The sequence below is a fragment of the Arachis hypogaea genome, chromosome 8 (assembly GCF_003086295.3).
Source record: "Arachis hypogaea cultivar Tifrunner chromosome 8, arahy.Tifrunner.gnm2.J5K5, whole genome shotgun sequence".
In the NCBI taxonomy this organism is placed as follows: domain Eukaryota; kingdom Viridiplantae; phylum Streptophyta; class Magnoliopsida; order Fabales; family Fabaceae; genus Arachis; species Arachis hypogaea.
In genome coordinates, this window is record NC_092043.1 from 47660514 (window position 1) to 47804692 (window position 144179).

The 144179-nt window shown below is 32.5% G+C and overlaps 12 protein-coding genes, 2 long non-coding RNA genes and 1 other non-coding gene across 27 annotated transcripts; 9 read left to right on the plus strand and 6 right to left on the minus strand.

Moving 5' to 3' along the window:
* Nucleotides 1-284: 284 nt before the first annotated feature.
* LOC112707937 (E3 ubiquitin-protein ligase RGLG3) lies at nt 285-6321 on the plus strand. Of its 2 annotated transcripts, none has more exons than XM_025759988.3 (12): nt 285-485; nt 1192-1488; nt 1629-1713; nt 1813-1953; nt 2032-2145; nt 3572-3669; nt 3773-3855; nt 3934-4039; nt 4642-4769; nt 4855-4996; nt 5094-5150; nt 5706-6321. In XM_025759988.3, exons 2-12 carry the CDS (start codon nt 1213-1215, stop codon nt 5787-5789), a joined length of 1314 nt encoding a protein of 437 aa, XP_025615773.1. In that variant the 5' UTR covers nt 285-485; nt 1192-1212; the 3' UTR covers nt 5790-6321. The 2 variants fall into 2 exon arrangements, with proteins under 2 accessions (XP_025615773.1, XP_025615772.1); XM_025759987.3 differs by having other exon boundaries at nt 324-485; nt 4852-4996.
* Nucleotides 6322-6599: 278 nt separating this feature from the next.
* On the minus strand, nt 6600-19261 carry LOC112707936 (DNA polymerase delta catalytic subunit). 2 transcript variants are annotated; one of them, XM_025759986.3, is made up of 30 exons: nt 18815-19261; nt 18613-18723; nt 17093-17199; nt 16800-16959; nt 16302-16497; nt 16046-16181; nt 15821-15958; nt 15510-15587; nt 15302-15393; nt 14968-15034; nt 14803-14874; nt 14284-14370; nt 13007-13126; nt 12799-12897; nt 11980-12087; nt 11728-11823; nt 11567-11632; nt 11367-11423; nt 11134-11221; nt 10952-11031; nt 10506-10619; nt 9432-9546; nt 9182-9354; nt 8963-9034; nt 8286-8360; nt 8110-8199; nt 7877-8037; nt 7435-7508; nt 7240-7327; nt 6600-7025 (listed from the first exon to the last, which is right to left on the minus strand). In XM_025759986.3, the coding sequence occupies exons 1-30, from the start codon at nt 19071-19073 to the stop codon at nt 6938-6940; spliced, it is 3267 nt and encodes a 1088-aa protein (XP_025615771.1). In that variant the 5' UTR covers nt 19074-19261; the 3' UTR covers nt 6600-6937. The 2 variants fall into 2 exon arrangements, with proteins under 2 accessions (XP_025615771.1, XP_072057646.1); XM_072201545.1 differs by having other exon boundaries at nt 17093-17192; nt 18815-19103.
* Nucleotides 19262-24717: 5456 nt separating this feature from the next.
* Nucleotides 24718-29290, plus strand: LOC112707939 (uncharacterized). Of its 3 annotated transcripts, XR_011864934.1 has the most exons (4): nt 24735-25045; nt 25827-25950; nt 26628-26677; nt 27129-29290. It is a non-coding gene; the product is annotated as an uncharacterized lncRNA (long non-coding RNA). The 3 variants fall into 3 exon arrangements; XR_011864936.1 differs by lacking the exons at nt 26628-26677; nt 27129-29290 and adding an exon at nt 26058-26122 and having other exon boundaries at nt 24718-25045; XR_011864935.1 differs by lacking the exon at nt 26628-26677 and having other exon boundaries at nt 24829-25045; nt 27129-27363.
* A 1031-nt stretch (nt 29291-30321) lies between these two features.
* LOC112708477 (GATA transcription factor 7-like) lies at nt 30322-30978 on the minus strand. The gene has a single exon (XM_025760620.3). It carries the CDS (start codon nt 30976-30978, stop codon nt 30322-30324), a length of 657 nt encoding a protein of 218 aa, XP_025616405.1.
* Nucleotides 30979-37842: 6864 nt separating this feature from the next.
* Nucleotides 37843-38280, plus strand: LOC112705456 (uncharacterized). Its single transcript, XM_025756283.1, has one exon. It carries the CDS (start codon nt 37843-37845, stop codon nt 38278-38280), a length of 438 nt encoding a protein of 145 aa, XP_025612068.1.
* Nucleotides 38281-44980: 6700 nt separating this feature from the next.
* LOC112707940 (protein kinase STUNTED) lies at nt 44981-48806 on the minus strand. The gene is made up of 10 exons (XM_025759989.3): nt 48376-48806; nt 48222-48304; nt 47814-48060; nt 47027-47644; nt 46678-46926; nt 46420-46583; nt 46261-46337; nt 46024-46171; nt 45737-45886; nt 44981-45647 (listed from the first exon to the last, which is right to left on the minus strand). Exons 1-10 carry the CDS (start codon nt 48548-48550, stop codon nt 45408-45410), a joined length of 2151 nt encoding a protein of 716 aa, XP_025615774.1. The 5' UTR covers nt 48551-48806; the 3' UTR covers nt 44981-45407.
* An 8280-nt stretch (nt 48807-57086) lies between these two features.
* Nucleotides 57087-76137, minus strand: LOC112707941 (DNA topoisomerase 3-alpha). 4 transcript variants are annotated; one of them, XM_025759994.3, is made up of 26 exons: nt 75618-75754; nt 75117-75312; nt 74071-74249; nt 73908-73980; nt 73599-73721; nt 73360-73481; nt 73203-73275; nt 72991-73107; nt 72465-72548; nt 71365-71544; nt 71137-71265; nt 69047-69121; nt 68186-68275; nt 67946-68050; nt 67108-67142; nt 66224-66353; nt 65032-65084; nt 64849-64948; nt 64327-64365; nt 62757-62835; nt 62152-62223; nt 60241-60309; nt 59744-59896; nt 59255-59375; nt 58586-58875; nt 57087-57440 (listed from the first exon to the last, which is right to left on the minus strand). In XM_025759994.3, exons 2-25 carry the CDS (start codon nt 75240-75242, stop codon nt 58632-58634), a joined length of 2571 nt encoding a protein of 856 aa, XP_025615779.1. In that variant the 5' UTR covers nt 75243-75312; nt 75618-75754; the 3' UTR covers nt 57087-57440; nt 58586-58631. The 4 variants fall into 4 exon arrangements, with proteins under 4 accessions (XP_025615779.1, XP_025615775.1, XP_025615776.1 ...); XM_025759990.2 differs by lacking the exon at nt 75117-75312 and having other exon boundaries at nt 75618-76137; XM_025759991.3 differs by lacking the exons at nt 59255-59375; nt 75117-75312 and having other exon boundaries at nt 57222-57440; nt 75618-76137.
* On the plus strand, nt 60518-61893 carry LOC112707942 (uncharacterized). Its single transcript, XR_003156166.2, has 2 exons — nt 60518-60781; nt 61358-61893. It is a non-coding gene; the product is annotated as an uncharacterized lncRNA (long non-coding RNA).
* Nucleotides 76138-90808: 14671 nt separating the features above from the next.
* LOC112707943 (F-box protein At5g39450) lies at nt 90809-94998 on the plus strand. The gene is made up of 2 exons (XM_025759995.2): nt 90809-93496; nt 94671-94998. Exons 1-2 carry the CDS (start codon nt 91641-91643, stop codon nt 94687-94689), a joined length of 1875 nt encoding a protein of 624 aa, XP_025615780.1. The 5' UTR covers nt 90809-91640; the 3' UTR covers nt 94690-94998.
* A 2460-nt stretch (nt 94999-97458) lies between these two features.
* LOC112707944 (farnesylcysteine lyase) lies at nt 97459-101251 on the plus strand. Its single transcript, XM_025759996.3, has 5 exons — nt 97459-98156; nt 98636-98809; nt 99446-99805; nt 99950-100125; nt 100796-101251. Exons 1-5 carry the CDS (start codon nt 97572-97574, stop codon nt 101061-101063), a joined length of 1563 nt encoding a protein of 520 aa, XP_025615781.1. The 5' UTR covers nt 97459-97571; the 3' UTR covers nt 101064-101251.
* An 847-nt stretch (nt 101252-102098) lies between these two features.
* TRNAQ-CUG (transfer RNA glutamine (anticodon CUG)) lies at nt 102099-102170 on the plus strand. The gene has a single exon. It is a non-coding gene; the product is annotated as a tRNA-Gln (tRNA).
* Nucleotides 102171-102937: 767 nt separating this feature from the next.
* LOC112707945 (F-box protein CPR1-like) lies at nt 102938-105104 on the plus strand. The gene is made up of 2 exons (XM_025759997.3): nt 102938-104290; nt 104509-105104. Exons 1-2 carry the CDS (start codon nt 103615-103617, stop codon nt 104580-104582), a joined length of 750 nt encoding a protein of 249 aa, XP_025615782.1. The 5' UTR covers nt 102938-103614; the 3' UTR covers nt 104583-105104.
* A 563-nt stretch (nt 105105-105667) lies between these two features.
* Nucleotides 105668-110816, minus strand: LOC112707946 (vacuolar protein sorting-associated protein 20 homolog 1). Of its 2 annotated transcripts, XM_025759998.3 has the most exons (8): nt 110405-110816; nt 110067-110145; nt 109274-109495; nt 107501-107653; nt 107140-107292; nt 106852-106935; nt 106446-106569; nt 105668-106123 (listed from the first exon to the last, which is right to left on the minus strand). In XM_025759998.3, exons 3-8 carry the CDS (start codon nt 109373-109375, stop codon nt 106098-106100), a joined length of 642 nt encoding a protein of 213 aa, XP_025615783.1. In that variant the 5' UTR covers nt 109376-109495; nt 110067-110145; nt 110405-110816; the 3' UTR covers nt 105668-106097. The 2 variants fall into 2 exon arrangements, with proteins under 2 accessions (XP_025615783.1, XP_025615784.1); XM_025759999.3 differs by lacking the exon at nt 110067-110145 and having other exon boundaries at nt 110405-110813.
* A 5950-nt stretch (nt 110817-116766) lies between these two features.
* On the plus strand, nt 116767-121556 carry LOC112707948 (RNA polymerase II transcriptional coactivator KIWI). Of its 4 annotated transcripts, XM_072201554.1 has the most exons (6): nt 116858-117312; nt 119285-119448; nt 119661-119855; nt 120043-120148; nt 121214-121236; nt 121332-121556. In XM_072201554.1, exons 3-6 carry the CDS (start codon nt 119709-119711, stop codon nt 121389-121391), a joined length of 336 nt encoding a protein of 111 aa, XP_072057655.1. In that variant the 5' UTR covers nt 116858-117312; nt 119285-119448; nt 119661-119708; the 3' UTR covers nt 121392-121556. The 4 variants fall into 4 exon arrangements, with proteins under 4 accessions (XP_072057654.1, XP_072057653.1, XP_072057655.1 ...); XM_072201552.1 differs by lacking the exon at nt 119285-119448 and having other exon boundaries at nt 116817-117312; XM_025760000.3 differs by lacking the exons at nt 116858-117312; nt 119285-119448 and adding an exon at nt 118943-118961.
* Nucleotides 121557-121836: 280 nt separating this feature from the next.
* On the minus strand, nt 121837-126908 carry LOC112707949 (NAD-dependent protein deacylase SRT2). 2 transcript variants are annotated; one of them, XM_025760001.3, is made up of 11 exons: nt 126633-126908; nt 125781-125823; nt 125231-125471; nt 125038-125103; nt 124750-124795; nt 123993-124153; nt 123769-123898; nt 123330-123494; nt 122859-122986; nt 122290-122389; nt 121837-122199 (listed from the first exon to the last, which is right to left on the minus strand). In XM_025760001.3, exons 1-11 carry the CDS (start codon nt 126858-126860, stop codon nt 122143-122145), a joined length of 1365 nt encoding a protein of 454 aa, XP_025615786.1. In that variant the 5' UTR covers nt 126861-126908; the 3' UTR covers nt 121837-122142. The 2 variants fall into 2 exon arrangements, 1 of the variants encoding a protein (XP_025615786.1); XR_011864944.1 differs by lacking the exon at nt 122859-122986 and having other exon boundaries at nt 122290-122858.
* Nucleotides 126909-144179: the final 17271 nt, after the last annotated feature.

The following is a 144179-nucleotide window of genomic DNA, read 5'->3' on the forward strand; positions in this document are numbered from 1 at the left end:
TTTTGAATATATTTTATGTTCGGTAAAAAAGGTTTAATTTTAATATATTAACACGTAATTATATAATCATATTTATTTTTTTAAATAATTATTTAATATAAAAATTAGTTATTTTATTAATGTAGTCTTATATAATTAGATATATATATATAAAACTATTTTATTTTGACAATATATTAAAATTAAATTCGATAAAAAAATTGAGAAATAAAAAAATAAAAGAAGGTAAAGATATTATTTTTTTTGATCTTATAAAATAAACAATATTTCTCCAATTAACGATTAATTATCTATATTATTAGTATTTAGTTGACCCCAAAACAAAGTAGTTAAGTCTTTTATTTATTTTCTTACTTTTTCTTAACAAAATTGTTATCACTTTCTTTTCTGGTCTCGTTGCTCGTTTTTCTGACAGTTCTCTTCTCTCTTCTCTAAAAGCGTCAACGATAACTCTGCAAAAACGCTTTCTAAATCAAATCAGACAGGTGAAAATGTGAATTCGATGCAATTGCGATTCTATAATTCTCGATCCTAGTTTTTTATTATTACTTCTTATTATTTTTAGAATTCATGGTGAATCTAGCTTTGATGTCTTAGCAACAAGATTCAGTTATGAAAATGCGTTTTTACTTTTTCGGAAAAGTAGTGTTACAGTTAGTTGTGATCATTGACTTTTTAGTTGACTTTATGAACTAGTTCTGGTTTGTCTGGTTTTCTGCTTCTCTGTGCTGTTCTGTTTGTTATGGATGGATCGTTTAGCTGTTAAATTTTACTTAATAATTTGTTTGGATTTAATTTTTATTTATTGTAAATATAATATACTTTTATATAGCATCGTGTATTGTTACATCGACAAAGGTAGTTATCTTTTATTTCCAATGCTTAAATAGTCATCTAAAACAATGAATTAGAATTTAGAGTTGATGATTGTTAGTTATTAAAATTATACTCAATTTATTTAGTGACTGATTTTATAAATTGCTGGTGCAAATTTGTTGCAATATTTTGTAATTTAATGGCCTGAAAATTTCTTGGAAGGAAGTTATAGTAAATTGATGTTGAGAAGTAAGCTATGAAATGTTGTAATATGAATGCTAAATAGTTCCAGTGAATATTACATGGTTGTGGCGTGATGAGTGTTTCACTTTAATTGTTTTATTGTCAATCTATCTTTTAAAAACTTCAATATAGGTGAAGGAAGGCCTCTAAATTATGGGAAACACTGAGTCATATGAATCTGAAGAAAATCTTTACCAACAATCGTCATCTTATGATCAGAGTTCGGTAAATTCTGTCTATCATCAACCTTCTTCTTATGATAGGAGTTCAATCAATACTACCTATGATCAACCCTCTTCTTATGCTGGGAGTTCGTGGAATACTAGCCACCATCAAACCTCTTCGAATGCTAGGAGTTCAAGCAATACTAGGCCTCAACATAAGCAGCAACAAACATTTATAGCTGACAATTTCAGCTCTTTGGATGAGGTTTGGGTTACTATTTTGCTTAGTGATTTAGTGAGAATACTTATTATTAGTATTGATCTTGCATTACAAGGATCATCTCTATTGGTGAACTGGATCGGCTATCTGTAGCGATATTTTGAATCCACTTAGTTATATTTCAGGTTATTTCTGCTCTAAGAGATGCTGGTCTTGAATCTTCAAATTTAATTCTTGGTATTGATTTCACAAAAAGCAATGAGTGGACAGGTTAACTTTTTATTTTTAAAAATACTATGAATTTGATATATGTGCATATTAGCATATTTATACAGTGAATGTTGAGAAGTCACTTCTTGATGATTGTAGGCAAGCACTCATTCCATCGAAAAAGTCTTCATCATATTGGAAACAATCCTAATCCATATGAGCAAGCCATATCTATAATTGGTCGTACTCTTTCTTCTTTTGACGAAGATAACCTGATACCGTGTTTTGGTTTTGGTGATGGTGAGTATCTGTTCTGAATTTAGAGAGAAATTTCTGTATGTTTATCTTCTATTGATTATGGTGAATTTGCTTCTGCAGCTTCTACACATGATCAGAATGTGTTCAATTTTTATGCTGATGGTAGATATTGTAACGGTTTTGAAGAAGCACTTGAACGTTATAGACAGATTGTTCCACACTTAAAACTTTCAGGTTTGTTTACAATATTATATTCCTTGGTTGCCGGAATTTGGATCTTGGAATCGAAAGTTTATCTCTAAGACCATGGTTTTGGCAGGAGAATAGTTATCATGACTTAAATTGGAAGCTAGTATTTGGAAATTCATCTCATGGTTTTTTCTTCGATTCAGGATTTTTATTTTCCTTGAGGTTTAGTATGTTTCTTGTATTATACAACTTTAGTATTCAAGACACTACTTTTTTTTGTGGCATTTTCAATCCTCGTAAATAAAATGATAAGCAATAAATAATCAAACCAAGGGTTTTGTTAGTCTTCTTAACTCTGTTCTCTTATCTCTTATCATAGTTCAGTTTGTCATTCCAAGAAAATGAAAGAGTCAGGGAGAAAATACAGGAAAAAGTGAAGATGGAAAGAGAGATTATAAATTTTATTAGTTGAATCAAAATGCCTGTACAACATAGGAGTTATATTTGTAGCTGTTGGTGTAACCAACAGATTTGACAGTAGTGCATAGTAGGATTAACATTATTCAGCTGTTGCAGTGCATAGGAGCTTATCTTCTGGTCTTTAGTGTTGCAGTACATATTTTGGTGCACTTTATTTAGTATTACTCATTTTTATATGGTATGGAGGTTTGAGCAGTAGCGTGGAGATGAGATGTGATTAGAAATTGTTGCATTTGGCTATAGGGATGTCAATACCACCCGAACCTGCAGGTACCCATCCCGTCCCTACCCGCTCGGTACCCGCCCCGCACCGGAATGGGTTCTTGGGAGGGGCGGGGCGGGATCGGGTTTAGGTAATACCCGCCCAGCTATATATATGATATATATAATTTTAATATATAATATTTATAATATATGTAAAATAATTAGTAAATGATCAATAATATTATATCATATTTAATTTTTATTTTAATTTATGCTATGTATGTGATGATGGTTATATAAATTTTGAAATTTAATTTTATTTATTGAATTTTAATAATTATAGGGGTGGGTAGGAGCGGGGCGGGTTAGGGTTTAACGTTTTACTACCCGCGGTAGAAGCGGGGCGGGTTCCATGCGAGTTGTTGTATGGCGGGCGGGTCGGGTAGAACAAAAACCCGCCTTGTTGCCACCCCTATTTGGCTACAGAGCGATTCCAAAAATCTTGCCGAAGATCTCTTCCTACTTGACCTTTTGTCAAATAGGCTATTTTTTTAGCCTTCTAAGAGGGTTCATCTCTTGGGTTGAATTGATTGATTCCTTGTATGATAAGCAAAGGGACTAGTGTGCTTTCTATCATAGTACATCTTTAGTAATCCTCCTGTATTTTGTTCATTTCTGTTGTTAATTCTTCATTGTTTTCCAAGAGGGAAAACTCTATCTAAGAGAGCTTACGTATAGTAGCAATGATATGAAGATTTGATTATATAAGGTTTTTCCTTGTTATTAGGTCCAACATCATTTGCGCCGGTAATCGATGCAGCAATTGATATTGTGGAGAAAAGCAATGGTCAATATCATGTTCTTGTTATTATTGCTGATGGACAGGTTCTATCTAATCTTTCTCTCAATAATTTCTTTTCATGGCATGAATAGCTGTATGTTTCTACTTGTCTTCCTTTTATTGATAGTATTTCTTCTTTCTCTTCAGGTTTCCAGAAATCCAGATCCAGGAGGACGCAAAAGGCTTAGTCCACAAGAACGAGCAACTATTAATTCTATAGTTGCTGCAAGGTAAATCCATATCGTTTGTAGTCTTTTGCTGATTTCTATGGTAGATGTCTCTTACATAAACCTATTTTGGTTGGTCAGTCACTATCCTCTCTCAATAATTTTGGTTGGTGTTGGAGATGGACCGTGGGATGAGATGCAGCAGTTTGACGATAACATCACGGAGCGCTTATTTGACAACTTTCAGGTACTTGATAGTACTTAAAATATTCAAGTACTATGTATGCTTCTATAGTAATAAGCTTCAAGAACCTCAAAGTTTAGCATATTAATGAGCTAAGGGGATAATGTAATACATCAGCCAGTTCCAAAATTAAGCACAGTTTATAATTAGTTGGACATAGTGTTTTATGATGCTATTCTCTTTGTAGAGAGAGATATATAATATGGAATTCTACTATCTCAACATTAGTAAGTGTAAGATGATTCTTAAGCAGGTTTACCCAACTCCTAACATGGATTAGGGTGGCTCTTTAGTTAAATTTGAAGATAAACCTTCTATAACAAATCTACCAGTTTCAAATTCCATCAGGACTTTATTTGTGCCATTTTTTCTGCAAGAATCAAACATTCTCTGGCATGTGATTTAGTAATTAGTAGTGATCACTTTGTAAAATGCCTAAATTACTGCTCATAATTGCAAAACGTGACTGGAAAATTCAGTGTTCTGTATTTTAATATCCTCTCTTGCCTTATGAATTCCCCCTCCCCCCCCCCCTCTTTCTTTTTTTTTCTTTCTTTTGATGAAATTGGCATATAATCTACTTTGGTCCTTTTTATCCCTTACAGTTTGTGAACTTCACAAAGATCATGTCTGAGAACACAGAAGCATCAAAGAAAGAAACAGCATTTGCACTTGCTGCTCTTATGGAAATTCCATTTCAATACCGAGTTGCCCAAAATATGCAACTTAACAAGTAAGCCAAGAACTGCACTTATGAGTTATAATACTTCTAAATTATATACAGGGAAACTCAGTCCCCAAATCTTTTGACGCAGTAGCGACTCACCAGTTTATCATCATAAACGGCCTCTCCCTCCACCAAAGGAAGTAATAGATCATGATAATGCAGTCCCCATGATTCCCCCTGTGACAGAAATGCTGGAATCAGCTGAGGAAAAAGCTCCAGCTGCTTCAGAGCCGGTTTGTTTCCTTACTCCTCCAGCTTGTTCTCTCCTTGATTAGATTCATGTTGACATCTCATCATGTTCCTGAGCTAACTCTCTTTATCCTATTCAAGGTGTGTCCTGTTTGCCTGACCAACCCGAAGGACATGGCTTTTGGATGCGGTCATACAGTAAGTCTCATTGATAAGCTTTATTCTTGTTTAATGCTATATCAACATGCTCTAGAGTTTCTTATCTCTGTTTGCTTCAATCACATATCTTAGAAAGGGAATTTAGATTTAGATTAACAATGCTACACTAGTGTATGTATGTTATCTCCACACTGAGAGCAGTTTTGCACTGGCTGAAGTTAGCAGCTTACTTCAAATAATATCTTTATCTTCTGTAACATACTATGTTTTTGTTAAAGTCCTTTTAGATTTTTAGATCAAAATTTTTCTTCAAATAGCTTTGTGCTTCGTTTATACAAGTTATGATATTTTAAAGAGAAACAACCAAGATGGTCATCCACTTCTCCATGTATTATTATCCCCAACATTAATATACACCTGGGTATATGTATGTTAAGATTTTGTTACTACGAATAAACAGGATAATGATAAATGCATCCTATTTTTGTCTGTTATGTTTAACTTGCATATTGAGTATAATTTGCATGTACAAATGTGTCTGATATTATTTTGTCATTTGCTTTTCCCTTTTTTTTTGTTCGAAATTTTATTTAGACTTGCAAAGAGTGTGGCATGACATTATCTGCATGCCCGTTGTGCCGGCAGCAAATTACAACTCGTCTGAGATTGTACACTTGAGCCGGTGAAGAAAAGGATGTGGGGACACCTACTCTCGGTCAAAAACAGAAAAATAAAGTTGAAGTAAAAAGCTAAAAAATGAGAATTGGAAAGTAACCGACGGGTGGTATCTACATTATTCAAGCATTCAAATATCATTTCTTGAGAGCTGGAGATCCTTAATCTATGTTCCGTTGTTACTATGATCCAGTGAAAGATGGATACGTAGTAATAACTACTGTACCATTATTTCTATTTTGGCTTACGGGCGAAGTGTAAAGAATGGCTGGGCAAAGCTGCGATTGAACAAAATGCTTATTGAGTTACATGTATACATAGAGAGTCTATCAAGGTAAACTTCATCCTGCCAAATGGTCTGAGATATTGGTTTGTAAAAAATAGGCCGCTAGAGGTAATGATATGTTCAAAAACTTTACATAATCCTTTTAGTATTATTACCAAGGCCATAGTCTCATCGAGACTTGTCTCCGAAATTGAAGAATACAGTGTGATTTTATGTAAATAAAAGCAAAGTGCTACAATTTTTTTCTTACCATAAGAGGGTCCTAATATTATCACACGATGTAGAAGCCACCTCACTTAGGTGGACAACTAATGCATCTGAAAACGCCTACAAAGTGAATTCACTCATTGAAGATGGGACAAGCCTATACACCCTCTCTTTCAAGGATCATAATTAAGATATACCTTGTCGAGAGAATTTCAAAACATGGATTTGATCGTCAAATTATCATTATATCTACTTAGTACTCATTGACAACTTATACGATTTCTTGCAGGGTATAACCTTCACATTTAAGTAGCCAATTCTTTTAGAAACAAATTTGTCATTTACTGAAACAAATTTATGGTATAACCTTTACATTAAGCGTGCCCGAACTAATGAACAAATATACAAGCTTAAATTATGAACTAGACTATCCCACTAGAAAATTCATATCTAGACTAGATATAGACCACGCAAAAATCAAGCCTCACTACATTTACCTTCCTTCCAGGAGCATGTCATAGGATTCCGAATCCGCAGGCAGACACAGAGGTTGTACTTCAATCCCCAAAACAGCAAATTAGACTATGTGAACGATTGTAAAATTAAGGTATCTGGCTTTCATGCGGAGAAATAACTAATTATGGATCTTGACAAAATCTTAGAAGTTCCAACGGTCAAGTTGCAGCTTTGCTTCAGCCATATCTTTTTGAGCCTTTTTTCGTCGATAAAAAATAGGACAATCACGACTGTAACAAAAAAAGGCAGTGACAAATCAGTTACAGTGAGTAACTGCAACCACAATCCAGTGACATGAATAAGAAACTACGAAAATTTCCACTAAACTTATATTTCAGCCTCCAGGTTGTGACTGACTGCTAAAATAGTCTGGTGCTTAAACGAGCATAACTCCAACTAAAATTCTCCCTTAAGTTATACAAAGATATCAAAAATATAAAATACCTTGTACAGAGAACGTCCTGATGAAGTGAACCTTGACATTCCTGGCACTGTGTCCACAACCTCCCAAAAAGCATTTCTAGTTCGGAAACTGCAGTCACACCATCACATTAAGTTCAATAGAAACAAAATAGCTTGGACCATCCATTACAACATAACCATCTGAAATTGAATATTCGGTAATGAAGAGATCGCTACCATGTGTCACTGTTTTGCAGTACAGCTCGGCTTCCCTTCCTTTGCAATGTGAGCAAAGAGTGTGATTTCCCTTGCTGAACCAAATGCAACAAAAAATAGTATTATTAGCGCTTTGTGTATCTTTCATATGATACAAACATAAACATCCATTTTACATTCTTTAAATGTGTGCACAAGTATTATCAGATATGGTACTAAAGCAAATATAAGTCCCCTCAAAAACCTTGTGTTACAACTAAGAGTGTGTTTGGTTGAAGGGTAAAAGGGGGTTTAGGGTAATGGAAAGGTCAGCAGATGAATCGATGGTTATTCAACATATTTCTAGTGTTAAGAGTCTTAAGTATTTTGCCTACTAGAACCAAAAGACGCAACCACTACAATTAGAAACATAGACAATTAACCAGGAAAATATTAGAACCTAAAGAAAGGAAAAATTGGGTACCTAAGTAAAGCTTTGCAACCAATGCAAGTTAGCTGTTTCTTAGCAAATTTCATGATGCCACTGTTTGACGGAGTAGAAATCGAAATAGATCTTGTGTGGCTTCCATGGAGAAGTTCTTTGCTAGCATTCTTCAGAATTGGCTCAAAAATCCTTAGAATTGGCTGTAACATGAAGATAATCAAGATCGAGAACTTTAAATATTGGAGAAAATGTAAAACACTTATCAAACCAACCTTGCTGATTTGATTCTCAAGATAGTATTGGGGATCTATAGGAATATTGTTCTCCAGGACGTATATTGGATCCTCTGATCTCTCATAAGCCTAATTTCAATACACATAATCAAAAAAGTTATAAAAAATGCTTTAAAGTTACCGAGAAAAACAATGGGGAGGGGGAATGTGAATACCTTGGCACCCTTTGCAGCTTTAATAATGACATATGGTACTCTATCCCCAACATTTGGAGCAGTGGCAGCATCTCGCTGTCAATTACAAATCAAATAGAATAGACTTATGACCACAGAATTAAAATTCAGAAGTTTAAAATGACAAAAACAATAAACATAAATCTCATGGCTTTATTAAACAATGCATGGTTTCACAAATAGTTTACAAACATTAGGAAGCATCAACCCATGGGATATACACATACACAGTGCAAAATACCAGCATCCGAACTAAATCATGTTTTATGACTTTTTAATTATGTATAGCTTTTGAGAACTTGGCTTTTTAGGAATGACTATGTTTTTGAAGATAGGATCAGTTCACCTCACTATGGTTTCCTTGGCAGCCGGGCTCACTCAAGAATTTACTTCTGTTTTCTCTTCTTAGTTTAGTTTAGCTGATTCTCAGATTTAAGAAAAGGTTTATTCTCTTCATTTTGTGCTTTGTTTCGCAATCTGTTCTCTTTTACTGCTGCAAACCTAAGTGGTCGACCCAAGATTTTCCTTTTTTTTTCTTTTTTCATGTTCTTTAGTATGAGACACTAAATGTGATCATATATTACAATAATACTGAATTATTCTTTGACAAATAAATCTAGTTTAAGAAATAAGCATTGCATTTATTTATCACACCAAACCTTGCGCATCCTTTCAGCAAGTTCAACATGAGCTGCCTTCACTTCATAATCATCTCCTGTCTTTGTCAAACCCTATAAAAGCAATCAAGTTAACAGCAATTATATTTCAAGTACACTCACATCAAATAATGTTCCACAAGAGGCAATTAACATTGTAAAAAAAATAAAAAAATAAAATAAAATAAAAAACTAGAGGATCTGTAGACCCCAAAAATTCACCTTTGTAATAACCAAAAGTGATAAATCCATTCGGTTCATAAGAAGATCTGAAATTGCATTTTTAACATATTGAACTGCCCCAGGGATGTCCCTATCAATCAATATTTTGTGAAGGCAATCGTTCACAAGGTTTTTGACTAATAAACAATTGTCTCTCCGAACTGTTTCAATACCTGTTGAACGTAAATAAAGTTTAAGAATCATTTCAACAAAGCAACAGGTCAGCTAGTTGATAAAGATTGATGTTTACCTTTAGTGTCCATTTTGTCAAAGTTGTCTGGTTTTGTCCAAAACAAACCAGCATATCTCTTCTTGCTAATTAGGAGATATGGAAAGTAAACCTTCTCAAACTCTAGTTTGATGGGCTTCACATAAAAAGGGTAACAAAATACATAAGGAAATAATAAAAATAACAAATAATTGAATCAATAATTTCAAGCACATTTGAAGCAGAAAAGCAAGCAGATCTATATTTGGTATTTCACTTTTTTTTGGTATTTGTTACATAACTAGAATTAACTTCATAGCATTTGCACCTACAACTTAAGATTCTAGCAATCAATTTCAACATCTAAAATTGCAAGGCACTGGATGCAATATCATTTACAATGTAGTTACTACATAATGGCCCTAATCAAACTTTTATTCTCTCCTTCAAAAAAATAGATGAAAGAAGATGCAGTGACAATGTTTCTGCAAGCTTGGATATCAGCTCCCTCCCCCCCCCCCCCCCCCCAAAAAAACCAAAAAGACCCAAAAGAAACCTGCAGAAAGGGGCTTTGTGAGGTGCAGCCATTACTTTATTGTTACTTGAAATTAAGGCTGCGTTTATTTACCGAGACAGGACACTGAGACACAAAATCGTGTTTGGCAAAAGAGACATGGGCAGAGACACTGAATTAGTGTATTTTGTGTCCATCCTGACAGGAAGGACACGGAGACACTAACAAGAGACACAACTTATTTTTTATTTTTTCTTTCATTATTCTTGTTAATTTTTCATAATTATATTTTTTATTGTTATATTTTTCATCTCAAATTTTTTAAATGAAAAAAAATTGAATTTTCATAATTTGTTCTAGTTTATCACCAAACAGAATGCAAGAACACAAAATTTTGTGTCTCTATCCATCAGTGTCTTGTCCTGTCCTGTTCTCAGAAACAAACGCAGCCTAAAGTATGTACAGGTACCATCCTATATTTCATTATTTCAACAGTCGTAACCACACAAAAGAAAATCTTCTGAACTCAAGATTTTATCACTTTCATGATTTATCATACAAGGACCTAAAGCAAAGAGATTAGAAGTGATTCTGAGTGTTACTTTTGTGAAAGTTCCACTAATATATTCAGCAGCTTCTCTTCCCAGGTTCATAGCCTCTTCTACCGTAGAGACACCAAACTGAACCATGACTGAATCCGTGTCACCATATATTACCTGTATGAAGAATTGCATTTTTTGTAAGACATCAAACATTAAAAAGATGCATAACCAAAAATATGAAATTATTTGCAAGGATGAAAAGTCTCAGGCTTTTAGCTCAAAGCTAAAAGTTTCAATTCCCAGATGCCGCACCATGGGACTAAAAAATAATTAGCTAATTACTTGCTGTAGCCCATACATGATATGTAACAAGGTAAATTTTCGTCCTATCTACTAAGTTCAATGTACAGGTCAACAGACACATAGACAGTTTCACCAACTAAACCTAGAACCCCATCATGTGCATATAACAGACAGCAAAAGCAAGAAAATTTCTAATACAATACCTCGGCAGTGTGTTCATAGCCATTAAGAGTTGTAAATTTATCTTCCACAAGTTTTTTTGTGTGCTCAATCATTTGTCGACCTTTTCAACACATACAATGCATATTAGGATTGTTATTTCCTTTAAAAAGACACATGATCTTGAGACTGTAAAGCATCACAAACTAATAAGTTGGAGCAATACCATAGCTAGTTACACTTGACGATATCTCCAAGCATGGTAACTGACCAATAGTTGCCCCAGTAAACCCATATACAGAATTTGCACTGATCTGGAGAAAACAGAAATAAAAGTAAAGAAATTACCAAGTAGTACAGTTATTACTTGTTAGTATGCACTGGATAATGGACTGAACAACTATCAAACAATGAGACATGGGGGGAAAAAAAAAGACATAATTATCATGCACAACTCACCTTCAGGGCCAGTTGTCTACCATCAAGCACGGCTTTCTCAAGGGGATCTTTTGCCTCCTACAATAGTAAAGGAAGACAGAACTCAAGATATTATAAAGAACTCAATATAGTAAAAATAAATATAGAAATAATTTTAGAAAAAAGGTAAAAAGCAAATCTAAATCTATAGTCAGTAGTCATAGAAAGTACAAAAACGATACCTTCAAATCTGCTTTTGCCCTTTTACGCGCGGCTAAAAGCTCTTCAAGAATTTCAGGAAGTATTCCCTATATAATTATTATGTCAACTTCACAAACTTCAAAAATGAAATCAGTTGTAGAGACAACTCAGTTTAAGCAGCAAAAGTTTTCAAGCAACAGACCTTCTGCAAATTTGATTTAACAAATGTTTCCCCAGATGGAGTTTTGTTCACTGATTCTGGAGGAAGATTAAGTTTCCGAACATCTTCAGGAGTCACCTTAAAACAGTAAACAAGAAGTGCTCAAAAGTCAAAACTGTTACCCCAAAAAAAAAAATCAATGAACCCTAATGAATAAAAATAAATACAACAGGGGATAAAAAAACACTAAGTTGCTCGTGGTAGCAGCTAGAAACATGAAGAGTTAAGATTTACCAGGGTACAATAACATAAATTATAGGCCATCATAATAGATGGATATAGTGATGCAAAATCTAAAGTAGCAATTGGCTTTTCATAGAACCCAGCTCTTGCCTCCAATACCTGCAAGTTGCAGAAGTTAAAAGAATCATGATCTTGTGCTTGACAAGCAAAAGTTGGATAAATAAACATCCAAACGGAAAATAAGGAAAAGGCTGCCAAGAATATATACACTTAAAATCATGCTTTCATTTTTTTTTCTTTTACTCTTTGTTTTTGTTATTTAAAGAGGGATAAGACAAGTGAAAAGTATTTTAAGAACTCCGATTTAATACAAGCAGAGGACTTCGTATAAATTCTACTAAACATTTTTTAAACTGTAAAAAATATTCTACCACATCTTTTCTGAGCGTAACAAATATGGTTACAAACAAAGAAAGTGTCCAAAAAATAAAAACAGAAAACAGTCTTTACAGAATGCAGCTACTAGAAGAGACTCGGTGACAACATTATTGAGCTATAAACAGCTTTCAAATCCACAAACATGTCAGCATTCAGCAACTCTGATGTTAGGTGGCACTGTGGCAGCAATGTCCTACTTTGCTACAACATTTATGTTTAGCATGTATCTATAAATCTATTTCATTCAACGCAGTCTTGGAAAACCCTTTGGGCATAGAAATCGTCAAATAATTTTGCTGGCAGGAAGCTTATTCAGTGTCTTAATTTCACATTGTATTAGGAGATATGACAAAAAGAAAACATGAAGTTATGCATATTTAAGGAAGATAGAGCTTGATATAATCATCAATTGAATAATTAAAATGAACTTACAGTGGCACCTTCATATGTTCCTTGTTCTGAACCAGCCTGTTTTACATTAGGAAGAACCAGGTTCTTCTGCTTTGCCTTCCTAAGGAGTTGAGAAAGTACCTGTAGGGAAAGGAGGGGAAAAAAGTTTAATTCCTTTGTCAAATTCATGTGCCAAATATTTGCCACATTCATAATAATTGATTATAAAAATTAGATATTATTTCTTTACCTTAATGCTTTGGCCCCTAGCAAGCAGAAAAGAAATTGGGACACCTGTTACTCGAGCCATCTCCACATAATTATAAATGAACATCAATTTATCTAAAAGCCGTTGAGGGAGATAAGCATCCTGCACAAAGATCAGAATAGATTGATTCACCGTTTTCATTTTTCAAGCACATAAAAAGAACGAAATAATGTAAAATGTTGCCATAACAAATTTACTACATTCGGCACATACAACTTTGATGAACAAGAAATAAGCATTGCAACTTCTAGAATATAGCCTACCTAGATTATTAAAGATTTTAAGATATCTAAACTCCAATTTTGCACTCCTTTGAATATGTTAAATGTACACATGTCTGACTTCACCTAATAGCCTAAACTTTGAAAAGAAATGGTTTGCGACATACATGGTCATAGTTTTAAATCCCCAATGACCCAGTGGCCCACATTTAATCCTTTCTGTCCCCCATTCTTCTAATTTAAAACAGTTAAATTTCAAGGTTGCTAATGCACTCTTCATACTTCAAGTCCTTTAGCCTCCTATGAGTTGCATGTGGAGTTATAATAAATGTAATGACATTCAAGTGCATTCACCTTAAAGCTTAAACTTTTGGGAGAGATGACCCATGATAATATATTTTGAAAACCTAAGTACTCCAATTTACAATATGTAATGTGCACCCAAGAATCAGCATTGACAGTAAAAAGATTCTAAAGCCAACTTCAGGTTTAGAGAAGTTATTAATGAATCTATTAGCATAGATAAAGTACACTAAACTAAATTTTGTCAAATTGTGACATTGTGTGATCATGTTTAATAACTCAGGTATTAAAAGTTTAGCAGAAATGTACTGATATGTGTTAAATGCCCTCCTGAACACGTATCATGTACTATAAGTGGTTACAAACTCCCCTCATGCATAGTATAAATATAAATGTAAATAAACAAAACAAATAAAAAATAAATATATGTATCAGCTGCCTGTCTTCATCCACAACTCCTCTGACAAAGGTAAGGGGCACCAGCTAAAATGCAGACCAAAAATACTACAATTATTAATCACATAGTCAAATCATAAACTGAATTTGCAAAACTTAAGTGATTTAACATCTTGATCATGGAAACATCATAATCAATTCCAAATTGTGTCAACATATGTTTGCCTGTCAATGAGAACTTGTTAAAAGAAACAGAAGACTTGACATTTAACATTTAACATTTAAACAAATGGTAGTGGCACAGAGCATACTACGAGAGAAACAAATCAAAATATGAACCTTTAAACAATACACAGCAAGGCGCCTCCTAGTTTCTGCATTTCCATTCTGAAGATCAGATATGATAGAATGGTGAACATCCTCTTTCTGCAGCATGCAAACAGACAGAGGCTTGTTAAATTGGTATGCTTTATATTTTTCCAAAGGAAAAAGAAAGAAAGAAAAATAAATCAAGCAATGAAGGCATGATGGAAGTGCAACATTTCAGTTTTTTTAAATATTTTGTGCTGGCCATTAGAATAGAACCACACAAAGCAAAAAAGCAAATAGAAACACATGCACAAATATACAAATAGTAACTAACACATACTAATCAAGATTTATTTTGCTAAATTATTATAACTCATTTAGTCCATGATGTCACATTTACAATAGCAAAAAGCCAAGGCAAAAAAAGATCTGTCAATTGTTTCTTCTACCAACAATTCATGTCTTATGAACAGTTCCAAGATGTATTAAAAATAGAATGGAGTAAGGAAATAATTACATGGAATGAAATAAAAAAAAACATTGCCTTACCTGCTCAGAAAGAAAGTGTGCTGAAACAGAATTCAAAGAATAAGAACTTAATTTGTAGTCTCTTTGCATAACCTTCAAATAAAACAAAGCCAAAAAAACTTACTCAGCAATAAAGTTGGATTATCCAAACAGAGGGTAGTTAATGAAAAGCAAAATCAACAGTACCTGGAGCAGATCAAACTGAACTCTCCCTTCTACAGCAACTTCTTTACTTTCTCTGGTTCCATACTGTCTACAAAACCATCAAGTAACACCGAGAAAGTGGTTGAAACAATTGACAGTGCAAAAACACAAATGGTAAACGAGATAGTTTTAAAATTCATAGAAAATGTTGAGGACCTAAAATGTTGTAATTACTTTTGAAACCAAAAATCCTCATTTTTTATAGAAGTTGATGCACTCGTAAGAAACCCACCATCTACTACAATTCCAGAAATTTAACTAACACAAATAACATGAGAGTGAAACCACAGAACAACGTGTTATTTCTTATCTTTACCTAGATGAAAAAGTTGTATCCTTTACTCGGACCCTACTGTTCCTGATACGGCCCAGAATAGGAAATTCTGCTATTTTCAAGGCTTGAGCTCTCTGAAAACAAGAAAAGCATAAACTAAACATATAATAAAATAGCAGCCACGACTAAATTAACCGAAGCTTCCAATGATTAACTGGTTATACTTTCTAATCTCAAAGATAACCAATACCTCAATAAGATATGGCAGGTCAAATTTGCAGATGTTATATCCAATTATAATATCAGGGTCAACTTCATGGATGAAATCCTGCAAGAAAATCATCCTCATCAAACTATAATAAGATAACAAATAAAGGATTATAGTTCAGTCAATAGCTGCATAATATCAAATATACTACATGATATACAAGTTCAAGACCCAAACCATTAATGTTATAGACACTAAAAAAACACCATACTGTATAATGAAAACACAAGATATCAAATTTTTAATTAGCATTCTCAAAAGAAATATAAAATATGCAAAAACAACAAGAATACCCTCCAGGCCAGAAGGACTTCTCTTTCTGTATCAAACGACATCACATCAACACCAACTATGGGAGAACATGAATTAAGGGTCATCACATTACGGATGAATGGCTGATCTTCTCCTTGTAATGTAACCAGATTAGCAATCTGCAATAAAAATGATATTTTGCAGTTCAAAATAATATCATTGTGATGTGAATGGTAGTTCAAGTGGGACAAGAGAAAGCATTGGACCTGGATAACAGGATCATGGGTAGGCTCAGGAAAATGACCTTTACGACCAGCACACTCAATGTCAAAACTCAATATGCGAAATGGTGCCATCTTTGAATATTCACCTTCTGGAGCATGGCTAATCAATTCCGAATGCCTATAACAAAGTTAAGGATAAAGAAGAAAAATCCAACGGTTGTTTTGCAAAAAAATAACCCCTCTATTAGAGTATTAGTAGACTATTTGATGGTAGTAAGGTACCACAAAAAAAGGATACAAGCAATCAAACTCTAACTGACAGTTAGACAAGCTTCTTGCTGTCTTCTTATATTTCCCAGCAGGAATTTCAATCCAATTACCACCAACTATATTGCAATCAATCATGAAGCGAAGGGCAAAAAGTACATTGCTTTCATAAGTCATGAAGCTCTTCATGCCAAGACCATTAAGCTGAATACCTCTATCAAGAATACCTACCAAGAATTATAATTTTGGCAAGAGAATAATTAACTTATGACCATTTGCTTTTGAGAAGGACAATTGTCAAAATGTAAATACCAAAACAATAATGTAAGGATTTGAGAAACTAAAACTTGATGCTCAACCTAAGGGGTAAGCCATGGTCATACCACAACATCACAATGCATAATAATACAGCTGATGAGAAGTAAAGATACAGCTTAAGCTTAAGCATTAATCAAGTAACACTGGTCTTCTTTGAACTCATAAAGATTATTAACATAATACATATAGAAAATCAACTAATAATATATACCACGGCAGCTGGCAACCATTGTGGGGAGAGCAACTACAATTTTGAGAAAGGGATGAGAACTGGACTGCTGATAATACATAATGCTCCTTCTCTGCACCAATTCAATACGACGAACAAATTTGCCCACGTTACTGTTTCTATTGGCCTCTCGCATCCTTCCCTGAAGAATCACAAAACAAAAATACAAGTAAATTATACGACTTATGACTCGAAGACCTATTCGTTCATTAATTAACAAAAAAAAAGAGAGAAGATGGGACAAAAGAAATATCCCTACGCACTAAGCCACATACCTCAAGAGTTTGATGAAAATGGGAGATATCATCCGGACCCATTCCAGGCGGGCAGCTGATGTAGAAATATGGTTCAAACCCATGAACATTGCAGCAAACACTGTGTCCTAACAAACAACATCAAGAGCATATTATATAATCCTACAAGGAACGACGTAGTTGAGCATGATAATGTATAGCTAGATCATGTACAAACTATACCAACTTTTTCAAGCAGGCAGTTTTTCAATGCTATTAAAACATAGATGTTGTCTATTAATACATGTGATGGGGAAATTATAACATGAACCATGAAAAAAGCAACTGGGTGTGCAAGGGAAAAAAATCCTTCATGGCCATGTTCACTAAGACAATAAGTATACAAGGATGCAGAGAGTTTAGCAAAAATTACAATTTCACAAGTCTTGTAATCTTCTCACAGTAGAGTCCATCAATAAAATTAATTCTAAATCATGCTGTCAGGTTGAACTTACAGGTGTAAGAAACATTTTTAACATAGGTACGCCAAAATATCAATATAGACCTTTCTAAAACATTTATCACTGCATATCTGCCATTTTTCAATTAGATAATTAGAAGTAAGTCTGCAAAGTGACTCTACGTTTAGACTTGTAAATCATGATTTCACCAATCAACCCCAAAACAATAAAATTAAAAACAAGGAAGGCCCGTCAAAATAAATGAACCTTATTCTGAAGTATCAAAATATCTATATATCTATATTTAAAAATCACATATCATGAAAGTAAAAATTTAGAAACTGTTAAAATCCAAGTTCACATTCATGTCATATTTTCCACACTGGAAAATCAAAGACTCACTTGTAGTTGTGGATCAAAGACCACAGGTTCAAATAGTTAACACTTGCCATGCAAGCTCCTTTGCATGGGCTGACTTCTACTTGGGTTGAAATATAATTTGATTATAAACTAAGTATAAGGGCACGAGGTCCAAACTCTTCTGATCTCTACACAATCTAAAATTCTTTTCAACTATAATTTCAAAATATTAATTGTAGCATTGAGGCTGAACAATAATGTATATAATTAACAATCTAATTAAATAATTTAGTACGATTCCATGTTAAAAACCACAAGTAGATAATATGAACTAATAGAAGTTATAAAAGTACTAAACCTTATCCATAAGTAAGGCAACAATTTATTTACTCTATGAACTAACTAAAGAATGATATTGGGACTAAAAGAGACTAATACCCAGCATTTTTTGTTGAAGAGTAAGTGAGAGCTTGATTAATAAGGAAAAATAGACATGCTAACATGTACCTTCAACTACTACTGCTCTCTTTAAGACGACTTCTAACCCCTAACTAATCAATCATTTCTTGATAAGTTAGACAGGAAGAACAATGCAACACTTTAAATAGATAATTCCAAAATTGTTGACTTCAAATGCTTTCGCAGTATGAAAAGTAAAAGCAAGTTCAAGCAACACTGTAAACGGATATTCTCAAATTGTTAACTATAAATGTTTTAGCAGTATCGACAGCACGAGCTAACCTTCCTTTGTAACACCAAATATTCTAATTATAGCAGCAGGTCCAGACGAATTCGGCATCAACACTTTGTGGCTCTCTCCAATTACGTAATCAATCTCCAGCTGCTGAAAAACTACATAACCAAAAATCCAAAATCAACACAAAAGCAAAAACCCTAGTGCAGGTTTTCATAACAGAAAATTGCTACGGCGGAAACTACTTACGGACGCTGCAAGATTGCGAAACGTAGTCGGATGAGAGGGGAGGGCGGGTCCACTTGGAGAGGCGGTTAGCGAGGGCCTGGCGCTCCTCGATGTCGCGGAGGATGAGGGACTCTTCGTCCTCCGTGATGAGGGTTTCGTTGAGGAACACATCCTCATCGACGAAATCATCTTCCTGAGACAGGGCCTGGGTTTTCGCCTGGGTGGCCGGCGAGGGATGCGAAGTCGGTGGAGCAGGGCGTTTCCGGCCGCCGCTGCTCATGGCTGTCACTGTAAACGAGAAGGCGGAGGAGGAGGGTTTAGGGGACAGAGAGAACAGAGAAGTGTAGTGTGAGTGAATGATTAATGAATAAGGTTCCCGCCAGTTTTTGGTAGCGAGCAAATGCAATTGCCAATTGGTTTTTCCCGCTGCGGAAACACGTGACACAAGCCGCAGGGTAAGTTCAGGTTTAAGCCATAGTCATCATAATCGACCCACTAATTAAATCATTTAGAATAGTAAGTCATTGGTTAGTGATTCAATGGATAAATATAATTAAATAATTATATAAAATTTTAATTCTTTTATAATAAATGTATTTTTTTAATTTTATTTTTAAATTAACTTAATTATTTTTTTTTTTCAAAATTAGGAGTGAGACTCGAATTTATAGGGGTGTACACTGATCGGATTGGATAGGGCCAAAAATTCGATCCGGTCCGCATTAAAATTATCGGATCGGATCTAATATCCGCAGCTTTTTAAGGTTGGATCAGATACCGAATATATCCGCAGAACACACAGTTATTTTTAAAAACTTATTTTTATTAAAAAAATATCATTAAATTTCATTTTTTCTATTCTTTAAAGAGTTATTCTCTACATACAAGCATTTTTACGTACAAATCATACAAGTCATTTATATTCACGCGTTTTTTACGTTTTTCTCTGAACCTCTTTTTCTTCTTCTTCTTCTTTTTCCGTGCCTCATCTTTTTCTTCTTCTTCTTCTTTTTCCGTGCCTCCTTTTTTCTGATCCTTCTTCTTCTTCTTCTTTCATGCATCTTCTTCTTCTTTTTCGTAATTTTTCTCTCTCGTTATTGTCGTCATCAACACCATCTCTTTCTCCTCCTTCTTTTTTCATTGAAATTTCTTCTCCTCTTTTTGTTTTCTCTTTCTCATTCATCATCACTTGTCTCGTTGAAGATAATAAATAATTCGGGTTCAGATTGTCAATTTAATCAAAACGAAATTGATTATTATTTTGAATTCAAGGCTAAAGTGTGGTTCAGTTTAGAAGAAAAAATATAGCATTAAATGAAACTTTTTTTGCAGCAAATTTGGGTGTAATACAAAATATTTGAGTGTATTTTTATTCTAATAAATTCTGTATAATTCAAAACTTTTCATCTTCTTCATTCTCATTTTCTATTGTTTCTTCTTTTTTTTATAATCATCACCATCTTCTTCTTCTTTTTTTTTCTTATTCGTATTTTTTTTATTTAACCTTATCAAGTTTCTTTTTACTCTCTTGACAAAAATAAAAATAAAAAAATCAAACAAAGAAGAAAAAGAAACACATAACGCAGCAAAATTACTTGAAATAGGATGAATTTACATTCATTTAACTAAAAGAAAGAAAGAAATAAGGAAAAGAAGAAGAAGAAAAAAATGCAGCATTAGAGAAAATATTTTTCTGTATTTGTAACAAATTTGGGTGTAACACTTTTACAGCCCAACCCAACTAACACCCGGGTTGACCTGGCCGCAGACAACCCGATCTCTTCGGTCGGGTCTGCGTATATATTCCTCCAATCTACGACCCGATTACACTCCTGCTACCAGCTTTACCCCAGCTGTGAGAAAGGAAGTTTTCAGGAAGGCCTCCTCCCGTGGAGCCCACCATACTGAGAAGGTATATAAGAAGAGGGTCTTATTCCTCTCCCGAGATACGTCACTAACAATTTTACACGCTTTCCGCATGCACACTTGACTAACTAGAGCGTTTGAGTGTTTTTGCAGGTGATACTCTCCCACTCCTCCACGTTAAGAGCTCGGGAAGTCGGGCGCTCTCAGATTCTATTCCTACAATACAAAATTAGGCGAAACCCCCTCTTATTATCCAAGGATCTCTCCGAATAATCCAGTATCTAAACTATCGAACAATACAACACAATAATTATGATTAGGAGAATTAGTGATTCGAATTACACTGTAGGTAGTGATTTTGACATTATTAACAAGACCAAAAAAATAATGTGATGAATATCAATGATAATAATAAAATAAATTATAATTTTAAGATTAGTAAAAGTGATGAATATGATACATAAATTATTACTGTCTATAATAGTTTATGTTTTATTCTATTACTTCTTCAGAAATTATTGCTATATATAGCGATTTTTATTTTAACCTTTTTTCATATAAATTTATGTTAATTTAAATTCGGTGCTATCAATGATGATTTGTATAAATATATGAAAAAGCTGCAATTATATTTTTAATTTGAAAAAGGTGAAATCTAATAATTTTAAATTCTAATTATTTTATTTAAGTAACTTATCCTAAAATTAAAGGTCAGTTCGGTGGCAAGCCAATATTTTCCAAACTCAATGCTTTTAAGTGTGAACTTGTTGTTTATATTTTAAAATTAATTCTAAAATAATGTTGTGACGAACATAATTTAAATTTTACCTTAATTTTATCGGTGGAAAAAACTCTTCAATTTAAATTTTATCTACAACCTGAATATTTTAATCGGTCCTATTTAATTGAACCTATGAACTTCAAGTTTATTTTCACTCAAATATAACATTAATTCTTCTACACTTCATAATATCAAATATTATTATGTATAATTAACAAATTAAAATACTAGTTTTGTTACATTAGGTATTTAGGCAAATAACAAAAATTTTGGGTTAAATCTTCACAAGTTCTTGGTTATATATTAAAGTTAGGGTTGAAAGAGACTAAAAAATTAAGACTGAAATAGAAAAATTAAGGTTGAATTAAGTTGTTGTAAACAAATATTTGGATATAAAAGATGTCATTAATAAATGGTTAAAAGCTATTAAGAATAGCAAAGTGTTAACTCCGACAATTGATAATGATAATGTAAAAAATGACCATGGGTTATAACTTTACTTTTATTTTGTTCTTTGTTTTCACTTGTTCTATCATGTTGTGTAAAATTATTTGTTTTTTTTTAAAAAAAGTAAGTCTTTGTATTGTATTTAGTATAAAATATATTAGATTAAATTATGTTTCAGTATCATATTTAATTTAAGATAAATATAAAAATTGATTGGTGAATTTAGAATTTAAAAAATTAAATAAGAATGTTTTTAAAAAAAATAATATTAAAATTTTATCTCTATTTCCAAACTTTTTGTATTTTAACTTATTTGAAGTATTAAAAAAACTAAAATTTAATGTCAAAACTTAAAATTTTAATTTTATCAATTTTTAACTATTAAATACAATACTAAATTTCAGTATTAATCCAAAAACAAACACTAGAGAAAGTACAATAATAAAGAGAAAAGACTATGAATATAAGCATGATTTCTAACAACACCAAAAACCTCTAACACTACAAAAATTGTAGAAACTTATATGTTATTATTCAACAGTTTATTTCAACTTCACATGATATAATTGTATGCAAGTGTTCACCCTCCAAAATTGGCTAATTTTTTTTATATGGAATAAAATTGGGTTTTTTTATCAAAATGCGCACGAGAGACACTTTAATTCCCTAAATGCGCACGGTTTAAAATCTTTCTGAAAATGCGCACCTCCAATTCTTGGTCAGTCTCTGCGAAATGAATTTTCATATCATCTCAATGAAGATGCCCACAAAATGGACTAACCATATCAGGTGGACCTCCCACGAAATGGCTATCCTATGAGAAATGAATTTCTATATCATCTCAATGAAAGTGCCTACAAAATGGGCCAACTATATTAGATGGACCTCCCACGAAATGGCTACCCAATTTCCATAGTGTCAGCAGCGAAATAAAAGAAAGAACTAAGGGATTTTTTAATTTAATTTAAAACAATTTTTTATTTTTTATTTTTAAAGTTACGGAATTACCATCAAATTATTATAATAAGCTCAATTTTTTAATATATAAAAAGTAAGGAAAGTAAATTTGTATAATGGGTAATGTTATTTAACTATTTACTGCATATTACTTTAAATTAATTTTAATAAAAAAATTTAAAAAATAAAATAATTGAAATGAAAAATAATTTGAAAAATTATAAAAGATGAAATGATATTAGCAATTTTAAGAATGATATAAAATCATTTTTTAAATAAAAGTTTACATGAAAATTATAAAATTTTGAAGTTTTATTAGAAAATCATAAAATTAAGAAAAATAAAAATAGAGAAAAGATTAATTGTATAATTTAATTAAGAACACATATTTTCTAGAAAACATTTTTAAGTGGTCAAATGTACAAAGTTATTCTTATTAATTATATTCAAGACTAGGGAAATAATATTTATTGCTTATAACAATAATTTAATTTAAAATTTAAGACCTCATATATATTTTAATTTGGGGGAAATAATATTTCCTACTTAGAACAATATTATCTAAGAACTCGTATATATTACCTAAATTTATCACCACTAAATTATTTTTGGTGGTTTAATCTTGGTTTAAGGTTAAGAATAATTAACTTAAATAGGTTAGTTTTTAAAAATAAATTTTTATATTAATAATATTAAGAAGTGATCCAGATAAGAACAATTTTGATTATAAAGTTCTCTCTTCTTTTGTTGTATTATCTAAATCAATCTTGCTCCCTTTCTCCCATTCTTTTACCGTCATTTTAAACTAGTTTATGCATAATTATAATATATAATTAAGTATTTGTTGAAATTTGTAAATGAAAATATTGTTAAATTTGTATAAGTTCATATTTTCTATTATGGTGAAAGGCATTAAGAACATATGTAAAAATCACGTAATTTTATTTGTATAATAAAAATTTTAAATTTTATAAAAGTGCTTATAGAAGTAGAAACTCCTAATAAATCGATTTTGTATAAATTGATTTATAATGAAATTTCGTTTTTCTTTTTATTAAACCAATTTAAGATAAAACGATTTATATAGTAAGAGTAAATTAATTTAATTTAAAACGATTTATTATCAAAGAAAAAACTACCTCATTTCCATTTCGTGGGTATCATACGTGAAGTGATCCAATTCGTGGGTGCCATGAGTGAAATGGTGCATCTCGTGTATGCCATGGTTGAGGTGACTCATTTCGTGAATGATACAATTGAAATGACTTGTGTCATATCGCATGAACCCATTTCGGAGGCACTTCCCATCATATGCTTCCTATTTCTATTTCGTGTGATCCTTGTGAGTTGGCCATACGTATTTTCAAAAAAATTTTAAACCATGCGCATTTTGGGAATTAATGTATTTTACATGCGCATTTAAGTAAAAAAGCCATAAAATTGTATATAATTTATCATTATGAATAATTAATGTGTTTTTCTTGAATATGAATTAATTTTTTTTTTAATTTTAAGTCACAAATCGAACCCTCAAATTTGGAGAAGTAGAAAAATCTGATTACAAATTTAAAGGTCAGATTTATATATTCAAAAAAATTTAAAATAAAAAATCTTAAATCTAACCCACAAATTTATATTAAAAAAAAATTTAAAATCACAAATTTAATCCTCAAATTTGTAATTATCAAGAAAAAAAATAAAACACCACAAATTTAAAGATCAAATTTATGATATTCATATAAATAAAAAACACACAAATCCTCCACCTTATTTAAAAATACCACCTTTTACCCCAAAAATACAAAGGGTCCAAAACTTTCCAAATTAAAATTCTATTACTCCAAAACTCTTCTCCTATTTCACTCTTTTCCTTATTTTTTCGCATCCCGCCAAATCGAAATTCCATTCCCGCAAAATCTTTCTCACTCAGTTGGTCGCTTTCCGCATCCCTAGCCTACTCTCCCTTTTTTGCCCTTGATCCGAAATCCCACCCTCGTAAGTCGTAACTCCCTTGTCTTAACTCTCAGTTAGTTTCTCTAACCTCTACCCTCAACTCCAGCCACCTCTAGCCTTGACGTCCCCAACTCCAGTCTCATCGCCTCCTCCTTACCGGTACATCGTGTCCTCTCATCTCTATCTTGTTGGTTCGTTGCGTCCTTACCCTGATCAACAAGTCTTAGTTTCAGATGGAGATGCTTCAGGTAATAACATTTATTTTGGGTTCTTGTTTATGGCTTTCAATTCCTGATTTATTCTGACTTTGTTCTAGTCTTGAGTTTATTCTTATTTGGATTTTAGGGTTTTTTCTGAGTTTGTATAAGCCAAACCCTAGTCGCTCAGGCCTTTCATATTTTGGCTCTCTGGCCTTCGAAGTTCAACTCTGCCGATGGTCGTTGTGCCGATTGAAGCTCGTTGTGACTTCATTTTCTGTTTTTCTTATTAAAAAAAAAATCAATATCTTCCCAGTTGTATTTCGTCTTCATAATTCAACGTATTTTGTGATCTCTCTTGTTGTGCATGCACCTTTCAGTCCATGTGGTTGTTAATGATACCAGTCTAGGATTGTATTGCTACTTTTATTTAATCTCTAGTTTAAGGAAACTCAATGTTAACTAATGGTGTATACACAACATCAAAGCTTCATGGTCATGGAAATCATTACAAATTTGTCATGTTAATTCTTTGTTTCAAATATATATTAAAGCAAGGTTTGGTCTACATCTTCCTTAGATCTTTTATTAACTTCTTTCTGATCCACAACCTTGACAATTAACACAATTGAAAGGTATACGGGTCACTGTTTTCCCCAGTATCTGGAGTTGATAAAGCAATGAAGTTTTCCACACAAGTGTCTGAGTTAATTCTTACATGGAAACAACAAATGCATCCAACTCAAATGATTCCAAAGATCTACTCCATGTGGAGTTTTGCGTGACATTCTTTTGGATCTTAAATTCATTGATATTTTCTTTTTCTGAACAGCGGTAGTTACAGCACTTACTGAACTGGGCAATGGAAAACCAAGGTTCTATTCAACTCCTGAAATAATTGCTTTCTGCAGAAAATGGCGCCTACCTACAAATCATGTGTGGCTGTTTTCAACAAGGTGAACATTCAAGATCTTTTTTCTTTTACATTAAGCAAATAAATAGAGGATGTGTATTGCTTAGCATATCATAAACGACTTAAATATTTTATTTCTTTCGAATCCAGCTTCAGACTTTGGAGTGGCACTTTAATTCTGGATCATTTCTACTTAAATATGTTTAAATTGAACACCTTTTGTTTTTTGAATCCGTAGTTTTATGTGTTAATACGGTCTATTAGGTGTATGCTTATTTTATTTAGGAAGTTGCAGAGGTTTGTGACTTTAGCCGTGCTATACTTAATTTTGAATTTTAACTCTGAGAAACTGTTTGGTTCATTTACTGTTCTTGTGAGTCATGATATAAAGGGCCAAGGTGAAATTCTGGAGGGTCTCGTATAGCTCGTCTTGTGAGTCATGATAGTCCAAATCATATATAGAAAATTTTGAAAGAGAATTAGATATGCCAAGGCTCAGGATCATTGAATAATCCCTTTTATGCATAGTACCAATATTTTGATCAAGAGTACCTGAAAATTGGATTTGGGCTATATGCAAATGGGTGGTGTTAGTTTCGGTTTCTTCTTTTTACTATTTTAAAATAATTAAAAAGTATTATGTAATTATGAACTTCAATACAGTTAACCAAGTCATGTCTTGATTTTTTTCTGGTAATTTCTTTGGCATTTCTTTTGAAGTACAATAAAGGGAGATGTGCCAGCAGTTGTTAGAAGTTTTTTCTACGGAGGTAAAATTTTGAAAGCCTTTATCATACTCACATATGTCTCATACCTAAGGTGTCAGTCACTAATTCTATGAAACAAGTTAGACCGATTAGTTTTAGTTCTGTTTTTTATAAGATCATATTTAAAATTCTAGTGCATAGGCTTCAATCAGTTATGAATAGACTAATTAGTGACTCTCAAAGTGCTTTTATAAAGGGCAGGTTGATTAGTGATAATGTCTTAATTGCACAGAATTCATGCATTTTCTCAAAAATAGAAGGTAAGTAGATTATGATTTGGCATTAAAGCTGGATATGAGCAGACTTATAATAGGGTGGAATGGAATTTTGTTTGGAAGGTGATGGAGAAGCTAGGTTTTTGTGATCTATGGATAACCTCATGGTTATTTTAAACCATGTAGAGAATTCCGACAAGGTGATCCTTTATCTCCATACCTATTTTTGTTTTGCGCAGAAGGACTTTTCCATCTTCTCCACAGAGAACACGATTAGAGGTGTTCGACAATCAATCATCTTTTCTTTGCAGACGATTTAATTCTTTTTAACAAAGCTTCAGAAGTAAAGTGCCAAAGATTGTTACCGGTCCTACAGACTTACGAAGAAATTGATGGCCAAGGGGTAAACTTGGACAAATCATCAGTCTTCTTTAGTAAGAACACACCAATTCTAATTTGAGACAATTTGGCAGAGATTCTCCTTGTCCCTCATGTTGACAATCAAAACAAATATTTGTGTTTACCGGTAGGGGTGGCAAGCGGGGAAGCCCTGCCCCGCCCCGCCCTGCCCCGCCAGAAGTCCGCCCTTAGGCGGATTGGCCCGCCTCGCCCCGCCTAATGAGGCGATCCCAAAATCCCAGCCCGCCCTGCCTAACGGTGGGCTAGTGGGCCGGCGGGCCAAGTCCATCAAAGATCCTCTTTTTTTTAACTATTAAATAATATATATAAAGGTATAAAAAAATTATTATGTTTTTTACTTTTAACAATTATAATTTCTAAAAGTATAAACAAATTATAATTTTTATATTCATAATCATTAAAGTCTTTGTAATTATAAATATCTAATAAACATAATTATAAACCAAATTTTCATCCAAAATATAATTATAAATATTGTTCCCAAAGTAAAATAAACGTAATCCAAAACATAATTATAAATATTGTCTCTAAAACAAAATAAATATAATCCAAAACACTCAATTTTCATCTTCATTCTCTTGTAAGTTGGGTTGGGAGAAGTTGGGTTTTGGTAAAAAAATTGTAAAAATATTCCTTTGCTAAAAAATATTAAGCTTGATAGAGAAGCCCGCCTTGTCAAAGCCCGCGGTTTAAGCGGGCTTTTACTATTTGGCGGTCCCAATTTTTCACTCCAGCCTGCCTTTTTGGGCGGGTTATGCAGGCCGGCCCGGCAGGTTTAAGCCCGTTCGCTACTCCTATTTACCGGCAATGATTTAAAGATCAAAGAAAGTAATATTTAACTACATTAAAAATAGGGTGTGTTAGAAGCTCCGCCGCTGGAAGAGGGCTCTATTATCTTCTAGTGGATGCGAAGTGCTTATTAAGGCGGTGGCAATGGTGATAACCATATACACACTAAGTTGCTTCAAGTTACCGGAGACACTAATTGAAGAAATTTAGAGAGCCATACTCCAATTATGGTGGCGGCAAAAAAAGGCGGGGGGGGGGGGGACTTTAAAGATTTGAAGGCTTTTAACCTTGCCATGCTCGCAAAGCAAGGTTGAGGTTAGTTTCAATAAAGTATTACAGAACAAATATTACAAATATTCAAGCTTCCTAAAAGCAGAGGTTGGTAATAATCCATCATGAGGTTGGATGAGTATTATCGAGGGCAGAAATGTGCTAGAAAAAGGTATATTATGGGAAGTAGGAAGGGGATTAATCAACATTCGATAGCAATGACTACTAATCTGGAATGGGTTTCACAATTACAGCATTTAAATAGAATATGGAACCAAAATTTAATTCAGTCCAATTTCAATCTAGAAGTAGCTATAGCAATAATCAACACTTCCAACACTTCGGTTTATGAGATAGAGGATAGAGTTACTTGAATGCTGGAGAAAGGGGGGCGGCTTCACTGTTGCTTTGGGATACAAAATAGCCTTTAACTTCACTGTTGGCATTGAGGTGGTGGTCGTCCGTGGTTATCGTTGTTGTTGATGGTGGTGAGCTGCAGGGTGAAGGCGGGGCTGTGGTGGGGTTTGCACGGCCAGCGGAAAGGGGTTGCTATGGCGCGATTTGACGTTGCTACGGAGCACAAGCGGGACGAGGAGATGCTTTGGCGGCGTTGACGGAGGCTAGGCGGCATCGACAGAAGGTTGGGCGGTGTCGGAACGGATGGTGGGGAGGTGCAGCAGCGCTGGGGTGAGTCTACGGTGGCGAGCAAGTTGCCGTGGACCGGATATCGCAAACGGAGAATGAGAGGATCGCAAACGGAGAATGAGAGAGGAGAATGGTAAGTTAGCGTGATATTAGGAGTAATCGGATCAATTGTAATTTGGTTTAATTACTAATCCTTATCTTTTAAATTTCAAAATCTGAAATTAAAAATAATTAATTAATAATTTATTCCATTATTCGCATTGTTTATTTATAATTATCATCGTTTTTTTGTACTTTTCCAAGATCGAAATAAGTGTACTCTGGTTGAAATCTTAAGGTGAACCCATCAGAATTTGACAAATTAGTTATATTTATTAAATTTAAATTTAAAATTTGAATTATTACTAATTATAATTTAACTCTTTTAAACTAAAACTCTAGAATTGTAATCTAATTAAACTCAATATTAAACATATATAGTGTGGTTTTAAAAATACGGATTTAATTGATAATTTGGTTAATCAAAAGAAAATTAGGTAAATTTATATATTTTTTTCTAGAATTCAAATTTCTTTTAAGCGAATTAGTCAATTTATATATCACTAGCACAAAATAATATGTAATTGCATATAACTATTAAAAAATACAGGATACCTAAATGTATAGTATATCTGATTAAAAGAGTATATAACATTGTCATATGAATAAATTCGTATATATACTATAACAATGTACTAAATTAATCTATTTGATAATGAAAATCACTTTTTGCACTTTCAAAATTACTTATTAAATTAATTATTATTTATTTATATATAAATATATTTTGTTTAGTTTAATTTTAATATATATTTTATAATCGATTAAGGTCATAGCCTATTTCACGAGATACCTGGAGATACTACCATGGCCATTCATCTGATCTTGTAACCGTTGAATCCCCACGATAACGAGCACTAAATACCAAAAAAACAGTAGTCTCATTTTACTACTTAGCACACTATTAATTTTAGCATCGGAATGTTTGGAAGTTACCCACCAGACCTAATTCTGCACTTAGACTTCTTCAAGTCTTGAGATAGTGACCTCGTTTCGAGCACGAACACTAACATAGTAACATAGTTGATTTGATAATTATATATAATTTTTTAAATTAGTTTTGACCAAAATATTTAATTCTAAAATAAATATAAACATAATTATTGAAAAAAGAAATTATTCACAAAAATGAATGAGAAAAGATAAAACATCTAGTGAACTATAATGATTAAACTAAACTAGTAATTAATTCTATGAAGGATAGACTAATTAACGAAACCTCCTTGTTATCTTCTTATGATAATTGGAATGTTTACTGCTATCAAAAGATGGACTTGCCTTGGGACGATATTCCGGTAACAACCTACCAGACTTGTAGCGCACACCACATGCATTGCACAATGTTTTCGGACCCATGGGTCCATTCCTCCATTGAGGAGTTTCCTCTACTTCGCAATGAGCACATCTTTTAGTCTCAAATTTCATATTTTTCCTCGGCTTCCTGTTAATTGTTGTCCTGGACTTTTTCCTTTTTCTACGACCGTTCATATCCATCAACACATACTCATCGTTCTCATCGTCTTTTACGCCAGTATCTTCATGCTTTGACTTAGTTTCCTTTTGTTGGTGAGGAGTAGCCGGTTGATCGAAGCTTTCGCGAAATTGATTCGAGTTGTCATCAACAAAATAATAATTCTGGGGATGTGATGATTGGTAGTCATCATAGTTCTTTAAAGATATTAAATCGTCTTGAAAATTCGGAAACCATTCTAAATCTTCTACCGGATCTAGAGGTACACATAACTGGCTCTCAGATTTTGACAATTCATTGTTGTAATCATAAGAATAAAACTGATCATTCTCTCTTTCATTCTCAAACTCTATCTCCTCGAGAAAAAAGTCTAGAAAGTTATGATCAGAGGCCATCAAGTTAAAGAAGGAACAAATGTATATACTATGATGGATGTGGTGGAAGAGGATGAATATACATCATATAGTGGGGAATAATTGACCAATTAATGGATATTTATAAGTTACCCCATATCTTTATCATGACACCTTGCAACTTTAAAATTAAATTATTTGATGCTATGTTTATCACTTTATCTAGTAACACGGTTTTCTTTCAGACTTTTTGTTAAGTGTTGATTTACCTAAGATATGATTCTATTTACGTTCAAATTTTGTTTAAATTTAAATGGTGCATTATCTTTTTTTTTTTTTTTATCTTTTCGAATCCGGTGCATTATCTTCTTTTATTTTATTTGTTTTAAAAGTTAATTAAAACACATTAAATGTGTATTTTAAAAAAAAAAACATTATGTTACTTTTAAGTATAAGAGTATAGATAAGGCTTACTACATATAGTTAGGGTTAAAATTTAACGGCAAGTCTTATAAAATGTAAAAATTTTCAAAATTAATAATTTTAGTTAAGTAGAAAATCTTAATTCTCAACTAGTATAGTTTTTTAAAAAGAAAAATTAGGGTTCCAAAATGATCCAAAAAATCAGCTTACTTTTTTTTTTGGGAGTTAATATGGAGATATTTTAAATATTTTATTTATTGATATAAATAATTTGGACATAATTTATATTTTTATATTTTATTATTTATCTCGTTTAAAGTATAAATGAATTAATTATGAGTGTATCTCGGTTATATGGTAAACGAGATATGAGTATTTATAAATATAAAAATATAATTTTTATCAGTATAAAAATAAAATTTTTAAAATAAAAAATATTAATAATTTAATTTATATGGATTTTAAACATAAAAATCGATATATTCATTACTTTTTAAATCGAATGGAATATTAGAAAATGTTTTAGTCGTATAGTTAAATTAAAAAGATCAAATATAGGGTATTTCCATGTTTTATGTTAATTAAACCACCAATCTTCATTCTTTATAATCTATTCAATTTTTTAAATTCTGATATTTTTATTATTTAATTAAAATTAAAATCGTCCACTATCTTCTAAAAAGATTGGAAGGAACGAAGAACAGAGCACGTGGGATTACAAAGATGTGAAACACAGGAGTGAAATTGGATAAAATATTAGAGGAAGTTAAAAAATATTTATACAATAAATTAAGATTAAAATAAATTTTAAAAAGAAATTAAAATTGAAATTTACATATAATTTACATGTAAAAAATTAAAATGAGGAGGTTTTAAATTTAAATTATGAGAAAGAAAAACTAATAAACGATGGATTTAAATAAGATGAATATTACTATGTCTTCTATAAAATAAATGATAAATTATTTTCTGTAATATATATAATATTTATAATTAAAATTAAGTTGAATATTAACCATAATAATGAGGTATATGTCTTTTATTTTTCTTTCTCTTTTTTGTGATTATTTAAATTTAATTTAGCACCACCAATATAATGGTGGTGGTAGCTGTTACAACCAGAAAAATTTTTTTGTGGTGAACTTATAAACCTATCAATAAGGTGCATATGTATTCAGCTCGTACAGGTGGTAACATTTGGGCTAACGAGATAGGAGAATCTCTGCTATATAGGCACAGCTCCTTCCAACCTTAGCGTACACTCATTGCGCCTTCTCCACCCTCTTCTGTATGGTGATAATATCTTCGAAGTTTACTATCCGCAAAACTTTTGTCCAATGAAAGTGATTAAATTCTTGTGCATAATTGTCACCTCATCTTGCAAATCCTATTGTCTGCAATTGAATTCGACCTGATCTCCATCTCATCGACAACAATGTCTTTAATCTCATGAGGATCTGAATCTACCATCCCTTAAAACTTGTATTTGACATCATCAACAACAATGTCTTTAACTATATTTATGATTTGAGTATTTGAAGAACCTTTCTAAATATCTTTATGACTTCTATCATCACGGACTATAAGTTCTCCTCTACCTTCAAGTGCATCAGTTGCATTTGTAAAAATTTCATCCACTTCATAAAACTTATCTGGTAAATCAGTTTCAATATATACATCATAAAAGGTAATTTACCATTTATTTGTAGAGAGGGATGATAGAATTCATTTTCAAATAAGTGATACACGATGTATGCCAAATTAAAAAGATTGAGAGTTGAATATTTCTTGTACTCATTATAAATTTAAAACTAAATTTAAATAAAATTTTTATGTACTCTTCTAAGTATTAAAAATTTGGTGATTATTTTAATGGTATTTTTTAAATAATAATGTATCTCATGTAACACCCTGCACACACGGAAGCTCTACCACGCACAGAGCTTTATGCTTACCACGCACAGAGCTTTATGCTTAAGTAGTACAATAGAAATGATGTGGTAAAATAAAATATACATTTTTATCTTTACAGTAATACAAATGAGAAGCTCTTGTACACATGGGAGGTCTTATCCTGACATCGCGCCCATATGTTATGTTTAAAAATTTATTTGTTTAGGTGTTGTTACTAAAAATTTGTAGAATTTTATTTATAAATTATAAATTATAAATTATTATTTGCTTGTTACTTTTTAAATTTTAAATTAAACTTTCTTAGGTTATTAAATATTTAATTTTTAATATTGTTAAATTAATTATTTACTTAGATGTTTCACTAGAAATTTTTAAAAATGATAAATTATTATTTGTTTATATTATTATTATTTAAATTTTAAATTATTTGTTTAGGTTGTTATTTTTTAATTTTAATTTATTTGCATATTACTCTTTTGAATTTTTAAATTTTATTTATAAATTATAAATAATTATTTGTTAGGTTGTTACCTTTTAAATCTTTATCTTTATAGTAATACAAATAGGGAGTTCTTGTACAAATGGAGAGCTCTTATGCTAACCTACTACTCATATATTGAGTTTGAGAATTTATTTGTTTAAGCGTAGTTATTAGAAATTTTTAGAATTTTATTTATAAATTATAAATTATAAATTATTTGCTTAAGTTGTTACTTTTTAAATTTTAAATTATATTTTCTTAGGTTGTTAAATACTTAATTTTTAATATTTTTGAATTAATTATTTGCTCATGTGTTGTCACTAAAAATTTTTAAAAATTATAAATTATTATTTTCTTAAGTGATTATTTTTTAAATTTTAAGTTATTTGGTTAGGTTGTTACTTTTTAATTTTAATTTTAATTTATTTGCATGTTACTCTTTTGAATTTTAAAGTTTTATTTATAAATTATAAATTATTATATACTTAGGTTGGTCCTTTTTAAATTTAAGTTATTTGATTAGGTTGTTATTTTTTAAATTGTAAGTTGTTCTGCTTAGATAGTTATTTTTTAAATTTTAAATTATTTACAGAGTATTTTTTTAAATTATAAATTATTATTATTTATTTAAGTTGTTATTTTTTAATTTTAAATTATTTGTTCATAAATTAAAATTTTTGAAAAAAGTAATTTAAATTTATTTTAATTTAAATTTATTCTTAAGCTACTAAATTCACATAATTATTGTACTGAGTCAACGCAAATTAATTCAAATTTATTTCTAAGCTAATAATGATAATAATTAATAATTATTCAATTAATTTTTGTATAATAATGAGGTATCGATTTAAGTTTGGTGTCATTAATGACCATAATTATGCATGTTTTGTAGTCTTTGATACAAAGACAAAATAAATATTGAAAAAGAGTTGTGTAGAGATACTTAATTCACTCTTATTGGTAGGTTCAAATCAGTATATATTTATTTCTAGAATCATTGACGGAAGTATTTTTAATGATAATTTTTATATTTTTTTATTATTAATATGTTAAATAATACCATGTAGAAAGGAGATCTATGAGATACATCTACACTTTTACTCAACCTAATTGACAATACCTTTCTCTTTATCGTTGAAGTCTAAATATTTGATAATCTACCTTTTTTACCTTCTTATAAAGTTAGAAAAATAACTGATAATGTAGACCTTATAAATAAATTTAGCGAGGCTCACCCTATCCAAATGATAGGTGCAATTACAATTGTACTTTTTATTAAAAATTAATTAATTTTTTTAATTTTTTAGTCATTAGTAATATTTCATTTATATAAAATAATTAATAATTAATTATAATTTCAAGATGTTGAGTACTCTTGATGGTTTGCTTTCAATTTCAAAGACATATTCAGTCATTGAAAGAGGAAAAATAGAAGGTATAAAGGTAGTTACTCAAAAAATATTTTTTTTAGTTAAAGTCTAATTTTATTCAAAAAAATATTATTAAGTTAAAATAAAATGTGAGAAGAATGTGTTTAATTTAACATAGTATTTTTGTACAGAATTTATTACTTGAATTTTCTAATAAAATAAAATTTAAAAATTAAATAAATATATTTTATTTAAAGATGTTATATTTTTTTATAAATTTATATTATAAAATTTCTTTTAAATTATTATAAAATAAATGACAAAATATTTTTTATTTTTAAGGTATTAATTTTTTTATTATCACCCTTAATTTATCCAAGCACATATATAAAATAGATAGTTTATTTATAGCATTATTTTTTTGTCTTTTTGTTACATGGGATGTACATGGTAAAATTCCAAAAAAGAGGTCTGCCACATGTTTATATTCTTTTATGGTTGAGCAGAGATCACAAGATAACAATGACAATTCAAATTGACCGGTTAATATCGTCAAAGTTGTCCAATCCTATTCAGTACCCAAAATTATTTAGACATGTGTCTACATATATTATTCATGGATAATGTGGTAGAGAATTTTCAAAATCTTCCTACATGAAAGATGAATACTGTACCAAATAGTGGACACCCATCATATAGAAAAGGAGACACCAGAGTTGTTATTGAGAAGAAGAAAGTTCGTATGGATAATAAGAATGCGGTTCTATTCAATGCATATGTGCTTATGTCTTATCAAGCGCATATTAATGTAGAGTACTACAACAAGTCAAATACTATCAAATATTTGTTCAAGTACATGAGTAAACGTCTAGACAGATTCAAAGGACGCTTTCAGTTGAGAGAATATTAAGGTTATTGAAGAGATCAAACAATTTTATAATTGTAGGTATTTATCCGCATGTGAGGCTGTGTGAAAAACTTTAACTTATGATATTCATTAGAGGTGGTCTTCAGTGATGAGATTAACCTTTCATTTGTTTTGAGAGTAAAATATCGTATTTAAAGATGGTGACGATTTTGAGGAGATCATGAAAAAAGAAGAAAGAAAATGTACGATGTTTTTAACATGGATGGAGGCCAACAAATGATTTGAAACAAGGCAAATTTTGAAGTATATTGAGTTTTCAAATCAATTTGTTTATGATAGAGGAGCAACAGAATGGCTTCCACACAAAAGAGGATATTCTATGGGGAGATTAAACTATGTTCCAAGAGGTACAAGTGATATCTACTATATGAGAATGTTGTTACAGAGAGGTTGCGCAACATATGAATCTATTAGGACAGTTAATGAGATTACATATTCTAACTTTCAAGATGCTTGCTATTCCTTGGGATTACTGTGTGACGATAGAGAATTCATTACAGCTATTAATGAGGTAGTTGAACTTGCATCTGGTAATCAATTGAGAAAACTATTTGTGACGCTACTGATATCTAATAGCGTTAGTAAACCAGATCGTGTTTGAAATGCAACTTGGACACTATTAACTAATGGAATACTATATAAGAGGAGAAAAACATTGAAAAATCAAAACATTTCATTAGGTCTTTTTTTATATCAAGATGGTATTCTCTTATTACTTTTATTTTTATTAATGATATTAATAGTTTTTATTTCGAAATTACTTACTAAATATTCATAAAACTATCATGTGCTTTTGTTAGGACTAAACATGATTGATGACGAATTAAAAAATTTCTACCTTATTGAGATTGAGAAGATACACAACAACAATGCAAGATCTTTAAGAGATTATCAATCAATACCATATCCTGAGCCATGTGATGTTCGTCTTTTTCAAAATAAGTTAATAGAGGATGAGTTAGCATATAACACAAATAAGTTTATTCATACAAACTTATATACAGAACAAAAGATGACTTGTGAGCAAAGGTTAGTATTCAATGAGATACTTAATGTTGTTATTACAAATTCTGGTGATTTTTACTTTGTTTATGGGAATGATGGGTGTGGTAAGACATTTATTTGGAATGAAATTTTTTCTGCTATTCGGTTTAGAGAAAAAGTAATTTTAAATGTCACATCTAGAGAATTGTGTCTTTACTCCTAGTTGGTAGCAGAACGGCTCATTCTAGATTTTTAATACCCATTATAATTACTGATGAATCTACTTGCAACATCAAGCATGGAAGTTTGAAGGCTGAGGTGCTCATCAAAAGTAGCTTAATAATTTTGGATGAAACTCTAGTGCTCAATAAAATGTGCTTTGAAGCACTTGATCGGACGCTCGGGAATTTTATTTCAGTTATTGATCAACAAAGACACATCAACCATTTGGTGATAAGGTTGTGATTCTAGGAGGTGATTTTAAACACATAATTTCGGTAATTCCAAAAGGAAATAGATATGATATATTGTCATTAGATATTAACTCATCTTATTTGTGGTAATTCTATAATGTTTTGACGCTGCATACGAACATGAGGCTTCTAATGTCTTCGTTGGATAAACATGATGGTAAAATGAACAGATTTCCTAATTAGATACTTGATGTTGGAATTAGAAATATTGGTTCTGCTGTTGGTGATGAGTCAGAAGTTAAAATTTTAGATGATTTACTGATTACAACTACTGATGACTCTCTCTCTCTCTCTCGTTTGGTAGACTTTGCATATCCAAATTTGTTGCAAAACATGTCAGATTATAGGTATTTTCAAAGTAAGGCAATGCTTACATCCATGCTTGAGAATGTCGAGAAGAAAAATGACTTCGTATTGACAATCTTCTCAGAGATGGAAAAGGAGCATCTAAGTTCTAACACAACATATCAAGCTGATGAGAATAAAGATGTACAACAAGAGTGGTTCACACCAGAGTTCATAAATGACATCAAATGTTCCAGATTACCTAACCACAAGTTGACTTTGAAGACAGGAGTCATTATAATGCTACTGCGAAACATAGACCAGACTTTAGGTTTATGCAATGGAACAAGGTTAATAGTTAACGAACTTGGCAACAACGTAATTGGAGCGGCGGTAGTAACCGGTAGAAATATTGGCGACAAAGTGTATATTACAAAAATGAACTTGATCCTTTTAGATTCAGGAATTCCATTTAAGTTCCAATAGAGACAATTTTCCATTAACAATGTGCTTTAACCAACAACAAGAGTCAAGGTCAATCATTATCACGTGTAGGACTTTACTTGCCAAAATTAGTGTTCACCCATGGACAATTTTACATTACTTTGTCAAGAGTTAAGAGTCGCAGTGGCCTCAAAGTTCTAATTTTGGATGAAGACGACAATCCAAAGTCATCAATAATAAATGTTGTGTTCAAAGAAGTTTTTAATAATATTTAGGTAAGAAAAATAATATTTTCATTTTAATAACATATTATGATTACACTTTTGTACAAATATTTACTGTAGATATAACTAAATTATCTATAACCCTACTTTCAGACTTGAAATGAAATGTGTAATAGGAAGCACAACATCATATGCCAATTGCTTTTCTAATGAGGTTAGTAAAATGCTAGGTTGTCGATAAATTTTCATTAGCCTTTTAATATAAAGTTTAGTATAAAATTGACATAGTACTATTACAGTTATATATGTTCTTATTTTTTTAGGTTTCTTTTCTTATGGTTCAAAAATATTATAGATTTTAAACTATTCCATTTGCATTTTATTTTGAGTAAAGATAAAACAGCAAATTCAGTACTTTATTATATAATGATGATGATAGTGTTATACTAAACTCGAGAAATTTATGATTATAAAATATTATTTTCGATTTACTATGTCAAATTAAAATGTAAGACCGTGCATTACACGAGTTTAACACTAGTATATAGTAATAGTTGAAAATAATTTATATCGAGGAGCCTTGAAGGAAGGTTTAAGCAAAATCGTGAAAAGAAAAGCGCAACGCTCACATAACGGAAACTTAAATAGGAAGAAAGTAAAGGTATATGTACATAAGGAGTAAAATATCAAAGGTACAAAATATCAAGTTTCGAGCTCGACCTACGAAACCAATACCGGCTGGAGAATATCATATACATATGCATATATACATTCCCAAAACAACTTAAAAGACATGACACAAACTCCTATTTTTCCATGAAACCCCTAGAAGGAACAAAAGTAAAGCATATACAGAGGAGAAGTCTATACATAACAAAATACAAAAGATAACATCCCGACCTCGCTAGGCGACTCGTGTACGTGAGACCCCATGTTTTGGGCTGAAAAAGATATTTTTGAATGTTTAATTAATTCATTAGTTTTCCAAACCTCTGTAATTACCATTTGAGATTTCTTAACTTGTATTTAGACTGTTGGGGGTGAGCAAGAGTGTACTGGTAGAATAAAAAAGATAGTTTTATATTTAGAGCCGGAGACTTAGGGTTATAGAGTACTATGGGTAGGTTAACTAGAGTGGTTTAGTGAAGTGCTTTGAATTGAATAAAGAGAAGATATCGGAGTGTAAAGGAGATAAAGTTGCATATATATATTTTTAATAATTATAAAACTGATTTTAAAGAAATAATTGTTTCATCTAAGTACTCTTTCTTGAAAGTACGTCCCCAGGAGATGGTGGATGATGATCCCCTTCTTTGTTTCTCCTAGTATTGTAAAATCGCCTCCAGCGAGATGGTGAGAAATTAGGATCTCCTCTTTTGTTGCTCCTGGATATATGAAAACGTACCTGGGTAGACGCAATGATTGTGGTTTCACCCACTTTCTCCAAGTTGGTTAGTATTGAGGCTTCTTGGGTAGATGCAAGGGCGTGGTTCGCCCACTGCTCCGTGTTATGATTGATCTTCCTGGGTAGTAGCAAGGGTGACGGTTTGCCCCACTTGCTCCAGGATGAAAATTATAAATTATTTGCGTCTCATTCCGTTGACCCTGCATCGTAAGTGTCGCCGGACACTTATACCTTTCGGGATGAGCTTTCCCCCATGGATATACATATTGAATGATTATGATTTTTGAGCATGGGGATACGTGCACGCATGGACTGTCCAAGATTAGCTACCGGACATGTTGGGTTTGGCTGGATAATCGACAGATAAGACTCATCAACCATAGGGTAGGCATGCATCATATGCATGTGTATGTTTTGTTTGAGTGTGCATTGTTTTGCTTAACTATATAACTCTGCTTATCTGCTACTTGTTCTACTTGCTGTAATTGTATCTCTATCTGTGCTTTCCTTGTTTAATTTGTATGTCTTTGCAACTGAGAGATTCCTCTTGCTGATGGAGGTGACGTTGAGAGTAGTTCCACCAATGATTAGGAGGTTTGGGTTGACAGAAGGTGAAGAGTTAGATTAGAGCTAGAATCTCCTAGATAGATTACCGATATTATTGGTTTAGAATAAATTTTTAAGCTTGAACTGAGTGTTGGCATTCTATGAATGTCTCTGGCTTTCTCGAAACCTTATATATTATCTTTGTGGGTACTTTTACCATAATGAGAACCCTTGGTTCTCATTCCATACATATATTGTTGTTTTTCATATGTAGGACGTGAAGCGCCTTGCTGAGCGTGCTGGATGATCCTTTCAAAAACGAAGATCTACTTTTGTGGGGTTTTATATTATGTGCTTAGCCTTATGTGTGTTCTCTACTGTTGTATAAAATTCGTATTTGTCTTTCTTCGAGGTTGACCTGGAGAATTAGGACTTGTATCTGCATTTTGGGTTGTATATATATTCTGGCCGGTCTTTGCTTCGCAGGTCGAGTCTAAAACTTGATTATACTTATCCGTTGGAATTCTATGTATATCTGTCTTTTGGTTTTCTGTATAAGCTTTCTGCCTTATCGTTTTTCGTGAGCGATGTCTCTTCGGTTTTGATCTGATCATACCCCCTTTTCTTTCAAGGCTCCTAACTATATTATCCTTGTGCAGTTGTGTGCCTCGTCACCTTTGATTTACGGCCGTAAAGATCTGTGTGGTAGAGTGTTATATTACATCTCATTTATACGGTAAACGAGATACGTGCAAAACAAAATTTGGCTAAACGAGATACGTTCATAATTATCTCGTTTATACTGTAAATGAGATAAATCATGTGATGCAAATTGTTAAATACGCTATAAATTACATATTTTAGTAAATAAAATAATTAAATTATTTACTTAAAAAAGTCCCTAATAATATGTCATGAACTCGTAGTATAGTAGGTGCCAAGTGATAGAATGACATGATAAGTTCCTGCCACATGTTACAAAATACGATAAATTAATGTTACATGTCACATAATGATTGGTCAATGTGTCATACCACGCTAAGATATAACCAACCATTTTGATGATTAAAATATCGTTTTGCTATGTGTGCCTTACGGACATAGATGTTAGACTGTTATGCATATTTTTCGCAGGTCGAAAGTGCCAAAATAAAATACCTAGATTGGTCTAATACCTAAATTATGGAGCGAAATTTACTTCTCTTTGTGAATACCAATTTTATTCGTATTAAAATTCATGCCTTTAATAATGAAAAAGAAGAAGAAACTGAACTTTGTAAAAACTCAAAATGAACAATAAAACAATGACTTGAATGATAGTGAAATTAAATTACCGAAAATAAAAATGTTTAGAAAAGTAAGGATAAGCTAAAATGTAAAGATTGAAAAGGATAAAAGTTGCTGAATTTAAAGGAAACAAAATGACATTACAAAGAAGGTAAATTGCATGAAAAAAAAAGTACAAAAATAGTAAGGAGAATTGAAAGATATAGAAGGAACCCTTCAAGAAAAACAAAAGACTTATTCAAAAAGTTGCTGGATACGAGTGGGTGTTTTGTCTGAAAAGATTCTAACCCTTTCTTTCATCTGCGTCTTGTCAATTTATAGGCCAATACGTCCAATTATCTACTGGCATGTCATTCTTACATTTAGTTTTATTAAATAACTGTTCGCTCCTTAGAGACTGAGACTTTGCCTTCGATTCTCTGATAACCTTTTTTGACCTTGCTGACCTCTTCTTCCAAACTTTTATTGAGCCTGCATTTTCGACTTTTGTATTTATGTCAATCGATTAATAGAAAGCACCTAACCGAGCATGTAATAAACTCCAATCCAAAGATGATTCTAATCTGTAATTGGAAGCTGATCCATAATGTAATATTTTTAGCACCTATCAAAGTTCAATAATTTTTTTGGTTGAAAATATTATTTTTGATATATCAATAGGTTAAATATACCATAAAAAATATTATAATACTATTTATTGCTCTTATGCATTGAAAATGTAATTTTTTTTGCAATAAACAATATTAAAATATTTTCTTTTATAGTATGCTTAATCTAAGCTCTCACGATAGTAAAATCCTTAAATTCATAAATAATAAATATAATAGAATATTAAATTTTAACTTCTAAATTTATAATTTAATTAATAAAAATTGATTTATTTTTGAATATTTTTTATTAAATAAAAAGTTATGTATTTTTTGTTAATTAAATATATTTTAATTATTTATTTATTATAATTTATATCAATAATTTAAAAATAAAATTTAGAAATTAGGATTTAAATATTAGAATTTAAAATTTTTAATTGAAAATATTTAGATTTTTTATTTAAATTAAATAAAAAATTCAACATATTTGTTGTTTTTTATAATTTTTTACATTTTAATAGCAAGTTACTTTTTACATAAGACTGCACTTTTTTTTGGGAATGCAATAGCAGTAATGATAAACAAAAATCTAACTCATTCTTAACTAATATAACTTTCAGACAAAAAAATAATGTGAATAAATCTTTCCATAAATTTTTTGTGCATCTTTTTATTTGTCGTATTGTTTTTGTTTTCATTTCGGTCCTTTTTTAAGAGAGAAAAAAATAAATCAAATGAAAAATAATAAACAAATAAATATTTTTTTTCTGTCAAAATGATTTCTATTTGTTTTTTAACCACACTCTTTCAATTAGTTAGTGTGTGTTTAGATAAGTTTGTTAGACTAAAATTTAAATATATTTGAATTTATAGAATTGATTTTGGATAATAATAAATTTATGATAACATAATTTATATTATTAATTCTATACAAAATTAATTTTAACAGAATAAAATATTATTTAGATAATAGTGGTTTAAATCACATTTAGATAAATAATTATTAAAATAAATATTATATTAAATTATAATATTATCGTTTTAAACATATTTAATTTTTTAAAACTTTTTTAGTACATTTTTATATAGTATTTTTTAGTATTTTTTTTAATACACTATAATTTTTCACTATTATTATTTATGATTATTTTTTGTTTAGTTTACTTTACCTAATAAAATTAATTATTTATATTATGGTTTACAAAAATCTTTTTTTGTACTATTCTATCATTTTTGGGTATATACATAAGAATATTAGTTTTGCTTTTTTTTAATACTTTTTTGCATCATATTCTTTTAGTACTTTTCGTATTCTTGTTTTCAGTACAATTTTAAATTATAATTTTTACTAATTATGATTCTATTATTACTTATAATTAAATTTTTATTTAATTTATTTTTTTAATAATATCAATCATTTATATTTTAAAAGAATTATAATAATAAATAATACACAAAAATTACAATAATAAATTTTATAAAATTAAATCATATTTTTTTATAATATTTTTAGTATTTTTTATTTAATATTATTTTAAATTATAATTTTTTTATTATTTATAATTTTATTATTATTTTATAGTTAATTTTTCATTTGATTTATCTTTTTGAATGGGATTAGTAATTCCTAAGATGAATGGTTATTTGTGCCTTTTTTGTGAAAAAAATAAAGGATAAAATTAATAAAATATATAAAGAACACGATGCATAAACTACAATTACAAATGTGAGCTGACAATGAAAATCATATCTACCTTCTGAAATATAATATCAATCCGGTTATGTAACCAACAAGGATTCTATCAACTCTTGCCTATTTTTGTTTATGACTGTATTTAATAAAGGTGTTTTTCTATATATAATAGAAATATCTTTTTTATGATTATATCTAATGTGTTTTCTTATACATATTAATGCTAATTGTAATTAAAATATAATAATTAATTATTATTGATAATAAATTAACAGATACTATATTAGTACTCTATACTTTTTCAATATACTTCTTCATTTAAGTTGTGTTTGATAATTATCTATAAAGACAAACACAAAGATACATGAATACAAAAAACACAAATTTTATAACATACTAAATATCTAAAATAATTTATGAAATTCACACCTTACATCAATTTAGTTTTTGAGATTTTATTGTATTATTTTCATCTTTCAATTGTGACTTAATAAAACGGAGTGATAAGGTAATAAATAATAATCCAATGGTTCAATGTCTTATAAAATTGTGGTGTTAGGAGTAAAAATCAGACCGTTCGATTTTGAGTATACAAATCGGATTCGTCAATTTGAATTTAAAAAATTAAAAAAAATTGGAGTACACAAATCGGAGGGTCCAGTAATCAATATTTCTAATGAACACGAACATTAAACAAACGGTGAGTTCTATGATGTCTTTGTTATGGTGCCTAAATTGGCTAACTTCCCTTTTAAAGTAAAAAATAAAATATTTAAAGTAAAAAGTAAATCATGTAAAATTTATTAAATATTATTTATTTACCTCTTTTAATAACTTAGGTACAAAGTGATAGATATCATAGCATTCACCTAAACAATAATACAGGTCAGGTTTAAACTTCTCCTTTGTCCAAATGTCTATATACCGTTTATTCAGTTGAGTAGCATTTCCTCAATAAGTTCAACCGCGGGGCGATTAAGGTTTGGACACATTGTAATAATAGAATCTATATCTATAAATACAATGAAATTTACACATTAGAAAAAAAAGGAATACAATTTCACCATTCCGCTTTTTCAAACCTTAGAAAAGGGAAAAAGCACACGATGGTCACAACATCCTAGGTGGACCTTAGACGTGGCACCATTCAACCAAGAAGCAAGAGGCCACTATCAGCATGGAATATACACTTATGCTTTTCTCAAATCTAGACAATTTTGGCAACAAGCACTCATTAAAACCTTTCCATTGAACTATGAACAAATATAAGTACAAAATCAAGGAGGGGGCTAGACTATTGCGCCTCTCTTCCAAGACTCCATTTGCACGATCAAAGCAAAGGGTTTTCATAATCTAACCTAGGGAAACAAAATATGTATATAGTGAAACATTTTGCTTCAAAGACGAGTACCGTTAAGAACTGGCTAGTTGAAACTTGAGGAGCGACTCCATCTTCCCTGTAAATAATCCTCCAATGAGACAGTCGGCTCGGTGCTACTGATAGAAACTGCATCATCCTCCACATCCAATAAAGCAAGGTTAAGGTGGGACTGAATATTGGTTGGAACCGATTCCTCATAAAGTCCATCAGGATCCACTGGTGTGTTAACTTCTTGTTCTGCCCACTTCGTCACTTCTTCATCACCTTGCAGAAGTTTCAATATCTGCAATTAAAAAACACGACTGATATTATTAAAAACATTGAAGTTGCAGAAAATGGAAACAAGTGAATTTGCACAGATAGAACACTTACAAGACTGATTTGAGGTCGCAATCTAGATGCTCGTCTGATGCAGAGAGTAGCAGCCAAAACCATTCTGTTGATCTGGCAATGGTCATATTCACAGCCTAGGTTTCGATCAAGCAAATGGGATAATTTCCCATCTTTCAGAATTCGTGTAGCCTGTGTATTGTCATCAATCACATTGAGATCCAAGAATTAGAATGCATGTCTTTTAGGATGTTGGGTTCTTAATATGTACGCACTTCTTTTGTTTTTACAAATAGTTTTTAATTCATAACACTGGAAAAACAACTTACCCACATAACAAGGCTCTCCTGGCCCTTTGGACATTCATTGTCAATAGGCTTCTTATTCGAGAGAAGCTCAAGGAGTACAACGCCAAATGCATATACATCAATTTTGTCCGTCACTCTACCATGCATAAAATATTCAGGTGCAAGGTATCTGTAAAAAGAAAAGGTGTTCATACATCAAATCAAATTAAAAGTAAAGGCAACCGAGCCAAAGGAGGAACACGAGGGAATGTTACTTACCCAAAAGTTCCAGCCACATCAGTAGAAGCAACATGGGAAGAAGAAGTTCCCCAACTAGCCAGTCCAAAATCTGAGAGCTGAGTACATGGTACACATGGTTTAAGACTTGGATAAATAAAATGAAGATAAAAAAATTTCAAACGGTAATAAGTGCCTAACCTGCGGCTCAAAATCATCTGAAAGGAGGATATTTGAAGATTTTACATCCCTATGGATCACAGCCTGCGGACAGCCGTTGTGCAGATAGTCCAATGCCTCAGCCACACCCACAGCCACCTTAAACCTCTCTTTCCAACCAAATGCATCAGAGTCTTTCTTATTACCTTTGGTAGAAAGCACAAGGTAAAAAAAGACTGATTAGAGAATGTGAAGATCTATGTAATACCTTGCAGAAAACCCAAGATTTTAAGTATTTACCATGAAGGTTTTCTTCTAGGCTTCCCCTTGATAAAAAATTATAAACCAATAGTAGATGATTTCCCTCGAAACAAAATCCAGATAGAGATATTATATTCTTGTGATCCAAAGTTGTAAGTATCTCAATTTCCTGAACAAACTCCTTCACCACATCTACAGATGGTTTCAAAATCTTCACGGCCAATTCCTTGCCATCTGGAAGATGTCCTCTGTATACATAACTACTTCCACCTCTGCCGACCAAATTTTCTGATTAATGACCGAGTTTATAGAAACTTGTCAGAAGACATGTCAAGAAAATCACAAGAACAAAATCAGGGAAAATGAAAGTCAGAGTAAGCAAGCAAACCAGGTGAAAAGCTAGCTGTTGCAGATGCAAGTTGCTGCAAACTATACGATATACACGAAGACAAGTACTTCTCTCGTAAGCCCTCCAACAATTCTAAAGAAACACTACTCAAGTCACCACAAAGGGAGGGAATAGGAAAGGTGGCAGAAGATCCAAATGGCACAATGGCACCACTCTCTCCATCCAGGGCATAACTGGACTGATCATTGTTCTCAGTAGTACTTGCCTGTTTCTGATCTGGGTGGACTACAGCTGAAAAATGCCAACTGGGATGCCGCAAAGGGCGCTGGAAAACAATTGAGCTTTTCAGTGATGACTTAGAGGTATGCTTTCGGGGGTGGAACACGTGGCGAAGAAACGACCAACCAGGTTTCGACTGATTTGAACCCCTCACCACAATTGAATAACAAGGAGAAGGAGCATCATCAACTTTCTGAATCGGTACTAAAGCCAGAGAATTGTCTTTTTCAGGATCCTCTGGCAAACCTTGCATCAGTTCATTGGTTTCAGAACCCTCTTGTGGTGCCAAAACCGCTGCACAACTCTCACAACTCTTCAAGTTCGAACCATAAGCCACCAACGATTTTAGCAACAATAATGGATCTTCATGTAATTTCTCTGCCATTTTAACAATATTATAGTTTGTATCATTCTCAATTTCTTCTTATAATTTTCCTTTTCCTAACAAAGAGAATGATCAATTCTACACCTCACATAGGCAGAAGATGAAGAGAACAATAATAATAAATCAAAATCATCATACTCATAAAGTTGAAAGAAAATTAACCTTGATCAGAGTGTGCTCTAGAAGCTTCTCTGCTGAAAGCAATTTTGCAATTCTTATCAATAGCGAAAACAGAGACACACTTTGGCAATTTCTTTGCACAGTACTTAGCAACCCACACCGACGACCGGATTGTATGCTGCGTCGCCGAAGTTCCGAGAATCACCGTCTCCACCCCAAACGACGTCGCTTCCTGCACCAGAACCTTCTTCGTTGAAGAGCCTCTACACACTTTCAGTTTCAAATCAATCTGCATTGAAACAGCACGAATTCAGTTCCCAAAACATCTCAACAACCGAAACAGTAACTGCTCGTTTCTAATTATTGTTTTTCTTATTATCGTTTTCAGTTTTCTAGGCAACCAAACATGCGAGTGGGAGAAAATGGAACTGAAACAACGGAGAAACGGACCTGCTTTAAATTGCAGAAACCTTCGTATGCAGCGAGAACGGAATTGAAGGTCTTCACGAGAGATAGCAGCGTTGACGTGCCTTCTGCAACGAGATTCCACGTAACGTTACAAAAACGCAAACGAAGTCGAAGCAAAGAGAGAAAAGAGAGTTACCAGTGATGGTGTCGAGCACGTGGAGTGCAATGACGTGGTCGCCGGGCTCCGCCACCTTAACGAGCGCCCACGTCAGCAATTGCCGGCTCCGAGTATCCAATTTCACTCCGACCAGCACTTTCCGTCCACCGTCGACGGTGGAGGAAGCGGCGTTGTCAACACCGATCAACTTCATCGGAAAACAGGTTTCTCTCTAACTAACTAACAATTTCTTGTATCTCTTTTTTCCTTTGCCTTGGAAACTGTGAGAGAAACGAATGATCAAGTAATGACGAAGTGTCTTGGTTAAGAGAAAGGGAGTGGGAAGATGTTACGGTGCATTGCGGGTGTGTATTTGTGGTGCAGTGGTCGGTGAGAACTTATAAGTAAGATATTTGATCTGGACCGTCCGCTTGATTCGACAGGGTTTTGGGTTAATGTGTGTCTGGTGTAGGGAAGTGTGACATTAATCACGTCAATAAATCAATAATGTATGTTATAATGGACGGTGGCTGACGTGTCAAATGCTTAATCACAAAGGCAATGATTATGTATGGCTCTTGCATGGAGTTTTATTGCGGATCATGTCCCCATTCCACAGTAGTGACAGTACCCACAGTACTCTGTAGAGGGTAGAGCCTTTGTACAACCTTCTATCTTAATTTTTTTCTTATGTTGTTAGTATTTATTTATTTTAGGTATAATTATTCTGTTTATCTTTATAATTTTAATTTTGTGAAATTTTTAATTAGATTTTTATATATTTTTTTAATTGGTTTTTTTATCAATTTTTTTAATTAAATTTTTTTTGGTAATAATTGACTTAATTGTATAAAAATTTAATTAAAAAAATTAATATAGAGACTCAAATAAAAGAAAAAAATACAGAAACTTAATTGAAAAAAAATTTAATCTAGAGATCCAATTAAAAAAGATATAAAGACCTAATTAAAATTTTCACAAAACTATAGAGACTAACAGAATAATTAAACTTTTATTTTATCATATACTATTTTTTTTTTTACTTAAAAATATATATTCCTAGTATAAAAAAAGTGAAAATTTAAAATAATTAGGATATTCATTAAGAACATAAAATATTATATTTTATAAAAAAATTCCAATTTTATATAGCAAAAGCCAATGCCAATTTGTAAAATTATTATAAATGTTAGGAAAAATCCAAAGAACACGTATAACATAATTAATAATAATAATATATATTAAGAATGGAAACTTTAAATGATTTTAATATATTTAACATAGTTAAAATATAGTGAGAATATAAAAATTAATTTTTTTTTCTTTAATAAATACTCTTAATTTGTGAACCACATTCTAGATAAATTCAATAATTAGACCCAAAGAATGATTCATTTATTGTGGTTATTTTAATGTTTAAAATTAATGCGACAAATCAATACTTAATTAGACGTTGATATTTATGTATGGCTATCTTAATCTCCCTCTCTCTCTTAATAAAGGCAATCTTAATCCTGAATATAATAGAGAACACCGATTCAAAGTAATAAACAAGATGTACGAAATAAGAATAAGAATTTGGCATTTAATTGGATAAATTATTGTGTTTCCGCAAACTTGTCGTTTAATTAACATTATAATCGAATAAATAATAAATAAATTACACTGTCATTTCCAACCATAAATATTCAAAACATTGATAAATATACCCAAAAAAAAGTTCTTTATATTTGTTTCGTTTGATTTTTATTTTATTTCAACATAAATATTAAATTAAACTTATATCAACGATCTCAATTTTAAAAGTAGATACGAGTTTTTTAAAAAAAATGAGTTCAATCATAAATTTATTAATTTAATACTAAAATTAATTTTTTTTCAAAGACATTAAAATGGTATATTACAAATAAAAAATGAATTACAACTTGTCCCGCTTAGTTATGCATAAAGACTTGGTAAGTAATAAAATTGGGGTTTTTCAAACTAACTTAAAGGAAGAAAAAATAAAACTAACAGGATAAAGAGATTAGAATTAGACAGAATCTCTAATTCATCTTATCTTCCTGCAGCATAAATATAGTGTCTTTCATAGTAAAAATATTCTTTTTCATATGTGAAATTATGTTCATATAAAATATGCCAAATCATATAAGTACATATATACTAATGAAAATTTTTTAAATATATCTAAAATATGGGTGTTCCAAAAATTTTATCCACTAATTTTAATTAATATATTATATATTTTTTAAAATTAAAATTAACGATTAAAATTATTTGAATATTGGTGTTTTAAATCCATTTAAACTTCTTTCGTTGACAATAACATATTGAATTTAAACAAACTTTAAGATGCAATTAAATATAAATTGAAAAAAAAAATTGCTTAATATAAAGAAAGTGACAAACAAAGCTAAAAATTGAATCAAACAACTAAAATAAAAGAAATAGAAAAAAGTAAAATAAATTAATTTCAAATATTAATTTATACTAATATTTTATGATTTTTTTTGTGCCAATGTGGCTGTTAATTCTGTAGAGATTGTGTGATTTTTTATGTTAAAAATTAAAGTATTTTTAAAATTCTTTGACTCTTTATTTGTCATTTTGAGTAGTTATCGGTCTCTTATCCATATTCTAATTTTACTTACTCTTCAAATTTATTTGTCTCTGTTTTATCATACTTTGGTACTCAAATATGGTCCCATATTCTTTTCATCAATTATATTTTCTATATGCTATTTGCATTTAGCTTTGTTCGAGTTAAGATTCATTTTTTACTCTAGTTTAATCATATCAATCAAAAATTGCCTTTTATGTTATTATTAATTATTATGGTCAAAAGAATTATATTGTGTCGAACTTTTGTACTAACAGTATCTATAAAAAATAAATTTCAGTGAACAAAATGAGTTAACTCTAAAAAATATCCAAAATTTTTTAATTCTTTCTTTTAATTTAATCTATTTTAACCATTTCTAATTTCTAAAATAGCTTTTGGTAAAAAGATAGAAACAAAAAGACTGAAACTAAGAGACAAAGACTAAGAGATAGAAATTGAAATAAATCTAAGTATTCTGTTTGGTACAAAGTAGAAGATAGAAATTGAAACAAAAATGAAATTTTAATTTAATTTGTACAAAGGGTAAAATTGAAATTGATTAATTAAAATGAAGGTATTTTAGGTATAAAATATTATTAAAATTTCAGTCTCCATCTTTAAAAACTTTAGTTCGCTGTATCTCCACTTTTTGGAGATACTGAAATACTAAAATTTTAGTACAATCACTGAACCAACAAACATAATACTGAATTCCAATCTTTCAATTTCTGTCTCAATACCTCAAAACAAATGTTAGCTTAACCTTTTATCACTATCACTATCAAAATTGTATAAGTTAATGATTGATTTTTAATTTAAATCATATATCATATTAACTACAATTTCTCAGCAGAAATACTTTTCACAAATGAGGACCGAATATAGATTAGATTTTGCAGGATTTAATTAGATCTAAATTTGATTTTTAATATTTTATTGGGTCTATTTTAAAAATTTAAAGTCAGTTTTAAATTAAATTAAAATAAACTAAATTTAATAAAGTTGATTTGATATATAATTAGTATATATAATTTTGTAATTTATGAATGAAAAATTAATGAAATCTTATCTTTAGAGATTATATTTAATAAATTTTATGTTTAGAAAATAAATTACCCTAAGAATTTAACTTCAATAGACTAAATTTTTTTATATTGTGATCTAATTATATTTGTTCTTTTAGATAATTATTTATATAATAATGTAAATCATGATTTTTTTTTATTTAACATGAAATTGTGTAATTAAACATACGTATAAAATTATTCTATATTACTAATGTATCAAAATTAAATTTTTATTTAAAAAATATTAATTAAATATAAAATAATATTTTTTAATAATTTTATGGTAATATATTTTAATTATAAAATAGAATTTAATTTTGAGGTATTAACAGTGTAAAATATTTTATACCGTGATGTAATTACATTTGTCTTACGTATTCTTTTAAATGATTATTCATTCGATCAATATAAAAAATAGTTATTTTTACATTACGTAATTAGATACACTTATAAAACTATTTTATAGTGATAATATATCAAAATTAAATTCTATAAAATGTGATTTTAGACTGAACCATCAAAGGTATAATTCAAACGCGATACGGAGCGAGTCGAATTTTAAATAATCAGACACCAAATAACGAATAATTCCTAATATTAGTAGACGGACTTAGAAACGTGTCGTGCTATAATAAAAAAAATAACATGTATAATAAATACCAAAAAAATGTAATACATATTTTTCTGAAAACTTAATTACTTTTTACCCAATTTTATTCTTCAAGGAAGAAATTTAAATTCGAAATGGAGGTCTCTTTCTTACCCCGTGTTCCAACTACCTTTGACGAAAATATAATTGATTTAAGGGTTATGTTAAGTGTAAACTAAAATTAGCTATTAAAATTAACTATTAATATAAAATATATGTTAAAATATAAATATATATTAAAAATAAATTAAATTATATATATATTTATATTGATGACTGATTTTGGTGTATAAATAATATTTTTCTTGATTTAATCCATTGGAAATGTAATGTCACTTTACTAAATTAGGTAGCTCTTGGCCCATTGCATCGAAGATCCTTTTTCAAGTTCTCCTTAATAATTTGATAATATATCCATGTCAATGTCATCCTAAATTCAGCGTGCTGAGTACAAACTTGTAAATATTACCATGACATTTATTTAATATACAATGAACGCAACCTCACTAAAAAAGACACACAAATAGGTTAAAATTGTATAACTAACATCAAAGTATTATTACGTGCATATCAAGAAAATGTGGCATGGAAAACACCATGTTTGTTAAGCAATGGAAATAGAGAATATATACTATTCCAAGTGAAGAGTGGTCTCTAGATAGAAAGTGATCATGAACACTAACTTGCCACCACTTGTTTTTGTTAATTGGAGAAGGGACCCATGTAAAACTAGCCGTTCTAAAAGCGAATCAAAGGCAAATATTTGTGTGGGGGAGAACATGGATTGCTTATGCAATTAGTTATACCCTTGAAGAAAAAATAAATTAAAAGTTTGATTATTTTTTTTCAAAACAATCAATTATCTTTAAATTGAGTATTCATTTGTAATCATGTTCATTCAGCCGGTGTTGGGATAACTCATCACAACATATTTATTTGGGTAAAGTACTAAATTAGTCTTTTATGTTTGAGCATAATCCTATTTTGGTCCTTAAGGTTTAAAGTGTCCTATTTGAATCTAAAAAAGTTTCATTTAGCTTCAATTTAGTCCCATCGTGAGCTCAAAGATAAATAATTAACAAAATGTCCTACATGACAGCAATATAAGAACAAGGTCGATAATTTAGAGAATAAGTACAAACTCCAGACACATAAAATCAATAGTAGATGCATCAATACATGTATTTAACATTTTTTTTAGTTTTATAGAAAATATTTCATTTTAATTATAAGAAAAATGATAAATAAATGTATTGATGAATCCACGGTTGATTTTGTACATCTGGAGCTTGTACTTATTCTCTAGATTATCGACCTTGTTCTTATACTATTGTCATGTAGGACATTTCATTAATTATTTATTTTTGACTTCCGGTGGGACTAAATTGAAACTAAATGAATTTTTTTTAGATTCAAATAGGACACTTTAAACTTTAAGAACCAAAATAGAATTACGTCCAAATGTAGGGGACCAATTTAATACTTTACCCTATTTATCTTTTATGATCTAGTTTTAGAAATGTGTAATGGCTGTTAAATGATGGAATATATAAAAGTTAAAGATGGTTTGACAAATAAAATACAATAACTTTTGATGATCTCTTAGTGTACACTCATTATGGAATACAAAACAATATAAATTAAATAAAATAAACGAATAAATCTGTCATATATATAATGTGACTTACGTGATATATATTCCATGTAAATGTCATGATGATAACAATGTTGGGGACAATAACTATGTTGGCGTAAAAGATTAAAATACTAACAGATTAGTTCTGAAAAATATTTAGTATATAGTAATGTACTTGGAACTAATTTGTTAAATACATCTTTGGGGATACATTTTAATAATTGGGATATTTTCATTTTGAGAGAATATTCTTTAAGGATTGATTATGAACATATTGATATTTTGGAATCAAATTGGTGTTACAAATACTAATGGGAGATATGTGAATAAAATAATTTTTAATGATCACCACATAAAAAATCAATTCAAACAAAACAGATTTATCAGATGCCATTCCATGTTTCTATCCAAAGTTTTCAACCCAACAATGGGATTAAGATGAGGTTACTTTCCCCCCTCATGCCAACTAATAAGACGAGATTGCTTTGATTCTCGTTTACTAACTCTATATGGAACACCTCAACTATGCTCTTTATTTTATAGTAAAATTAAAATAAAGTGAAATATTTATTTGTTTAATTCGGTGTTGGAAGTGGGCACATGTAGCGGGATATTATTCGTTCTCTGTTAATGTAGGTAAATCATGTACATAAGTGCCTAACATGGGGGTGGTGGTGGAAGTTTTCATTGCATGGCTTCTCCATGTGTTGAAAATTCCATGCCCCACTATTAAAGTCAAGCTTAAAATAATTAAAAGCAAGAGAACCTTTTGTTGTAGAGGATACAGACGGCAAAGGAAAATCTAAAAATATTCTTGCAATAAGAACACACGGAAATACTTTATGCCCTTTCTGAAAAAGTATTCAATTCATACCCACTACCCTTTTGCAATATGGTTGAAATTTAATTCTTTGAAGCCAATGGGCCATTACTTTTGTCGCTTTTTCAGGCTATATAATATTAATAATATGGTAATTTACTTCTATCCCTTCTGCGAAGAATCAATGATTTCTTTAGACAACCGTTTAGGATGCTGAGAAATTGTGTAAGCATTGGAATTGATTGATTATGTTAATCTAAAAAAAACATGGATCATCCAGTCACACATGCAGCAAGTAGCTGTCCAAAACCAATGTTTGTATCCTATTATTATTGAAATTAAAATAGATTAAAATCAATTAAAAAAAAAGAATAAGGCACGTCTTAAAAAGTGAAATAAATTATCCTACAAGACAGATAACAAAGTTATATTGTGGTTTGTGACGCTCGAAAAGTTGAATTGTCAATTCATCCATGTCAAGTTGTCACTACTTAAGAAACAGCCAGCATCTTTGTATTTATTTATCGAAAGATGATTGCGCACGATTAACGGTGACCCATGTAAATGGCTTTAGAAAGATTATACCCCAAGCCCAAACTGCTAAACCATATATATGGAAGCCTAAGAATAAATAAAAATAAAAATAAAAGAGAGAGAGGGGAGCGAAGATTATAGGCTAATTTTGTTTAGAGCAATGCTATGCCAGCAATATTTGTGATTAGTAGCCATCAACTAACCATCAATGATAATTTGATAGTATGAGATTGGTGTGAAATTTCATCCATTGGCTCACCTTTCTCTGCTGATTACATGTTGGCCAAAATGCAATAAAATTGTTGGCTCCTAAACTTTTCCTTTTGTTTATATTGATTAAATGTGCATTAATACGTTAATCAAAGTTTGAATGTTTTTCTTTGATATGACATTCTTTTTAAATTGATAGTAATTAAATCCAACCGTTCAATTTATTTAAAGATGAAAAACAAATTATAAATTGGTTCGATTTGTATTTTTATAAATTTTTTTATTTTTAGAAACAAAAATAGAAGAGTACAGTTTTAATGTTTTTTTTTATTTTCAAAAACACAAATCAAACTGATTTAAATATTAAAACTTTTTTAATTTTCAAAATCATTCGTTTGCTTTTTTTTTTATCAAAGATAAAAAGACTCGAACCCACAAATTCTTAGATAAATATGAAAAGATTATACCATTTAAACTATAATTCATTGACAAAATCACTCGTTTGTTAAAAAAGTTAAAAATTACAAAGAAATCGGAGGCATCCATTTATTAAATCCACAACAGTATATATCACATCTCTTTCCACACCATTTTATGATACACAACCTTGTAACATAGGGAAAATAATAAGCAAAGATTATACCCCAAACATTTTTAAAGATACAACTCAGTGCTCAACCTTTTTCTTATTTGCTATACAGTATACACTAGTTTTGTTAAAAACTGACGAAAAAGCATATTTTCACACTCAGCTATGCAGATCAATTTACACCTAATTAAAATTCAGGGTTAAAAAATAATGATTCAGAATCCTAATTCATCTTCTTAATTATACTCATACTTAAAAAAGTAAAAAAAAATTCAAATATATATTATCTTTTAAAAACATCAAAAAGATAAAAAAAAATTCAAAATTTTTTTATTTAAAATTAAGAAGATGGGGTAAGACTCCCAATCATTTTTCTAGAAAAGTACATAACTTAAAGCATACCAGCCGATGGTATCTATATAAACATGGAAACAATACATGCGTAACCATTTTCAATTTGAGCTAATCTGGCACATTCTTTTTTTCCTTCTAATTTTTATTGTGTAAAAAAGACTAATTATTTATTTCCTTCTAATTTTTATTGTGTAAAAAAAACTAATTATTTATTTCCAATTTTGAGGGCGATTATGCCTATCATGATAAAATTATAAAATATATGCAATAAAAGATGACACAAAAAAAATGCAATCAAAGATTCGTTAGAACTTCAAAGTTAAAGAGTCAAATTCGTCAAAATAACTAGCTTATTCAGAACAAAAAGTGAAAAGGCTTAAAATATTCGATTATGTACAGAATAATTCAACGGATCAGAACCTGCTGAAGTATAATAAAATTAGTTTAATTAGACTCAATTTCCAAAGAATATATCAATATGACAATATCTAATTCACCAAAGAGAGAATTTCTCGACATCTTGATATACTGACGGAGAAAATTAAGACATAATGTAGGGTTATCCGTACTGAGTATTATGAATGATCACCCCCGCGTTATGTTCAGTCAAACAATTGTTTCAATATCAGCCTCGCACATGATCCTGCAGGTTTACAAAATGGCTTGTTTCGTTACAACCAAAACCCGCCATGTGCTAAGACTTAACATACGGTGATTGTGTTTTATGAAGTTGAAAATGATTGTCTATTTGAGTCAAACCATTAAAGACACACAGAACCTGTTGATGCAAATGGAACAATGATATAATCTATTATAATACTACTGTATAGCTTTATAATTAATGTCACTGTTGTGAATGTGAAATCTCACCCCCTATACAAAAAAATGAGCAGTGAGAGCAGCATACATTGAGCCTCGACAAAAGTTTAAAGTAGCCTACCCACGAAAAATCAGTAACAGATTAAGCCAATGCATGCATCTACGGGATTTGTGCAATTATGTTGTGCAAAATAAATAAATAAATAAAAGAGTAAAAATATCAATGCATTATTATATTACAAAAGCTACAAGTGTACAAATCAAACCATTTTTTTTGCCCTAGGATAGCGACATCTACTTCATATTTTAATTTTATTGCTTAAATAATTTCATAATGATAACATAATGTGGGGAAGGTCAAGGTTAAGGGCAAAAGTAGGAAATTAATGTTCAAATAATAGACATCCATCTTATGCAATACCCAAATAAAATCCAATTGAAACTAATTCTTTAACGATTTATTTGTTTTGCATAAGCAGATACTCAGGCATAAGCTCCTTTATGACCAAAATAATAATAGTATAACTGAGTTGTGGGACATCGGTTTTATTAGCAAAAAAATTGCAACATTAATTTAGGGGCAATTAATTTAGTCTTAAAAGTAATTGTTGGTACACCAATTTGATGCTCGATAGATTTGTAACATCATTGTAATTTTCAGAAGGTTAAAACTCATTTCAAGTTAATTCTAACGTCTTTTAATCTTTTCTGCTAGAAATGATTTTTAATTTCCAGAGAACCAAGCTGATTTCAAGGATCATATTGATGTCCCACTCCCACAAACTCTTCGGATGACCAATATAGAAGTCTTGCCAAATAAATAGTGGGAAAAAAATGACAGTTAATAACGGCATTTTCGGACCTGTATAAGTAATGATTATTGGTAATACATACTTAAATATATGACATAACTACCTTACTATTGCTTAACCAAACTCATGCAAAACAGAAAGGTTATGGATACCAAACCTAGTTTTCCTTCCATATTGTTGATTTGAATCGTTGAGCACACGCTTTAGCCACCACGGTTAGGGCACACATTAGCAAAGTGAGATGGATCACCACACACAAAGCATCTTCTACCACTAACAGGGTCACCAGTGGCTGACACAAAAGTTGTGTTAGCAGCATGAGATCCATTGTGTCTACCTCTACCGCGAGATCCACGGCCACCATTTCTCCCACGGTTGGCTTGTGGAATACTACTCGGACGTGTAAAATTTCTTCCTCCAGTGCCAGTATTGAGGCTATCCTCCCACCTGCAATCAAGGTTATAAAACTTGCATAAACAAATAGGTTAATGCAAAACAAGCAAATAATCTATAAACTCGTTCTGATATCCATCTATAATTGATAGAGACAATGCCTGGTCAAAAACTAGATTCTCCGATTACATAGTGCTTATAATTAATTCAATTGTATTAATGTTGAATAATGCTATTTGTGGATGAAAAGCAAACAAGTGGAAAGAGATGGAGAGGTTAAACATGTAGTAAAAGAATTTTCAGGTGTGACATGTGATGGTAAGATATGATAACTATATTATCAGATATATTTTTCTACATATTAAAATAGTTAATCACAAGAATGCCTAAACCAAGAAAAAAGGGTAATATGAAAGATCACTAGTTTACATACGCAAAAAAGTTACACTCCTGTGATTGACATTTGTAGAACTTTCTTCCCCTGTTATTTTCTGTATTTGCAGTTCTCAAAACACATGGCATCCCACAGGAACTGCATGAAACAGTGGCTTCCCCTGCATTATGTGAATCTTATAAAAATTCATTGCACTACATTTCAATTTTACAGCAGCATGACAACAACAACAAATGATGATTACGGTGTTTATCAGTCAACTTGAAAACTATGATCCTAAGACACCCTAAAGGTCATTGTATGATTGGGCTTTTCAAGTTGGATCACATGTTAAGTACTAGAGATTTAATTCAAACCAGATTATAACGAATTCCTCACTATTGACATTTGTGTCACAAACTACACAATCACCATCTTCATGATTGTCATCCCAACTTGTTCTATCACCAGGAGTACTAAAGTATCCAAGAAATACATGTGTTTCTCTAGAAACATGATATGGAATTTTTGAAATTCCAGAAAGGTTACCATTTTGTTGGTTTGTTCCACGATGCCGGGCATTCCTTTGTGAAGGACAATCATTAGAAGAATGTCCTGTTTCTTGGCAGTTCATACAAACAACCTGTCTTGTGTTACTTTGGCGGGCATTGTTGGTTTGTGCAGCTGGTCCACGAGCTCTTCCTACAAAACAAGTGAAGGTACAATCAGAGGACTCCAAGGTTTATTCATGAAGTGGTATTATATTCTCATTATTCTGAAACCGACTTGCGACGGAAAAATGCCTAATACTATGTTGAAGAAACACGAAAGAGGGGGGGGGGGGATTAAAACATAACAACCTATGTAAAAGGGAGTACAAATATCCATCAAATAAATTTTAAAAAATATGGCTTGAATATACACATAGGTTCTCCTACAAGAGATTATTGCACTAAATACTGTCATGTACTGTTCAATTTAACTGACTACTATCCATCTCTATTTGTAAAAGTATTTCTAGTAACAACATATATGTGCATACAAACCTGTGCGAGAGCCAGTGCCACATATTTCTGTCAACTCCGCAAGAATCTGATCACAGCCACCTATGCAACCTATCATATATCATGTTGCAAATTATTTTATTAAACGTTATTCTTCAACTAAATGAAGTTTGAGTAGTAATAAACTAATAATATGTTCATACCATAAGAGTGAGCTAATATGCTAAAGATTAAAAGACCGACCCCCCCCCCCTCCCCCCCCGGGCGGCAGGGGGGCCCTTTTTCCTTTTCTTTTCCTCTTCCTTTCATCTCTTTAGGCAGATAATAAGATGTTTAACAAAACAATCATGCTAGGTAAATCAACTAGCATACCAGCAAGCACAACCACTATTACCTCGACTCATTTTCACTCTCTCCCTTACATTAAAAAAGAACAATTGAAACCCTCATCCTTCTCTTCCCTCTCCCACGACTTCTCCCCCAATGGCAACACTTCTGTGTTGTCCACTACGACTTGTCTGCCACATCGTGCCGGAAAAACGTCACTGTAGTCGCATTCTTCAAAGCGTCGCCGTTAGCAATGGTTGACATCGTCATCTTTTTCTTATGTTTCTGGATGATCTTTTTGTTATTTTTTTTCCCTTAAGTTGGATTTCTTTTTGGTTAGGTTTTGAATTTTTTTTTTATCAGGTTTTAGATGTTTCATTTCGTTAGGTTTTAAATACTTTTTTTTGTTAGATTTTGGATGTTCTTTTCAATGATTTTGACTGTTTTTTTTTAGATTTTGGATATTTATTCCATACCTCCTCCAGCCGCAGCTTCTCGCAGATCCAAATATTCTTTTTCAATGATTTTGGATTTTTTGTTGGGTTTTGTATGTTCTTTTTAAATAGTTTTGGATGTTTCTTTTAATTAGGTTTTAGAAATTTCTTTTTGTTATATATATATATATATATATATATATATATATATATATATATATGGTTATATAGTTGGCTGGAGAGGATGTTGGTTACCTAGACTTTTTCAATCATGCTAAGTAACCAACTAGGGTACCAGGCTACCAGCTAACTACAGCTAACTATTACCTCAAAACTCACTTTCACTCTCTCACAGTAAAAAAGAACTGAAACCCTCACCCTTCCCTTTTCTCTCACAGCTTCTTCTCCGCATGGCTACCTCTGTCACCGCACTACAATCGGTCCTCCGCCGTCGCTATTCGCTGTCTTGTTGGAAGTCTACGCCATTTGCCACATCGCACCAGAAGAATGTCATTGCAATGGCCTCCATCAAAGCATTGTTGTTAGCAATATTGTTATGTTTTGAATGTTTTTTTATTAGGTTTTAGATTTTTTTTCCCCTTAAGTTTTGGATGTTCTTTTTTGCAATGATTTTGGATGTTTCTTTTTTATTTTAGATGTTTTTTAATGATTTTGAATGTTTCTTTTTGTTAAGTTTGGATGTTTCTTCCATTCCTCATCCAACATCACCGTTCCTCGCCTAGCGTCGCCATTCATTGACAGAACAATGCCACTACCACAGCGCAAAAAACACCCCTTGCCGTCGAATACGCTGTTCTTTCCTCCAGCTGTAGCTTCTCGCAGATCTGAATGTTCTTTTTCAATGATTTTGAATGTTTGTTTTTGTTAGGTTTTGGATGATTTTTTTTCAATAATTTTGAATGTTTTGCAATCATTTTAAATGTTTCTTTTTGTTACAAAGTTGACTGGTTTATCAAAAAGTTAGCTGGAAGAGTTGTTGGTTACCTAGACTTTCTCTAAACAAAAGTAATTGACCCCACAGATACAGCATAACTGCAAGAAACGTTGTTACCAAATGTAACTTTTTCTTTTTTCAAAAACAGCAAAGATACATGGCTAGCTACCCAAAATGATTAGAGAAAGGCATGTTGGAACGGAAACACATATCATCATGGAAAGAAGAAGCACCTACCCAAATGGTCCGCACTGTAGTTTGGTGGTATTTCCAGCCGCCGAAACTTGAATTTAATCAGGTAAACTGGACCTATAATGTTTTATACAACAAATGAAATAAAATGAAACCAGCTAAAACCAAGATCTCTAAAACAGAAAACCAAAAGAATATCTAACCAGATTCTGTTCACAAATATATAAGCGTTGCACCCCAATAAAACACAATCAAGAATAGAAGCCTGGAAACAACTAAAGAATAAAGAGGATAAGATTGTTCCTAATATTTGAGAATCCAAATAGGGTACAGAATCTTAAAAGTAGATAGAGACTAGAAAAAAATAAAACTAAAAGCAAAATCATTAAGATTTAGATATTCACTATCTATGTAATAATACTATGTTGTTATTACTGTTATTGGATTTGCCGTGATTTATCATTATGCATAAAAGATTTAAAAGAATACTAATTGTCTGTAAGACCATGGTGCACAGATTGGCAAGTGCCCATGAAAAAGGGAGAGGTAAAAATAAAAGAATCACACATTAGCATGAAGTTCAATGACGCATTTTTTGTTTCTCTGAAAGAAGGTACTGAAATCATAATACTAATTGTTGAGTAACAAACCAGGGGTGCAGGTGTTGCAAGCATTGGCAGTAACATCTGCTTCTAATACTGGTCCGGGAAGCCAGACAGCATTCCTGCACTGTTCACCACAGTTTATTTTAATGCCTGCCAGTCATGATCTAGAGAGATAGAGGGGACAGCAAACTAAAAACACAGAACTAAGCTAAACTCCCACATAAGAGACAAAACTTAGTTACATAACAGAATAATTACTTGACTGCCTATAAAAATAAAATATATTAACAACAGTTGAGGCATCAAAGAGAAGTATGATTTAAAGGCCTCAAATAAAAGAAACATTAAACTAAGTGAAGTTCTGATAGGTTATTGCACCTTGGCATTTAATTAGTTATGAAAATCGTTAAATGAGGGGGAAATGGTAGGGAGAATAAAAGATTTTGTAACTTGTTGGGGAAGAGTTACAATCATCCTTCACTTGTTCACAAGTCTCAAAAAAATACAAAGGAGGGTTCAGATGACTTACTATATACTTTTACAATGTTATCTTTTACTTAAATATTTCGTATAAAAAAGAAAATGGTAATGAATGGTAATACAATAATTTATTAGGAATAAAAATCTAATTTAAATTTAAACCTCATAAAACCCCATAATCATGAAGAACTGGAAAATGGAGTTTGGAGGGCTAATAAAAACCTTCAAATTCCTCTCTTTCCAAATAATAAAACTTGTGAACAAGGTTTAACCCTTTAAAGCCTTTCCCTCCCATTGAAAACCAAACTCGTGAACACACCCTAAGTGATTAGCTTCCCTCTTGGCAACATAATCTACAGTTAAGAATTCAGAAATCATGGCAAATCAAATACGTGCACAGGAACACATTAGCAGATTTGGAAAGAGAAAGGAGAGCAGCACTTCATCACAGTATGCTGTTTTAAGAGTTAATTGGTGCGTATGATTTGATAGCATGCTCATATTTTCAGGGGTGTGCAGTTATCCTTAGCACTGTTATGGGTTCATCTTTGGTACTGGCCTCCATTCTTTAAGGGAGACCCCTCATTGGGGTCAGGAACCTGGATTACCCTGACACCCTTATTCCCCCCAACCCCTTTTTGGTTTTTTTTTTTTTCTCTCAGTTTAGTATTTTCCAATGTTATTGTCACTGCTAAGGATGAATAGTTATCTTATGCATTTTTTCTCTCGGCCTATGTTTACATAGGCCGGTCCCAAGGTCCAAAAAAAAAAACATGAGGGTTGTGTTAGGTTTGCGACAATCCATGTAAAACCTTGTCGCATTCCTATGCATGGCCACAATGCAATGCCGTCTTTGGATCCATGTAGGGTTGTATTAAGCTTGTGCAACCAACATAAAACTTTGTCGCATCCCAATGCATAGACACGACATAATGAGGCCTTTAGATCCATGTAGCCAAATCTACTTAGTTGGAAAATGCTTTGTTCAGATTCAGGATTCTTATTTTATCAGGGATGCAGAGAAACCATGATATATCGAGTTACTGGCAATGCCAACAGTAGATAAGCTGCAAAATCTTTATAACAATCTTATAACAAACTTATAACAAGGAACTGAAAAATCAAGAGATCTAACCTGAGGGTAACCCAGACATCCAACCATAAAATTGCCATCCTGGTAAATTAAAATAGAAAAACTTGATCAGTAAATCAGTCCAATATTCATCACGAAAATCTAAACTACACAACAGAATGACTATGTTATGATTCTGAGTTCATGATTAAGAATGCCCTCATATACCTCAAACAGAAAATCAGCAACAGCAAGTATAAATGAGCAAAATATATACCCGCAATTTAACAAGATTAAACCTATCTATCAAATTTATATGAACCACCCAGAAAATCCTGACTTCGTCTTAGCTGTTTCATTCTCCAAAAGTCAACCATAAGTCCAAACTGCATTACAACTTATCTTCCACAACTACATTGACTCTAGTACATGTCCACATTGTTCTTTAGCTATCACATGATCCAGCATGAATGCCACATAATTAAGCCGTTTATCTTTGTCCCAAATATGTAACAAAGTCAAAATAAATGAATAGAAAAGTACTACAACATCTCTAAAAGTTTGTTTGGGATATGACTATCATACTCGATTTTTCCTTAGCACCATATCTGATTCTTGGCAAAGTCCACATCGCCGAACAACTTCACCTGTTGCATGCAGCTCATCACCACCAGCCCTGTTAGTTCTGCAAGAGTAGTTGAATATATGTAAGTGTTTTGTACTTTTCTATAAGGAGTCCTTTAGGGTGAAGGTGTGGAAGAAAATAACCTCTGGAAAAATATCTCCATGGCCTCTAAAAGCTTCACTTTATTCACTCTGGCCTACAAATATTTAAAAGTTATCAGCAGATGAATATCACAATTTCCAAATCACATTAACTCATTTGGAAAAATAATATTCAACCAAAACAAGTAGATTAATGGAGAACAGAGAACCTACTCATGTGAATACTAGAATAAGAAAAAATCATTTTTAGTATGCACATTCTCATCATAAAAAAATGTTGGAAACGCAAAAGATGACATAAGAAATTTTAATTTAGCTTATAATCCCTCCAGAGGCTAAGACCGAATGACCCATAGAGAAAAGTCAAACTATGCTAGGTCCCTAACCAAGACAACAAAGCACATCACACAGTGCCAAATGAAATCCAAGGGAATAAGAGTTAATATTAGTTCAAACATATCAAATACACGACAAATAACAAATTTTCTATAATGCATAAACTGAACAGAAATACTTCATAGGTTCAGTGGTTGACAATATTTCAAATCTACAAATGTGGTTTGCTCAATGGCCATCATATGTTCAATTCATTGTTCCACTTACTCATTTTGGCAGTTTTAGCTTGAAACTAAAGGCATTAAGCTGTTCTCATTATCATTTCGTTAAGATAAGGAACTACTCAACTGGCCTGCATGACATTTGTTTCTTGGGGACTCAAATATGAAAATTTCCAACATTACCAAACACATGACCAGAGTGAGTATGGTCATCAGTTGTTTTCACTTTACAAAAGGCTTCTCACCAGCCTTTTTTATTGTCATTGAGTCTATTGTTGCTTGTAATGAATGACACTTATATAACAAAATAACGAGAAAATATTGATTCAGTCCCCCCAACACAAATAAAAGCAGAATTGATATTCACAGAAGTGGAAAGATATCTTGATTCTTGAAGCAGAAATGAATTCATGAATACATGAGCAAACAATTAGTATTAACCTTCACATGTAATTATAAAAAGACAAGAAACCTATCTGAATGAACTACAGTTGCTTCATGATATATTGCACATAAATGTCAGCCACCTCATCATGAAACTTGATAGCACATTAAACTTATAATTTAAATTTTAAAAGATGCAATATAATGACGTTAAATTTTAAGATTGACTGCATAGGACAACAAATCTTCTGAATAAACAAACCATGTTAACAAATAACAAGTAAGATGCTTACATCAAGGAAACAAGCTTTCATCTGCTGCAAGCTAGTTGCCAAAACTTCAGATTTGCTTTTAGTCCCTTCACTGACTGATTTCATATCACGTTCCATAGCTGCTCTCAGATATGGTTTCCAAAGTTTATACCTGAAAGCTTAAAGGAAGAGTAAGACAAATGCACAATAGAATCTGTGTTGGGTTGATATTGCAAATGCTACCTCTCACCCTAGTTGATAGGTAGTATATTGACAGGAAAAATTACATGTCAACTCAGAACCAAGAAACAAGCATTATATATTTTCAGTCATTCATAGTCTTTCTATTTTCTCTTTTACCCTCTTAACTAAAATCCTCATTCTCAACATATGAAATAACAATAAGCAGGCTTCAACACTATACAAAACCTTTTAATTCAAAGACACTATAATATCTCCAATTTCTTGAAAAAGATCAGATTTAAACAGACCAGGGAGGATTAAAATGAACTCATTTTAGAGGATCTTTAATGCATCTTTGCAAAGACAAATAATTTCCTCTAGATGATTAAAGTTTATGGGTACTTGTGGGGAAAAAAGAAGTGGGGCCTTGGTAGTTGAAATGTAATTAACAATCAAAGGCTTGGGAACAATTAATCATTCAAATGATTGATCAAGCCATTTATGGGTTAATTATTAACCACTCTTCAAACATCAATAATCACTTAAATGGTTAATTGTTAAGAAATATCTCTACTGAGAATTCCTCTTTGAAAGTTTTTACATAAATTTCTTGCATCAAACTAACAGATCAAATCATTAAGAGTTCAGAATATATGATGAATATCGGCTGAACTGATAAAGAATACACTAAGATTATATATATAAGTCTAGCAATACGTATAAACCAAAGGGAATTTACTTACCCCATGTCATCATATCCCATAACAAGTGCTTCGCCCTGCATTGATTCAAACACACGATCAATACATACATACAAGTGTTTTACTTCATTATTCTGGTTTGCATGCTTATGCCAGTGCAGGTACATGTATGAGATTCATATACACTACAACTAAGCTAATAGAAAAATATCTTTCAAGCATCAGCATAGCGAAAGTCTTCAAGGTAAACTTTTTTATCCTTTTGTAGTATTGATCTACTTTACTTTCTATGCAAATAAATGAGCATAAGGATATAAATACCATATCTGCAAAATTAATAGTATTAGCTGTCTCTCTGTTGCACAACTATGGAATAATGGAAAACATCATTATAACAGATAGACAATCAACTTGAGTTCATGTTATGAACCAAATACTTTTGAGCAGCACTTCCTTGATATCTTAGTTCCTCTATTCTCATTCATCTAAATGCATATTTGGTTTGTCAAAATTAATGCAGCTCACAAGTCAGATTCTAATAGCTGCAAGTTCATAAATGTAATGATTATTTTCCATATAGTGGTCATGGTCATCTTCCTTCCCTTAGAAATGCACCTGTTCAAATGTCAACTAACCACCAGGTGGTAAAAAGCTTGACATATGCCAGTAGTGGTTACCAGCTTTAATTTATACAATGATGATCCAACATAGGGAATGGGAAATATTTCTAGAACTCACTAGATGCGCTAACCTTACAAAATAACTCTCTGTAACAGTAGAAAAATCTAACTCAAGAAAACCCAAGAAAAATATATTAACAAATGGAGATTAGTCATGAGAAGAAAAAAATACATGTTTCCTTGGAATAAGAATGACTTACAAGATTAGTTGGTGTGAAACGAGTGTTAGCATCCTTAGTTGCATAAAATCGATCAAGCAACTTTTTTATGTGATCATGCATAGTAGCATCTGTACCAATACCCTCCTTTTGGTATAAAATAAGAAATAAAAAATAAGTATACAACTGTCAATATTTAAAGACATGTCACAGGCAAGTAGCAAATGTATGGTTAACTAAAGGGTTCAGTCTATGACATCCTGTATCATCTAAAAATTTTACCTTGTCCATACAAGTAAGAAGATCAGCTTCACTAAGAAGTGGGGGTGGCCGGGTTACTCCTGAATCAAGGGTCAATGTTGTCGGAACGAACTGTAATAGCATTCAGATTCAAGTTGTATACAATTAAAATTTAAAATACAACGATAATAACAATATTTGGAGAAGTATCTAAGATCTTGTTTATAAATTGGAACGAAAGATGCATAGGCTCTGAATCCCCACCCTCTCACTCTCCAAATCAGGGAATTGTTTCAACTTTCACAAGTGAATCTTGTCCATGTAAAGCACTAGTGGGTATCACTCTGAGCAGGTTTTGCCTAATTATAATGATCATGTGCTTCATGATGACAGGCTTTTCTTTCATAGCTTTACTTTATTATTAATAAGAGGCAAGTATTAAATGTGGTTGAATTTTAAGAGCCAAAAACGCCTCCTTGACTCGACGATTGGGAAAAAGGCAATACTAAAGAAAAAAAATGCAACCACACTTCCAGACATTATCTCATTGCACATTAAAATCAACACGAGGAAACTATTTTACCACATGAAATATTCCCCGTTTGGATAATTTTCTCCTCATTTTCATCATGAAGGAAGACAGTTGTCAAACTTCACAAAATTCAGCCATGAATAAGACAAAAAATGCAACAGTGGTACATATTCAAGAATATTACTATATTAGTAACAATATCAAATCAATGATAGTAAGATTTATCTTCTGTGTAAGTTCCATTAGGAATCTAACAGGACAATGAACAGCTTGTGGGGGAAACGGTGACTGCCCAAATAAAAAATGAAGAGAAATGCAAAAGAAATTAAAAAATGCTGTATGTAAGGTGAAAGCTATAATTTAAAGCAAACCTGTTGACCAACAGTATATGTTGGTAGCATTGTTCCACCCCAAGATTCATAGCGATAAACATCCAAGTAGTTTCTCTGATCACGTTAAGACCGAACAATAACATATAATTAGAGTATTGCTAGCTTTTTCCAAATGTTAATTAGAAGATGATTGGTAGACAATCAACAAGCAAGAAAATTCATACACGTTACAACAAGTACTATGTGTGTTGATTCCTTAAGTACTTCAGTGCTTAAGTCAATAAGTCATAATTATATAAGTTCAAAGTGGCAAAAAAGGAAGACAAAAAATGGTAGTCTGATCTTATCTACCACTACCAAAGTAATAATAATAATAATAATAAAAATAAATTGCAAAGAGTATTGAACAATAAAGACTGCATTGAGTCAGCAGTTCCTGTAATTGTTTGTAAAGAAACTTTTACTAATTGATACAGCGTTAAACTGAAAATGAAGAGCAAAACCCAGTTCCACAGTGTTTTTTTTTTTTTTGGGTTTCCCATGGCATCTCCTGACTCGGCAAATCAAGGATTAATCCGTCGCGGATCGAAACTCCATTTAAGGGTTTGCTATTAGCCAATGGGTTGCTGTACACTTGCTTAAGCGGACTAGTGAGCTAACTACTAGACCATCCCAAATTGGTTACCCAGTTCCACAGAATTGAGACAAAAGGATTAAGATCAAGGTGGAGTTAGCTGGTTCTAGCTTTACGATTTTATCAACTTTGCACTGACAATCTGCACCATTATTTTTGCTGATTGGCCTGCAATACAGTCGCTTCTATTCTTCGAAGGGGGGAAGGATATTTATGCTATTTTATTTCAAATTACACTGAACTTTTGTACAAAACTTTAAAGCTTGTGAGGAAATGGAATCATGATAGGTAGACAATTTTAAATATCGAGGAAATCATTGATCGTAAACTAATAATAATTGCAATCACATGAGACTTCTATTTTTTGGGGCGAGTGGAAAGTGGGATTAGCCACATGGATCAAGCAACAACATTATGTCCTAGCTCCTATCATAGATCATGTCTGTGCTCAACCAATTTATACTTAAATCTCTAGATAATTTCTTGCAAAGTTTTTCGGGGGGATATCTAGCCCTAGCCACTGGGCTATCTCCCATCTAATCCACCCTCTTGATTTGATACTCTTCTGACCTTCTCCCATCTGTTCTCCACGGTAGGGTTTGGTTCCAGAGACAAGACACAAATAGAGATAGGCAGATAGAAACGATACAAAAATTTCTTCCTCACTATTCTGTCCTCACTTCAAAGAAGTACATGAAAATACACATTTTTTGTCCTGCAACACAGTCTTGCCCTTGTCTTTGATTCTAAACAGTCTTTGTATCTCTATCCCTATATTTCTGTCTTGTTTGCCTAACCAAACACTGCCTAAGAACACTAGAAGAAATTGGCAAGGATATGATTCTAAGAATTTGGGGGTACAACACTACAAATACAAGAGACCCCCACATATTAGCATATCTATCAGGGATAAAGTCTGTGTAGGGCTTAAGGTTTATAAGAGAAAAAGCTAGCGGGGCAGTATGGGGAATAAAAGCACCAATGTGGTGAATCCTAACTAAGTGATGAACGGACAATTATGAAAGGTTGCTAAGGCAAAGAGTGTGTATGTGGGTTTGTTAGAGAAGGGGGATTTATTGTATGGGAGGTGGGCTGCAAGGAGATTAGGGTATCATTCGGGATTTGTCTTGGCAAAGTGGGACTGCTATGGCCCCTGCTTATTTTCTGCATTTCATAGAGTTTCCACTTCATGACTTGACAGATTCACTAATACAGCTACAGGATAACAGGACTGAGTAATACCATAATATCCCAATTTCTGGTTTTTCTATCTATTTCTATGAAAATCAATCTTGGTTTTAACTTGTGACCCATTAATCTCTTTAGTTCCATTTCCTTCTCTGAACATCTTACTGAAAACAATGTTGGTTAGCATAACAGATCAATGTGTCTTAAATAACAATCATGAATATTAAATCAGTGAATCAACCAAATCAGACCAAATAATATATATATATATACACACACACACACACATAGAAAGAGGGGACCTCACCTCTAGAACCACCCTTCCAGATGCATGAAAAAGTTCACCAGCAATATCAATTTCAACTGTGGTTTCAGCCCCTACAGCAGGCTTTGAGACACAAGCCAAGAAGTGGCGAACAACCAGCTCATACAATTTCTGCAGTGATTTGTGAAGAAGAATATCAGTATGAAGATTAAATCAAAATCTTGAGATTTTAGTTAAAAAGAGCGGTCAGAAATCATGTCTGAGTCTGACATGGTGGTCTTGGCTCCAATTGGATTCTCCACTAGAAAACTTTGTAGGGTGAATGGGAGGATGGGCCTTGTCATCATGTCCACCACCACGAGGATTTCTCCAAAGTCCTGTCTCAGGGTCCAACAACCGTTGTGCATATGTTCCCCATTCAGGATGCGCTTGTTGTTCTTGCACAATTGTCTAGAATTAAAAAGAAAAAAAAGGAAAAGAAAAGAATAATAAGCCAGTCACTTTGTTTGAACTTTAAACTGGTATCAGTAACAGGAAGAATTCTAGGAACTACGTGTATTGAATGGCAATCCTTGACCTTGACAATGTGTGAAAATCCGTAGAAAGTAGTCAGTACAATTGAAGGCCTCGATCTCTCACAAATCTATTTCAAATGACAAGACAAACAGACTGACCCTAGCTTCTCTAGGTTATTCTCCCTTTTAACTAATTGTCCAACTAATTTGTCTCACCTAAACTCCTATTCAGCAACTCCCTTAACTGAATTTAGTTGTGTCTCCCTGGGCAGGGCTGTGGGCATTCTTGCTTTTCCTAATATAAACCAACCCAAACCACTTCCTATCACGCCTTTCTTTTTGTGGGTTGTAAGGCCACTAGGATGTGAAATATTTTTGGATCAGTACAAGTTGAGTATTACAGATGCATGAAAACTTAATAAGAGTAACAATGAAGCACAATGTCATCCGAAGTCAGATCTTCTAAACTAAAACAAGTATAATAAAATATACTGGAAAAGAAAAGTAGCTCCCATTTATAAAACAATGCATATGCTTTAAAATGTGCAGACATGTAAGCACATTATGCTGAAACTGTTGAGTTCTCTGACTGTAACAATCAAGGTCGTAAACACTGTTAGCTTTGTTTTTCCTACATCATAACATTAACATTGCCAGATAAAAGACACTTACTTTGACTTCTCTCGTTTTTTTGAATTAATAACACACCGAAATGTGCACACAATTATACAAGATAATGCAGAATAGCATGTTCTCCCTATGGTCAGAAAAATAGGGATGGATTCCCCTTCCCAAACTGTGGAATGGCTACAGCTGTAATAATTTTTATGCTTACACATAAAGACAAGTACCCACATGCAAATCAGTCCTTGAAGAAAAACTATCAGTTTCTGTACGAGGATAACTGATGAAACCAGCTTGGTAAAGCTCTTCTGCCACCTGTACAATAAAGTGAAAGCTTTAAATAAGGACACCAATCCCCATAAAAACTATGCAAAACAGAAGAAAGATAGAATTGGACGACAGAAAAACAAATTCAAATTGTGTATAGAAAACAAGAAACGTATATATAGCTATTAACAATGTATGAAATATGAATCATATTATTATTTCACTAGGAAAATATGTCTGCATATAGGTTCACTGACTAATACACAAGGCATGAGAAGAGTTGTCTAAATGAATTCATGCACCACAATGATCAGTTTGGTAATTGGAAATACATGAAACTGTAAATAGTAAACAAAAAAGCATTTAGGAATACCGGCGGACATCATTCCATCCTCAAGGAGTGCATTTTTTGTTTTCAAATACTCTTAAGTTAGTTCTACAGCATGTCATTACAAAACACAGGAGCAATGGTTTCCCAACATATACTCACCTTCATCGTGTGCTCAGAACTCATTCGAAAATATCGTGAAGCACGTTTCTCAAGCTCAATGGTATTCAGAGGATGAGGAGGATACTTCAATTTCTCTTGTTGTTTAACATCTGTGACCTGAGAAGTAATGTGAACATCAGAACAAGTATAATAACTTTAAAATAAAATAAAATAAAATAATACTCAGAATTGCCTGATCAATTAAGACTCACAGTTGCAGTTGGTTCCTCAATGCACATCTCGTATATTACTACTGCACAAGTATAATCAAACAAATGACCCCGCCTGCCAATTTCAGAGTATATCCTAAGCTTGCAGCAGTTAAAACTCAACAGGAATTGTAAATGCATCAAAGGCCGTGTATCTTACATCCAGTTGAAATTAGCAAGACCTTCATCTGATCTATGAGAACAATTGATTGTCCAAAACTCTTCTGGCTCATGTGCTTGTATCTCCCAATATCTTTCTACAACAAATCCAAGTGTAGGAAACTGTAGTACAAAATCAAGGTAAAAAGGAAAATCATCATATGACTTCTAAACCTCACAAAGCATATGTTAAATGTCAGCAGTTTTGACACGTCATGTTTTCGAAAAACAAAAGCACACCTGGCAAGGGCCATAACTTAAGACAAGATTTCTGTCACCAGAAGCAGTGTCAATTATAAAAGCATCTTTCATTAACATGGTCTGAAATCTGGTGAAAGAAGCACCAATACGAAGATCAATTTCCTGCAAAAATGTAAATAACCATCGATCACCCCCTACAAAGTCATAGCATCATTATATATTTGTACTAGTTAGTAAATAAGATGAAATTACTGATATCAATTTCTTTTTTCAGTTGCAACAATTAAACAGACATTTTCAACCATAAAAGATCAGCTACAGGCTCTAAGTTAGAAAAATTAAACTTACTTGCCTAGCATCCACAGCATCTGCAAACCACTTATTTGGCTCAACCAGATTCTGTACTGCCTGATGAATTTCCCTGATTTTGCAGGCCAAAAGTCAACAAGACCAATAAAAATTGATCATAATAACCACTACGTACAACCATCACAACATTAAACATTCAAACCTATCAATCAACGCAGAAAATCGAGCCCTCTTTATAGTAAGATTCTGGTTTGCCATGGTGCAAACATCAACCACCTCAAATGCAATGTTTTCACCCTCTCTATCACAATCAAGCCACAGAACAAGCCACTGACACCTCCTGGCTTCCTCCTCCAGCGTCCTCTTGATATCCTTCTTGTCCTAAACAGAAAAGCAGATAGCAACGAAAAAAATTTTCATTGAAAAAAAAAATCATTCCTAATATATAACAAACAAATTAGCTTATTCAAGTGAATGTTCTCATGAAAAAACACAATTCATATTGCCTCAAAATAAATAGAAATTGAAAGGCAGACCTCCAGGAAAAGCATGAAGAAAATAAGGCTGTAACTAACTAACTCCTAGTAAGTTAGATTAGTATTTGTTGCAGGTTGTAACTAACTAACTTCTAGTTTTGACAATCTATAACCAGATGTATATAAACTCAGTAACATCAACTGGATGAAACATTCTTCAAATTCATTCTGTTCATTTTCTTTCTACTATATGAACAAAGGTCACAAAATATTTGGAAAGTCCACACAGAGATTCTAGGTGATCCTTACATGTTAGGTTTTCTATCGCGGCATAATTCCTCATTTCTACCGAGCATAGTTATTTGTTACTTTACAACTCACTCTAAGCATATTCTGTAAAGTCAGTCAAATCACAGAGATCAAACATTTCTGAAACTCATAGAGTTCTTCTTTATTTTTTATTTTTTCATTTTTGCCTCCCTCTCTGCTCTACAGCATGAAGTATGAGACTAAATACCCATTTTAGTCCTGAAATTCACGCGATTACTCAATTTAGTTCCCGAAATTCAAAATTACCTATACTAGTCTTCCAGAGTTAAGTTCGGGCACCAATATGGTCCCTCGACTCTTTCCGATGATAACTAGTCAAATGGAGTGCTGAAATAGCACTCTCCCTACTACACTAGATGATGAGTAAACGACGTCGTTTACCCTTGGCGTCCAAACAAGTCAGAAATGAAGAATAGTGGAGGTAAAAAAAAAAGAAGAATACTTTATTTTGGGTCTCCATCATTTCTTCTCCCTTCATATACAAAGCGACGACATTTCTGACTTGTTTGGATGCCAAAGGTAAACGACCTCGTTTACTCATCATCCAGCATGGCAGGAAGGGTGTCATCTCAGCATTCCGTTTGTCTAGTCATTGCCGCCGGAAAGAGTCGAGGAACCACATTGGCACGGACTTGAATCTGGAAAACCAATATAGGTAATGTTGAATTTCGAGAACCAAAATGGGAAATCGCGTGAATCTTGGGGGCCAAAATGGGGATTTAGTCGAAGTATGAACTAATCTCCATGAAAATTGTAAAACAAAGAAAGAGTGAGAGGAAGATTGAATTTAAACAGTGCTTATTCACTACCTATGTTCATGTATACATGTTCCGCTAAACTCACATGAAAACATGTCTAAAATTCTTTATATTCAATTTTTATACTCTATATAGTACATTATGAACTAATCTCGCAGAAAATCAGAGAGAGAGAGAGATTGGACCTCAGGAACGGATTTTCGGACAGGAGCGTGGTAGAGATCGGCGGGGTCGCAGGAGTGCCACTTGCGAAAGCGTTCGTCGAACTCGAGCTCCATGAGGTGGCCGGTGACGGAGGTGAAGAGCATGTGGCAGGATTGGCCGCGAATGGAGTAAGAAAACTCGAAGATCTTGTTGTAGCGGGAGCGACCTTCCCTCATTCGAATGCCCTGATTCCGTGACAAGATGGTGGAGACGGACCGCGCCACCGACGGCTTCTCCGCCACGTTTAGCACCGTGACGGTGCGCGCGCCCATTTTTCGGCGCGTGGAGGAGCAGTTGGGGTTTTGGCGGTGAGGAAAATGAATGTGTTGAGGGTTGTGACAGTGGAATGGGGTATACTGTATAGGCTATAGAGCTTTCCCGCGAGGAAATAATGTTTGAGAGCGGCGAGATGGTGAGGTGGACGATTTTCAAATTCAATTGACACTTGTGAGTTGTGACCATCAGACTATTGACGACCAGACCGGAAAAGAAAACCAAATCAGTTTGACTTGAACCAAATTATGTATTTATATCAAGAAAATAGCTAATCGTAAATATCAAGGCAAATCACTCGTATAAGCGATGGAGAGGAAATATTTACACAAATCAGTCAAATCAAAAACTGGTTTATGAATCAACCAGTTCATATTTCTATATAGTTCGAATCAATGTAATTCTTTATATTTACACACGCACACACCCACTAATTCGAATGATGGTGATTCGAATTATACCTACACACGCGTTCTTAAGTAGTTCGAATTTGACTTATTCGAATTACACAAGCTATAATTCGAATTACACTGTTTCGAATTATACATAGCCAGACGTGTATAAATATGGTGTGGACGTGAATTGATCTCATTAGAGTGAGAAAATGGCTAGTGAGAAAAGTTTTGTAGTGTTGGTTCATCACAGAGGATCGATTAAGACGAAAATACGATCTGGTGTGAAATTCACCAATAAGGATCATCTCAGTATTTTTATGAGGCTTACAACGAGCTATGATGACCTTGTGAATTCTATCTACGGAAACTTAGTCTGCAAGGCGTGAAACGGGTTAAGAAGTAATTCTATCGCATTCCGATCTCAGTGCTGCAAGAAATCGTGAAGTATAATTATTTCACGATCGGAAGTGATGAGGACTTGCAGGTCATGTTTCATTGTCGTCGGTAGTTTCCCGAGGTTATGACACCTGAGCTGTTGGCGAAGTTGGTTGATGTGGTATCTAGATCGAGGGGTTCGAACCGGAATACCCACACTATAGGTACGGTAGCCGGTTCTAGCTCCAGACCTGTTCGTGCATCTTCGTCCGTCCCTATGAATGAACCTCCGGTCGAGCCTGTCGTCTCCCTGTCGTTCGCTGTTGATCTCAACTGTAGTGGAGACGGAGAGGTTGGAATAAGGGATATTGTGCCGACTTCTTTACAGGGTGCTGTACCGGCTGGTCTGGGCAATGCATTGCTGGATGATGTTGACGATGATGATGTGGAGTCGGATATCATTGTTGATGACAGTGGCGATGATATTGAAGCGAGTGAGCCAGCTGGGGCTGGAGGTGGTTCTAGCTCTGGCACACAGTAGTACCCTCCACACTTTTCATCTTTGGACTTGCATGCCATAAGACAGGAGGGGGTTCCTGGGGAGCCTGCTGGATTTGGTGCTAGAGATGGGCAGGGGTCTACAGGTCTCACAGAGTTTCAGGTTGGTCAGCAGTTTCAAGATAAAGATGAGGTTGTATTAAGTGTGAAGACGTATAGCATCCGACAAGGGGTACAGTACAAGGTGCTGGAGTCTGACTATAGCCGGTATGTTGGAAGTGTTATGAGTTTGGGAATGGGTGCACATGGTTGATTAGGTTAAGTCTTCGACAGCGCAAGGGTATTTGAGAGGTAAAACGGTACAACGGACCACATACGTGTCTCGTGACGTCCATCTCTAGCGACCACAGGAGTCTAGATTATCATGTGATCTCGGCATTCATCATGCCAATGGTTAGAGCTGATGCATCCGTCAGCATCAAGGTGCTCTTGAATGCGACGACGGCACACTTTGGGTTCAAGCCGACGTATAGGAGGGTTTGGTTGGCGAAGCAGAAGGCTATTGCCCACATCTATGGTGATTGGGATGAGTCGTACAACGAGCTCCCGCGGTGGGTGTTAGGAGTTCAGTTGACGATGCTTGGTACTGTTACAGTCCTTAGGACGAGTCCTGTTCGAGTTGGGGGGCTAGGTCGACGACTCGCAAGCTTATTTTAACCGGCTCTTCTGGACGTTTCCACCATGTATTGAGGCATTCCGACATTGCAAGTTGTTGGTGAGTGTTGACGGCACCCACCTGTATGGTAAGTATGGGGGTACATTGCTCATCGCGATTGCACAGGACGGGAACTCCAACATACTGCATGTTGCATTTGCACCGATTGAGGGTGAGAGTGCCGAGTCCTAGTCCTTCTTTTCTCTCGCAAGATGGTATAATCCCGCCATTTGCAAGTACGGAACGTACCTCTCGTCGAGTCGCATGCCCTGATGCCGTCGCATGCTCGAGATGCATCGCTGGGGCTGCACATATGATGGACTAGATAATTAAAACCACTTACAAAACCAATTACAAAACCACTAACAAAACCACTAACAAAACTACTAACATAAACCACTTGCAAAACCACTAATATAAACCACTTGCAAAACCACTAACAAAAACTACTAACATAAATCACTTGCAAAACCACTAACATAAACCACTTGCAAAACCACCAACAAGACCACTAACATAAACCACTTGCAAAATCACTAACAAAACCACTTGCAAAACCACTAGCAAAACCAATAACAAAAACACTAACAAAACCACTAACAAAACCACTAACACAACCACTAACGAAATCACTAACATAAACCACTTGCAAAACCACTAACAAAACCACATACATTATCACTAACAAAACATAAAAAATCAGTCACATACAATGTTACCAATGCCATTTATCATCAAAACCACTAACATAACGTATATAAACAAATGAATAAGTTACTTAATCCTAATTTAAAAAAAAAGATTACGTACTAACCTCTTTGTTGATGACCCCGGCTATATGAGCTACTCCATCCAAACAATATAGTCTGTCCGGATTATCCCCCATGGGATGAATATCCTGGTCGAGCCTTTGTTGGAGCGAATCTGGGTCATTTTCTCTGGAATTTGGTGGGGTATGATAATGGAAAAGTAGTTCAAATGAGGTTAGTTCGAACTCCTTTTATAGCCGAAGCATGAGTAATTCAAAACACCCCAATTCAAATTACTAAAAAATGAGTAATTTGAATCAGTCAAATTCAAACTATTTAGGAACGTGTGCGTGGGTGTAATTTGAATCACCCTGATTCGAATTACTCTGTGTGTGTAATTCGAATCAAGTTGATTCGAATTAGTGGGTGTGTGCGTGTGTGTAATTCAAATCAGTTACATAGAGATGAAGTTCGAATTAGGCTGATTCGAACCATATAGAAATATCTCTTGATTGATTCATAAGCCAGTTTTTGATTTGGCTGATTTGTGTAATTTTTTCTCCCCTTGGCATATATCAGTGATTTGCCCTAAATATTATGTTAAGTAGATTAAGGAAAAATAGAGAAAAGTATATCTGAATTTTCAGTGTGGATAAATATACAGCTTAATTTTTAATATGTTACGTGTATATATTAATATTAAGTTTCGTGAGTCATTTCTATTTTTATATCACTTGAATAATTTTTTCAGCCATAGTAGTTGCTATATGATATTTTATTTGTTATTGTGGTTCTGTGCATTTAACTTTTTGCATTCATGAATAATTTTTATATTCTCAATTCAACCTTTTGTATTCATGAATTTGAGAACAATTTCAGCCATTTCACATAAATTGGGGCAAAAAACCAGTATAAGCCAATGTCATCTGAAATTGACGTATATAAGCCAAAGTGAAAATCGTTTCAATAATGCGCAGATCTTGTATTTATATAATTCGAACCAATATGGTTCGAACTGCAAATGAAAGTAATTCGTACCGAGGGAGTTCGAATTACAACCTGAATATTCTTCATAAATCGAACCAGTCTGGTTCGAACTCCAAGTTGACATAATTCGAACCAATGTGGTTCGAATTATAGAGAGAGAGTCAGGCCTTAGTAATTCGAACCTAGCTGGTTCGAATTACAGAAAACTTAGTTCGAACCGGGCCGGTTCGAATTAGTGGGAGAGAGACCTCTATATAACCGTTCTAACCGTGAGTTGGTCTCATTAGATGGAGTAAGATGGCTAGTGAGGAGAGTTTTGTTGTTCTGGTTAACCACAGAGGATCCATTAAGAGGAAAACTCGTTCCGGAGTGAAGTTCACAGATAAGGATCTTCTCTGTATTGTCGTGAATCCAACGATAACGTATGATGAACTTGTTAGAGCTGTCCTGATGAAGCTTGGCCTGGAAGGTGCGAAGCGGGTTAAGAAGTTTTTCTATCGCATCCCAGTCTCGATCCTGCACGATACGGTGAAGTATGATTGTCTGACGATTGGTAGTGATGAGGACCTGCAAGTCATGTTTCTTTGTCGGAGACAGTTTCCGGAGGTGAGGACACCAGAATTGCTCGCAAAGTTGGTTGATGTGGTATCCAGCTCAGGGGGTTCGAACCGGAATACCACCAATGTAGCCACGGCAGCTGGTTCCAGTTTCTGGGCTGCCGTGGCTTCTTCCTCCGTCCCAGTGTACGAGCCAGCGGTCCAACTTGTCGCCTCCCCGTCTTTTGCTGTTGATCTGAATGACGGTGTAGGAGATGAGGTAGGATCCGTTGATATTATGCCGAACGCCTTACAGGGCGTTCCACCGGTTGGCGTCGGAGACAGAGTCTTGGGTGATGCAGAGGAGGACGACGTCGAGCCGAATACGATTGAGGATGACAGCGGCGACGAGGTTGGAGCGACTGGGCCTGCATTGGCGGGTGGTGGTTCTAGCTCTAGCACACAGCAGTATCCACCACATTTTTCCTCGTTGGACCTGGACGCTATGAGACATGAGGGGGTTTTAGGGGACGCTGTTGGTTTCGGATCTAGAGATGCGGAAGGGACTGCTGGTCTGACAGAGTTCCAGGTTGGTCAGCAATTCCAGGATAAAGATGAGGCCCTTTTAAGTGTGAAGACTTACAGCATCCGGCGGGGGGTACAGTACAAGGTGGTGGAGTCCGATCACCGCCGGTATGTGGGCAAGTGTTCCGAGTTCGGGAATGGGTGCACATGGTTGATTCGACTGAGTCTCCGGAAGCGCAAGGGCATTTGGGAGGTCAAACGGTACAATGGACCTCACACTTGCCTGGCCACATCCATCTCGAGTGACCACAGGAGTTTGGATTATCATGTCATTTCGGCGTTCATTATGCCAATGGTTAGGGCTGATGCATCCGTGAGCATAAAGGTGCTCCTGAACGCCACGGCAGCGCACTTTGGTTTTAGGCCGACTTACCGGAGGGTATGGATGGCGAAGCAGAAATCTATTGCCCTCATCTACGGTGACTGGGATGAGTCCTACAACGAGCTGCCTAGGTGGGTGTTGGGTGTCCAGCTGACGATGCCTGGGAGTGTTGCGATCCTTAAGACGAGCCCGGTTCGAGTTGGAGGACAGGTGGACGAGTCTCAAGCGTACTTCCACAGACTTTTCTGGACTTTTCCGCCGTGCATCGAGGCATTCTGCCATTGCAAGCCGCTAATCAGCATTGACGGCACACATCTGTATGGGATGTATGGGAGGACGTTGCTCATCGCGATTGCACAGGACGGGAACTCCAACATTCTACCTGTCGCATTCGCACTAGTAGAGGGTGAGAATGCGGAGTCCTGGACATTCTTTCTCTCGCACCTTCGACAGCACGTGACCCCGCAGCCCGGTCTGCTGGTTATATCGGACAGGCACAACGGCATCAAGGCTGCGCTTGAGGCCCCTGACGGCGGTTGGTTACCGCCATCTGCGTACCGTGCATTCTGCATACGTCACGTAGCAGCTAACTTTGCCCTTACATTCAAGGGCAAAGACGCTATGAGGCTCCTAGTGAACGCGGCGTATGCGAAGACCGAAGTTGAATTTGATTACTGGTTTGATATTCTGCGATCTGAAGATCCGGCAATGTGTGAGTGGGCGAACCCGATTGATTACTTGTTGTGGACTCAGCATCGTGATGAGGGGCGGAGATTCGGTCACATGACGACGAACATCTCGGAGTGTGTGAACTCTATTCTCAAGGGGGTCAAAAATCTCCCTGTAGCATCCCTGGTGAAGGCAACATATGGTAGGCTTGCGGAACTCTTTGTTCGCAAGGGGAGAGAAGCTGAAGCCCAGATGGGAACAGGACAACAATTCAGTCAGCATTTGGTGAAGTATATTGAGGCCAACTTGAAGACGGCCAGGTGCTTCACGGTGACGCTGTATGACCGGGATAACTCCGAGTTCACTGTAGCAGAGACCACTCCGACTGGTTCTTTCTCCTTGGGTACTTATAGAGTATCACTTGCCTCTCGGACATGTGACTGCGGGTACTTCCAGGCACTTGCATGATGTGCCTACTCACGCGTCACCTGGACCTCTTACGTTCACAGCGTCTATCAGATTAGCTCGGTGTTCAGTGTGTATCGGATGGGATTCACACCTCCGATCCCGGAGGGCTTCTGGCCACCTTACGACGGGCCCACGGTGATTCCAGACCCTGAGAAGAGGCGTGCGAGAGAGGGTCGTCCTATATCCACTAGGATACGGACGAATATGGACGAGGCGGATCCGAATCGGCCAAAGAGGTGCGGCCTATGCCGCCAACCCGGACACACACGACGTAGTTGCCCACAGGTTAGAGGATCGTCTCAGACAGGCGGCCATTAGTGCGCATGTTGTTAGGGTTAGTATTATTTTCATTTAAGTTTTCCTGTTAGATGCATTGTTTGAGCATGTATGTAACTAGTTGAACTTTATACATTGTACTTTGATTGTTGCGAGTAGTAATGAATATGTCTTCTTTCATTATGAGTACTACTACATGATCTGTAGACACAAAATTTAATAAGTAAAAATAAACACTAAACTGTTTCCTGATTCATTGATTCTAAATAGTCAATGTCCCACAAGAAAAGTACATAACAAAAAACATAGGTGAACAGACTATAACATAACAAGAAAAGTACATAAGACTATCTTACATGATTGAAATTTAGGGAACAAAATACATGAAACGCGAATCATCTAAACAAATGCGAGCCAGTACCACAGCGACGGGCTACCCGTGCCCTCTGACCTCGGCGGATAAACGGCTCCTCATCCTCGATGTCATCCCCATCATCCTGTGGGGCAGGCTGTGCTGGTGGCGCAACATGCAGGGGTGCCGCCGAAAGCCCTGCGACAGACTCTGATGCAGCGGTGAAGGCGGATGGAGGATACCTCCAAGACAGAACTGGTGACCAGCGGATGAGGATGGAGGCTCATTCAGATCAACATCTAACGGGGCCTGTGTGCCTGAGGTCTGACCACCACTGCGGGGGGTCACGTCCCCCTACATGATGGCGGTGATCTCCTCTAGGAAGCGTGCCCAACAACATCATGATGTACGCACGGGCATATCGGCGCACAGTGTCATCATCTGCATCCTCAGGGCACTCACCGAAAGTCTCCTGAAACCAGATGCAGTTCACTGCGTACTTTTGAACCTGACTGGGAGGAGGTATAACTCCGAGCAACTCCTGGAACCAGACCCAGGCTGGACGGCCACCCTCGATGTATATATGGAACTCTGACAAGCACCCGCTCACGTAACGGCCGTCCACTGGCAAACCCAGCTGGTATGCCACGTCCTGGAGTGTGATCGTGCACTCTCCGAACGGCATATGGAACGTGTGCGTCTCGGGACGCCATCGCTCCACGAATGCACTGACAAGGGCCTCGTCTAGCCGGAACCATCGGTCGTTCAGCCTTGCAAGATGGTATAGACCTGCCATCTGCAAGTACGGAACGTATCTGTCATCAAGTCGCATGCCCTGCTGCCGCCGCATGCTCCTAATGCATCGCTGGGGCTGCGTACAAAATGAACCGCATAGTTAGAACCAGCATAAAAACCATACCCTAATCCACTAACATAAACCGCTTGCATAAACCACTTGCAAAAACCGCTAACATAAACCACCAACATAAACCACCAACATAAACCACCAACAGAAACCACTAACTTAAACCACTAACATAAACCACTAACATAAACCACTACCCTAAACCACAAACCTAAACCACTACCCTAAACCACTAACTTAAACCGCTAACTTAAACCACTAACATAAACCACCTACATAAACCACCAACATAAACCACCAACAGAAACCACTAACTTAAACCACTAACATAAACCACTAACATAAACCACTACCCTAAACCACAAACCTAAACCACTAGCATAAACCACTAACTTAAACCGCTAACTTAAACCACTAACATAAACCACCTACATAAACCACTAACATAAACCAGCATCTAAGCCACATGCAAAACCACTAAGGCACAAATAGAGCTAGAATAAAAAATAGTTCCGTACTAACCTCCTCGTTGATGACCCCGGCTATATGAGCGACTCCGTCCAAGCGATATAACCGTGCCGGATCGTCCCCCATGAGCAGAGTATTCTGTTCAGGTCTTCCTCGGAGAGAATCTGGGTCGTTTTCTCTGAGATTTTGTGGGGTAGGGGGAGGAATAATAGTTCAAATGAGGGTGATTCGAACTCCTTATATAGCCGAATCACCCCTAATTCGAACCACCTTTGTTCGAACTATGAAGGATCATGCCAAGGGTAATTCGAACCAGCTTGGTTCGAATTACATGCTTTGGTTTTGAATGAATAATTCGAACTAGATCAGTTCGAATTACGTGAATTATGAGTTCGAACCACCTTGGTTCGAATTACGTTCAAACTTCCTCTCCCCTAATTCGAACCAGCCTGGTTCGATTTACTAAGGTTTGTAGTTCGAACCATCTTGGTTCGAATTACATAAAGAGAGTGTTTGGCTTATTGCTGAAACGATTTTCGGTTTGGCGTATTTACGTTACACACTTCTTGCCTTGGCTTATTATGGTTTTTTACCCCATAAATTGTATAGCATTTATTACCATAGAGAAAACAAGAAATCACACAATTTTCATAATGGACAATTGAAAAAACAATCTCTTTAGATTCCATTCTATCATAGAGTCAAGCACCACTGCGTCAAGTCCATGTAAACACTTGATATTATTATAGTCAAACTTCTTCTTTCTATTATTCGAACAAAAGAGGAGCCACCACAAGCACTCGTACAAATTTAGGATATATTCTTTTTTCGTTGAGATTGTAACGTTTTGATATATTAGAGTTTACAAATTCCTAATATGAACTAACACGAAGAAGTTTTAGAAAGATTTCACTTTAATCTTGTAATTTTTTATTTATTTTTATTTGTTAAATCCAAATCACATAATTCATAGAGTCACCATGGCAAATAAAGTGTCACCTGCCATTATTAGAAAAGTTATTCAGATGACGAAAGGGTAGAAAGTACATATAACTCATTAAAAGAGGGAACTACCAATCCAGTTCCTGTCTATTTTTCAAAATGACAACTTCCCTTAAAATAAAAACGATTCACCTCGACCCCTATCCCTTACTTCCGTGGCACAACGTGATCCTTGCGGACATTTTTCCGTCAAGTCTTGACGAAAAACGTTGACATGTTACAATGGCACTCTGACCTGACATGTTAGTTGTATGACGTGTTTGTTAAGTGCTTAGTTGGACAATGTGAAATGGACAGGGGCTAAATAGTCTACATCCATGTCGTTAAAAACGACGTCATTTGCGGTGGAGGAAAACCTTTCAATTGCCATTGTGGTCGTTGAGGCCGTTGTGTCACAATTTGAACCCTAACATGCCATGAGCAACAGCAGGGAATGTGGGTCGACATTGATTCGCGAGAGTGGGAGAGAAGGTGTTAATGAAGAAGTGAAAAGTGTAACAGTGTGTTTTACAGGTAACGTTGGTGCAAGAAGTGTAACACCTTATCACCCCAAGTCTTACCTCTAGCCGTAAAGCGAAGGATAAAGGAGTGGCACGACAGTTCTAAACCTCATGCAATAATATATATATATATATATATATATATATATATATATATATATATATATATATATATATATATATATATATATATATATAGAGAGAGAGAGAGAGAGAGAGAGAGAAAGAAGTAATAGTACTAGAAGCCCGATGAAGGAATAAAAGTTCAAAGCCGCATAAGGCGGAATTACAAAGCGCGAAGTGTTCACACACGATAACAAAACGAGTTGGCACGAAAAGAACAAGACATAATATATATATTATATTGCTACCTTAATTACTATTACATTGTGTATCTTAGAGCTATCTATTGTTACCTTAATTATTATTATCTTGTGTATCTTGGAGCTATCTACAATGTTATATATATTTACAAAAGAAGACTAGTCACAGCCTGCAGAGTTTAGGTCGGGTAGTTAAACTGAATACAACATAATTTTGAAGTTTAAAATAGCAACAATCTATTTCTCAAAGTTCTCAAAAATAAAGCCTATAAGGCAACAAAGTTATATATATATACACAAAAGATGAGAGAATAACTATAACCAAAATAAAGCATAATAAAATAGAAGATAAATCATCTTCCGCTCTGTCACTATGTCCACAAACTCACCGAGGTGGATTGCGACCTGCATCTGAAAAATAACAACAATATATGGTATGATAACTGGAGGTTCTCAGTATGATAACAGTTCCCAATAAATAAGATATAAGGTTTCAGGACGCCAAAGACAATTATAGAACTTCACATAGATACAGATATTCAAGCTTAAAAATAAATAATTAACTTAAATCATAAACATGGTAATATAGCTTAAGGGATTTCTAACAAACATAACACTGATGTCCCACAGCTTTCGCTAGTCTAACCTCCATGCGATCCTATCGCCAGCGTCTACCAAGCCTCCTCAATCTCGGTAGAAAACACAAGTAATACAAACAAGTAAAGTACAAGTTACATATACAGCAAGTAAAATAGATAATAAATAGACATGTGAATCAATTAGGCACAATAGAAGTTATGCAAAGCAAATAAGCAGATAAAAGATGCACATTATGAATGTCTATCCTATTAGCTTGTGATATCATTTGTTGGTCCATAAATGCCAACTCGACACATCCTTTCAGATATAGCATTCCTGCCACATCAAGGACATAGTACCCTGCACACTATTATTCCAGGAATATAGTGTCCGACACACTATCGTTACAAGAATATAGTGCCTAACACACTTGCATGCTCATTCCAAGAATATAGTGCCTGGCACACTTTTGCGGCAGAGAAGGTTATGAGAGCGGGGCACCACCCCAGCCCTCACATCATAATTCATCCCAGGAATATAGTGCCCTGCACACTATTGTTCCAAGGATATAGTGCCTCACACACTATCAACATCTAACAAGTTTAATTATTCCTTTCCAAGTTTCCAACTCATCATAAGTATCATCGGTTCTCAAACTCATTATAATCATTCTCATTTTCTCAAAATCTCCTCAAAGAAATACTTCACAACTCACCATGCACTTATTTCATCCACAACTTTCTAAAATCTAAGTCATCGGCTCTAATCTCGTAACAATTATTCTTTTCAATTCATTTATTGTATTCTCCCTTGATTCAAAGCCTAAATAATAGCTAAGAGGTCTTAAATAAGTGTTATGAAAGTTTACAAACTTGCTAGGAAGGTAAAACAGTTAAAAATATAATTTTAGGTGAAAAACAAAGCTTGTACGTACTCATAGAGTGTTGTGTGTACACACTCAACAGAAGGTTCTTCCCGACTTGTGTGTACGCATGATGTTGTGCGTACACATAACTTGCAACTTTTTAGGGTGTGCGTACGCACACCCCCTACGAGTGGTAACACTCGCTCTGTTCTTGTTCTGTACGTGGACACACATGATAAATTTTCAAATTTTCTGCAATTTCACATAAATTAGATTTTTTACCCTAACTTCCAGCATCAATAACTTTCTCTACAAAATTTCAAATTCAATAATATTTATACCGTTTTAAAGCTTGCTTAATTATCTTTAATTTAAGTTAAAGTTCATTCGAATACAATATCTGAGGGCCAAGTTATAACCTATCGAAATTTGTCTAAAACAATATTTTACCAAATTTTACTAAATCCTCAAAATACTAAATCATTCAAACCAAACAAATTTACTCACAACCCAAACAATACTAAACACCCAAAAATCCATCTGTATTTCTCAACTCACATAACTCATACCATTATTCATAAATTTTTCTAAACCATCAACTCTTTCATATTTCCTACTCATAAATTCCAAATCTCAATACTTCCCAACCCAAGCATGAATCCATCACATTTATACCATTCAAAACCATTCCAAACATTGCTCATCAATTTGTCATTATCAATTCTCATAATTCCTACCATCAACCCTTCTATTCTCTCCTCTCACCAGCGCCCCCTCCACTCTCTCTTTTTTGAAAAATGAGGCTGAATGCCTCTTAACGAATACATATATATGTTGGGATTGGACTCAATTTGGGTCTGATCCAACCCATTAGCGTTTTAGGTCCGTTTAGCCCAGCTTTAGGTCAACTTTTAAGATTAGCGCCTGGTTTTCAATTCTAAATTATTTTTATTTTTTCAAATCAATAAATTCAATTTTTAAAATATTATTTTTCTTAATACGCGGTACTAGACAAATTAAAGCCGGTACTGTCAGCTTAAGTACCGGTATGCATTTTTACAAAAATTTTTCGCAAAAGATACATTTTCCCACTTAAAAAAATCTATTGAATTAAAATTTTACCTTTATATTTTCTAATTATTATTTCTAAATTTCCAAACCTACCGGACAATTAAATTATTATTTTATTAAAGCGGTTATTTCGGTTCTTACAAAGAGGAAAAAGAAAATGTTTGTTGCTCCACAATGCCATTGTGGGGCATATGCAATTTTATTTATTTCCTCAATAGAGCTAAACCCTAATAAACTATTTTATGGATGTTCACACTTCAAAGTAATGGAAATTTTTTTTCCGATTATTTTATTTTATTCAACATAAAAATTAAATAAGATAAGTTCTAACGCAAATATATCCTTCTTCATCTTCGCGATCCTTCTTCTTATTTGCGTTCTTCCTTCTTCTTCGCATTCTTTCTTCTTCGTCGCGATTCTTCTTTTTGTTCCCGTGTTTTCTCTCCCCCGTTGTTTTTTTATTGCTGCCTTTTTTCTTTTCCTCCTTTTTTTCTTAGTAATTTTGCAGCATTGATTTTTCTTCTTTTTTTTTTATTTTATTCCTCTTAAGATAGTGAAACAAGAAGAATCATGAGAAAATGAAATAAGGGAAAGAAGGAGAAGAAGAAGCAATAGAATATGAGGGGGGAAGGAAAAGAGGAAGAGTTTTGAATTATGCAGAACTTATCAGAATAAAAATACACTGAAATTTATTAATAAATACACATAAATTCTTAGTTCTTTCACTAAAATTTTGCTACAAAAGCATAAAAAATGTCTTCTTTAATGCTGTATTTATTCTTTCTTTTTTTTTCTTATTTCTTTCTTTCTTTCAGTTGAATGAATGTATGTTTATTCTCTTTTTAGTAATTTTTGCAGCATTATGTATTTTTTCTTCTTCTTTGTTTGATTTTTTTTTGTTCTTATCAAGAGAGTAAAACAGGAAGAAATTTAAAAAGATAAAATAAGAAGAAAAAAATGAATACGAAAAAAAAGATGATGATGAAAAAGAAGAAATAGCAAAAGATGAGGAAGAAGAAGAGAAAGAATTTTGAATTATGCATAACTTATCATAATAAAAATATACCGAAACTTCTTAACAAATACACATAAATTTCTTAGTTTTTACTCCTAAACTTTACTACAAAAGCACAAAAATATTTTCTTTAATGCTACCTTTTTATCTTCTTCTTTTTTTCTTTATTTATTTCTTTCTTTTAGTTGAATGAATGTAGATTTATTGTTTTTATTCTTGTTAATAGAGTAAAATAAAAAAAAATCTAAGAAAATAAAATAAAAAGAAAAACTGAATAGAAAAAAAAGAAGATGATGATGATAAAAAAGAAGAAGAAGAAGCAGTTGCAAGTAGTTATAGAATGATTAACAATTTAGTACTGCGACATTTCATTAGCAAGTTAATGTACATGAATAATAGGATAAATTGTGTGCTTTTTGGTCGGATTGTAGATAATATTCTCTCTCACCTTGAAGAAGGAAGGGTTGGACCCCTTATCGTTGTGCTGAGTTTTGAATTATGCAAAATTTTTCAGAATAAAAATACGCCAAAATTTTTTAATACACATCAATTTCTTAGTTTTTATACTGAAATTACTTAATGATTGCGACAATTCGAAAAGAAGCACACAAACAAAATTGAATCATGAATAGAAACACATCTAAAATAATTTTGGATCAGACAACGTCATTAATGTAACAAAAATTCAATAATAATGATAATAATAACGACAATAACAATAAAGAAGATGACGATGATAGAGAAGGAGGAGGAGGAAAATGAATGAAAAGAAGAAATCAAATAAAAAAAAGGGAGGAGGAGGAGAAAAAGTTAGTGATGGTAACGGTGACGACGATAAGAAAGAAAAAAACGAGAAATAAGAATGAGAAAAAAAATAGCAACTGAAATATTAGTAAGAAAGATGACAAGAAGGAGTAGTGTAATATTGTAATTTGAAAAGCGGTTATAACAACTTAGTTATAATTGGTTAAGTGATTGTTTGGACGAATTAAATTGTAGAAAAAATATTTTTTGTAATGAAAAAAAGATATTTTTTATTTTTTAATATATTTAATAAATTTCTAATAGTAAAAGTAAAAGTACTCGAATTTTTTTTTAAAATTATAATAATAATTTACATCTATATTTTACAAATATTTTATATACAAAAAATTTATTTGTTAAAAAATTTAATATCTATATTAATTAAATGATGATTAAAAATACTTAAAATTGCTATCACAAGAGTTTGTCTTTGAAAATATGTCTAAAATATTAAATATCACGACAATTACGTTAAAATGTAATCTTAGAAGTTGTTCAAAGAATTTTGGCTTTATCGTTTTTGACTCGATGAGTGAGGTGGGAAGGGAGAGGGTGTGTGGGCACTGCCCTTGCTTGGACTTTTATGGAGGGTTTGGCATCTACTTTAAGCTCAATTCAACATTGGTTGGCAGAGTAACATAAGAAGAAAAAAGACAAGCGATGAAACCAAAGCCAGCTCCTCTTGGTTTTGGAACCTTGCACACTTTCACAACTCTTAGTTTTTGTTGCACTTCCCTTCTTCTTCATCATCATCATTATTAGGTTCCCTCTTTTGGAAACTCTCCTCAATGCTTTGGTTGAGTTGTTCCACTCCCTTTGTTCTTTTTCCTTTTATTTGCTTCATAAATCACACACCCCATTTCAACTTCTGAGATATTTTTTTTCTTCCCTTTTGTTTTCTTGTTTTTGTTTTTGTTTTCTCAGTATTATTTATTTATTTCTTTTCAACTGTTTCTGTTTGCAACTCAATCAAGATTCAATTGGGTGTCTGTGATATCCGACACACCCCAATTCAATTATAGCAAAGTGTCTCTTTCCTTATGTGTTGGTTATACTAAATAATTGATGTTAGGAAACATGTTAACTCAATGGATTGGATACCCCTTTTTTCATTTTACCACTGTGTGAAGTGCAGGGTGAAGAACAATTTCCATAGTTTTTATTGTTCATAATTCTGCTGGATTTTCCTTTTTTGATTGTTTTGGAATTCTGGGTATGCTTTGAATTTTGCCAATTTTGGGGATAAATATTTCAAAGTTCAATTTTTCTTTTTAGTTAAGAAAACTAACCATACAATTTCAGTTGGATCAACATGTTACCTGAACCCTATGATTCAAGCTTGCTCGTATCTCTCCCTGATGATGTTTTCGCCATTGTTTCTCGGTTCCTTTCACCGAGAGATGTGTGTAGCTTGGGCTTGTGCTGTAAGAGCTTGAATGCTCTTGTGGCTTGTGAAAAAATCTGGCTCACTCAATGTGATGTTTTGGGCATAGTGCCCCATAAAGACCTTGTTGAGTGGAGAAATGGTGTGTGTTCTTACAAGGCTCTATGCCGTTTCCTTCTCAGTGTTCAACCACTGATTGGATTATGGGTTCATCAGAATCCGGAGCTAGGCAATGTGGTGTATGTAATGCCCGGATTTATGTCGGTTGTTGGTTGCAGGGTAATCCCTCAGGAGCTTGGTCCATTGGGGATTGAAGATGGCCCAATCCTCTGGGCATGTGTCTTTGAAGTTATTGCTGATTTTGATGGTTCGACTGTATTTTTCCTTCATGGTAGGGAGAAGGGTATTGATTATATATATCCTGGTTCTGTCAAGCCTGTACAGAAATCTTGCAATGTGCTGTTGCTCGAGGTAGAACCTGGACAACAACAAAAGAATGTTGGTGCTTTGTTGCAGAGTAAAAGCTTTGTGCACCATTCGGGTGTAGAGTTATCAAGGAATGTTTGTCGGTCGAATAGTGACATTTCTAGGTCACAAAGGGTGAATGGAAATAATGAGACAATGGTTCCTTTCAGCAAATTAGCATTTAGTGATAGAAGAAAGTTGCTAGAGGCAACTACTAGCCAAGTCCGGCAAAGGGTTCCTGATATGGCAATTGGACCATTGTTTCCTGGGTTAAGGGATGATGATGAAAACTTTCAGAAGGATTTGGTTCTCTTATGGGAAAGACGATCGTTCCTTAGTCAAATCTACGAGCTTGGTAGTAAGCAGCTGGTAAATAGAGCAAGTTCTCAAGATAGAGTTGGTCCAACACACTTAGAACTTGATGGTATCAGAAAGAGTTTTGATTGTTCAAGAGCCATTTGTAACCCTTTGCCGGAGGAGGATAGTCGCATCAAAAGAAAAGGTCTTCGTGGATATTTCTTGGATGGCCTTAAACATATGCTTGGAAGATCTAATTCGACGAATGACAGCCATATGATTTCCAAGAAGCTTACTTCAAGCAGTGAGATGAGGCATGCTCGCCTTCAAGAATTTCTTCGATCGAGCGATACAATAAGACTAACATTGAATGCCTCGACAATGAAGTTGTCTTCTTATCGAGCATGGCCAAATATGCATGACAGTCGGTTCGCACTTTACAAGTTGCCATTGCGAGTTCCTAGAGCTGACCAAGAATATGCTGGTTTATGGGGAGGGACTTTTGGTTGGCCTCCCGGAAAGCCTTCCGAAGACAAGCCTGGAAAAGCTTTGTTCTTTCTTCTGCTCTCTTATGAGGAGTTGCAAGGACAACAGCTTCTCATTGCAACGAAAATTTTGGAAGGCACACACTATGTCTTGCATCCTAATGGTTCAGCAATGTTTATAGTGAATATCAATGAGCCTTCGGATGAGCCATTTCCTAGGAGCACTGATGGAGACTCATTTCCGGTGGATATCAAGCATGTTTTCGTGGGGGAGGGAATTGCAAGCGGCTATGGGTTTAGATACCCTGGATCAAAGCCCGGTTCGCTCTTTGTTCTTCAAAATGGTATCCTTGCCTTCATTTGGAAGGAATCAAGGGCTGTTTTGACCTTGCAAAGACTCGACTTGCAAGAACTTCTAAAGAAGGGTGAAAGGGTACCTTCCCTGCCTCCTGTCGCCAATTTTTCGTATCTGACGAAGTCCTACTCCAACGTGTTTGCTGGCTTTCCGAGCGCTTCGAATTGTTTATCTACGCCAAGGTTTGTCTTAATCCTAACATGTCAGCTTCTTTTACATTTCAAAGTTTCCTCTTAAAATCTTAGCAAATCTCTAATCACCCTTGCATTATGAACTGCTGTAACTATTGGAGATTTAAAAGTTACTTCGTTGGGTTGAATTGCTTAATAGATGTTTGGTGGAAACATGTAGTTGACAAAGTTGATTGTTGAAAACCATTGGATAACAATTTAGTGAAATATGTCAAATATTTTTCGGTTTTTAACTATCAACTTTACGTGTAAACAGCTGCATGCGAGTCTCCACCTAGATATTTAGATGCCTGTGCTTTTGGCGACTACTCTAGTTAGTTGTATACTGATTAATAATGCATAAAGCATTTTTTTTTTCTCGTTTAGAAATATGGTTATAGAACTTATAGCAGATTCTAAAGCTTATTAATAATTATAGAAAAGTATTAAATTTAGTTAAAACAGCAATCTTCAAAAGAACTCATGGCGGATTATTCTTCCTTAAAGAGATCCGTAAATATTTTTTTCTATAAAAAAATGATTCTGCAGTAACATTCAGAGACTTAAGGGAAATTTACAATCACTAGAGAAACATGACTGCTTAAAATCAGTGGAATTTGAAAGTGTACATGTGGTGCAAGATTTTGTTGGTATCAGGTTTATAAGACTAGTATGATTCAACTGGACACTATCCACTGTAAAATTCTATCAATATCATGAATGGAACTGTAGTAACATCATTTACATTCCTTTTTGTTATGAAGTTGCTCTTGTTTGGATTTATTTTCAGAGGTTAATTTTGATAACTTTGTTAATGTAAATAACTTTACCTATTGTAATCTAATCATATGTTATTTCATTAAAAGTTGAGGTATTACGTTTGAGATTCGGGTAACCGGTTGCTGATGTGATAATACATAATAAGATATTTATATAAATTACTTTTCAAAAATACTTCTAACGTTTAATTTCATTCAATTTTGTCTCTAACATTTTCGATTTGTGTCAAAAACATCCGTGGATGTTTTCAATTTTCTACCTAACATTTTAGACAGAGTTAAGGATATTTTTGAAGAAAATTACAAACGATAGAGACAAAAAAACATACTTTACACTTTCAACTAAACACATCCTTAATATTCCCGAACGAGGGAAATTCTAAACCAGTGTTAATGTTTCTGTACAGGCAAGGACTAGATTTATGACAGAATGGTTATAAGCTTTCTGGCCGATGCTGGAGTCGCGTTGGTTGTTACAGAATATAATTACTTGCTGCTGTATTTTTATTTAGTTATTTTTCATTTCTTGAGGATTAATGATGAAAGAATTTATGTAATTTTCGTCAAGAAATGTCCTATAAATGACAATTTAATTGTCTTGTGCTGCCATGAAGTTCCTTCTGTACATTGTATGTAAATTGTCGATTGACATAATGGTCGCCCTTGTGTACAAAAGCAGACATACTTCACTTAATTTTAAGAGTACACTGAAAATAGTTCATTTTTGTGAGCATATATCAAATTTTGTGCGGTAATCATTTTGGAAACTGGGGAATTTTTTTTTTTTAAACTAGGTTGAGTCATGAGAGTTGAAGTTAAACCATACCTATATTGATTAAACCTTTCATGATAACAAAAAAGCAGGACAGAAAAAGTTTTAAAATTGATGTCCTGACAATCTAAATTATTTTACAAATTATTTAATAATTTTTTTATTCTTTTGAATGACTATATATATGTGGCAGACTAGTGGTTGTAAAGAATAGTTTTGTTTGTTGTTGTGAATTTGTGATGATATATAATTGAATGTATGCATAAAATTTAAATTAAATATATTATCTATACATTTAATATATTATTTTCTCATTATATATTTTATTTTATAAAGTTTGGTGTACATTTTTTTTTCTTGAAACAATCTTATTCATACATGTATCAATAAAAAACTTTTAGTTTGACTAATTTTATATTTATTATTATTAGTTATTAAAAAATATATTAATAAACATGTTTCACACTTGTCATTTGAATAATGATCCAAAAGAATAAATTTGCTTGTATGAAAGATTAGAAAAACTCTTCATTTTTTTTTAAATTCAATATAAAAATAGCTTTAAAGTTTAAAATATTGTAAATTCTAATATATGATAATATCGATATCAAAATTTACAAGTAATAAAATAAAGTATTTAAATAAAAAAAAAAGCCACTATCCTCCTGCGAATATACACATTGTGGACATTATCCATATGTAAACAAAATCCATCAATTCATGGATTGGCCCAATCCAGTCTATTTTAAATATTTTGTTGTGGATGTGTTGGTTCGCATATCTTCCATTATTTTTCTTTCTTCAATTCTCGGTTGAGTGTTTATAATATGGAGAAACACCTTCCTAATTGAATATCATGTCTAGTTTCTTTGATCTTAACATTTATTCTATTATTAACCAATGAATTATAATTCAAATAACATAGTCTTTTTATATTCACCTAAAAAATTACGGGTTTAAATTTCTCTATATTTGGTAAAAAAAAATATTTATTCTATTATTATTATTATTAACAAGGATGTATACTTGTATTATATGATGCAACGTGAATACTTTATTACATGTGGAGTATGCTTAATTATTTTGATGATGCCATGGAAATTTTTGAAAAAGAAGCCGGTCTGAACTCAGAACTACATCAACATAATTAAGCAAGCAGCAGTGAAACGTCTGAGTTTTCACTCCTAAATATACACTTTCTAATCTTGTGAGTTTCTATTTCTAGTTAGTCTACATTCCACATTAGGTATGGATTTTTTTTAATTTCTAATAATTGTATTTAAAATTCTCATGACGATAATTAATTAATTACTATTGTTAAATTTACTAAAATAGAATATTAATAAATATGTAATAAAAAAAACATTCTTTCTTCTAATACTATAATTTTAACTTTATCCTTCTAACCCAAATTCATTATTAATTATTTTTTTATGTTCATTTCTCTTTAATTATTTATTAATTTTCAATTTAATTAGCCAATTTAATATTAGCTGGGAGACCTTTTTCAACTTCAAACCATGAGAATCATTAGATAATTATTATTATATTTCACTAAATTACTTTATATAATTGAGGTCAAATCTTAATTATATATCATAAACACTCCAAGTGATAGAGAGATAATAGAAGTACAAATAATATGAATAATAAATTGTCAGGCTTATTAAAACAAAAAGTATTCTACCATATTTATTAACTACAATCCTAATCTTTTATTTTCAATCTTTTTCTTCTTTTACCGCATCCACTTTACTCTCCCTTTTCTATCGTCGTGTCATTACCAATACATCTCACCTAGCATTACATTCCTTGATCTCGACGTGCACCTTCTTCTTCCATGCGTCAGCGCCACTCTTGTTCTCTCTGCAAGTGATGATGCCATTGCACGCCTTCTTCTTCCTTTTGTTACATCGTATCGGTGCGGAACCAGAGGTTTTGTTCCGCTGCTACTCTAACATTGCACCTTTACTTTTGCTTTTACGTCACTGCGTTTCATCGCATGCTGCTTTGTTTCGATCACTCAAATGGTACGACTTAAATAAATATTTATATCTTAGTGAAAAGAACCATCTACATACATAATAAAATAAAAAACATAAACAAATTAAGTAAAATATCAATAGAATATCCAAATAAACATCCATTTTACAATGAAAAGAATTATCAGCATATATAGTAAAATAAATATTCGATTTAATTGTCAAGAAATTAGTAACGAGACAACAGTTACAAAGTATTGGAGTCGCAATATAGCGGTAACAATGACGGTAGCACATGATTGTAATACAACAGTTGCAACAAAAATGAAAAATATTCAAAATTATGATTAGAACTAACTAATTCAAAATTTAGTTTTTAAAATTAAAATTAACTTTTCTTTTTTTAATTTATTGTTTATTTACAAATTGTTTCCCTGTCCTTCGTCAATATTCATACATAGCCAACACCAAAATGAAACTATATATAGGTAGACCGAGAAAATGTCAAATACTGCAGAATCAGCAGCAGTAGGAGGAGCCCATAATCGTCGATCATGTCCATCATACACACACTCCCTCTCTTCTTCACCTTCCTTCTCCTCTCCCAAGCTCAACCGCCCTCCGGTGCTCCCTCACCGTCACCGTCCTCCGGTGCGCCCTCACCGTCACCGCGCTCATCCACTGTTTGTATTATCGGCGCCGGCATCGGTGGTTCCTCTGTCGCTCACTTCCTCCGCGAGTACACTCCTCACTCTTCCGACTTCCCAACAAAAATCCTCGTCTTCGAGCGCCGCACCATCGTCGGCGGGCGTATGGCTACCGTCACAATTGCCGGCGACACGTTCGAGGCCGGTGCCTCCATCCTCCACCCTAAGAACTTCCACGCCGTGAATTACACCAAAATTCTGGACCTCAAGGTGAAGCCACCGTCGTCGGAGTCGAACTCCATCGGGATCTGGAACGGAGAGAGGTTCGTTTTCAAAACGGTTAAGATCGGCTCTGATATCCCGCTTGTGAACCAGCTTCTCAAACTGCCATTGATCGATTATATCGTCTCCAATCTTGTGTCCCTCGTTAATTCGGTGCTCTTGTTTTTCCGTTACGGTTTCTCGCTTCTGAAGATGCAGAGCTTCGTTGAGGTATTGTTTCTCTTCTTGTTAAGATTTATGGCTATTTCTAACTTTCTATACATTATGTTAATAACTTAATAGGTTAATATCTAATTATTCTCTATACACATTCATACTTTTAAGTGACATTTATAGTCCAGTCAACAAAGAGCATTATAGATGGAATTATAGTAAAAATTTATGTAATCACGAGGTTTAGCACAGTTGATGGCTAGCTGAACTCCTTAAAGATCTAGGTAGGGCCTTAGGGGCTCGATACAGTTCTTTCTCGAAAGAATTAGTCATTGCTTGTTGTGGTGGATGTCCTGGGTTACGATGGTAGTAAAAGTGTTTGTCTTTATATATTGTACTTAAGTGTGATTTTTAAAGAAAAGTGTCATTGAATTATTGAAAGTAAGTGTTACACATTTATTATGAAAAGTATCTTCTTTTAAGGAAAATAAGACGGGATGTAATTTTCTTACTGATGAGGTTGTGATGTTTTTTAGAGTGCTGTTAATAGGTTCTTGAAGTTCTATGAAGTTCCTGGTTCGAGGCCTGTATTTGAGACAGTGGATGAGATGCTGAAATGGGCTGGTTTATATAACTTGACGACAAGGACTTTGCAGGATGAATTGACCGATGTTGGCATGTCTCCATTGTTGATCAATGAACTTGTCACGGTGAGAAATTCTTGCTGTCGTTGTTTTTAATAAAGGTTACAATTTGTTTTCACCAGTTCAGCTGGTTAAGATCACTTTGGTGTGAAGGGATTGTTTCCTGATTACAGGTTTGCAAGACTGCTTTTTTGTGAATTGCAATGATAATTGTAAATATAACTATTTACGGTGAAAAAATATTATGGATTCTTCAAACATAGAAGCTGAATCTGATGAGTTTGTCGTATTTTGATTTCGTGTGTTGCTTTTTCTGTTTCAATGAAGTACCGATTTTCACATTGATGATTAAGTTTATTCAGAAACAATGAAGTTTTATGACATTATAGAACAGATGACTTGTTTGTTACCAAAACAAAACCTACAGTTCTTGCTTAGGATATCACTTTTTTTGCAATGAGAATATATTGACGTTTCGTTTTTATGAATTAGAGGTTTGCAGGTAGGCCTCTTATGTTGTCCACATCACTAGTTGCAAACTGTTAGATCAGTCATAATTTTACACTCCTATGGCAACTTCATGATGGGTTTTATGGCTAATGTAGTTTATTTTAGTCCCATATTAAGTCATCCAAAGCAGAATCGTATGAAATATAGAACAGCTCAGCTGAACATGGACCTTTGTTCTGATTGTGCATGCAGGTTATCACACGTATAAATTATGGCCAGAGTGTCTTGATGAGTGGGCTGGCTGGTGCAGTTTCTCTGGCAGGATCAGGTGGCGGACTATGGGCCATTGAGGGAGGCAACTGGCAAATGGCTGCTGGACTGATCAATCAGTCTGATGCTGAATTGCACTTGCATGAAGAAATAGTATCCATTGCTAACCTTGGTGATTATTATGAACTCAGCTCCACAAAAGGAAAAAGTTATTCCTGTGAAGTTGCTGTGGTTGCTACCCCGTTGGATGAGTTGAATATTCAATTTACTCCCCCGGTTTCAGTTCCTAAAAGAAAATTACAGCACACACATACAACTTTTGTTAGGGGATGTTTAAATCCTGTGAGTATTCTGAAAGATCAATCATATTCTTACTGAGGCTATGTAGTAAGATTTGACATATCATCCTATAATGTCTGATATATCTTCTTTTCGTACTATTTTGGTTGGTGCTATTTCTAATGGTGATGCATGGTTGTGCACTAGGTATATTTTGGTCTCAGCCGTGCAACGAAAATTCCAGAACTTGTTGGCACATTGGAGGATCCTAACATTCCATTTTCAAGCATTTCAGTTCTCAAGAAGCACAATGAAAAAGAATCCACTTTTAAAATATTCTCTCGACAACCAATGGCAGACACATTACTGGATAAAATCTTCAGGTAACAATATGGAGTGATCACCTTGTCAGTTAACTTTAAACTTTTGCTGATCTGTCCACAATATCTACATCAGAAATCTGCTCACTTCAATTAAATAAAGTGGCTAGTCCATGATTTATTGAAGCTATTCTCACACATCAAACCTAAAAACCCTTTGAACTCTGTTTAATCACTTGGCCCTAAGGGTGTATAGTGAGTTACATTTTGGAGGGGAAGGAAGAGAAGGGGTTTTGCGAGAGAAATATACTCATAGTCATAGCTTCTCTTCAAACACTTTTCTCTTTTCTTCTAACCCTTTTACCTTTCCTCCCTTCTCTCAAACTGAAACTCCTGAACACAGATTGAAACATAGATAGGGTGCATCAGAGTTTAAGTCAGACATTCACTTCTTAAACTTTCGATTTAAGTGCCTGGCCCATTCCCTTCCCTCCCCACAAAATAAGGGCTTGCTAATGGGTGCCTAAAGGCACACTTTACCAACACAGAATTTGAATATTTTTGTTTAAGAAAGTTTTTTTCCCTGGTAATATAAATAAAATACATGATAAAGTTAAATAATTCTACTTTTGTATCCTTATTTCTTAAAGAGTGGCCCATTTGCAAAAGTCAAACAAGAAAAGAAAATTTTGTACTAGTTTGAGTAAATTTTGGATTGCTCTGACCCTTGCAGTGCGAGGAATGAGACTATACGGATAGATTGGGCTGCCTACCCTCATTACAAGCCCCCAGAAATATTTGCACCGTTTATATTGGATGGGCAGCATTTGTACTATGTGAATGCATTTGAAAATGCAGCAAGCACCATGGAGACGAGTGCTGTAGCAGCTGAGAACATAGCCCGACTCATAGCATCAAGATATTTTGGCAAAGTAATTGCGTATCCATCTAATAAAGCTACTGCAAGTTCTCAAGCAGTAGATGCTCATTTGGATTTGTGAATATGCAGTGGCTGTAAGATATTGTTAGGTAATTGAACTTGAAGTTCATCAAGTTTAAGTTATGTTGTAATTTTGTATATTATGTTAAGCAAATGAAGGAATGTACAGAGACTGGACAATGTAGAATTTCTCTTCTCTTGTATTTTCTCAGATAATAATGAATGGGTAGTGATTTTGATTGTTGAGGATTTCGTGGTGTTTCTGCTTGGTTTTATAGGTCCATTTACGTGGAAAGTCTAGGTTACTGCTATTACCAGGGCAGGATCATTCTTTTAGCAGAACCAGAGAGAGAATTAGAAATAGGAAGTGGCACACATGAACCATGTTTAGGTGATGGGAAATGTGGTTTGAATGTCTCACTCCTCCATTGTGTTGGCACTAATTTTAGCACCTCTAAATTTTGGTGTCATCATTTTATAGATAGTAGTAATATTGCATGATACTGCACGTGTGAGCTTCGGTCATGTATAAAAATAGACTAAATTTTTAAACTGGTCTTTTAGATTTACAGCTTTTACTATTTTAGTCCCTTAAATTTAAAATTATCTATTTTGATCTCCGAAATTCAGTTGTGGGTACCATATTGGTCTTTGGTCCCTTTCTAGTATTGAATCAACGAACTAAGTACTAAATTAGTTCAAACTTGCCATATTGGACACATAGTTAAATAGCGTCATTTCGTTTTGGCACTTAAATAAGACAAAAATAAAAAGAGGAAAAAGAGTTTATATAATGTGAAAATCATTATATCTCTCTTTATTTTTTAAAACAACTTTATTTTTGTCTTATTTAAAAGCTAAAATCAAAAGATACTATTTAGCCATGTCTCTAACGTTGCAAGTCTGAGCTAGCTGAGCATTTCGTTTATTGACTCAACGTAGAAAAGGGTCCAAAAATCGATATGGTGCCTGGAGCTGGATCTCGGGGCCAGTACAATGAATATTGAATATGAGATACTAAAATAGTGAAAATTGTGAATTTTAGGGTAAAAATTTAGTGATAAAAATAAAATATGCAAACAGCAGTCAAGAAGGCGGTCCCATGGTCTAGTGGTCAGGACATTGGACTCTGAATCCAGTAACCCGAGTTCAAATCTCGGTGGGACCTTTCCATTTTTATTTGGTTTTTTCGTCGGTTTCTGGATATTCAAATGTCACACATGTAAAGAAAGCGCCAATCAAATTAGTCCGTTCAATTTTTTTTATTCCCCTTTCGAACTTCAGCTATTATTTAGACAATTTTTTTATTCAGTAATGTCCAGCAACTAAAGATTAGTAGTAAATCGTTGAAGCACTAGGGCACAACATTGGCTAATCAATGTGTTCGGGATATTATTGGCAAATTATACATCTGACTACATGCTTGAGTAACAAAAATACCGAATGTATAAGGTAAACAATGGGAGTTTTCAAGCGAAAACAATATGGTTCTTTTCCGGAGATAATTCATGTATAAAATTGAACTATAATATATGTACAAAAATGTCACTTCAAATATCAAAACCAATCAAAGCCCAAGCTAATGCATGATATTTGCAACTCAATTTGTAATGAATGGTACAAGCAGACGTGAAAAAGGCCAGATTTGATTCGCCATCAGTTTGCCTAATAGTTGATATAATTCACGTGTCATTCCGTAATGGCTAGGTGAGCACCACGGAAGCTACATCAGTGTTTTCTGTCGGGACCAACTCCGTGACTTCAACGAAAAGATAAATTTGTCCGCGTTTTGAAAAGATCAGAGACATAAATGTATTTTTTAATTTTTTAGAGACAAAAATGTCCACACAAAAAAAAAGTCAAGCCAGACACCTATTTGTCTTTTACTCAAAAAATTAACTTCATATTGAAAAAACAACACCAACCCTACCCTCCCAACCATTTCCATTCATATATATAAACAAAATTAGCCTAAATTGCTTCAACGCTTTTCTAAAGTAACTGTTTTCAAAGTTGCATTATTCCATTATTTTTTGTTTCAAAAGACCTGGGAAGTGGGAACTGAAAAGAAAAGCGAAAACGCGGGAAAATCCTCAGTCTTTTTTAAACGGATTGAGGGAAAGGGCATGTGAATCTTTTTCCCTGCCAAGAACCCTAACGAACCAATCAATGGAGCAATCGAGAATGGAGAAGAAGCTCAAGAGCATCAACGACCTCCATCCTCTCGAGCTGTTACGAGCAATCTTCTGAGGATCCCCATCAAACATCTTGCGTGCCTCAGGTGCATTTCGAAGCAATGGAACACTCTCATTTCCGATCCCCATTTTGCAAAATCCCATCTTGATCACTCTCTCGCACCCTCCCATACATGCCTCTTCCTCCAAGACAATTCTCACGCTTGCTCCGTTGACCTCGATGCACTGCTTCAAGATGATAATGATAGCGTTGATACAAGAGCGATCTCTCTCCCTTTCATGAAGAAGCCACCACCTGTTTCCATCTTCTTGGTTCTTGCAGAGGGTTCGTACTCTTACAATGCAAACCACAGTTTCTTATCCTATGGAACCCGCTAACTGGTTCCAGCAAAAGAATCTCATACTCTTATATGGATAATGCCGCAACAAGCAATGTTGAGGTCACAAGATGTGCTTCTATATGGCTTTGGTTACAATGTGTCACAAGATGACTATGTAGTAGTTGTAGCATATGAGGGTAAAGACGGCGAAAACCATTTTGATTTGTGTTGTTTGAGAAGCAATTCATGGATTAATCTCGATGCTGAACTCCCCAAATCATTGGATTGGTCTGACTTGAAACCTAATGGGTTGTTCTGTAACGCTATTCACTGGTCTACTTATGAGTTCTTGAATGACATTCTTATCTTTGATCTGAAGGAAAGAAGTTTCTCCAAGATAGAAGTGGTGGCAATAGGAAGAGTCCTGTTTAGACCCGGTTTTGTCCTGGTAGGAGGGTGCCTAGCCCTGTATTTATATGAAGAGAATACAACTGAGATATGGGTGATAAAAGAATACAAAGTGCAGTCGTCTTGGACCCTCTATGAAATTCCTCTCAAATACTTTAAGCCTCTGTGCTTATCTGCTAATGGGGATATTATTGGAAGATGTTCAGATGATGAAATAGTGTTCTACATATATAATGTCAGTGGAGTGCTGCTCAAACATTCTCGGTATCTTTATGGTGAGCTTTCCAACCGCATAAAATTTGTTGTGCATGCGAACAGTCTCATGGCGGTCTCTAGCAGCATCAAGGATAAGAAGATGAAAAAGGGTATGTAATGTGTGCTTTGCACCATTTTGTTGCAGTTAATTTTGCCTGCATTATGATTGATTAGAAAGAAAAGTAGTATGGATTATGCATTAAGTTGCAACCAAATGTGAGTTTTGAAGTTCATTAAACCTGTCTTGAAACAATTGAGGTTTTTAAAGATTAATATTATTTCTTTTTAGAGTCTAATGCGGTGAGTTTTACTGGTTGATCTTACGCAGGCTGTCAGAATAAAAAAGAGGTCAAACAAGGGAATGGAAACAGGGGTAAACAAGGGAACAACTTGGACACTTGATTCTGTTGTAAATAAAATGTAGCATTGGCAAGTTGAGCAGGAAAAAAGCTTCTCAAAACTCTTGTTCTTCCAATACTATTACCTCTTTGAATGGTTCTAAAAGGCTTACATAACTAATTGCCTTTCCTTCTATGCATTGATGATTGATGGAAGCAATGTAACAGGTTGTGCAATGTATACACAGAATATCACACTTTAGTGTGAGATTTAACATGTGAACTCCACATTGAAAATTGTGGATTTATCAGTTTATCAATTCACTTTTCTGAATGATTTTCTATTTGCCAAGAGTGAGATGTATTGGCACCATTAAGTTCCATTTTCTGCATATAAGTACATAAATATAACCCATCTTGACGATAAGTCAAGCAAAAGTGGATTGTTATTCAGGGTTCAGTTTTCTGGTAGGAAAGTTAAGCATGTTATTTGGGGGGGATTAAGAGCTGATAATAGGAGGTGATAAATGCTGAAATGTTACAGAATAATAATATCAGACTTTCCTGCTTCAGCATTATTGTTGCATATCTGAGGTCCTTTGACATAATTATTTCTACTTAAATGTCATAAAACTAGTCTTACACTGTTATTAAATAAACAAGGAAAGGAAAACTCACTCAGTTTTAAAACTAGTCCTTCGAGATTTATAGTATATTGAAAAAAAAAGTTAAGAAATCAACATGCATTTTGAAATGACAATAACTAACATGATGAGTGAATATGTTGTTGTACTTATATAACTAACTAGGCCATTCGTTGAAAACCTTTAGTATCAAGAACTCAGGTGACATTATTAATTGTAAAGTGACATTATTTTTCCTCAAAAGGTGAATTCGAGATATATTACTCTCAATACAATATTTAAGGGAAATCACGTTAACTGACTTAGATTTTGTAGGTTTTCAGGGAAACACCATATGTATTATTTTACACAGATAAAAGTTTGATGTCTCAACAGATAAATTACACATTTCTTTTTTAAGAAAATATGTACAATTGGTGTTGGAATTTCAGAAATTATAATGATCCAGCAAGGAACAGTTCATGTGTAGATATTCAGGGGCAACAGCACATGGACAAACATCTCATTCTCCAAATAAAGTTCTTACTCCAATGAATCTGTATTTTCTGTCTTGAGTGAAGTAGTAATAAACAAATTGAACCTGTAGAAACATCACTATGGTGGTTTCCTACTTTCCTTATCACAAGGTAATGGTTAACCCAAGAAATGGAAAATTCTAGCATTCCATGAGAATGAGGGCTTATAACAAGAAACCTGTTTTCAAGCGAAAATAATATGGTTCTTTTCCGGAGATAATTCATGTATAAAATTGAACTATAATATATGTAATTATGTACAAAATGTCACTTCAAATATCAAAACCAATCAAAGCCCAAGCTAATGCATGATATTTGCAACTCAATTTGTAATGAATGGTACAAGCAGACATGAAAAAGGCCAGATTTGATTCGCCATCCGTTTGCCTAACAGTTGAGAAGCTCCAGTCACAATGTTCTTCAAGCTGCCAATGGTTCCTCCAAAACTGTGGCATTATCAATCATTAGCAGTTAGCCAATTTCCTTTCTCCTTTTACATTTTGATGTATTGTTATTTATACCCCTAAGCTTAGCATCTTTGAAGGGACATCCAAAAGTGTCGGTCAAAACATTGGTTGAGAGTAAAATCGAAACTTGTTGTCAACCAATTATTAACAGAAGCAAATCTTGATGGCCCTTCAAAAGTGTTTAAAGGGGTAGAAATAACATTTCTTTTATTTATTTATTTATTTGGATTGGGGATTGATATGTGCTGCACAGGGCAGATTAGACAAGTGCCGCTGGAGGGACAAAGGAACAAAAACATACCTTTTCTTTCTGAAGATACTTCAGCTTCGCTAGCAGCCGGTGCCTTGGTTGGGACATCAGGAAGGTCCAGTTTGTCATCTTGAAGCACTGAGGAAGGAACTTCTGGAAGATCTTCGACTGCAAGCTGGTTGGAGAGGGAAAAAAAATAAAAAGGAAACACAATTCTGTCAACTATTTAAAAAAAATTAGCTCTTTTCTCTACAGTAATTGCTACCTCAAAACTTTGCCAAGAAGCAGATACAGTAATTCTATGCTGGCAGTTGGCATTATCAGGCATTTAGATTAAGCAGCTAATTGACGCATATTACTTAATTGCTAGAAGTCTAGTTTATATATCTCTTCCATATTACTATGATTAAACTCATATTTCAACTGAAGTAAACTATAAATTGACAATTAATATTACCTGGGTTTCCAAGTTCTCAAATTCTGCTAAAATCTCCTCCTCATCCTCTGCTGATAATTTCTCTCCTAATATTGCATTAATTTCCTTCAAATTCAAGAAAAATTAGTGGCTGTGAGCAAGCATCAAGTACAAGCGGAAAAACTGGCAGCTAGAAATTGGAAAAAGAAAAAGAAAAGTAGCAGTCAAACTGTAATTTGAAGCAGAAAATCCCTAGCACAAATTAATCTGGACATGAAAAAAGTTTTAAAAAAGCAGATATAGTAAGCATAATAGTGAGGTCAAGCTCACATCTTGATAAGCTTTAGCTTCAGCAGTATCATCCATAAGCTTCTGAACATCTTCAATGTTTATCTCACTTTGTATAGCTTTCATTGCATCATTACCAGCCTTTAAGCTTTCAAATACAGCCTTTTGCTTGCTTGCCAGTTCAATATCTGCTAACTGAACCAGAAGAATCAATGTATGAGTTTGTATTAGGGGTGTAATTATGACACAAAGAAAGCAGCAATTGATACACAATTATCTCTTCTGAAACAAGCACCACAGTGGGAAAAGATTGAATTGACACCACCAGGGCAGATGTTTGTAAAGCCATCAACAATCCGAAAAATTAAGGGGTAAAAAGAAAGAGAATAAAATATAATATTACTTGTTGCTCAACATTTATAACCCAAGCATCAACTTGCTTCAACAATTCTTCTTGTGCCTTTTTCTTTTTCAAGGCCAACAAGGCCCGATCCTTCTTCTTTTCACGAATCAAGTCTCTTGCTGCTTGCTTTTCTGCTTCAATAACAGCATCAAGCTGAAAACACGAATCACAACAAAGTAAACAACCCAAGTAAGGCAACGCATTTCTATAAGGTAATACATAATACTCATGCTCTACATAAAATGACAGACACATAAGATAAGATCCAATTATCTTGAGCTTGACCAGAATAAGAGACATAAATCTTCCATCCATGTTGACAATGAGATGTATAAGGTTGTAAGCCTGATCATCGTTCAGCGAATACATTTTTACATATCATGTGTAAAGGATCAAGAGGCAAAGTCAAATTCAAATGACTATACTATACTTATTACCGGTCACCTTATAATTTTTGGGAAGTTTATCTGAAAGGCAGTTTTGATGCATGCATCTACGCTTGTCAGAATACTTATCTGATTACCACAAAATAAGAGTTGACAATGAAAAAGGAATCCAACACAAGAAAGCCTGCTACATCATTTTGATTACAAGATTGCTTTAACCAATGGTCGAGACTTGAGAATGTATTGGTCAAGACTAGATACTTCGCTTATATATTCTTACACTATGCAACAAACACTGTGATTCGAACAATAAGAAATGAGTTCTAAAAGGATGCAAATGCAATCATCATTAGAGTTGTTATGAGACAAAACTGGCATTTATTATTTACACAGATAGTTTATTATGTCCTACTCTTATACTTGATCTATTTTCTTTTCAATAAAACTTATTCTTTTAGGACAGAAAATCCAAAGTCAACACAAGTTTTACTTTTAGTCATAGAATCAACTGCAGTGAACCACCTCCATAATCATGGACTCATGATCATAAGTTCATAACACTTGCAAATGGCTCTGCACTCTGACTAGGTTCTAAGCTGGTCCGCTTATCTAATTGCCTAAAGCATATCCAAAGAAAAACATTTAAGTGAAACAAAGTGAGAGTCTAAAGAACCAAAGGCCTCCATTCCCTATATATATACAAAGATGAGCTGGGTCTTCAAAGACAAACTCCCCTCATATAGAAAATGGCCATCTTTCCATTCAAGTCTACCCTACTGTCTTAATAGCTGAAAACCTAAAACTTCAACAACAAAAAGCATACTATCCATCTTGAATTCTTTCACTAAAATTCTTAAATCCAAAGTCCAAACGATCACTACTGCAATCTCAACTTCCAGGAAGTTTGGCCGATCTGCATGTGCGATCCCAATGAAGCTTGAAAGAATGGTTATCCAACTCACTATTTCAGTACTCAGCAGCAAAGAAGCAACTCCGTTTAACCATTTCTAATAGACATTAACTCTTCCGAATTAGTCATTCCTATTGAAATCCAATTTCCATTTTCCAAAAACTAGTACAAGTGACCGTTTTCCACATAAAGCATTCTGCTAACACTAAGAGGCACCCAAAAACCTAGAAAAAAGCTACTAAATTCAGAAGCCACACGTAATCCTTAATTAGATAACATGAAAATTGGTTGTTTCAAACTCCAATTATAAACCAATACAATCCAAAAATAACTTGCTTAAATAGAGCTTGAAAGAAAAGTGGAATCCTTTATAGAACAAAATTCGAATAATCTAACACAAGATGCAAGGAAAAATCATAATTAACTTTGTTCGTATTCACCCGAATCAAACTTGAAAGGGGAAAAATAAAAACTCACCTTTTGTTGATATTGAGCAAGCTTACGCCTTTGGGTCTTGAGAGCGAGAATTGCTCGATCGACATCTGTGACCTTTGGTTTCTTCACAAATATGTTTCCCATCGATCGAACACTTGTTAGTTTCTGATTCCTCTCTTTGCAGCTAAGGTTTTACTTTACGAAGACGTTTTGTTGAGAGTGTTCGTCGTCAATTATTGAAGAAAGTAGTAGCAACAGAAGCAGCTGAAAATACCAAAGGATGATGATGATTTGAAGATGTTTTGAATTTTCTATTTTCTTTCCTTTTTTTAATTTTAAAAGTTATGGTGTTTAGAGAAGGTGAAAGGAAGAGAGAGGGCGAACGCCACGGCTTCCACTATGTTCTGCTTTTGGTCAGTTTCTACCAAACAGGTTAAAACAACAAGAGCTAACTATTGGAATTTGGAAATGAACAATACTACCCATAAAAGAACGAAACTAATGTTCTACCCATAAGGTTCGAGATAAAAGTACCCAAACTTAAATTTTGGATGACTCCTTTAGAAAATTAGCTAATATTCCTAAACTATCCCTATCCTTCCATTGTCTTCAACCTCTGGAACACCTTCATCCTTCTTTTCCAAATCCTAAACTTCCACAACAACCACACTACCACATCCTATTCCTAGCTACGCTGTCTCAAAAGAGGCCATCATAAAATGTACAATAAGCTTCTTCATATCAATAAATCACTAAATACTTCCACAAGAACCTATTCTAATTCAGCGACAAGGCATTTACCTCCCCTTCCAGAAGAGCAAAAATAGCAAAGTACCTTTGAAAACAAATCTTCTACTTCTCTTTCACCAATATCACCAAGGAGGTTCCCAGCGTAGACTGTTCTGCTCCCACGTCTATTCATTTTCAATCCGCGCAATAAAATAATCGAAAAATAAGGAACAACAATAAAAATTGAGAGGTGAATAGAAGACCTAAAAAAACGAAATTAAGCTAATTCAACCAGGAATTTCAATTCATAGCAGAATAAAAACAGAACATAGAAAACGGGGGGGTGAAGAGGAAATAAAATTATACAATTGAATTCGAGTAGAGAGGGTACAGAGATTGTTGGGGGCGGAGAAGCGTTGAAGAGCGAAAGAGATTTCATTTTACCTCTGATGATGAGACGCAATTAGGGATCGGTAGGTTTGCAGTGGAAGGTCTCAAGGTCAGAGTTTTTCAATTTTGAGAGTAGAGGGAGAAGTGGGTGGGTGATGATAGAGTAGTAATGGTGGTGATGATGGCGTGGTTGTTGTGGAAGTTTAGTGATGGTGTGTTCTAGAGGTTGAAGACAATGGAAAGACAAGGTTTTTTTCTTTTTTTTTTTTGGGTGATTAAGACCAGGTTAATTTAAAAGTTTTAGATCACTTTTTAAATGAATTCATCAAAATTTAATGTTTAAGTAATTTTTTGGAAATAATATTTAAATTATTCTCTAAACTTATATTAATTTTAGTTTAGTTTTTAAAGTTTTAAATTATTCAATTTGACTCTCATATTTGGCATTGATGATCACGGTAATAATTGATTCTGTTTCTGCTATTAAACTATTAATAACATATTGAAATAGAATAATAATTGTTGCGCTGAATTTTTTAAGGCAAAAACTTAATTGTATTTGTCTTTATATAAAATTCTTAATTGAGAATTATTTGATAATAATTTAATTAATTTTATATAAAGATAGTTACATATAATATTTTATTTTAATTTATTAAGAATGAAGTAAGATTAGAGTTAGAATTTTGATATAAAATAATTTAAAAAATTTTAATTGTATTTTGTGATTTGAATATTTTTGTGAAGAGAAATTTATCTTTTATATAGATATATGGTTAGATTTTTTTGTGATAAATTTATTAATAATTAGAATATCTATTTTCTATTTTATTATGTAAACTGATGTCTGCACTTAATGATGGAGCTGACGTAGCATGCTCCGAGTTTCGATTTAATTGTTTTAACTCATTCAATATAATTTATTAATATGACTTAATTATATCAGCTAATTGATTTGATTAGATATTTAAATATTAATATAATTTATTATAATATATATTACTTAATTAATTTTACTACATTAATTGTAATTTATTATATTAGTTAATTAATTTATTCATTTATAAAGTCTGAAATAAAAAAATAGATTTATTGTTTATTCTAATTGAATTTATTAAATTTAATTATACATTCTATACGAATTAATAATAATTTATAAATCACTCTAATTTATAATATTCAATAAAATAATTTGTAAATCACTTTATATTATATATGTATTAACAAAATATTATATATATCTTAATGTGCTAATTAAATATTATATACGCACAGAAAAATAAATACCAAAAAATGATTTATATAATATTGATAATATTATATTAGCACGATAATTCTTTTTTGTTTTGATATCATATAGTATAGATCAATTAGTATTATTTAACATATCTAAATATTTATTATAGGATATTACATCTTTATTATTTCGATTCTCTTAGTACATATAAATACTCTTCTATATTGTATCATTTTACACAACTTGAATACACACAAACCTTTTAATAAGTACAGTTTAATTTAGTTAGAAGTTCATTATTTTATAGTCTTCTATAAAATAATCTTTTTATCACTTTGGATATTTTAACTCTTTTTTCTTTTTTCCTCTTTACATGTAATTTTGTTATGCATTAACTTTGTTTATTTAATGATGAAATATACTCATGTTAATTCTATCATATAATAGTTTGTTTTTCTCCTATGTATTTTGATTTGTATAGTTACTATTGATCTTACTGTTTTCGATCTTGCTGTTTTCATTTTCTTGAATTGTTCTTTATTTTTTTATGACTTGATAATTTAAAAAAAAAACAGAAAACAAAAAAAAGATGGTCAAAGACAAAGGTTAAAAGTCTAAAGCAGCAATATCATTTCTCAGCATTATTATTATTAATATAAACTTTATTATTTCTTTTCTAAAATTCTTTAATACAAGCTTCGTTTCTTTTTCTTAATTATTATTAATATTTTTATTCTTTTCTTCTCTAGTTATAAATCTCCTTATAATAATTTTTTGATCGGATTTTTTTTGTCTAATAAATTTTTTCTCTATTTTTTGTCAAAAATAATTGATATTAGAAAAAAAAGATAAAAGTAAATTTTAAGATTTAAATTTAAATAAGATGTGCAAAGGATAACTATTGAATTCATTTGGTCGATTTACTTTGTATTATCGTCATTGAAAATTTCAAATACTATTATAAAATTATAGATATTTTTATTTTATTGTTCTTAAATTATATATTATACCGTGTATTTGAAGAGTTTCATCTTTTTAAAAATAAATGTGACATTATATACTTTTTTAGATACAATAAATGAATAATAAGATTAAAGTGAGTAACAAAATTGATTATGGTAGACTAATTATATTATTATTAATTAATTATATTAAAAGATTAAGATTATGATAGATTATCATTATTTTATTATTTTTTATATCTTGATATTAGTTCAGATATTTAGCTTCTTTTTATTATTATTTTTTATTCTCTTATTCTATGTGTTTATTCCCATAAATTTTGCTAAATTAAATAAAGCACTGTATGTATATCTTCTTTTTATTCTTCTTTTATATACACGTAAAAATTATTAAATTATTTCTCTTTCATCTAATAATTTTATTTCTCTTCTATTTATATTTCTTTCCTTCAATATTTTATTGGTTCTTATTTTTCTAAATTTTATTTTAATTTATGTATTTGTTCTTACTATACCTAACTTTTTTATTTATGTGTAATATACATTCTTATATATGTTATAGAAATATGATTTGATTCCATTAACTTGCCAAGTTTTTTTGAAAAATCTAAAGCTAAAGTACAAAAATATATTTATAGATATTTTACTTTAATTTTTTAACTAAAAAATATAATATTTTTTGTCATATTTGTTGGAATTCTAAGTTAAATATGAATATTAATTTTTGAAATAGAATAAATATATTTTAAAAATTTTTCATCTAAAAATAATATTCTATCAATGTTAGAATTATTTAGATGGTTAAGTAATAGTGAATATAGAATTATTTAGGATGGATAGAACTAAGTATATTTTTTATTAAAAATATGAATTTAAAAATATTATACTCAATTCTCAATAGTCAACCTCTCATTGAACCATTGTATTATCAAAAGATTTTTGAAAAAATGAAATAGTTTTAGGTGTATAATTTTTGTAAAAGTTTAATTAATTTAAGATATTTATTATCGTTGATTAAAAAAGTAAATTGAAATGACAATTTAATATTTCTATACTCTTAAAATATTATTTATTTATTTTTCTAGCATTCTTTATCATCCAATGATCACATTAATATAATTTAATTCAATAAAATTATTTATTATCATTTGATCGAATAAAATTTTTATTTTAGTTGAAAATTTTAGGATTTCTCAACCTCAAGATCATTCATATTAACTCATTAAAAAATATAACTAAGAGCGTGGAAGCGTCTCTTTATTCGAGAGTATGATTGAGATCAGAAAGTTTGGCTCTTGTGGTTCTTTGATATTCGTCAACTAAAATCTTCTGTATTTTTGATAGAGCTGAATCTTAATTTTACTATGGAAAAAGAGTTACGAATGCGAGTTTGATGTGTTGGAGACCAAAATTCTAAAGTCATTATTTATATTTGAGTGTGACACTCAATAAACTCTAAAACTCAAATAAAATAATATCTATTATTTTAATCTCATTTATCTAAATCAAAAGTAATAATGACTTATTTAATTCAACATTTATGACAATAAATGAGATCACCGTTGTATAAGTCATTTAATGTGAAATTACTTAATTTGCGATTATAATTAATATATTAAAAAATAATAATTTTCTAACAATCTTCTACGTACTTGGGTTATAAATATATATTTTCTTGAGATAACCTCTTATAAATTTTACGCGCAAATCTGAATGTTATTTCTCTTATTACTTTCATAATCTGGTCTATCTCATATATTAGTTATGAAATTACCGAAATTTTTATCACATTAGTGTCACAACAAAACCACGATGATCCCATACTAAAATACTCAACCACATAGATCAAATTTGGATGAGAAAATTCAGAGATTACATGCAAAAATGATCTCATGCATGTCTATTTTTAACTTGAATAAAAATTTTATTTTATTCGGTGACAGACTCATATGAAATTGCAACGGCAACGTTCAGGCTCATAGCGAAGGCGACTAAGTGATGAGTCTGTGAAAGAAGAAGAGAAGAATTTAACATATTCACAATGAGAGAGAGAGAGAGAAAGAGAGAGAGAGAGGGGGGAGGAAAATTTACCTAGAGAAAAGGGACTCGACAGGAGAAAGGTGGCGACGGGCTCAACAGCGACGGTAACGGGATGAGCAGCGATGATGACATAAGCTGTGAACAATGACGGACCCAGAAAAATTTAGTAATGGGGACAAAAATATAATAAAATTTAGGTATAGATATTTTTTTGCTTCCCACAATACTCAACAAGTTAAGGACAAATCCGTCGTGAATTTGAATTTCATTTAAAAATCTAAAATTGGCTGGGAACGATTTGCTATACATACGAGACGGAATTCGAACCCTCAATACTTACTTAAGCGAATGACTAAGTTGATCACTTGACCAATCTAAATTGGTTTAGATATATTCAAAATTTAAAATTAGAACTATCTAATACATATTGATAAGAACTAGAAATATACACACAATCATTATTATAATATTTAAAATAATAAAAATATAATTTCATACACATAGTATAATATTTAAAATAACAAAAAAATATTTATAAGGACTTTTTTATTTTTAACATGACTAAATATTATTTTTTTATATATATTTTTAAACAATTATTTTACTTTTTATTATCTCATATTTAATTATCAAATCTACTTATTATTATTTTTATAGTATAAATAAATTTTTTAACCAAAATAATTACAGTATATTAATACATAGATAATATATTTTTTATCTTAAATAATTTTTAAAAAATCACTAATAATTTAAGTTGTATTTAATTAGAAAACTAATTTTTAATTTATTTATTAATTAATTAACTAATATAATATAATTAATTATCACTTTTTTTAGTGTATTTATTTATTTTTCATACTAAATCAAATTTAACAATATAATTATTATGTGTTAAGTTTAACAAAATATTTTTTAGCATAAAATACAAAAGAACTATTTATATTTTATTTCGAGACAAATATAATATAATAAGTGGTATATAAGTATATAAGTATTAATTTTTTTAAAAAAAAAATTGCGGGGGCAAATGCCCCCTCTATATTAAACGTGGGTCCGTCCCTTGTGAAGAAAGATGGGAGTTGTGAATAGGTAGGCGGCGATGGACTCAGCAACAACATGACGCGTCTATGCGGTTTTTTTGTGAATAAGTCGAAAAGAAGAAAATTTTGGGTGAGGATGACTGAGTTTATCTTGCATGGATATAGAGTATAGATTGAAGCTATGAATCATCTGTGATGTGAGGCAAATCCTAATTCCTACAAAGTGTTTATATGTATATATTCGGGGCGGGTACACCCTAAACCCGACCATATACCATGTCTTGAGCAAAATCTGTCTCAACTTGGGTCAAGTTATTACCCTTTCCATCCGGGTATGAAAGGGTCGGGTACCTGCGTATTCGGAAACTCCTGCTAAGTCTAACGACGTATTGATACTCCATTTATTAAGAGTTTAACGCTAGCCAATGCATTGCTATATACACAAGACGAGATTCTAACTCCTAATAGTTGTTTAAGTGGACGAGTGAGATAATCACTTAACAAATTCAAATTGATTAAAACAAATACTAATTATTTTAATATTTTAATATTAAAAATTTTGAGATTTGATTTTAATTATAATTTTATAAAATATTTATAATAATAATTATTATATATATTATTAATTTTTTAATAAATTTTTTAATATAATTTTATATATTATCCCGTACAAGGTACAGAAACATACACTAGTTTATAGAAAAAATAGTAGTTTATTTTTAATGTTTGGATTAAGTTTTAAAAATGTCTCTTATTCCAAAATTTACTTAAAATAGATGATTTAGACCTAAATATGTAAAGTCCATATACCTACCAGTAGTAGTATCGACGTCTCCTCTAATAAAATAAAGCTGTCCAAAATCTTTTAGTGAATGAACTTTGATATTTAAGTTAAGAAAAATTTAGACAAATTTTTAGTAAATTGAGATTGAAAAAATACTTGAATTATGAAAAAGTATTTATATAGCAAGAATAATAGTTTAATCATTTTTTTTGGTATTAAAATAGGGTTATGAAAATCCAAGTAACAAAGAACTACATACAAACTAAACAGAGTAAAGTAGCCCCTGTTTCATCATCACTTAGGATACTAACTAAATTTGAAGGAGGTAAATCTCAAAATACAAAATCATCATCTAAATTTAAAGTCTTAAACTCTTTTTTGCTAGACAATCAACAAATCTATTGCATTATCTATAAATTTGTACAAAAAGTAAACTCCAATCCTTTCTTTTCCACTCATTCACTTTTCTAAATACAATATTTGGATGGGAGGCCAATTTCTTTCCTCCGTTGAGTCTTTGAACCACCACCGCAGCATCTATTTTCACTACCACTTTTCTGAAACCCATCGTCCATGCAAATTCTAATCCCTTAACCACTCCCCATAGTTCTGTTGTGAATGTCGTCGCTTCTCTAGTTCGATGTGAAAAATCAGTAATCCACTGTCCTTCATTATTCCTCAGAAGATTGCCACATCCACTTTTACCTGGGTTCATCTGTACAGTCCTATCTGAGTTTAGGCTTCACCCATTCCTCTGGAGGCAGCTTTCAATTGACATGTTTCTCTATTTTTCTTCCTTGGCGGCAGTCCTATCTGAGTTTAGGCTTCACCCATTCCTCTGGAGGCAGCTTTCAATTGACATGTTTCTCTATTTTTCTTCCTTGGCGGCTGACCTGGTAAGACCTCTTCATAGCTTTTTTAATTTCAGTCACTTGTTTGATGATTTTTGTTTGTGGGTTGGGTGGTCTCTTGTAGTTTTACTCGTAAATTTTTCTATTGCGTCAAAACCATAGTCTTCAAATAATTAGAATGAAGATGTCCCTCCACTCAAAATTCTGATTATTATCTATTTGTTGCCTGAAATTAACTTCAATCCAAAATTTTCAATTGAGATTGGTGAGCCCATTCTCCATGTAGGTGGGACAAATGGGAGAAGGTCCTCCTTAGACCTTTCTTTTTTAGGTTGAGTTTATTCACTTTAGGCTTGACTTTATTGTTGAGTTGGCGTATAAATATCTCTAATGCTAATAAATTTGGATTAGTCGATTGATTAGCTCACTCGTCTGCTTAAATAAGTGTCGGAAATTCGAATCTTGCTTTGTATCTGCAGCAATCTATTGGTCAGCGATAAATCCTTAAATGAAGTTCAAATCCACGACGGATTAGTCCTTAGAAAATACCGTGAGCAACTAAAAAAAAAATCTCTAATGCCTAAATCGTCATATTTAAGTTTATAATGTTTTAAAATTATTTTAATATTGTTCCATCGTCAGTGACCTCATTAATAAAATTGATGGTAGAATAATATTGAGATAATTTTAAAATGTTAGGGATATAAAGATATAATTTATACATTATTATATATGTATTAAAAGACAAAAAATTACTTTATATTATATGTACCAGTTTTTTTCTATTCAGATTTACTAGTTATTCTACCAGTATTTTATAATTATACAAATTTTTAAGAGTAAAATTTTTAAAAAATAAATTTATTTAAAATAAAAATAATGTGATTAAAAATAATTTACTTAAATATAATTAAAAAATAATTAAATAATTATATATCGTAAAAAATAATATTATTAAAGTATAGCAAAATTATTTAAATTAAACTTAAAAAAAATTGATATATTAAAGATAAAAAATATAATTTATTTTCATTTTACTTAAATTGATAATGCAATTTATTCCATTAAAATTCACTCTTATTTTTTTTAAGGAAAAAACTGAACACAACAAGGTGGAGCATATAAAATAATAAAGAACAAACAACCCTACATTGCCATCAATAACTATAGGATTCACTACCACTCCACTCATCGAAGAGCAAGAAGAATCTATTAATAATATCCACCATACGTGAGCAAGAAGAATCTATTAAAATTCACTCATATTTTATTTTACTTTATTTGATAATTCTCTCAAATGTAATGAGTTCTTAATATTTTTATTTTATTTAAGTTTTTAATATTTTAAAATCGTCTCAATATTATCCTACCGTCAATTATATTAACATTTGACGATTTTAAAACACCAAAAACTTAAATAAAAGAATATAAACGTTAAAACAATTTTTAGATTAATCCAAATATTAGGAATAAAATCAATACTTTACCTTTTATAATTTGTTCGTATCTTATTTATTATTTTGTTAAACTCCATAGATAAATTAAGATTTTCAATACTTTATTTTGGCTGTTCTATCTCGAATAAACGAAAGCAGGTTTAATTAATGGACATTAACACCACACTCTTCAGTACTCCTCAGTCCTCACATTAGCAGTGTAGTTGCTTCCCTACCAAGCTTATTTGTGACTATTCAGTAACTCTCTTCTCTCTCTCTCTATTTTTTCCTTTTTTATAATTGTTTCGACTAAATCCCCATTTTGGTCCCTGAGATTCACGCGATTACTCATTTTGATCCCCGAAATTCAAAATTACCTATACTGGTCCTCCAGATTCAAGTTTTGGCACCAATATGGTCCCTTAGGCAAATGGAGTGTTGAGATGACACCCTTCCTGTCACGTTGGACGCTGTAATGGCTAGTTAATGTGGCGAGGATTGTATTTGTATCCAATTTAGTCCATGAAACCCTAATTATCTTATTATTTATCTGAGTTATAATGACAAAGTTTTAATAACAGGAACTAAATTGGATACAAATACAACCATCGCTACATTAACTAGCCGTTACAGCGTCCAACGTGACAGGAAGGGTGTTATCTCAGCACTCCATTTGCCTAATCATCACCGGAAAGAGTGAAGGACCATATTGATGCCAAAACTTGAATCTGGAGGACCAGTATAGGTAATTTTGAATTTCGAGGACCAAAATGAGTAATCGCGTGAATCTCAGGGACCAAAATGGGGATTTAGTCTAATTGTTTCCATCGTTTTTATTTGGGCGCCAAAAGAACCTGCACGTTTTGATTTTTGGCTCTCAAATTTCTCGATCTCACTTTCTACCACTATCATTTCGCTATATAAATACGTAAATCATTTTATCTTTTTAAATTGCAGCGAAGCAAGTTACTCTCAATCTCACACTCATCGAAGAGAAGAGGAACCATGTCTTCAAAGGGCAAGAGGAAGGAGGAGCATGACAACGCTTCTGATGGCGACTCTGAAGGCCATGCACCGCCCAAGAAAACCTCCAAAACCGCCACCACCACCAACGCCGATTCTGAGGACCCCGACTCAATCGTTGTCTGCGAGGTGAATTACACTCACTCACCATTCATTTCTTAACTTCTCACCTCGCATAGCACAACGCAAACCCCTTCGTCTACTTTGCTAGGGTTTTTCCTTTTATTTTTTGCTTCATTTTTTTAAATTTCTATAATAATAATAATAATCTGCTGATTATTTCTATTTTCTCTGGAAATGATGAAATTAATTTTAGATTTCGAAGAACAGGAGGGTTTCGGTGAGGAACTGGCAGGGGAGAATTGTCGTCGACATTCGTGAGTTTTACGTCAAAGATGGCAAGCAACTCCCTGGAAAGAAAGGTTATGCTTCCTTCACGGTTTTTCAATTGTTTCAGCATCTCTTACTCTCTATTTTATTTATTTATAAGTTAATAATAATTAGTGTGGTTTTCTTTTGTTCAAGTTCATGTATGATTTCATGATTCCATTGTATTTTAGGGTTCAGTTGTTACTAGACAGTGGTTGGCTCTTGTAATGAATTGGGGAATGGTGAGACTAATTCATTTTAGTGGGTAGGTTGAATTAGTCCGTGGATGGGCTTTTGTTTATGGTTTAGTGTTTTGGGTTTAGTTTTTTTGTTTTTTGTTTTCCTTAATGACTTTCTCTTTGTAAGTTAAATGCTGTGAATTTAGTTGTTTGCTGATAATTGCGTTTCCTGCTCTTGAATGTATAATATGTGTCACTGTCATTATCACTGCAAGGGTTCTGCATCTAGAATTCATGTGCTCTGTTTCTGGATTACCTTCTTTTTGGTCCCTACAGGTGTTATTAATTTGTAGTGCACTGACATGATATGCCATGTGTTGATGATCTTTGGTAACTTGAATGCATTGATTGGTAAACGTTAAAAGTTACAATTTACACTATAATTTTTGAATAGCTTCTACTGCAATTTTGGTGAATAATTCATACTGAAGTTTACTTTTGAATTGTTGAATTTTGATTTCTTAGTGTGTGCTGTATATATATACCTTGGAGATTCTTTTAGAATGTTGTTAGTTTGAACTGTATGAAGTTGAGTAACTGTAGTTTCTGTTTGGTAAAACTCAATGAAGTCGAACACCTATAGTTTGTGTTTGGCTTGTGAGAATTTTCTGTGTTTTCATTTTCATAGCTTTCTAATTTTAGGATTATCTGAAATAAAAAGTAAAAACAATACATGAAAATTCTAAAAATAAATAAGATTGAAAATGACAACATAAGCTTTAGCTTGTTTTGTATTTTTGCTTTTGCTGAGTAATTTGGTTGCTGATAGAGTTCAATGTCATTACTGATCTATTTAGTCAACACTTGGTTGTGGTAGTTTTGTTTGATAGAGTGATTTATAGAATGAGCTACATTAACATTTTTCATACTTGTCTTCAGGTATCTCGTTGACCATGGATCAGGTATATGTTAAAACTATGTTCATTAATTTATTTGTTTGTTTTACTTATCTCTCCGTTGTTATTCAACCAATAACTTTCATTTTTGTTGTGTGCAGTGGAATGTGCTTCGTAACCACGTTGAAGAAATTGACAAGGCAGTTACTGAGAATTCCTGAAGAAATGTAGTAGCTTTGTTGTAGGCCTCATGTTTTTGTTTTTGGCAATTAGCGGCACAGATAGCCCCTGCATAACTTGATGCATGTAAAGTGATTTACCATCTTCTACATACTAATATGCTAGTTAGTAGTAATCAGTTAACTGCACTTGTGTTGTTCAGATAATCTGTTGGTGCAATTTTCTCATGGCCCTCTCTTTGCTAATCACTTTTTACTTTTTATGGCTTAAACATCTAGTTTATACTTTTCTTTCCTATTTTAAATTTTTAAAATTTCATGATTTTTCTGGAAGAGAAAAATGAATTTTTTTTTTGGCAAAATTTTATAGACAAACTAATTCAAATAAAAATAAAAGAATGAAAATTTGAAGCTAAACAAATCTCTATCATGTGCCAATTTGCGTGTAGCTTATTTGTAGTCTTAAAAAAAATGGCCAGAAAGGGTATTATATGCTAAATTACATCTCACATAAAAATCCATGAATGGGTACATGAGTGTCGATTACATCAGTCCTTAACTCGGTCTGTGCCATTACAATACATATTACAAGAATGATAGGATAAAACCCAGGTAGCCAAATTTATCTGAGCATCCTGTGACAATGTAGTAACTAAATCAATAACTTAACATTATTACTTCTGTAAACTTGGCACAACAAACTGCTACGACCAATCTATTGTACATTATCCAAATTACAAGTATTGCAGCATTGTTGAATTCAACAATACACCTGGATACGTCTTGTTGTCTTCTATAACTGCACGGCAGGTACTGTTATGGATCCGGTGTTAAGTACTCTTGGAAGAATCTGCAACAAAGTAATGACTCTTTGAGATCTGGGGAGTTGAAGAAACATGCGGCATTCAGAATTGCCAGTTAATATGAACTCAAGGCATACCTCACCCAAGCGTGCATTGATTTTCAAGGGTACAAAATCATCAGCACGTGTCTCCCCGATATTTACAATTGCAGTGGCAGCACCAGCTTCATGAGCTGCCCTGTGAAAGTTTTAAGATATGCATGTCAGATACCACTGACCAAATAGAAAGACGACCTATTGATTGTAAATCATCTCATATATTTTATTCAGATTTCCATGCATTAATGGTACACAGCACACTAGCGCTTTGTGGAATGCATGTGAATGAATTCCTATCCTACTCAATTATCTAATTCAAAATACTGGTCTATATTCTATAGATTTGTTCATTCATATGTAAAGCAGCATTATTAAGTCTCGGAAGCAGCATCATCAAAGTTGATTTATTTTGCATGTCAATAATAATACTTTAATAAAGTAGATGGAACTTGTCAGAAAATTATATTGTGTATTAATCTTGAGCAATGTTGATGGGAATCTGATAGGACCCCTGTAAAGAGGACACTGCCCTAGATGATGAAGGATTTTGCTGTCGCATTGGACTCTATCAACTGTTTGTGGGAGGATCTACACATTTTGAAATCTACCTGACAAGTCGAAAAGCAGAGAAGGTCATCAGAGAGGATCCTAGCACAAGCAAAGCATCACATCTTTTAGATGCTTCCATTGCCATATCAGCTCTGTCCTTGGGAACATTATCACCAAAGAAGACAACCTGCATAAATCATCCCACATGTGATTTACGCAGGTAGTTTACACATGGCGGAACAAAATTAGACACCAATCAAAATGATCAGGTAAAAACAAAGCACATGGCTGAACAATTATGAATTTACTTTTCATGGAATAACTTTGTTCATTGGTTATCTGTTGACCCATCAGATAGTAAATATTATAAGGGGAGGAAAAATTCATTGATTATGCTTCAATTCTATGGTCTGCAATTATCATCGGCTACGGCAATAGAGAATAACTTTATACATACCAGCACGAACATATCTGCAACTTGACATGAGTAACAGAAAAACATTTCAACTAAAAGAAGCAAGGTGGCCTACCTCAGGTTTGAGGACTCCATTGCACTTCTGACAGGTTGGAAGGACAAAATCTTCCTCCCAAAACTTTTCATCAATCTCAATATCACCATCAGGTCTTTGTTTCATGCCAAAGCTCTTGTCTGACCCAGGGTCTCCGTGGTCCAAATTTTCAATTGCTTCTGCCCACTGTTGTATAACATCAATTTCACAAAAAAAAAAAAGATTCATTACGAAATGGAATATCAGAACAGATATCACTTCATTAGGCACGCAAGATAATGATATAAATGGTTGAAACATATGAACATAATTATAAAGATAACTCAAGGACTGCCTTCATCATCATTTATAATAATAATAATAATAATAATAATAATAATAATAATAATATAAGTGATTTTTTAATATTTATTGTTCAGACGAGACAAATTTCTTCAGAATCTAAGTTGATAATACTAACCTTTGGATTAAGCTCCTTCAGTTGATCCTGAAACAAGCTTCGGGAAAAGGAATGCCCACAATCTATACAAATTACAGTGTATACAGTACCATGCAACTCTAATGGATTGCTACCGGCGCGATGATGAAGCCTGAAAGACAAGAAGAATCAAAATTCAGTGCTAGGCTTGCTATTAATATCTTACTTTTCCAATCAATCGTATCCAAGGGTAGATTAATGGAAACCTATCAACATTTTGGGTAATCATAAAATCAATGCGGCCAGCCTTCTCCAATGTTGCCAAAGCACGATGGGCAGCACTAGGTTGTGCTGCAGTAAATCGCCTCCACCCAGCATAGCTCCTTGCCCAATATCGCCTCCGGGCTCGACTTGAACGGAGAAACTCCTGTTTAAATGTCAAAAGAAAGGAGGAATAAAAAGCAGAGACTAAGATTAAATGATGCAGTTAATAATGAAATTCCTGAATACTCATTACTAATGTTGGCACAAAGATCTAGCTGTGCTTCAAAACTTCTTCGGTCATTGCCATAAACCTTAAGTTAAAAGTGCACATTGTATAGACATATTGATTTATGAAAAATTGAATCTTTTAATTCAATTATAGAAAGATAGAATTCTAGGTCCCCTATAATGGCTTGCTTGGCTTTAATGAAGCTGAGTTATAAATATTCTGTTCTATACTTCTAGTGGGTATTGACTCAATAACTCAAAATAGCTTTTCTTCTCATTTGAGGAACTCAACCATATATATGATAGATATTGTGGGCAATTTTTCTCTGGACTATAATCTACTGTGTCAGAAGGTGATAAATACCTTGAATTTCCAAGTCATTAAAGTGCAACTGATAACCTGATATCTAAAAGGTATTTACGTTCCCTATCCTTAACTTTTGTTACTGTTGGCCACATTTTCCTATCATATTTAGGCACTAGCTAAGCTGAATATAGGAAGCGAATCTGGTGAACATGCCTTTAGATCACCTGATGAGTTATTGGTCGGAAACCGGTACTATAAGCTCCATTGGGGCTGCAATTAATAAGGTATTGTCAGTGAAAGAGAACCAAGAAGAACAACAAGCCTTGTCAAACTAAGTAATCTGAGTTTTATGGACCAATCTCCAATTGTAAAAATGGTCAAAGTTTCGATATCATTGAACAAAAAGATTGGTAAGTTTCAATTCAGATTGTAATGACATCCGTTACAGCTTCCCAATAAACATGCTGATTAACCTCACAATATCAGTAAGTTGTGGGCAAAAGAACCAGAACCTTCGATAGTCAGGGATCCCACACTCTGTGCTAATTCCAGCTCCAGTCAACACCATGAGCTTGGTACTGTATGTTAGAATCACAATGTAGTTAGCAAACTGTTAAACAATGTAGAATATAAATGATAATTTGTGTTCTATCTCTATCTCAACATGGACCAGTAAAATCTTGAAACTGACAATAGAGTAATAACCTTTGGTCAAAAAATTGATACAAAAGGTTAACATCTTTGATACTGGGAGGGTCTGCATCAGGAACTGCTTTCTTATCCCTGAAGCTATTGTTAGATGGGGGTTTAACATCATTTCCTGGCGAGGTACCGGGGATAGAGATACGGCATGTGGTATGTACGAATTTCACACAGCCCTTAAATGATATCAATCTTCCACCTCTTCTTGTTAAGTGCCAATTTCCAAGTCTTGGTTGAAAGAAATCTATGACCATGAAAACAAAAAATCAAGAACATGATACAAAATACGAAATACAGTATAAGAACTGCTAGAGAAATGTTTTTTTAATCATTTAGAGCAGGGTGACACACATCTCTCTCTTATTGGATAGAATATGGGACCCATGTTTGGTCAGCCCCATGCTCCATCTAATGTTAAAGGAGTCTTGAGTTAGCTCAGTACACAAGGCAAGAGCGAGTCAAAATAACACATATCAAAACTGCAATTGTAAGTTTCTCAACAGTTAAGCATAAGAAGCTTGTAAATAGAAAAAGAAACATAGTTCATACTTGCCTGTCATAACAGTCCCTAGGAAGCTCCTTGCGATCCTAAGAGACTGCATGTTAAAAGAAAACCACATTTAACAAGTAATTCAGTAATAATGCAGAAGAAGCAGTAAGGCAACTGAAAGATATCACATTACTTGAATTCTTAGGCAGTGTTTGATTTGAGATACAAGATATATAAATACAGGGATAGAAATACAAAGACGATCGTTGTGACTTGTTTGGAAAGGAAAATAGGGATTGCCTACTCAAAAACAGAATTCTTGTGTTTTCTGTCACCATCGCACGCACTATTACCAAACAGACACAAAGGAGTAAAAACTCAATTTGGTTCTTCAAATTTGACATAGGATATAATTTATTCTCTCAAAATTACTTTAACCCAAAATGTTCCTCTAAAGTTAATTCTTTGACTCAATTTAGTCTCTTAATTTCAATTGACCCAAATGGTCTTCCAATTTGATTTTGTGACCTTATTTGGTCCCTCAATCCCTCATCCATGCTATCATCATCATGGCATTTACGAAATAGAGATCGAGAGACCAAATTGAGCTGCAACAAGATTGAGGAACCAAATTGAGTGACAAAATTATATTTGGAATACCATTTTAAGTTCACTACCTACGATATATTCCGTTTCTGAACAAAGAAGTGTATTTTTATTTCCTGTAACAGTTTGAACTTGGAAGTGAATTGACGTTATACTAGTACTAACCAATTAAATGGAGCTGAAAAGAGAAAAATTTGAGAATTGAGATAAATAGGAAGTTCACAGTCGAGAATTTTCATGAACTAAAAATTACAAGTTTAAGAATTAAATGCCGAACACAATAAAGAAGTTGGTGATAGGAGAACTGACCGACGGAGAAAGAGAGGATGGTGAGTGAGAATGGAAAGAGAGAGACATGGCGATGGATGAATGATGAATGGAGAATGAGAATCGCGTTCCGAGCATTGTTGATTTGTTGCTAATAACTGCCATCGCCTGCCTCACCCACCTCTCCACGTTGCTGTCTTCTTCGCCGCCCAAACTCTTCTTTTCGTTATTACATTTTTTTTTTTGGGTGCTCTCAATTTTGGTGAACATACATTAGCCGTACCGTAGAACCATAACATTTTGGTAGCCTTTGGAAAATAGACTGAAATTGATTGACAAAACCAAAGAAATAGAGATTAAAATAAATTTTAATATTATATACATGTTTAGATATTATTATTTTGTTAAAAAAAAATTTTTAAAAAATATTTTTTATGTAATAAATAAATAAAAAAGTATTTTTATATTGTTATGGCCAAATATAATTGATAGATAAAAAGTATTTTTACATAAGATATCTAAACATAAAATTACTTTTAGTTCTCTATAAGATCTTTTAAAAAAAGATAACTCAAAAAAAGATATTTTCTTAAAAACTCACCCAAACAAGCCCTATATTTATTATAAAGTAAAATATAGAATTTACTTCTACTTAATAGATACTAAAATTGGGTTTATTCTATTTAATAAAAGTGAAGTGTCGATTGCTCGTTAACTTATTTTTTTGCCAAAATAAATGTACTATTTTCTCTTCTAAGTTTATTTTATAAAAAATATATTTATTATAATTATACTATAATTAGCATTTAAGTAATAATACATAATTATACTAATTTAAAAAAAATATCTTTATTATAGTTATATAAAATTAATATTTAATGCATTATTAAACTACTTATCAATTATCAATCAAAAATATTTTTAATAATAATAATAATAATAATAATAATAATAATAATAATAATATGATAGGATAATTATATGAAAATGGCACCAGTTATTAATAATCAATTTATATTTCTCTAAATAAATTTATTTTAGAAAAATATCTTTACTATAATTATATTACAATATTATAATTAGTATTTAACAAATAATGCATAATTATACTAATTTAAGAAAATATCTTTATTATAAGTATATAAAATCAATATTTAATGCATTATTAAACTAATTATTACTCGAAAATATTTTTAATTATTTTAATTATATTGATTTTAATTATATTGTTCTTATTCATTATCCAATAATTTTATTAATGACAAGTTGTTACCTTAACGGTGATTCATTTATGTTAATAATAATAATAATAATATGGTATGATAATGATATGAAGTTGCCCCTGGTTACTTTATTCGTGATAAAAAACAATGATTCTAATCATAATATGATATGATAAAATGGGTATGTCTAAAATGAGCACAACAATTATGTGCTTATTGGATGTACCATGTTTATATGGTCATAAGCCATTAAATTTTATTAGATAAAAATCAAAGACTAATATAAAAGAAGAGCATTAATCGACTCTAATAAATACAGAATATCCTAATACATAAATAAATACTTTAAATGGTAATATTTTAATACACAATACTTTAAATGGCAACAAATTTTTTTATTGTTAAATAATTAAATATAAAATATATAAATACAAAATATATGAGTATTTTTTATTCATTAAGATTAATTATTATGTAAAAATATTTTATAATATTAAAAACTTATATTAAAAAGATATTTTAATCTATAACATAAAAACATAAAATAATTAAAATTTTATTTTATATTACTTGACAAATAATTAAATTATTATATTCAAACTTTATTAATTAACTAATTTTATTAAAAATATTATTATATTATATAATTTTTCATTAAAATATTTTAAAATATAATTTATTTAAAATATTATATATAATACATACAAATATTAACTTGTGACCGAACGAGCTATACCTCGGAGATCACTTTCAAACCAGAATATTTGGCGCCCACTGTGGGGCTTGAAATTTTCTAACCCCACAATTCTTTACCCTTTGTACCTCTTAATTTTTTTGCAGGTCACGACGTATGACGGACGAAAACAGCCACGCTCCTTTAAACCCTAGCCATGCCGAGTTGCTGGCCATCAATGAGACCCTCTAAGCCGAAAATCAGAGAATGACCGAACTTTTACGCCAAAGGCAACACAGTCATAGCAAAAGAGGGGAGCACAAGAACGCTGAAGACAAAGATAACAATGATGAACACACATCGAAGGCAACAACTCAAATCGAGATCGAAGAACTCCAAGCACTCCGAAAGACAGACATGCCCGTCTCAAACAGGGAAGACGAAAAGCGGAACAAACACCCGATGGTATCCGAGCCAGAACCCGGATCGATGTGCCAACGAGGGCGCTGGACACCCTTAGGAGGTGGATTGTAAGGTCCCACATCAGTTGGGAGGGGAACAAAGCATGCCTTATAATGGTGTGGATACCTCTCCCTAGCATGACGCGTTTTGACGAGTGAGTGTGGAGGTTTCGGCTATCATCCCTATCGTCAAAGACAAAACCATGAGGCCTTGTGCGCCAAAGCAGAGATATCTTAATAAATTATATTGATTTTTTTTCTAATCCTCTTTGATATTTTTCTGATTTTATTCTCTAATTATGATATTCTAATACTCATCCTCAAAGTAAGTAGTGGAATCACCAATACTCAGCTTGGTTAGAACTTTAGCAAGAGCTTGTCATGAAACTGCTTTAATAAAAATATTAGTCAGCTTCTCACAAATGGAAGCTTAATAATATCATTCTCAATTTTTTCTTTGATAGAGTGTCGATCCACCACAACATGTTTTGTTCTATCATGTTGTACGGATTATTTGAAATGCTGAATTGCGACTTTGTTGTCACATTTCAACTGGCTTGGCAATTGTGGTGGAAACTCGATCTCAGTCATCAATTTTCTTATTCACAATACTTCAGTTATGCCTTTAACGATCCCTCGAAATTCTGTCTCTGCGCTTGAAATAGCTACAACTCTCTGCTTCTTCTTTTTCCAAGTTACCAGGTTGCCTCCAACAAGTGTAAAGTAACCAGCTGTTGATCTTTATTATTTGGGTTGTCCGCCGAACGTGTATGCCTCCATCTTCAAATAGCTATTCTTTTTGAAAATGATTTTACTTCCTAGAGCTCCCTTCAAATACACTCGGATACAATTCCAGATTTTCTCTAATACACTATGATATGTAGGGCCCAGCCCCTATTTTCCATAATAATTTTCAATATTTTGTGGATGATTTCTCGATGCTTTGGGATTGTTTTTACACCAACTTGGGTAACCCACAATCTTAGAGCAGTTTTCTTTGGTGTTTCTTCTTTCTTCTTCCACCTTTTTTCATCAGAGTTGTCCATAATGGATAATTATATCTGTTTAATTTGAAACCAATTGACAAATTATCAGAATTGGTTTGTGATGATTGCATGACAAAACTATTGCGTAGCATATTTGCAATTTGTAAGAATTTTGAGTCCTTATAACTTAACTTTACTCTAATACCATATTACCATGGTACAAAGAGTTTAGGAAAAAAACGAAAAATTATTTTAAAAAGTATTATTTTTATTATTCATATTTTTTCATCCATGATTACAAGGTTCTTACTAATATATAGACTAAAAATACGCTCGTTATGAAATAATATCCTAATAAATTATATTGATTTTTTTCTAATCTTCTTTAATATTTTCCTGATTTTGTCCCTAATTATGATATTCTAATAAAAATTATTGTAATTTATGAAGATTACATATAATTTTTTTCCTTCAAATGAATTTACTCTAATTATATTATAATTAGTTCATGAATAATGTATAATTATATTATTTAAAAAATATGTTTATTATAATTATATCAAATAAATATTCAATACATTATTAAATTAATTATCAATTATCAATATTTTTATTCATTCTAAATATATTAATTGATATAGTTCTAATTATAAAAGTATGTAAAGCCTTTAGAGATATGCCCGGCTCCAATGCAACTTTCCACTTCTAAAATTGTTTCTGTGTATAGGTTAGCGTGAGAGTAGTAGGGTTTTGTAGCTCATCTACTTTAGGTTTTTCCCCAATTGATGTCACTTTCATCGTGAACTCATTTTCTCTCCAAAATGAATGCATTTAATGAATAATGCATAATTATACTAATTTAGGAAAATATCTTTATTTTAATTATATAAAATTAATATTTAATGTATTATTAAATTACTTATCAATTATTAATAAAAAATATTTTTAATTATTTTAATAAATAATGCATAATTATACTAATTTAGGAAAATATCTTTATTATAATTATATAAAATCAATATTTAATACATCATTAAACTAATTATCAATCAAAAATATTTTTAAATATTTTAATTATATATTCATTTTAATTGTATTCATATCCTTCTAATTCTTATTCATTATCCAATGATTTTATTAATGGCAAGTTGTTAATCCATTTATATTGATAATAATAATAATTTTATTAGGATAAATATCAAATTCTATTCCTAATATAAAAATATAAAATTTAATTCTTTCCATTTTTATTTTACCACTATAAAAGACCATGTATGCTATAGAAGAAAATATCATTCGTTTACCAATTACTCTTTCATTTGATAGCTTTTACAACAATTCTTTTTCTTCCTATGAGGCGTCATTGCAAGAAGACAACTATCGTGGACACAAACTACCACACTCTCCAACTTTCGTGCTCATCATTCGGAGCTCTATAAGATATGCTATCTATGAAGTATTTATAGACCATGGTATTATCATGTATGCATAAATAAAAAATGTTTCGTATTTAAATTTAAGTCATTACCTATTTGTGATATATTGTAGTGTGAAATTACTTTCAATATATATTGGGTAATGATATTATGTTCTAATTTAAACTTTTACTTTAGAACTGTATTATGATTTTATCTCATCATTTTTTCTTAAATATCAAGTTGACATATTTTTATTTATTATTATTATTATCGAAACGGATGTGATATGAAATGTACAAAAAAAACTCTCACATTCAATTTATTTTATTGTAGTCTTCTGTCTATTCTATTTATTTTTATTTTCTTCTTATTCGTTTTATTTTCTTTTTAAATATTATATACTTTATTATAATTTATACCAATCTACTTCTATTTAATATACTAAAACTGAGTTTTCCCCCAACTAATGAAAGTAAGGTGTCACTTTCTCGTGAACCCATTTTCTTTCCAAAATGATTACACTATTTGTCTCTTTTAAATTTATTTTTAAAAATTATCTTTAATTGATATAATTATATTATAATTAGTATGTAATGAATGATACATAATTATACTAATTTAAGATAATCTCTTTATTATAATTATACTAATCTCTTTTAAATTTATTTCAAAAAATTATCTTAATTATAATTATATAACAATATTATACTTAACATTTAATGAATAATTCATAATTATACTAATTTAGAAAAATATCTCTATTATAATTATATAAAATTAATAATTAATGTATTATTAACCTAATTATCAATCAAAAATATTTTTAACTATTTTAATTATATTGATTTTAATTATATTGGTATAATTCTTTTTTTTATTCATTATCCTAAAGTTTTATTGATGACAAGTTATTATCTTAAAGGTGACCTATATAATAATAATAATAATAATAATAATAATAATAATAATAATAATAATAATAATAATAATAATAATAATAATAATAACAAAAAGATAAAAAATTATATTTTAGAGAAATATAACTTGATTATGAATAATTGGTTATTAATAATGATAATTATATGATTAATTTTTAGTAATCATTAAATATATTTAATATAAATAACCAAATTTAATTAGTTAACAAATGAAAGAAAATATTATTACACAATTATAGAACATATATATATTTATATATATATAACTAATTAATATTAATGATAATTCAATATATATATATATATATATATATATATATATATATATATTAATAACCAATTTAATATTAATAACGATAATTATCCTTATTATTCAATAATAATAATAATAATAATAATAATAATAATAATAATAATAATAATAATCTTTTTTTTATTAAAATATTCATCTAATTGAATTAATATAAATATTTAATAAAAATAAAAGATAGATTTTTTGCTTTAAAGGATAATACAATCGAATATTCTTGAAGATTTTAAAGCTGTGAGTATATATTCTTCCTATATTAATATACGCATGCATGTTACCTCATTTAAAGCTGTGAGTATATATTCTTCCTATTTTATATATACTTAGCAAATATTTCTATTTATATAATCTACTTAATATATTAAAATTGAGTTTTTTTTCAACTAATGAGAGTGAGGTGTGAATTCCTCATGAATTCATTTTTCCTCCAAAATGAATGCATTTAATGAATAATGCATAATTATACTAATTTAAGAAAATATCTTTATTATAATTATATAAATCCATATTTAATACATTATTAAACTACTTATTAATTATCAATCAAAAATATTTTAATAATAATAATAATAATAATAATAATAATAATAATAATAATAATAATAATATAATTCTACTTAATATACTAAAATTGTATTTTTCCCTAACTAATTGAAGTGAGGTGTCAATTTTTCATAAATTCATTTTTCTTCTAAAATGAAAGCACTATTCTCTCTTCTAAATTTATTTTAGAAAAATATAGTCCCCACACTTTCAGTGAAATTGCAAGTTGGTCCTTACAGTTTAAAAGTTTGTAATTGGGTCCTTGGAGTAAATTAAAATTTGTAATTGGGTCCCTACCGTTCAAATTCCGTTTGATTTAACGAAATATTCTACAGCATATTCGCCCTTGAGCATGTGAGTTGCACATGTAGAAGCTTGACTGAGAAAATACTCGTTATTTCTTACTTCCAAATTTTTGTAATGACCAAAAACCCCACTGAAACCCTTCATTATCGTTACGCTTCATCTCCAGTAGAATTTCTCTCTGCTCAAGCTTCCCTTCCATTGTTGGAGTTGATCGTCGAGTGTGTGGTTCGGACTGTGTAGAGTTGCTTTATGGTTGACATTATTGGCAGCTGAAGAGTGAAGTGTGCAAGAGAGCAACACTAAATCAGGTAAGGGTTCATAACCCCCAGTCCCTTCATAGGTGTGAGTTGAATGTTATGGTTTGATTTGGTTTTTTTTTTCAGTGGATGCTAGAGTATCTAATGTAGTTAGGGTTTCTCTAATGAATCTATTTTTTTATTTTTGTTGGTAGTGATGGGAGATTCTGTGTTTACTCTCGATCTCTACCATGGTGGTCAGATGGTTAGCAGGAAAGGAGGGAAAGAATACCTTGGTGGAATGGTAGTGGAAGGGTTGCAGTTTGAGTTAGATGAGTGGTCGTTACAAGAAATTGTTGCAGCGCTGAAAGAAGTTGGATACACAGGCAATGCTAAAATCTGGTGGAACGAACCTGGAGTTGCATTGAAGGATGGTCTTAGGGAGTTGAAGTCTGATGGAGATGCAATGAGAATGGGTAAGTATGTAGTGGAACAAGAGATTAAACACTGCCATGTATATGCAGTTAGTGGATGTAGACAAGGAAATGGGGTTGAGATAACCTCAACTGATGAAGACTATATACCCTCTGATGGTGAGTACAGTGCTAATGATTTAGTTGAAGTAGAAGTGGTAAATCAATCAGAGTCTTCAAGTGAAGATAACAGATTTGATGACAGTGCGGACGATGGTGATCATGAGGATTATTTTGGCTTTAATGTTGAAAAAGAAAACCAGCTCCACCATTACCTCCACCAGACCCAACAACTTTCACAGCTCCACCAGTGCCTCTTCCAACAGATCCACCACAACCTGCACCAGCTCCAACAAGGTCCACAGCTCCACCACTGCCTAAGACAAAAATTCTTGGTGTGCGGCGCAGTGGAAGACTTAAGATAGGTGTGAGGAAGGCAAAATCTGGACCAACTGAAACTGTAGATCTCACAGAAGATTAGTTTTTTTAAGTAATTAGGACTTGGTGGTATTAGTTTTTTGGCTGTGACTGTGAACTTTATTCTATCCTATGTCCATGTACTGTCAGTGGATTATGAACCACTTTTGTTTTGTTTTGTTGCTTTTGTTATATTGGACATGTGGCTAGCTGTTTTGGAGGGACCACATTGACTATTAATTAATATGAATGTTAACTACTTTACTCTATATTATGTCTACTAGAGCTTTCTGCTATGGGACCAAATGAATGCAAATAATTTTTCAGATTCACTTGTCATTGATAAAAAATAGATGATTACATTCAACACTAAACACTATTCAAATGCACTGCAAGCACAGTTTTTCTCCTATCTCATCAAACTTAGTTAAACCAATACACTGCAAATATTACAACCAACACACTGCAGATACACTTTTTCTCCTATCTCATCAAACTTAGTTAAACCAATACACTGCAAATATTACAACCAACACACAACTCAATATCATCTTCTGCAATTGTTTCTGCTTCTTCATGTCACTCTCTACTCTGCCATTTTGTTGTTGTAGCAATGTAAAATCAGAACGCAATCTTCCTAGACTTGCTTCCATGCATCCTATCTCTATATGTAATCTATCTATCTTTCTTTCTTGTGCCTTTAGTAGTGCAGCATTCATAGATTCATCCAACCTTATAAAATCTCCACCATGCTTTGAGCATCCCTCAGTTTGAAATCTGTGTTGGGTGCATTGAGATTGAGCCCCAGCCATGTCTTCTTCATCAATCCATTCAAAAAACTTGCATCTTCTAGTGGGACAGGATATAAATCTTCTATTTGGGTTCATCACAGTACTGGAGGTTCGGAGTTTCAACAGATCTCCACAAAAGCAGTGAGTCCTTCTCCCCTTTCCCATCACCTCTTCCTCTCTATCAATCCACTCAAAAAAATTACACTTTGGTAATTTACAACAAGCAACAAATCTCCTACCTGGGCTGTTCATTGACGACGACGAGAGCACCACCATCTCTTCCCCACAGAAGCATCGATGTCTTCTCTTGTTCATACTCCTAGATGTTGAGCTTCCTTCGGACAACTGGGTTGACTCCATCACAGCTCGAAGAAACCCTTCTTCACCCCTAACAAAGGGATACAGATACTGGAGGAACGCTGTGAGAGATCGTCATCTTCTCTTTCACTCTGACTCTTAACAACGTTATGATAGATAAGGGCATTCTGGTAAAATAACAACATTTAACGTCTCTATTCACGCTAAACGTTAGTGGGGATTCAATTACAAATTTTAATTTACTTCAGGGACCCAATTACAAACTTTTAAACTATAGGGACCAATTTGCAATTTCACTGAAAGTGTAGGGACTAACTGTGTAATTTAACCTTATATTTATATTACAATTAATATTTAATGAATAATGTATAATTATACTAATTTAGGAAAATATATTTATTATAATTATATAAAATTAATATTTAATGCATTATCAACTAATGAAAGCGAGGTGTCAATTCTTCATGAATTTATTTTTTCTCCAAAATGAAAGTACTATTCTCTCTTCTAAATTTATTTTAGAAAAATTAAAATTCCATGCTGAATATAGGTGGCAAGTTAAAAAAAAGAAAGTTCATAGAATCAAATCATATTTCTATAACATATATAAGAATATATATTTTTATTAAATAAAAATTGAATTTCTGCACTTCATGATGGGCGTGACATACTTTTTTATAATTAGCGTGTTTCTTAATTTATTTTTTATAACTCATTGAATACAATTTATTACAGTAAATTAATTATATCAACTAATTGATTTGATTAGGTATTTAAATATTACACGATTTATTATAATTTATATCAATCAAATAATTATAATTTATTATATCAATTTTTTTAATTCATTAATTTATAAGGTACATAATAACATAGATAATTTGTTACTTATACTGATTAAATACAATAAATACATATTAATTTAGTTAAAAAAAATCATTGTCTCCTATATTTTTCTATTTATTTTTTTAATTCATTAAATCCAATCAATTATAATAAATTAATTATATCAACTAATTAATTCAATCAATTATTTTTTAATTTATTTTTTGAATTCAATAAATCAAATAAAATTAATTATACTAATTATTTATATTGACTACTTGATTTGATTAATTCTTAAAAATATTTTTATTTAATTTATTTTATTTATTTAAATATAACTAATTAGTTATTTAATTTTATTAGGATAAATATCAAATTCTATTTCTAATATAAAACTACAAAATTTTATTCATTCTATTTTTATTTTACCATTATAAAATTAAAGACCATATATGCTAGAAGAAAATACCATACATTTACCAATTACTCTTTCATTGGATAGCAAGTGTGATATAAAATTTGTAAAAAAAAAAAAAAAACTTACATTCAATTTATTTTATTATAGTCTTCTATTCTTCTATTTTTTTATTCATTTTATTTTTTTTAAATATCATATAATTTATTATAATTTATACCAATTAATTAATTATAATTCATTATATCAGTTAGTTTAATTTATTAATTTATAATATACATGATAAAATATATCATTTGTTACTTATACGCTTATTTTTCTAAAATCTAAATCTGAATAATTATATTTTCAGTTTTTATTATGAACAAAATATTATTAATAACGAATAATAATTAACCACTCATACTTTTAATCAAAGTATTTGTATGATTGTTATATTATTAATATTAATTATTGATTATTTTTTCATAAATAAATTATATTATAATTTTATGATAGTTCATAATTGATTAATGATTAATGTTCATGAAGCTATGTTACTCTAAATTTTATATTTTATAAATATTTTATTTAAATATAATTTTTAACATAAAAATGTATTATTTTTAATAATATCATAATTTTATATTTTTTAATTATTCTAAATAAATATTTTATCAAATACTAATTAAAACCATTCTTCCATTTGCTTTTACTAATCTATTTTCTAACTATTATATAAAATTAAAATCGTATTAATGAATTTAATATTAAAATTAATTTGGCTTTTTATTATTTAGAGTGTTTTTGAATCAATAATTTTATACTCTTTATTTTTTTTTCAGTTTCATTTTTGAATTTTAATTTAGTACTCAAAGGTAGTGAAATTCCATTGATGCGGAAATAAAGTTACAAAAGGATCCATAGGGTAGAATAAGTAAAATAATGTGATACCCACATTGCAACATCCAAATGAAACAACTTAAGATCTAAAATATTTATCTTTCTCTTTTTCGCCATCTATTATATTATCTATTCTATCTATTCTATTATATAAAAATCGAACTTTTACCTTTAACGATAGAATCAACGTAAGATGCTTCTACTTTATTTTGTTTAACTCATTAAAGTCAATTCGTTATGATGAATTAATTATATCAACTAATTCATTTGAATATATATTTAAGTATCACACAATTTAAAATTATGTATATTAATTATTTGATTTAATTTTTATGATATATAAATTTAAGGAATAAATTAAAATAAGATAATTTATTACTTATTTAAATTGAATACAACAAATATAAATTAATTTAGTTAAAAATTTACTATTTTCTAATCTTCTATACATAAAAATGACAAAATAAAATTATAAAAAAAGTTTTTTTTCACTTTTGCTATTTTAGTTTTATTTTCTTTGTTTTTTTATGTATAATTTTATTTTATATTAACTTTATTGATTTAATAATAAAATATACTCATATTAATTCTATCATATAATAATATATTTTTCTCCTATATTAATCAAAGAAGGGATAAGTATTGTTTTGGTCCCTCACGTTGAGGGTCAGAATCGAACCCGTCCCTAACGTAATTTTCGATTTTTAATCATACTTAACTTTTTTTTTGTATTAAAATCGTCCTTTTAATTTTTTTAGACAAAAATACCCTCACCAATACCAGCATAATTACGTCCTCCACCAGCACCACCACCACCACCATAACCACCACCACAACCACCACCAACACCACCACCCGCACCACTACTAACACCAACACCAACACCAATACCACCACAACCACAACCACCACCACCACCACCAAGACCACCACAAAAAAGCAGGAAACAACACCAAACAGAAACAGAAATAACACCATACAGAAACAGAAAGCAAGAAAGCAGAAGCAAGGCGTGAGGTGGAGGCGGAGGCGGCGAGGCGTGAGGCGGCAGAAGCGAGGCGGAGGCGGCGACGTGAGGCGGTGAGGCGGAGTAGGCAGAAGCGAGGCGGAGGCGGCGACGTGAGGTGGCGAGGCGGAGGCGGCGAGGCGGACTCCAACGGCAGTGACTCGCCATCCCTCCCCCCCTTTCCCCTTCCCCCTCCTCCTCCCCCTCTCCCCTTCCCCCCACCCCGCGTCCATTCCCCCTTCCCCCTTCCGCCGCCGTCCCCCTTCCCCCTTCCCCCTTTCCCCTTCCCCCCACCCCGAACCCGCGTCCCCTTCATTTTCTTCCTCTTCTTCTCCGGCTTCTTCCACTTCCCCTCCTCCCTCTCTTTGCTGCCGGCACCGTCCCCCCGCTGTCCCCCCTCCCCCTTCCCTTTCCCCCCTTCCCCCTTTCCCTCCCCTCCCCCTTTGTAAACCCTTTTCTCCCCCAACACGTTTTTTTTTTAATTTTATAATTTTTTTATTTTAGGGGCAGTTTAAGAATAAATTAAAAAATTTTATTAGAAATGACGATTTTAAATTTAAATACGACTTTAAGGATGATTTTAAATCAAAATATACATCAGGGACGGGTTCGATTCCGACCCTCAACGTGAGGGACCAAAACAATACTTATCCCATCAAAGAATTTCAATAGTTATCAATTACATCTAATAGAATAACTGAGAAGTGAGAACTACGAGAAGTTAAGCCCAGGTTCAAAATGTTGAAACAAAAAAAGAAAACAATGGATATATGATTAGCGAAAAATGTATAATAATGACAAAATATACTCAAATTGAATTTTTTCTCCAACTAATAAAAGTGAGGTGTTAATTCCTCATGAATTCATTTTTTCTCTAAAATGAAATCATTATTTTCTTTTCTAAATTTATTTTAGAAAAATATATTTATTATAATTATATTACAATTAACATTTAACGAATAATGCATGATTATACTAATTTAGAGAAATATTTTTATTATAATTATATAAAATCAATATTTAATACATTATCAACTAATAAAAGTGAGGTGTCAATTCCTTATGAATTCATTTTTCCTCCAAAATGAAAGTACTATTCTCTCTTCTAAATTTATTTTGAAAAATATATTTATTATAATTATATTACAATATTACAATTATCATTTAATGAATAATGCATAATTATAATAATTTAGAAAATAAAATAAAGTCCAGTAATTTATCTTCCGACTGCACACGTGTATAGAATAACTTTTAAGAAAGAGTCATGTATAATAAATACGGTCGATGATTGTAAAACTGTATACTAATATTGATATAATATTATTTCAGGTATATGTTTTGCAGGCATCAAAGAAAAGTATTGAGTTATTTTTTTAGTAGATTTAAATTATTTATTGTTTATTAAAAAATTTTGTAAATTTGAATTCTCTAATAATTTTTTATTTATTTTGAGTTAATTTTGATATGTTTTTAGTTGACAGTAAAACAACATATAAAATTTGTTGGTGGGTCTAAGTATTATTAAGTTATTTATGGTCACATTGAGTATATATGTTTGATTTATTGAAAAAAGTAGATTACTAAAACCAATTAATAACTATTTTAAAGTTAATATATTTAACACTAGCTTAAGAAAAAACAAATAATACATAACATGTTATATTTTTATTAATCAAATTATTATAATTTAAATTAATCTTAACAAAATAATTTAAAATTATAATTTCAATCTTATCACGTGCATGGCACGGGTTAATACACTTGTTTATGTCTATCTATATTCACATGATGTTTGATGAAATGGCCCAAAGACTTTTCTTGTGTATATAAATGGTCGTTAACTCTTCAAAAATACATTTTATTTCATTCCAAGCTAATTCATTAAGAGATGGCCATGACCCGTGAATCTTGCGCTTGTGTTTGGCCTCATAGGTATCACTCTTCTTTAATTAGCTTCTTAATTAATTTCTCCATTTCATGCATGCGTGCCCTAAATTTGTGTTTTTAATATATATAGGCAGTGTGATTTCCATTTCGGTGTTCCTTGCTCCAATATAAGCAATGATAATCCTTCTTTCTTTCTTGCTTTCGATTTACAAGTATTAAACCTTGCTCCAATATAAGCAATGATAATCCTTCTGTTCATACCCTGGCCCAATAACAAAGGTCCAGGATCAAGCAAAAGACCTAATTCAAGGGGTTGGGCCTCACCAGTACCAATCTTCATCCTATGAAGTCGGTACTCACCACGACCTGTTCTAAAGAAGTCGGGCACGAGATTAGCTGGCGGATAAACACTTATTCAAATGAGTAACTGCCCCTAGAATCTCTCTAGTCACTTTCACGAGCCATATCTTAACCTCCCTAAGATAATGGGACGGTTAACACCCTAAAAATATGGCACTACTCTAACGGTGGTTATTGGTTCACCACTATAAATACACTGACACCCCTCAGGTATCTCTAAGTCCAATACTCTCTAGACCTGCTCACACCCTTGCTAACTTAGGCATCGGAGTGTCTTTGCAGGTACCACCCCCATCTCTTCGTACAAACAAGTCGGACGGAGCCTCCCGAGTTGCATATCCATTCGGAATCCTCCTCCTTCACACATTTGGGCCAATCAACGCCATCCAGCCCATCAATCTCCGGTTACCCACCGTAACCTTCCTTCTTTCTTTCTTTTGATTTACAAGCAAGAATTATATATATATATATATATATATATATATATATATATATATATATATATATATTAATACTTGTGTATGTGTACTCTAACCGACCTTTTACCTAATATATAAGAAGAAAACGATGGCATGTATTCCACGTTTCTCGTCTTTATCACTTTTCTCTGCAATCATGATGAGTAATTATTAGAAACTCACTCACTATATATACTATTTTGGTTATTACTTATTAGTAGTTATTACATACCATGATGAAAAGAGGCATTGCGAAAAATCGAAAACACTAATGTTAAAAATGAGGTAAATCTATCCAATGATAGCAAGACGCTTGGCTCCCTTAAATAAGTACAGAGTTGCCAACAGCATAGTTCCAAACCCAATATTCAGCAACACGAGAAGCTTGATTGAATAATCATAAATCAAAGAAAGTAAAGAAAGGTAGCTAAAATGAAAAAAAGTACACGTACCCTAGCCTTCTTTGGGGCATAAAATAGGAAGATAGCAAGGTAAGCAGTTTCTACAATAATTCCAAAGTTGTTAACGGTGATATGAAGAAGAGCAGCATCTTTCTTAACCAATGCATAGTAAATCCAAAGCATTGCACTGGATAGTGCAACCACATATGGAATACAATAACAAATGTACTATCATTCTTAATTTTTTCATTAGACATGTTTAGTACGAAAAAATACATTATATATGAAAAAATACATTATATATTGCATTATATATTAATTGCACGAAAAATGTTCAATATGAAAATAAAAAATACATTATATATGGATATAACATCATGTGAACTATTAATTAAATTAAATTAATATACACAATTTATAATTTTGTATAGTATTTTTTATATACTCATTTTATTATATTATTTTTTGATAATTTAATGGTTGTATTTACTCCAACTTATTCTTTTCGTCTAATATTCCAGTGCGATTGTCTTTTGCCGCAATCGTTTACAATGCATCATATCCATGAAATACCTCATCGAGTTGTATTCACTGATTCGAGTTCTAATTACATGGATGTAAGCATCCAAAAATGAGGCAGTAAACTCTATCTTACCGAATGATGGTTGGATCTACTCACATATTATGACCAATCTAATATAATGTGGGTAAAATGAGTTTTCTTGGGAGGAGCTCGATTTTTTATTGAGGAATTATTTTCACAGAGTTTTGTAGGCCAAGTTCAAGTTCCATCCCCTCCATGCTTTCTACGTCTACCCGGAGATCTTTGAAGTGAAGCACATAATGAGATTGAATTCCCTCAATTTAAGTTTAGTTTTTCTAAATTCGTGTCAAACTCTGATATGCAATTTCAACGATTGGTAATATATTTAAATTTTCTTATTTTAAGTTTTTCGTTATTAAAATAATTTTATAACATATTGTGATTTTTTTTTCAAAAATTAACGACCTTTTTTTGCATCAATGCATTGTCATTGAAGGAAATAAGGTTCAGTTTAGTTTCTCGGTGTGGCAATTCTATACCTTGTCGTATTGCATGGATAGCGGATAATGAAGCTTATTTAACAAGATGATGGTCTGAATTTACACGAATTCTAAATGTCCAAACTTATGATGTTTCAGTTGGTTGTCGTTATGAGAATGACTATAATCTATACATGTCTAAGGACTAAAATAAATTAAATATTATTTAAGAAATTTAGTTCTAATATTGGTATTTAATTAAATTCATTTTACATTAATTTAAATTTAAATTGTTGCCTCAATTTATATATTACGACTATTTTTATTGGATATGTTATTTTTAAATATTTTTTTTGTGAATGAAATAGATTAAACAAAGAAAATCAAAACAAACAAAATAAGGAACTGCTTAAATAGAAGGACAGTCCCGTTTAAGACTACTCTTAAACTCCTCACAAGGTGAAAGAAGCTCCACATGCGAAAGTTGTAACTTCATCGCCATCTTTGCCATAGTATCTACCACCGTGTTTGCATCTCACATAATCAAACGAAAGTCAACGCGCCAATTCCAATGCATGATATCTCTTATTTTAAGCACCAATGGATCAATAAATCCAAAACCATCTTGAGTAACAAGATTAAATGCTTCCACACAATTCGTCTCGCAAATAACATCTCGTTGACCCACATCCCAAGCTAAGAGATATCCTCTCCAAATAGCAAACAATTCTCCTTAAAGAATACTATTACTCTCAATCATTCCCAAATACCCCCTTTGCCAGCTCCCATTACAATCTCTAATAACACAAGCAAAACCAACACTATCACACGAACCAAAATAACTAGCATCACAATTAATCTTAAAAATACCAATGAATGGGGAATTCCAAAAACCATTTAGAGTAGATGGAAGAGACATACATTGTAATTCAAAAATATTCCTAAACATCTTTTCTGAAGTTAATGCTAGACAAATCAACAATTTTAAGATTAGTATAATATAAGATTTCTTTTTTCTGATATTTAAGTTCTTTTTTTATATATATGTATCACATTTTTTCTCTTTTTGTATTTTAGATTAGTAATGTAATACTTAATAAAAGTGTACTTAAAACAAAAAAGAAAAAAAATTAGAATATCACTAAATAAAGGAAAAAGAAAATGTACGTGAAATAAAATAAAATGAAATATTAAAATTGCTCTATTAAAAAAATTGTATACAGTTTGCGTATGAAT

Excerpts from the sequence above, each read along its gene's own strand:
- LOC112707937 (XM_025759987.3), top strand. The coding sequence starts at position 1,213 with ATGGGAAACACTGAGTCATATGAATCTGAAGAAAATCTTTACCAACAA. Across the intron at positions 1,489-1,628 it reads ATTTCAGCTCTTTGGATGAG|GTTATTTCTGCTCTAAGAGA; the intron begins GTTTGGGTTACT and ends GTTATATTTCAG. Across the intron at positions 3,856-3,933 it reads AATTCTATAGTTGCTGCAAG|TCACTATCCTCTCTCAATAA; the intron begins GTAAATCCATAT and ends TTGGTTGGTCAG.
- LOC112707936 (XM_025759986.3), bottom strand. The coding sequence starts at position 19,073 with ATGAGCAGCGGCGGCCGGAAACGCCCTGCTCCACCGACTTCGCATCCC. Across the intron at positions 16,498-16,799 it reads AATGGTTGCCAGCTGCCGTG|GTATTCTTGATAGAGGTATT; the intron begins GTATATATTATT and ends AATTCTTGGTAG. Across the intron at positions 15,394-15,509 it reads ACCTGCCATATCTTATTGAG|AGAGCTCAAGCCTTGAAAAT; the intron begins GTATTGGTTATC and ends TCTTGTTTTCAG.
- LOC112708477 (XM_025760620.3), bottom strand. The coding sequence starts at position 30,978 with ATGGCCTCTGATCATAACTTTCTAGACTTTTTTCTCGAGGAGATAGAG.
- LOC112705456 (XM_025756283.1), top strand. The coding sequence starts at position 37,843 with ATGTCAGATTATAGGTATTTTCAAAGTAAGGCAATGCTTACATCCATG.
- LOC112707940 (XM_025759989.3), bottom strand. The coding sequence starts at position 48,550 with ATGAAGTTGATCGGTGTTGACAACGCCGCTTCCTCCACCGTCGACGGT. Across the intron at positions 48,305-48,375 it reads CGTGCTCGACACCATCACTG|AAGGCACGTCAACGCTGCTA; the intron begins GTAACTCTCTTT and ends ATCTCGTTGCAG. Across the intron at positions 46,584-46,677 it reads CCTAGAAGAAAACCTTCATG|GTAATAAGAAAGACTCTGAT; the intron begins GTAAATACTTAA and ends TTTCTACCAAAG.
- LOC112707941 (XM_025759990.2), bottom strand. The coding sequence starts at position 75,908 with ATGGGCGCGCGCACCGTCACGGTGCTAAACGTGGCGGAGAAGCCGTCG. Across the intron at positions 73,108-73,202 it reads TTGAGGAACCAACTGCAACT|GTCACAGATGTTAAACAACA; the intron begins GTGAGTCTTAAT and ends ATTACTTCTCAG. Across the intron at positions 68,051-68,185 it reads TTCTTACTTGTATGGACAAG|GAGGGTATTGGTACAGATGC; the intron begins GTAAAATTTTTA and ends TTATACCAAAAG.
- LOC112707943 (XM_025759995.2), top strand. The coding sequence starts at position 91,641 with ATGTTACCTGAACCCTATGATTCAAGCTTGCTCGTATCTCTCCCTGAT.
- LOC112707944 (XM_025759996.3), top strand. The coding sequence starts at position 97,572 with ATGTCCATCATACACACACTCCCTCTCTTCTTCACCTTCCTTCTCCTC. Across the intron at positions 99,806-99,949 it reads TTAGGGGATGTTTAAATCCT|GTATATTTTGGTCTCAGCCG; the intron begins GTGAGTATTCTG and ends GTTGTGCACTAG. Across the intron at positions 100,126-100,795 it reads TTACTGGATAAAATCTTCAG|TGCGAGGAATGAGACTATAC; the intron begins GTAACAATATGG and ends TGACCCTTGCAG.
- LOC112707945 (XM_025759997.3), top strand. The coding sequence starts at position 103,615 with ATGCCGCAACAAGCAATGTTGAGGTCACAAGATGTGCTTCTATATGGC. Across the intron at positions 104,291-104,508 it reads GGATAAGAAGATGAAAAAGG|GCTGTCAGAATAAAAAAGAG; the intron begins GTATGTAATGTG and ends GATCTTACGCAG.
- LOC112707946 (XM_025759998.3), bottom strand. The coding sequence starts at position 109,375 with ATGGGAAACATATTTGTGAAGAAACCAAAGGTCACAGATGTCGATCGA. Across the intron at positions 107,293-107,500 it reads TTATAAATGTTGAGCAACAA|TTAGCAGATATTGAACTGGC; the intron begins GTAATATTATAT and ends CTTCTGGTTCAG. Across the intron at positions 106,124-106,445 it reads AGTATCTTCAGAAAGAAAAG|TTTTGGAGGAACCATTGGCA; the intron begins GTATGTTTTTGT and ends ATAATGCCACAG.
- LOC112707948 (XM_072201552.1), top strand. The coding sequence starts at position 117,193 with ATGTTTCTCTATTTTTCTTCCTTGGCGGCAGTCCTATCTGAGTTTAGG. Across the intron at positions 117,313-119,660 it reads CTTCCTTGGCGGCTGACCTG|CGAAGCAAGTTACTCTCAAT; the intron begins GTAAGACCTCTT and ends TTTAAATTGCAG. Across the intron at positions 120,149-121,213 it reads GCAACTCCCTGGAAAGAAAG|GTATCTCGTTGACCATGGAT; the intron begins GTTATGCTTCCT and ends ACTTGTCTTCAG.
- LOC112707949 (XM_025760001.3), bottom strand. The coding sequence starts at position 126,860 with ATGTTCACCAAAATTGAGAGCACCCAAAAAAAAAAATGTAATAACGAA. Across the intron at positions 125,824-126,632 it reads CATCCTCTCTTTCTCCGTCG|TCTCTTAGGATCGCAAGGAG; the intron begins GTCAGTTCTCCT and ends TTTAACATGCAG. Across the intron at positions 124,796-125,037 it reads GGGATCCCTGACTATCGAAG|CCCCAATGGAGCTTATAGTA; the intron begins GTTCTGGTTCTT and ends TATTAATTGCAG.